The 110,710-nt window shown below is 41.4% G+C and overlaps 3 protein-coding genes and 1 pseudogene across 5 annotated transcripts; 1 reads left to right on the forward strand and 3 right to left on the reverse strand.

Annotated features, from left to right (window-relative positions):
• Nucleotides 1-15,218: 15,218 nt before the first annotated feature.
• Nucleotides 15,219-39,153, reverse strand: SHE (Src homology 2 domain containing E). The gene is given in 7 exon segments (XM_020991649.2): nucleotides 15,219-20,019; nucleotides 22,114-22,233; nucleotides 24,191-24,347; nucleotides 28,136-28,195; nucleotides 28,198-28,461; nucleotides 35,359-35,485; nucleotides 38,021-39,153. Coding segments are annotated over 7 exon segments (1,563 nt in total). The 5' UTR covers nucleotides 38,669-39,153; the 3' UTR covers nucleotides 15,219-19,832.
• A 602-nt stretch (nucleotides 39,154-39,755) lies between these two features.
• Nucleotides 39,756-89,821, forward strand: TDRD10 (tudor domain containing 10). 3 transcript variants are annotated; one of them, XM_020992007.2, is made up of 14 exons: nucleotides 39,756-39,957; nucleotides 40,320-40,399; nucleotides 44,011-44,047; nucleotides 55,148-55,227; nucleotides 64,550-64,608; nucleotides 75,745-75,815; nucleotides 78,694-78,850; nucleotides 82,965-83,040; nucleotides 83,404-83,494; nucleotides 84,343-84,490; nucleotides 85,846-85,994; nucleotides 86,846-87,000; nucleotides 88,894-88,964; nucleotides 89,236-89,821. In XM_020992007.2, coding segments are annotated over exons 3-14 (1,092 nt in total). In that variant the 5' UTR covers nucleotides 39,756-39,957; nucleotides 40,320-40,399; nucleotides 44,011-44,045; the 3' UTR covers nucleotides 89,269-89,821. The 3 variants fall into 3 exon arrangements, with proteins under 3 accessions (XP_020847666.1, XP_020847667.1, XP_078012268.1); XM_020992008.2 differs by lacking the exon at nucleotides 40,320-40,399; XM_078156142.1 differs by lacking the exons at nucleotides 39,756-39,957; nucleotides 40,320-40,399 and adding an exon at nucleotides 42,844-43,014.
• On the reverse strand, nucleotides 57,189-64,299 carry LOC110211840 (large ribosomal subunit protein uL6 pseudogene; annotated as a pseudogene).
• Nucleotides 89,822-94,486: 4,665 nt separating the features above from the next.
• Nucleotides 94,487-105,441, reverse strand: UBE2Q1 (ubiquitin conjugating enzyme E2 Q1). Its single transcript, XM_020991648.2, has 13 exons — nucleotides 105,000-105,441; nucleotides 102,663-102,767; nucleotides 102,197-102,301; nucleotides 101,720-101,770; nucleotides 100,281-100,421; nucleotides 99,950-100,034; nucleotides 99,589-99,649; nucleotides 99,241-99,331; nucleotides 98,985-99,043; nucleotides 98,848-98,896; nucleotides 98,444-98,539; nucleotides 95,403-95,469; nucleotides 94,487-94,986 (listed from the first exon to the last, which is right to left on the reverse strand). The coding sequence occupies exons 1-13, from the start codon at nucleotides 105,363-105,365 to the stop codon at nucleotides 94,955-94,957; spliced, it is 1,308 nt and encodes a 435-aa protein (XP_020847307.1). The 5' UTR covers nucleotides 105,366-105,441; the 3' UTR covers nucleotides 94,487-94,954.
• Between the last annotated feature and the right edge of the window lie 5,269 nt (nucleotides 105,442-110,710).

Genomic DNA, 110,710 nt, shown 5'->3' on the forward strand with positions numbered 1-110,710 from the left:
TGGTGACCTAAAAGGTGACTGAAATCAAGTCTCGTCGGGGAAACCAAGTGCCACGGCAGAAACGTGAGGGTAGATTCATCTCTGCTGGAATGAAGGTGTTCCAGGTGTTAAAAAAATAAAGTACCTTCCCCAGCAGGTGCTCAAAGAGTGGTGGGTGGGTTGTTTTTTTTCTGTTTGTTTTTTTCACGTGTTGCAATTAAGTTCCAGTTGTCAAAAGAGATATTTGCAAAAGACTTAGCACTGTGCCTGGAACATAGTAGGTGCCTAATGCATGTTTGCCACCCCTTCCCCAGAGATGAATGTATATGCTATGGGACCCTGGCCCAAGTATAACTAGGAATCTTTTCACCTGGGGCAAAAACTTTGGAGGGAGGGTCACACAAAGGATAGTCTGAGATGGTGGCTGCCCCACAGAGGACTGTGGGCACAGGGTGGACTCTCTGTCCCTGACCTTCATGGCCCCCAGCTTTGCTTTTTCTATCACCCTCTCCTCTGACCTGCCTTTTTCTACCTGACCTCCTTGGAAGTGTAGATTTCTGGAAAGTCACAGGAGAAGAAGGACAAAATTAATGGCACCTTGGAGGGTCCTCTCAAGAGGAAGGAGTTTGCTTCTCTCCTTCTCCCCTCCCTCCCATGTTGACTTCTGGGAAAAGCCTCAGATGCCCTGTCCTAGTCAATCCTCTGGATCTCAGGATAGGCCATGACCCTCTGAGTATCTCAGGCAATTCCCTCCTGGGATTTATCTACTAAGTTAGGAGTTCTTAACCTTTTTGGTTGTCATGGACCCCCCTGGCAGTCTGATGAAACCTATGGATTCCTCAAAATACTTTTTAAAATGCATAAAATGAAATCTATCTATCTGTCTATCTATCTATCTATCTATCTATCTATCTATCTATCTATCTATCTATCTCTCTCTCTCTCTCTCTCTCTCTCTCTCTCTCTATCTATCTATCTAAAATGACAAAGAAACACAATTTATTGACATTGTTATTAAGGTTTTAAAAAATACACAAAAACCTCAGCTCAAGTAGCCCTGTGCTAAGTCATGGAAGGGTTGCTTCTATTTTGCTGGAAGAAGCTACAAAGACTAAAATCATAGACCTTTTTATATTTATAATAAGGGGACCATTGGAAGACCTCTATGTAAAGCGATTTTTATGTGATTCGAATTTGCTTGCTCACATGGGCAAAGGAAAGAAGGAGGGAGATAGGGAGAGGGCTGCTCCTGTGGAGGGAGGGGGTCAGCAATTCAAGATGGGAGCCAGGGACAGAGAAGCAAGAGCATGAGAGGGAGCACATGGTGGTGAGGGCAGGCATATGGGGGCCAGGCAGGAGAAGATGGGTGACTTCTGCTTTCACTTGGAGGATTTTTTTTTAGTTTTTTTGGGGGTGAGTGAGAACACTGAGCCAAGGGAAAAGAGTGGAGGGGTTGGGGGAGGGGAGAGAGAGACAGGCAGACAGAGGTATGTTGTTCAGTCATTCAGTTGCATCCGACTCTATATGACCCCATGAACAAAGCACATGGGGTTTTCTTGGCAAAGATACCAGTGTGTCCCCTTTTCTTTCTCCAGTGTGTCCCCATTTTACAGATGAGGACCTGAGGCAAATAGGAGTTAAGTGACTTGCCCAGGGTCACATGTCTAGTCAATGTCTGAAGCCAGATTTGAACTCAGATGTTCCTGACTCTGGTCCCAGTGCTTTAACCAATTGCACCCAGTGAAGTTAACATAGGTGTTTTTTTGGAATGTGGATTTCTATCAGAAATTTTTTAGTAAAGTAAAATTTGAGTAAAATGATTTTACATAAAGCAAGAACTGTCTGTATTAGAACTGTTCCATTGATTGACAAGATATGACTTCATACTATTGACCCAACTTTTGTAACACTAATACAATTTTAATTGAGGCACTATATTCATGAGTTGTCATGCCAAAGAATTTATTACCAAGCAACCTGTCACGTGGTGAAGAGCATTTCTGTACTTAGTTCTTGGAAAGCAGTTTGTCCTAGAGACCATCTCACAGCCTTTACAGCTGGGAGGAGTGGTGGCCAGAGATGGTGTTCTGCCCACGGTAGCCTTTGCAAACCCAGAGGCATTTCCAAAGGGCAGTGAGGCACTGGAATAGGACCAGTACACAGTGCACAGATTTAGAACTGTAATGCAATGATTAGAGAAAAATATTTTTAAAAGTTAACCCATCCTCACTACCTTTCCCTCCAATTAATTAAATTTAAAAACCACCACCACAAATCCCTCAATACATATCTACATAGCCTGGCAAAACAAAACCTCCGCATTAACTTTGTCCCAAATTGTATGTTTCTTTCCATATCTACGGTTTGCCACCATTCTGCTAGGAAGTGAGTGGCATGTTTCATCTTCATTCCTTTGTATTCAGTCTCTTGTTGCACTGGTCAGAGTTCTAAAGGATTTCAAAGTTGTTTTTCTCTGTAAGTTTATTATTGTATAGTCCTGCTTACTTTGCTCTGCACCAAGGTCTCCCCAGTTTCCTCTGAAATTATCCATCTCTTAATGGCACAGTAAATTTTCCATTATATCCATATACCGCAATTCATTTAGCTTTTTCCCAATAGGAAAATAACTCCTTAGTTTCCAACTTTGGACTATGCACATATGTATTCTTTTCTTTTCTTTTTTTTTTTATTTCTTTGAGGGTAGAAGCCTAACTGGGACAATGAGGTGGTGCGGGAAATGGAGTGCCAGGCCTGGAGCCAGGAAGACTCATGTTCCTGAATTCAAATCCAGCCTTAGATACTTAGTAGCTATGCGACCCTGGGCAAGTCACTTAACACTGTTTGCCTCAGTTCCTCATCTGTAAAATGAGTTGGAGAAGGAAATGGCCAACCACTCCAGCATTTCTGCCAAGAAAATCCCAAAGGGAATCCCAAAGAGTCAGGTATGACTGAAACAATCAAACAACAACATAGGCCTAATAGTGGCATAGCTGAATCAAGGGGTGTGTACAGTTTTGTAACTTTCTGGGTATAGTTACAAACTATTTGCGAGAACTGGATCAATTCACAGCTTACCCAAAGGTGTAAGAACGTACCTGTTTTTCCATAGTCTCAACAAAAAATTGTCATTTTCTTCCCTTTGTTATCTTTGATAGACTTTTAGGTATGAGATAGAACATCAAAGTCGCTTTAATTTGTATTTCCCCAATTATTAGCAGGTTAGAGTAGTTTGCTTGGATTTCTTCCTTTGAAAACTGCCTGTTTGTGTCCTTTGATCATTTATCTACTGGGTAATAGGTCTTAGTCTTACAAATTAGAATCAATTACTTTTATATCTTGGAAATGAGAACTTTATCAGGGGATACTTGTTGCAAAGATCTTTTCCCCCATTTATCTATTTCCCTGCTGATTTTTACTACGGTAGATTTGTTTATGAAAAACCTTTTTAATTTTATATAATCAGATTGTCCATTTTATGTTATGTAATCCTCTCTTAGAGACCAGTTGCTTAGTCATTAACTATCCCCTATCAATACATCTGAACAGTAATTACTCTTTTTTCCTTCCTTCCTCTCTTTCTCCCTTCCTTTTCTTTCTCTTTCTTTCTTTTCTTGGAAGCAATTGGGGTTAAGTGACTTGCCCAGGGTCACACAGCTAGTAAATGTCTGAGGCCAGATTTGAACTCAGGTCTTCTTGACTCCAGGCCAGTGCTCCATCCACTGAGACACCTAGCTGACCCATTACTTTGTTTCTCTAATTTGTTTATGATGTGACTTTTTATATTTCGGTCCTGTTTCCATATGGAACTTATCTTGGTACATGGAGTTAGGAGTTTGTTCACTGTTAAAATTTGAATGAGGTTCTTTCTGTACCAGTTCAAGGAGTTTTACAATGAGAGATGTGATTAGTTTTTCTTTCTCCATTTCAAGTCCCACCTCTGGCAACAAAGACCTCTCTTTGGCTATGTGATTAGAGAGTAATTTTAAGGGAAAACGAAAAAACCTACACAAAAGATTTGCATCCGAAAGGGATAGAGACAGAGCAGGGACGTGCTGTGATAATCCAAATTTATGACCAGTTTGGATCGGTAATGTGGCAGCTCTCGAGATGGTTCCCCTGTTTTTTCTTTTTGCACAGAAGTCTTGCCTTTGTGCAAAAACTTTTCAGTTTAATGTAATCAAAATTATCCGTTTTGCATTTCATAATGTTCTCTGTCTCTTGTTTGGCCATAAATTAGAAGTCTTATCTCTGATGTGTGTTAAGTATGCTGGCTCCTTTGGGTGGGAGGCCAGTGACTGATGGGAAGCGAGGTGTTATTTATTACCTCTACTTCCATAACTCTGTGCAGCCCAGGTAAGCTCTAGGGGCCCAATTCCCACTCTTAAACTAAACGGGGTCCTCAGAGGGCTGGTTACATCTTTCCCAGAGTTCCAGGGGTTTCCCTCAGGGACAATGGGTTATGTCTTCTAATGCTATCAGCTCAAGGTCCTGTTCTAGTGTGCTTTTCCCATTATCACTCACTAGTTAATATCTCCTTAATACCACTGACCTAGCACCTCAGTATCATTTAACCAAATAACATCCATTACCTTTTATGAAGGAATATTTAGTGAGAAGATTAGAAGAGAAAATACAAAACATGCCCCCTCTCAACACCAGGGGGGTAAACTTCTCCCTTTTTCACTTTCACTTTGATTTCTGAGGAGGGTGGGCAAAAGATTGAAAAAGTAGAGTAGAAAAAGTAATTAATCTATTGTATAACTTGGAGTGTATTTTATTTTATTTTATTTCATCATTGTATTAAGCCCTCTCAGCACTTAGTATACTGCCTGGCACACAGCAGATAATTAACAAATGCTGTTGACAAGGAAAAAAATTATCAGACTAATGCTTCTTTCTAGTGGATAAGAGTTAGAGCTAGAAAATTCTTTGGTATTCTTTTATTTTACTTTTTAAAGTTTAATAGTATTTTATTTTTTTCCACGGTTGAATGTCAAGAAAATTTTTTAGCATTCATTTTTACCAGAAGGAAAGTGTGTTGGAGATCGGAAAGTCCAGTACTTTCATCTTGAGACTCAGAGGAGATGGAAGTTGACTTTCTCTTGTCAGTGCTGGGACTAGAACGCTAGATTCCTGACACTCTTGTCGACACACCAGGTGGTTTGCCTTCCTGGTCATAGTGGTAGCCTGAAAAAATGTTTAAATTTTTTTAATTGAATGAATGAATGAAAAGCATCTATTAAGTACTTTCATGTACTAAGCTCGGTGATTGAAATATAAAAGTGAGATAGTCCCAGTCCTCCAGGGGCTTACATTCTATTGGGAGAGAGGAAGATGGCCAGGGAGGGGAATTACAGTAAGGGAAGTCACAAAGAAGGTCAGTAAAACAATAAGGCAATCAATGCAGTCTCCCTTTTCAGCGACAGGGGTGGTGTTGATTTGATCACAGTTCTCAGAACAAGAGGTGGCAATGGGCAGAGAAACTGGTACCTGAGAGACTTAGGTCCTCCGGGCACAGGTCTCTGAAGCTTAGGTTTGGAGGATGGAGCACACAGTGAGTGTGGTATTGAATATACACAATAACACAATAACTTTCTTACCTTAGGATTCCCTTAAAGGTCAACTTCACTTTTCAAGTTGGAATTTGTTTGGAGTATTTTTGAAGCAATCGGTCATTCAACAAACACTAGCTATGTTCCATGCTGTTAAGTGCTGGGGATACAGAGATAGGTGAAAACTGTTCCCTGCCCTTGGGGAGCTTTAGTGGGAGAGATCACATGCAGAAAAGCTCTGTACATACAAGATACAGTGAGAAGGGAAGGTAATTTTGGAAGTAAGCAAGGTGGGGAGGGGGACAAAGAAAGACCTGCAAAAGCTGCTATTTGAGCTCAGCCTTGAAGGAAACCCGGAGATGGAGATGAGGAGGGAGAAGGCGTTCCAGGCAGGGGAAACCGTCTGCACAAAGACATCAACACAGGACATGTTCTGTGCACATGAGGGATAGTAAATACGCTCGCAGAGCTGGACTGTAGAGTTTGGAGAGGGGAGTGAAACGTAAGAAGGCTGGAAAGGTAAGAAGGGACATGATAGGGAACCACTGGAGGTTACTGAGGAGGGACATGTGCTTTACGAAAATCACTTTAGCACAGAGCAGAGGATAGATGTATTGGAGAAGGGAGAGACTTGGGCCAGGTAGGGCAGTTAGGAGGCTACTGCAATAGTTCTGGGAGAGATGATTTTTTTTTGTTTGTTTGTTTTAGGCAATTGGGGTTAAGTGACTGGCCCAGGGTCACACAGCTAGTAAGTGTCAAGTATCTGGTATGAGGTCAGATTTGAACTCAGGTCCTCCTGACTTCAGGGCCGGTGCTCTATACACTGCGCCACCTAGCTGCCCCATTCTGGGAGAGATGATAAAGGTCGGTACTAAGATGGTAGTTGTGAGTGGAGAAAAGGGACATATAAGAAAGATGCTGTGGAGTTAGAAACAAGATTTGTCTTCCCTCGTGACAATACTAATGAGTGTGCAGTGCAGATATTATCCCTAGTTTGCAAATAAGGAAACTGAGGCTCTCGGGGGTGATATAACTTCATAATCTCGTAAGCTTTAGAACTACAGGGAATTTAGAGATCATCTAATTATGTTGTTCTCAAATGTTTGGGTTTCAGGACCCATTTGTACTTTTAAAAATTACTGAGGACCCCCACGAACTTTTGCTGTATTATCAAGTATAAATTAATATAATAATAAATTATACAAATAATTAATATTTTAACAAGAATTGATATTAATAAATAACTAAAATAAATATATAAATAAAAATATAATAGATAAATTATAAAATGTATACATTAAAAATATTTATTCATTTAAAATAACAATAATGAACTCAGTAGATGGTAACATAAATAACACATTTTAATGAAAAACATATTTTCCAAAGCAGAAAAAATTTATGAGTGGCCTTGTTTTATATATTTATGCAAATCCCTTTAATGCCCAACTTAATAGAAGACAGCTGTATTTTCATATCTGCTTCTGCATTCAATCTGTTGCAATGTTGTTTTGGTTGAAGCATATGAAAGAAAAAATCCAGCCTCACAGAAATGTAGCTGGAAAAAGGAAGATTATTTTAACAGGCAAATAACATCTTGGTATTATTATGCAAATAGTTTTCAGTCTAGGGACACCCATGAAAGGTGTCAGTGACCCCCAGAAGTCCACAAACCTTACTTTAAGAGCTGCTACTCTGATTTAATTCCTAATTAGAGGAGGAAAGGGATTTGTGGAGAAGTTAAGGGACTTGCCTCAGGTCGCAAAGATAGCAAGTGGCTGATTCAAACCCAGGTTTCCTAGTTCCAGACCTGGGAGCTTTCTCCTATCACCCCCCTGCTTATCTCTGGGACCCAATTAGTAAGTAGCAGAGTTGGAATTCAAGTATACACACACACACACACACAATACACACACATACACACACAATACTTATATTATATCTATATCTACATTTACTTTTGTAAGTAATCCCTCTTTTGGGGGGCCCCTAGACCTGCCTTATTCTTGTTTATTCTATAGCAAAAGAGTGAAGCTCCACTCTAATACTTTAGAAAATGAATCCCATGACCTACAAAGAGGTCCATTGTGCCCTGTATCCACTGCCTCACCTAGTTGCTCTGGGTTCAAGTTCTGTTTTTAGATACTTTTTTAGCTATCTGACCATGGACAACCTCTCAGAACCTCAGTTTCCTTATCTGTAAAATGGCAATAATAATACTCACACTGACTACCCTTCAGAGGTATTGTGATGAAAGGGCTTTGCACAGACCTTAAAGTCCTATTCAAATATGAGTTGTTCCTATAATATTCCCACTTTGGAGAACATTTGTTTCGCTTTCTTCTGGGTCCCTTCTTTCGGCTGTTTGTTTTCTTCTTAAGTCTGCCTCCACCCACTTCTTTCTAACTTCCTTCCCTCGCTTCTTTATCCCAAGCCTTCCCCCTTACTGGAAGGTCTGTTCTACCCACCCCCAAGTCTGTCTGGTTTTGTGTGATGTGTTCACACAACAGCATATCTGCCCCCAGAGATGACATAGGTCTGTGATGCTGTGATATGTAACATAAGTGGACGTTGGGACCGAAAGGTGAGACAGCAGTATTCCAGAAGTCCAAATTCATAAAATAAGGAGTAAGAGCAAAAGCATATAACATACAGTTATATGTAACTGGTGGTCTCTGGAGTGCCACAGACTGCCATTCAAACTTTGGAGGCTTCTCAATAATCTTATTCCATGGCTTGTGGCCTCATCCAGGATAACCTTGGGATCATCTTAATTCATCTTGTTTCTAGCTCTTGTTTAGGTATCTCCAGTTCTCTTGCGATCATCAAACTAACAAGGCATGAAAAATACAACCAAGGTATCATACACAGCAAAAAGGAAGGGTTCATATGGGAGCCCCTAGAGAGTAAAGAAAACTTTCTTCTGGGAGGTCCATATTCCTTAGGGCTGTTCTCAATTTACAGCGCTACCCACAGATTGATAATTTCAATGTGGGAAAAGAGTTTAGAGTTTCTAGGGAGTAAAACAACTCACTCATCTGAGGAGCCCTGTCTTTCCTAGGGGCCTATCTTGTCACTACACACTAGAGTTGTGGTTTCCCCGAGTCAGGAATAAGTCAGTATCTCTAGAGTTGATCCAATATCTCCGGACCCCCAATATCCCCACCCAACTCCCAGTACCAGGGAAGTGCATGATTCAGCTGGCTACTCCATAGCGTGTTTCTGTTTCTTAAAGTTCCTTGATTCCAGTTCCTGGCTTGAACCAGAACCAGGAACTTCTTGGTGATTTTTTATTGCTGCTACCACCCCCAAGTCCTGCTTTTATTTCCTCTGGGCCACAGAGAGTTCAATGTTCAGTTTCTTGTTCCTGTCAAGGCTTTGCTGCTCCCATCCCCCGACATTTTTTAATGCTGCTGTCAGTCACTTTCCCTTCTACCAGAAAGTGTTATAGCTCTTGCTATGGAGATAGTAAGGGGCCGATAGACTTCCAGGCTAGCTAATCAACCCATATCTAGCTTGGTTGTTCTTCAAGCCACAGTGCTGCCTTGCCATAAAGGGTTCCATCCTGGGCTCTGCAGACTACTGCTCACCCAACTGTCTCTACCAGAGACACTCAACCTCTCTAGACCCCAGTCCCTCATCTGTAAAATAAGGGGGTTGGGCTGGATGTCATCTAAATTCCCTTCTGGCTCTAAACTCATAATCCAAAGTGAATTAAGTCTGAATTCTATTCATCTTTTCCCTACTTCAGCATATAGGCAATGTGCTAGATGGCCATAAAAAATTTAGAAGTTGGATTGGAGGTTAGAGGCCATGTGGTCCAACTCCCTTCTTTTACAGATAAAGAAAATAAGGCTTAGAGTGGTTATATGCCTTGCCCAGAGTCATACAGCTAGAAAATATAAGAAGTAGGATTTAAGCTCAGATCTTCCTGAGCCCAAGTCTAGCACTATCCACTATACCATGAGGAAAAACACAGAGTTTCCAACTCACTTCACCTCCCCCTAATCCCAATCCTAGGGCCAGACCATGCAAATTACCATGAGGCTCAGAGAAGGCTCAAGAAAGCATTAGAAGTAGTGTAAAGGGAAGAGGCAGTGTAACACAGTGGACAGACTGCTGGACCTGGAGTCAGTAAATCAGAAAAATCTGGCTTCAAACCTCACTTCTGGTATTCATTAGCGGCGTGAACATGAGTGAGTTACTTAAACCTTTTACCTGAGAGCTACCTCACATGGGGCTGTGGTAAGGCTCAAATTGGACACCTGAATGCCACAGGTCCGTGGTCCTATGACATCCATAACAGTGTCAAGGCTTGCATAGTGATGCACAGTCAAGGCTGCACAAGCCTGTGGAGGTAGACCACGTAAGTCTGATCATCTTTTTTATTGATGAGGAAACTGGCTCTCAAGGGTCTGGCTCATAGCTAAATAGCTAGTGTCTAAGGTGAGATTTTAACTCAGGGCCTGGACTCCAAGTTTTCGCTGTCTTTGTACCACCATCCCTGATACCCACAATCAGAGGATAGTATCATAGGATATAAAGGAACCTTAGAGATCATCTAGTCCATGGATTCTTCATCTGGGGTTGGTGAACTTTTTTTTAAACAAATACTTTGTGAATTATATTTCAATATAATCATCTTTCTTTCTAATCCTAATATTTCATTAATTTAAAAACATTATTCTGTGGAGGGGTCTTACAGGCTTCACTAGACTGCCAAAGGGGGTCCATGACACAAAAGAACTCCTGGGCTGATTCAACCCTCCCTCTTTCTCCTGTGTTATAGGTGAGGAAACTGAAACCCAGACAAGGGAAGTGACTTGGCTAAGACCATACAATTCTGTTCAATTCAACAAACATTTAGATGCCTTAATATGTGCATTGTTGTTGTTTAGTCATTTTACAGTTGTGTCCAACTCATTGTGACCCCCATTTGGGGTTTTCTTGGCAAAGATACTGGAGTGGTTTACCATTTCCCTCTCCAGCTTATTTTTATAGATGAGGAGATTGAGGCAAATGGGTTGTGACTTGCTTAGGGTCACACAGCTATTAAGTGTCTGAAGCTGCATTTGAACTCAGGTCTTCCTGACTCCAGACTTGACACTCTATCCACTGTGCCACCTAGCTATGGCCCACAGCTATCAGAACTGGGATTAGAACCTAGGTCTTTTGAAGTCCAAACTAGTCATCTTTCTACTATATCAATGCTACCTAATAGGAACAACTAACAGGTTTAAAAAGGAAAGAAGGGGGAACAGTGGGGAATCCCAATTATCTTAAAGTACATCTTCTTTTCCACAGAATGGATCAAATTCTCTCCAGGTACTCATTGTGCTGAAACGGCTTCTTTCATTCATTACTTGTTGATATAAGCTTTTATAGATTTCCACAATTTCCCCAACCTTGCTAACTCATATCCTTTCAAATTTAGAATTTGATATAATTGAAATTGAAGCGCAAGTTCTTTGCTCATTCTTTGAAGAAAGGATTAATTAGGAAAATTAATAGTGCAAAAATTTCATGGAAGACCATTTAATTTAAAACATATTACAGTATTTTCAGGCACTTCAGGAACATTCAATTAATACATAAGTTATCCATAGTCCAGGGACACTCCCATCAAAAGCTCTAGTTCTGGGCTCAACTCACAAGGAATCTGGATTCATCCTGAGAGGAGCCCAACCCCTAAATAAAGAAATCAAGCTCTCCCCCCTTGTTTCTTTGGTTCATTATGTCCCTTACTCTAGAGATCTGGAGAAAACTTCCTTAAACCTATCACATTTATGATACACTAGTTGGAGATAAAGATAAATTCATTCTCTTGAAATCTTCCTTTCATCCCTACCACTCTATGGAAGCTGCTCCTTTGATACCAGTGATCTTGTCTTTGATAAAGCCAGAAGTTCCTTCTCAGCCCTATCCTCCTCGACACCATGATGTAGTGGAAGGAACACAGGTGGCAGAGGTGAGAGGGTGGAGTCAGAACACCTGGGTTACGATCCCAGCTCTGCTACCTATGAGACGTTGGGGAAATGTGTTTCCTCATGTGCAAAACAAAGGGTTCGTAATAGATGATCATTAAAGTTAATTTTAAAAAAAATTTCTTAATTCCACAATTACCGGCAGTGCACCTCATTCACCGTCCCTTCTTGACATCTTCCCATCAATTCTCCTTTCTGACCTATTCTTTCTGATCTCTCTTGCTGTTTCAGTTTCCTTCTCCTGGGCATCCTGGTGGCATAGTGGATATAGTGCTGGGCCTGGAGTCAGGAGAGACCTGAATTCAAATCCCACCTCAGACACTAACTAGCTGTGTGACCCTGAGCAAGTCACTTAACCTTTGTTTGCCTCAGTTTCCTCAACTGTAAAGTGGGGATAATAGTAGCATTTACCTCCCAGGGTTGTTGTAAGGACCAAAAGGGATAATAAATGTAAAGCACTTAACACAGTGGCTGGCACATAGCAGGTACTATAAGTTGGCTATTATCGTTATTACCTTTATTACTATATCTAATAAAACCAAGCTTCATATACCATGCAAGTGTCTTACTAAGACTATATGTTACAAAGGAGTAGATAAAAATAAGATTATATTACATATTTCTCAATTAGTACAAATTGACAATTCCACTTCATATACAGAGTTTGGAAGGTTTTTGTTTGTTTTATTGGTGCCTTTGGTTTTATATCACGTTAATTTCTTAAATCTGTCTCCCCATTTCCCTACTCAGACTGAGCCTTACCTTGCAATAAAGCTTTAAAAAGAGAAAATAAAAAAAAAACAGCCCTGCAAAACCACCTGACCTATTGACAACACTCTACTGTCCCTATCACCCTGCCTCTGAAATGAAGGGAGATTTTCTCAAACCTCCCCTGGTGCTGAGTTTAGGCATTATAATTACCCAAGATTTAATTTCAAATTTATGTATTTTTTGGTTGTCTAAGTTTACCTTGTGACAGCCATAGTGTATTCTGTTCATGTCTTCCTGGGTTCCTCTGAATTTTTCGTATTCATTGTTTTTCATGGTACAGGAATATTCCATTACATTCATGTGAATGCTTAGGCATCCCCTGATCACAGAATCACACAGACTCAGAGATGGAAGGGACCCCAGAGGTCATCTAGTCCAACCCACATCCAAATGGGAATCCCCAGTACGGCATGCCTGACAAGGTTTCATCTAGCTTCCATTTGAAGAATTTCAGTGAGAGGGGATCTACCACCACTGAGGAAATTGAGTAGTGCTTTTATTTCCACAAAAAATACTGCAATGACTATTTTGGCATATGTGAGACATTCTTGTTGGACCTTCTTGGGGTATAGGCCTAGCAGTAGTATTTCTGATCAATGGGTATGGAAATTTCTTTTTCTTTAAGCACGATTACAAATTGCTTTTCAAGATCGCTGGATCAACATAATTTGCTTTAAAAATTAAAATCTATCCCACATGCCATGTTTTAAAAGTTTGATATGGGCAGAAAGAAATTATAAATAATAGGCAGAAAAGGTCTAGAATTAATCGTCATTTTTCATTTTTAGGCAATTGGGGTTAAGTGACTTGCCCAGGGTCACACAGCTAGTGTCAAGTGTTTGGTCTGAGGCCGAATTTGAACTCAGGTCCTCCTGACCTCAAGGCCAGTGCTCTATCCACTGCACCACCTAGCTGCCCCCCCAATGTCATTTTTGAATGCGGATAATGAATGATACAGAAATGTAGGTAGAGAGTAAAAACTTCATTCCAAGACTAGTACCAAGTGTGGACTTTGGAAAATTACGTCTCTCATGCTTATTCCAATTCTACAAACCTGAGATAAATGTAAAAAACTATGACTATATTTGTCAATACATCAAAACTGATCAAGAAAGGTTTTGATTATATTTGATTGAAAAAATCAGGTGCCTACTACATGCAAGGTGCCTAAGTGAAGCATAATTTGATTTTCTTCCTATCCAGTTGACTAAATTAGTTACCAGCAGCAATTGAAGACTCCTACATGCCAGGTGCCAAAGGTAACATGATGGGTCTGTGAAAACCTAATATCCAGTAGAAGCACCCTGGGATCCCTTTGTCTACCTGAAAATAATTTGAATCCTAAAAAATACTGCCCTCAAATGATATTTTCTCAAGTCAAATATCCTACCCTTTTGCCAAATAGTAAGAAAAATAAAACAGCGAGCTCTCACACCCCCTTGTGGCTAAAGTTATTCATGCTCAGTGGAACCTTACTTGGGATTGATGGAGCTACTGAAAAGAATGGCTAAAAAACAAACCATTTTCCATTAAAAAAAAATTTCACTCTTTTATAATATATGCTATTTAGAATGCATGTTAAGACACTTGAATGACCATCACAAGGAAATCTAGTTCCATTTTTTAAACTACTTTCTCTGAAGAGAGAAGGTAAAAGAAAGGAGGTTTAAGAGGTTAAGAGGTTTGAAAAAATAAAAATAAGGCCTTGATGCCCTGGTCATGTGTTTGATAACTTTGCATATATTTTTCATGGAAACACAGGATCATTTCTCTGGAGCTGGAAAGGACCTCAAAAACAAATTCATTCAGCCTCCTCATAGGAGACTGAGGCCAAGGAAGACTTGCCAAATGTCAGAAAAGTAGTGTAAGAGGTGAGTCTCGAACCCAAAGTTGTCTGATGCCAGAGCCAATCTGTTTCTCTCAAATACAACTTCTGGTTTTCCCTGCAGCAGCTGTCTGCCCCTTTGCCTTTTAGTTTTGGACTCTTTCATATCACATGGAGGTTTCCAAGGAAGGGAGAAGATACCTAGTACATTTAAATAAATGAAATAAGTCATAGCTATTCCCCAATAATTAAGGGGTCAAAGGATATGAACAGTTCTCAAAAGAAGAACTGCAAAGTATTAATAAACCATATGAAAGAATGCTCCAGGCTCAGATTCCTTAAGAACCTAGTTCACAAATATCCAGATTGCTTAAGAGACTAGCCAATGTGGAGGACGTTCTAATAAACCTTGTCTTTGGCTAAAAAAAAAAAATGCTCCAAATCACAAATAGTATGAGAAATACAAATCAGAACAACCCTGCAATTTTATATCACACACTGCAAATTGTTTAAGATGACCCTAAGAAATGGCAATAGTTAATATTGGAGAGGTTGTGGAAAGACAGGCACACTGATTCATTATTGGTTGAGCTATGAATCAGTACAACCACTTTGGAACGCTATTTGGAATTATGAAAATAAAGTACCCTTCAATTCAGAGATTCCAATACTGGGCATATGTCTCTAGGAAACCATTGACAAAAAGATAGTCCCCATATACACCAAAATATTTATGGCAGCACTTTTAGTGACAGCAAAGAATTAGGGGGAAAATAGATTCCCTTCATAGGGGAATGGCTAAACAAATTATGGGTCATGAATATAATGGAATATTATTGTGCTATAAGAAATGATGAATGTGTCAAATAGAGTAGTATGGAAAAATCTACAAGTGAACTTTTTCAATGAATTGAGCAGTTGTGCCAATATTTTCCACTTAATTTTTTCCTTTTTTTGTCTCAAAAAATACTACTTGTTATAGGGGATGGTCTTCTAGGAGAGGGAAGGGAAGGAATACTGGAGAAAATCATGATAATGTAAAAAACAAAAGATCAATAAAAACTAATTTAAAAAAATTAATTGAATGAAATAAGCCAAAGATTATGATTTGTTTGACATGACATTTATTTAAGTTACATTTTAGGGTAAACAGCATTCAGGGGGATGTGCAGCCTATGTTGGCTAGCACAATACATTCAGAAATTGTACAAAATATTTCTGTATTATAAATACATAAAAATTAACAAGATAGGCAGTTGGTTAAAATACATTCTTCAAACACTGTAAGCTAAACCTATATATATCAACTGATATTTTAAAATGTCAAAGCTCCCCTTGCAAAAACAGCTGAACAATTACGAATTCTGGCAAAATTAGACATCTGCCCCAATTATCTGATAACCACCAGCACTTTCATTTAAAATAGAACTACAAAAAACAAGCTATACAAGCCTAAACAATGATGAGCACTATAGTATCCCAGGAATCCTGGTTGAAATGGAAAGAGGTTTATTAGGATGCAAATCTCCTTTTAGAGGGAAGGGTATTTCAAGGTGGCTACAGTAATCAGCACCATGTCAAGTCTTTCTCCCATGGAGAGGGTTTCAGTAATTCATTAGGAAACAATGAAGGGGATTAATATTATCTCTTCTGAATGGCACTTTGTTCAGACAGTCAGTCATAAGAATTAGGTCAACACATCAATTTTCCCACTGCAGTTTGCTCTCATTTCCATGAGATGGTAGTATTAGCCCAATTCTTTCCTTTATAATGTTACAGGTTCCAAAGAAAACAGCAGGCCAGATTTTTTAAGTTAGCCAATACAGCCAGTGACATCATATATCGATGAGGAGCTGGCAAATGAACCCCACTAGCAGCTTGGGTAATGATTTGTAATAATCAAGGAATATGGTCCCTGAGATATCATGACATTAAAAAGACACTGGTGATCACACTTTCCCAACCAAAAACTGAGACACAGGGTCTGACAAAGGATATGTCTCTTGCAAAGTCTCATTAAAAGTATACTTTTTTTCCCCCCCTGAAATTGGAACAGTTTCAGGAAATCTGGAGCATATGGTCACTACAGCTACAGGAAATCATAAGGTAAATTAAACAACAAGATGTGGAACAGGGGAATAACAGTGTCTGAAATTTAGTCAAAGGCCAAAAGTACCCTGGGGATGGTGAGAAGAAGTAGAAACTAAAAAACATTCTTAATTAGAATGAAGGGGAAAAAATGGCCATCCTTTTTTGTTGGCAGAAGGCACTTAAAAGAACCTGTATTAAAAGAGTGGCTAATGAATGAATGCATAAGAACCACCCCCAAAAACAAACGGAAAAAGACCTAACTTTACAATCTCTTAATTAGTCTTCTGAAACTTAACAAAACCCCTCTCAAACCCTCAATCCTCAAATGAGACAGACTCTTTCTCAAGACAGACAGCTAACAGTACACTAATTAACAAATAAAACCAGAAATTTCTATCTCCCTGTTGAAAATTAAAAATTATTTGGTGATAGTTACAGACTGCATGCCTTTCTCAACTATCCCCCACCCAAGGAGACAGTTAAATGAACTGCTGCTTGCTAAAGCAGAAGAATTTGAACAGTTAGGAATGAGGTTGTTTTCCAGAAATCTTACTCTTAAGAAACATTTGTTTAGAACTGCTAGGAAAAAAAGAAGCGGGTGGGGAGACGGAACAGGGCAGGTGTCCTTAGAGAGTAGCCACATAACCATATTTTGTTTTTACTGTTCACCCATATTAAAATTTTCCATGATTCCCTATCCTTAACTTTTAAAATAGCGCTTGTAAATAGTGATCGGCTAACTATTCTGGGTTTCTTAGATATTAGCCCTTTTAAAACAATCAACCCAAGTATTTGAGTATAAGCTTTCAACTGGGGGTGAGAGAGGTGATAGGAAAGATGGGGAAAAAACTGATTTGGTGAACTTCAAAACTCAGTAGCCTGGGAAATACACAAAAAGAAATAAGCAAGGAAGAAGAGACATAAAACACAATTAGTGGATATTGTATTCAAATCCTAGAGACAGTAGGGTACAAGGAAATGCAGAGACAAGCCAGGAAAGCCGGATTTTTGTTCCAGTTCTAGGATTTTAGTTGCGATTCCCGCTACTAACTAGAGGTGTGATCTTAGATAACTCACTGTCTCCCAGCCTCCGGTTCTTCAGTAAGAAAATGAGAACGTGAGTCTGGTTGATCTCTAAAACACTATGAAAACTGGATATTCTACATGACAATGCTATCTCTTCATAACACCCAAAGTTGTTTCCCCTACTGGAAATAATTTAATTCATGTGAATAAAACTTTAAGATGCTTGCAGTTGAGACAAACTGATCAAACCCCCAAATGTCCCCAGTTCACAATAAATATCTGGCTTTCGTACAGTTTTAGATCAGCGGCCCAGGCAGCTTAACAAGGAAGCCATTAGGTGACACCCTGCTGGGCCTAATTGTTTTTAGAACATATGGTACTTTGTGTCTCCACCCCAGCTGTGAATTCTCAGGCTTCTGTCACAATCTAAAGAGCAGCTTAACTGCTATCCCCCAATTTATTCGACTTTCTGGTTTGTCACCACCTTCCATAGGCTCTTGTCAGTCACCAGAGATTTTTAAAAAATCACTTTTTAGAAGAACATAACTCATTTTTCCTTCTGGCTTTTTATAAATGCATGTAGTGAAATTACATAGGCGTCACAATGAAATGGCAGACCACTCTAGCATCTTTGCCAAGAAAACCCCAAATGGAGTCACAGAGAGTCAGACACAACTGAACAACAACACAATGAATAAAAGTCCAGGAAAAAGCGCAGTGCTGGGAATATAAGTGCTTAACTATATACCTGGTTTATTTATAATTTATACCTTAAAATGCTACTTCAGTATTCATCACAGTAGCTGGTAGTGCCAAGTTTTTAAGTCATTTAGTGCACAAAGTAAACTTCTGTCAATGTTTTGGCATTTGTTAAAATTAGGACATTTCATTAGATCCCATTCACAGAATAAGGTCTTAGATAAAATGGAACATAATGTAATTGTGACCTGTAGAGGTCTTAAAAATGAGCCCCGTTTTAAAGGTTTTAACCTATGCTTTAAAAAAAAAAGGTTATAAAATTACCAACATAAACAAGTATTATCAAAAAGATGCCTTCAGAATTTTAAAACCAAGGGTATACTTATATAGCCCCTTTAGCCTAAATTTGTATATGAAGGTGCAATGTTAACAACAGAAAAATGATAACTGGTGATTGCAGAGATATTCCTACCTCAGAATGTCCACAAATTAATATTTCTTCTGGCCTTTCAAACACACACACACAAAAATCCCCACACTATAAAAATTAACTTTTCATTGGATCTTTTTGCAGGCACCTAGACCATTTTTAGGAATAAACTGTAAACCCCAGAATACAGAAACAGCTGCTCAGCTTTAACTATAGAGCCTCTTACCATAATATTATTCTTCTCACAGTAAGTCTGTTATCTCCTTGTTTTTCTCACAGTAAATAAATTGGCAATATACGTTTATGGCTTATTATAAAGATAACACAAAAGCCTTATTTAAGAGCATGAGAAATAAAATTTATAGAAAACCTGTTATGAGGTTAAAAACACATACACACAACCAAAATTATTTTAAAATACCATAGCAGACAGACTACGATTCAGTCTGGTAGGCACAGAGTGGTAAATTCTTAAAAAAACAACACAAAAAATCTCAAAGCAATTTAGCTTATACCATTAAATCACAAAGTACTACTTTTATAAAGCAAATCTAGGTGAGTTGCTCCAAATCACAAAGATCCCACAGCAATAGGTTTTTTTTCCCCCAATGAGGCAAAGATTCACAAATTATCCATTTTAAAAATAGTATTTGGCTACTTAATTTTTTAAAATTTTTTTCAGCAATAACAAACCCTTTGCTGTTTATTTTACGTTACAATTTCAGAACAATGCCAATAATGTTTAATTACAAGAGCAACTGAGACCTGGGGTGATTACCACCTCTTTCCTCAGTTATACACACATGGGACAGATGCCAGGTTTGAAAACACATTCTTGAGCAAATGCTCCATTAGTAGAAGGTAGAGGGGGATAGGATACTGATTCCCAAAGAAACCTATTGTCAAACCTTCAAGTTTGGAGCTCTCCTTGAATTACAACCTAACAGAAAACTTCTTTTGAGACCCCTTTTCCAGGGTTACCAGCCAATTCCCATTTTGCATTGTTTCTCCCTTTGCAAAGGTCCATCCCATGGTGATGTGTGCACTCGAGCACCCTGTCCTTTTCTGGCTGGCTCCTCCCCAAGTGCAGGAGGACTACACGACAACGTGACATTGGCAATGGGTGCCTTTCTTCAGCTGTGATTGAAATGGGGCAGATGTCGCTTTTTGCTTTTGTGCTGGGGTCTTTGCTTATCCTTTCTGAGGAAGTGTTATTTAGTACAGACATCTGGGCAATGGCAAAGAACTTACTCTCATTTCTTACTGCTCTCCTCTTCAGTGAAGAAGAAAGTGGATGCTAAGGACTAGATTTGGGGCAAATAATTTATTCTTTTTAAAAATGAAGATTTTTACTCCCTTGAAAATTCCCGTAGAAAGTAGACACCAATAACTGAGAAAAAGTCTAGGCCACCTGAGAGCCAAGTTTGTGCTGCTATGGTGGGGGAGGCAGGCGCCCCAGGCTTCCACTGGTGGAGTCAGTGTAGTCTACTGTATACAGGGTACAGGAGGGTCATGTGCTCTGCCCCCTTGAAAGGTAACTTCTCATTGGAATAGTAATGCACCACCTCTGGGATGCTGTCAAACACAGCACTTGTTTGATCTAGGGTGTACTTGCTGTCTTTAGTCTGGGCCACGATAATGTGAACGCATCCTTGACTGGTCCTGTAACAAGACACAAGCCAGAAGAGGAGACACAAGTGAGCAAGGCTTAGAGGGACCCTCTCCAGTAGAGACCACTCTGGCCAGGTACTCAGCAGTTCCGACAGGCTCTCCTGGCCCTCCCTTCATTGTTCTATCACAAACAGAAACACTCTGAACATCCAACACTCAAGTAAAGCACTGGAGGCTTCCCAACCCCCTACTAAACTTGTTTCATCATTGAAAGCTGTGCCTTCAGGATACAAAAATTATAGGTGCTAACTAGACTAAAGCCTTTCTAAAAAAATTATCAATGCCATCCCATCATTGATCTTACCAGACTGCTTAAAGCACCCGAACTCAGGTTAAAAAAAAAAAAGTCCACCCTATTTCCTTCAACAACAAAAAAATAAAGCATGAATCCAAATAAAATTTTTTTCCATGTCTGGAAAGGCCATTTCTTGTTTTAAGTAAGTTTGTTTTACTCAGATACAGCCTGTTGGCTCAGACAATGCGAGTTGGCAAAGAAAGCTCAAGCTAACCCAGAAAGCACCCGTTTCAGGAGCAGAGCAGGGCTATTCCTGGCATTGTATATTTGTTGGCCATTTCAGTTTTATGAGCAATATTGCTTGGACACCCAGCCCCTTTTTCCCCTCTCTAGTCTGATTGTTTCAGCTACAGGGGCTCTGCTTCCTCAGGAAGGAAATGCAGTTAGTACTCCCGACAATGATCCTCCAATATAGCGCCATTGAACTAGCCTTGGAGACAAGGACTGCCGGGGAACACCCAGACTCCATGGGGCTGAGGCATAAACACGTCTTTGTGTACAGTCAGGGGCAGCAGAGAGTGAGAGGCTAGCCATCTTCTCCTCTCCTCTCCATTGTAACACACTCACTCGCAGGAAAGCTCCTGTCAGCCCTGAGGCAACCAGGGCAGCATTCTCAAAGCCCAAAGTAGGAAATGCAAACGGGCAAAGAACTCCAGAGTGCGAGAGGACACAAAGGGTCTTTATTACAAATGAGAGCTTATTTTTATTCAGTCATCATCCCCAAGGAAGAGATGCAAGGCCAGTCTGAAAAATCCTAACTAATAAATGGATTATTATTGAGCCATCAATTATGAAGATGGAATTTTGAGAAAGATGGGAAAATGTGTATGCATAAAGTAAGCAAACCACACAAGAACTACAAAAATGCATATGGAAACATTCAAAGAAGGCGGGCCTCCTAAAAAACTATAATAATGGTCCCAGAACACAGATTGTGAAACTCAGGACTCAGCAGACAGGGAGACAGGCTACAGAGACAGAGGGCCACATACACCATCTGCTGTGCTCACTGCACTTTGTCTTGTTTGCTTTGGGTTACAAGGAATGGATCAATTTAGGAGGTTGGAGGAGAAAGATATATCCAGAAAAGAGTGACATAAAAATAAGAAGCATCAATAAAATGCCTTAAATTATTTTTAAAATAATTAATGTTGTGCAGATGGAGAAGGGGACACAGAATTATCAAAAACATGTTCAACAACCATTTTTGACAGGTCAAGAGAAAGTAAACAAGCTGATTCTCTTTTCTAAAAACTATTCCCACTGAGAAACCATTAGACTATCTTATGTTTTCTCATGGACAGTCACTTGACACTGCAAGGCAGTCTAACTACCGAGGTATTCTTTGAATCAAACCACTCTATTGAGTTTAAAAGGTCTATTGTGACCATTTTAATAGACCTTTACTCTTAATTTTTCTGTTTAAGTTTCCCTTCCTCCTGTCTCCAATATGCGGTCCTAAGAGTCTGTTAAATTGGTCATGAATGGTTTAGTCCTAATGTGACAAAAGGGAAAAAAAAACAGGATTTGGAGAGTTAGAAGACTCAGATTCAAAATCCCCTGACATCGACTTCCTTTGTGTCTTTGGGCAGGAGCCTTCTCTGGGCCAGTTTCCTCTTTAAAGTGAGGGGGTTGTGACTGACCGTTCCTTCAAGCTCCAAGTCTGTGATTCCATGATCTCTCTTTCAAAAAGAAATGCTTCTTTTTCAACATCATTCTATCTAAGACCTTCTTCGGCCCGCTTCTCATTTTCTCTCTCAGCAGTCTGACAGGGGCATTGAGACACTTACTTTAGTGCAATAGAGTATCTACTGTTCCCAGACTCACTATTGCGCACCAGGTAACTGGCTTCTTTACAGGGCTGAAGCCGACTCTCTGCCTCTGCCCGAGCGATGGCTCCATGATACCAGCTAAAGAAAGGAGGGAGGTAGAACTGTGTTAAAGCTCAAAGTCTGGAGACAGTGAAATTCACTCCTGGTTTATGCAATGTATTTGATGCCTTTAGTCATTTACACTAGATCCTACTTCTCATTTTAGGCAACTAGGATAATTCTATCAGAACAGCAAGCTCAGGTACTGTTGAAAGATACAATTTTCATTCTGTATAATACGTTTAATGTCAAACGAACAATGTCTGTGTACAACCTCCACCTTAATACAGAAAATTCACCACAGCCTTGTCAATACAAGGTTCATTATCTACATATAACCTGTTGTTATTTGTCCTTCATTCTCAAAGAGGGTCAATAACATCAGGAAGGTGATGTCTTGACTTGCAAGTGAGTTGGATTTAAGTGAGGCAGAGCTGTGCAAAGTCATCAGCCTCACTTTCATCTCCAGAGTTATCTGAGTCCAGTGGCAAGACACAGGTCAGGACGACTGGTGATGGCCATGGATGCGTTGGGAGACCTTGACCTAATTTTAAGCTAAGATCTTTCCCAAGTCTCAGTTTGTCTGAGGCAACACCCATTCGTGAGTTAAGGCTAGGTAAGAAATGGGGCAAAAGATGCCCTAGTTTGCCTACTCAAAAAAAAAAAAAAAGCAACCTGGGAGGGGAAGACCCTTATTTGGCTAGAACAGAAACAATTGCTATTTACACTGTTAGGAATAACCCAAGAAGCATAGTGCAGAGAGAAGCAGTTCTCTAACTTTCTGGTCTCAGGACTGGACCCCTTTACACTTCTATATTATTGAGGACCAAAAAGAGCTTTTTTAATGTGAGTTACATCTATCAATATTTACCACATTAGAAATTAAAATGGATACATTTAAAAATATTTAGTTATTAATTCACTTTCACTTAAAAATGAACAGTAATAAAGCTGTCACATGGTAATAATATAAATAACATTTTTATGAAAAGCATTTTCCAAAACAAAAAAATGGTGAGAAGAGGCATTGTTCTACACATATATTTGAAAATCTCCTTGATGCCTGGTTTAATAAAAAGGCAGTTAGATTCTACCTGCCTCTGTAGTTGATATTGATACATACTGATAATTGTTAAAATGTATACAATGCTTACCATGTGCCAGGCACTGTGCTAAACACTGTACAATTATTATCTCATCTGTCTCACAACAACCCTGTGAGGTAGGGGCCATTATAAGCTCTATTATACTGATGAGGAAACTGAGGCAAACTGAGATTAAGCAACTTGCCCAGTGTCACACATCTAATAATTGTCTGGAGCTGAATCTGAACCCAGATCTTTCTGACTTCATGTCCAGTGCTCTATCCAATGAGTCACCTGGCAGCCCCCAAATATATTCTTTTAGTTTATGTATATGAAGAAAATCCAGCCTCACACAGATGTGTAAATGGAAAAGAGTATTTTAGTAGGCAAATAATGTCTTAGTATAGTATTATTATGAAAATAGTTTGGACCTCTCAGACCCCCTGAGCTAGGAAGCTAGGGTTTGAGTTTTACCTTGGAAATATACCCACCCCAGGATGGGTCATTTAACTTCCCAGTCCTTCAAGTAATGTCTAAGACTATAAATTGCACAGAATGTGTTACCTGCCTTGGTAGAAGGAAGTTCCCCATACCAATGAAATCATAGGTCCAGATCCTATCTTGATAATGCAACAATCATTTATCTTCAAGTTTTTTATTTCTGCAGGAGACAGTCTACTGTAGTGGAAAGAAGGCTGGACGTGGCATCAGTGGACCTGGGTTCAGACTCCAGCTACTTGATGCCTGCATGCCCATGGGCAAGTCTTAAGCTCTTTGGGCCTCAGTTTCCTCATATGTAAAATGAAAGAGGTGAACTGGATGCCTCCTGAGTAACTTCTAGCTCTAAACCCATGACCCTATGAATATTCTGCACTAGTCCCAGAGGCGATCAAAGAAGGGGTCAGACTTACGGCTGCTTTTCCAGGCAAATAGCTGGGTCCACTCTCTCCCCTTCACTATGATCAGAAAGTGCTGGTTTCAGGATCTTCTGGGTCCAGCTCTTCTGCCTGTGGTGATGTCGCACTGTTTCTTCCTTAATCGAAGGTCTCTCCGATCCCTCAAACTGGACTGGAAGGAAGGCTCCATTTAATATCAGACTTGTCACTGCAGTGGTCTATGTAAGGCTTCAAAGAAAAAAATGCTTATCCTGACTCAGCTCAGGAAAGAAGTATTTTTTTCCTTCAACAAAAACTGCAGAGAGCAGAAAAATATGTTGGTGGATCCCAGAGCCCTGAAATCTTTGATATTCCATTATACTGCTAGTATGTGTGTGTGTGTGTGTGTGTATATATATATATATATATATATATATGTAGAATGCTAGTATCATCCCACATGATGCCACTCCCCAGCAAGCCATCCACTACTAGAAGGAAGTTTTAGAATATTAGTTGTGACCAAATTCTTTTATCACATTTACTCAGAGGTTCCTATTTTTGCACTTTTCAGACTAAAAGAGATTGTAGTGAGATTGTTCCAGAAAAACATATATCCACTGAAAATAATGCTTTTCTGGAAAGTTTTGGCATTATCTTTTTTTGTTAAAAATTCCTAGCAAATGGAAGATGACAGGGATAAATGAAGACAGCACAGATATTTTTTAAAGAATATTGAATGCAGGGGGTCAGTGAGGTGGTGCAGTGGATAGAGTACCGGCCCTGAGGTTGAAGGAGGACCTGAGTTCAAATTCGGCCTCAGACACATAATACTTCCTAGCTGTGTGACTCTGGGTGAGTCACTTAACCCACAATGCCCAACCAAAAAAACAAAAAACAAACAAACAAAAAAAAGAACATTGAATGCAACAAATTTATTTTAATATCATATATGTTTTGGTATTATGGCTGGATAAATTTGAAGTATGCATAAAGACAAACCAGGAATTTTGTTGTTCTTCAGTCATTTCAGTTGTGTCTGACTCTTTCATGACCCCATTTGGAGTTTTCTTGACAGAGATACTGGAGTAGTTTGCCATTTCTTTTTCCAGCTCATTTTATAGACAAGAAAACTGAGGCAAATGGGGTTAAGGGACTTATCCAGAGTCACACAGCTAGTAAATGTCTGTGGTGGGATTTGAACTCAGATCTTCTGGGCTCCAGATCCAGCCCTTGAGTCATTCAATCATCCCAGACGGATCAACTTTAAGCTTTTGAGCATAATACAATGGACAAAAGCCTGGCTCCAGAGCCAAAGGGCATGGGCTCAAGTCTCATCTCTGACATTTACTACCTGCATGGTGTTGGGCAGGTCATTTAGGTTCTTTAGCCTCAGTCTCCTCAACTGCATAAATGAGGAAATGGGATTGGATAATCTCTAAGGTGCCAGTTCTAGATCTATAATCCTAAAATCCTAAGTAACCAGAAAGAGGAAATGGATTAAAGGATCAGCTGCTAAATACATCACCTACACCTTAATGAATCTAGATTATACCTTAGATCATAACTAGAGCCATGTTAATTAACTGTTAGAGGAAAAATAGCCTGAAGGCATTCAAATGGAGGTAGCAGAAACTAATGGGAAACCAGAATTAGGCACTGGAAGTTTGATTTCTGACACTAATACAGACTCTCCCACTATCAATTTATACAAATATATGTTCATGCAGTCATCCCTCGACATTTGTGGATTTCACACTTGTAGTTTTGATTTTTGGGGGGCTTGGCCACTGATAATTAAATGGGAATTTTTGGAGATTTGTGCTATACTGGGGAAAATTACAGACGATGCCCATATGTAAAGAAAACTAAAAAAAAATTTTAATATGTCACAAATACATAAATACAACATGTTATTAACCTATTTTATTATTTACTATCTTAAGTTATAAACATTGGTTAAATTTTGTTAAAAGTTTCAGTGCGCTAAAGAACTACAGGCTAACATTCTCTCTTTGGGAACCCTTCCTCTTTGTCTCCCTACCATCCAGACTCAGTTATGTGATTTTTTTCCCTCAGTGATCACTGTATCTTATTCACTACACCAGTGACAGTGAAGACTGCATAGTATGTGAGATACTAATCTCTCTTGCTTAGAAACTGCAACTTTTTTATGGGTGCAGTGTGTTTTATTTGTTTTTTATGTTAAATAAATATGACCAGAATCATTAAAAATAAAGGTCTGGGGTGGGTCCTAGAGTTATTTTGGCTTTTTCACATTTGTGAGAGTCCTGTGCCCCTAACCCCAGGAATGTTGAGGGACAACTATATATACATATATGTAAAGTCAGTTTAATATCTGATACCTTAAAAATATTAAACTGAGAGAAATACAGTACTTACTTAGTCCTTAAATGACTATTTTGTGTATATTCCATTTTATTCAATATTGCAAAGAATATCATTTTACAAAACAGATCTTAACAGATTTGTGAATTATCTCCAAGTTTGCTCTGGAATGCACATACAAATGGGCCCTAGTTTCCTCATCTATCAAACGAAAAAGTTGGATTAAACAGCTTCTAAGGTCCATTCCAACTCCAGAGCTATGATCTTAAGTCAACTAAGCAATCTTGTATGTAATGTATAGGTTTAACAGCAAAGAAAAACAGAAACTTAAGACAAACCCAAGACAATATTTTAAAAGTTCTTTCAAATGATTCTAAACATCTAATAAGATATCACTTGCAGAAGAAATAAGTATATAATACAAATATATAGGAGAACAACCTTAGACCATTTCCCTAAACAGCTAGGTAAAAAACTCCAAAATCTCATTTCTTTATAATATAATTCAGGAGAGTCTTTACAATGGAGGCATCCAGCTGACTGAAGAGCAAGTACACAACTTTTCCCCTTGACCAAACAAATTGTGTTGGGCCCTTTTCTCTTCCTTCTACTCTCTCTGAGGGATCTCATTAGTTGACATGGGTTCAATTACCATCTCTAAAAAGACAACTCCTAGATCTGGATCTCCATCCTCAGTATTTCTCTTAAGCTCCAGTTCTACATTACCAATCCAATGTCCATTAGTATCTCAAACAATATGTCCAAAACAGAATTCACCTTTTTCCCCAAATCCTCTTAACTTTCATATTTCTGCTGTGGGCAATACTATCCTTCCAGGAAACCAGGTTCACTATCCCAGAGCCTTTCTTGTGGAGAATTACTGATTCTCCCTCCACAACAGATCTGACATCCATCACTTCTCTCCTCTCATCTAGCTGCCCCCCCCCCAGTTCAGACCATCCTAACTGCCTCTAGTCTCTTCCCTCGCCCATTTATCCTCTACACTGCCACCAAACTGATATTCCTAAAATGCAGAGTGGATCACATCCCTCCTCTGCTTAAGAAGCTTCAGTGGCTTCCTCTCACCTCTGGGATAAAGTAAAAAACTGTTTTGTCTTTCAAAGCCCTTCACAGTCTGCCCCAGTCTACTGCTACAGGCTTATGTGCCCCATACTCTCCTTCACATGCTCAATATTCCAGCCCAACTGGTTGCTCCCTACACCCAACAGTGCATCTCCTGTCTCCACGTACTCCCTCCTCACCCTTATTATACAGAATGCCCAGCTTCCTTCAAAGCTTAGCTCATGATTCACCTGCTACAGAAAACCTATTCTGCTTCCCCTTGCTTCTGTTGCTCCTCCCCCTAAATTCCCTTTTATCTCTTTGGATATATGTTGCATTCCATACTCTGGGCACATGCTATCTGCTCAGCAGGAAGCTCCTTGAAGGCAGGACTGCTTAGACTTTGCCTCCTTGGTGCTGAACACTGGCTGGCAAGTAGCAGGCATTTCATAAAGGCTTGTTGAATGAATGCTGACTAAAGCATTAGTAAGTAAAAAGCAAGCCCAAACATTTTAAGCAATATGTGATTTGGGTGAAATGGTATCACCTGTTTCAGTGATTTCCTCTTACCTGACAATGCTTTCACTATCTGTTCTTTTTTCCATTCCCATGGCTGTTCATACTCTGCGCTGGTCGCTCATCATTTTCAGGAAGCCTGCTGTCTGAGGAACGCATCTTCCTTTCTTGTATAGTGCCCATCTGTACTTCTGGTTTGGGTCCTTCTCCAGGTTCATAAGGAGTATCATATAGCTGTGGGGGTTTGCCCAGAAGGTCTTTGGAACTCCGTCTTTTAGCCAAAGTCTCTGATTTAATGCCATTCTCCCCTGACTCACAGGGGCTGTCAAGTAGTTGAATAGCCTTCACCAAGGGGTCTTTAGAACCTCTTCGCCTTATCTCTGAAAGGTGTACATATATATATTTATTAATGAAAACATGTGTGTAGAACCACAGTTCTCTAAAAGGGGGCATGCTATTATAATACCCATGAAACTTCAGCACCTGCCCATCTTTCGGTCTCATTTACCCAGTCAAGGCTGGCATGTAAGCTAGGAGTTAGCACCTATAGCGACAACAACCATGGGAGCAAGACAAGGAAAGTATCTACTCCTTCCTTCTTCTATTTACTATATAACTCCTATGACGTATAAGCATTAGGCATTAAATCTGGAAAAGATCACAGAAATCTACAGATCCCAAAGTAAGGCACAGTGTAAAGCAACGTAGCCAAATGAAGCAGCAGCTCCAGGGCACACTGCCACGTATCTACTTTAAGCATGAGCTCTGATCTGACTCCAGCTTAGCCTTAAACTGTCTGCTCCATGTTAGAGAACAAAATGAGACAAGCCAGATGTAAAACAGCCAGTGTGGAGGAAACTGCAAACAGCAGGAAGAATCTGTTTCTGTGGGCTAGAAATGATGTCTTCTAATCATGGAGAATAACCAGAGGGAGGAAAGTCTTTTGTGAAATCTTTTGTAAAGAATGCACATGATAGAATGACCTGGGAAGAAGACTGATTACTTAAATTTTAGAACCACTAACAATGCTGCAGCCTAGGAAAGAACAGAAGAGAAATAAAATCAGATTAAAGGGGGACAAAGTTACCCAAACTTGGGGAACAGAAAATTCAACCTAGAGTCTGTTTACAATGAATAGGGGACCCATGTCCATACGCAGCTACTCCTGGGCTCCAGAGCTGGCACCTTCTTTGTTCTGTTCAAGGTTTAGGAAAAAACCAAAGGCACCTTTCCTTTTAGCTTAGTCAAAACAAGGTGGTAGTTTTCCCCAAAGTAACTACAAATAAGAAATGAAAATAAAAATGAACACAAACACAAGAAAACAGGAAAGGATAGGTTAATAGAGTACACGTTTAATTCATTCGCAAAATCCAGTCACGTTATATTGGTTAACCTTCTCTGCTCTTCCTTGTCTCACCTCAACCCTGTCTCTGCTGACCTAAGAGGAAAAGGAGTTTGTTATACTTATGATCAGGAGAAATATACTTGGGTAGATAAGAATAAAGCAGAAATTGCCTTATATGGAGCAGTTTTATAGCAATGCTCAACATTTCATCCTTTTAAAACACTGAAGAGCGGATGCTACTTTAAGTGCCTACGGTCTATTTAACTTCAGTGTCCATGTTCGATGTCTCTCTACTTTTTTAGAAACAATGTCTATAGAGTTCTGGGAGAGGGGATGGAAATAACTGAGCTGGGCACTTGGTCTGATGGTTCAATCATAGAATCTGAGAGCTGGAAGGGACCTCAGCGGCCATCTAGTCCAACCCATACACCAAAGGAAGGGAAAGAAAAGCACTCCTTCCTCTGAGAGTCCTTGGATTGGGTAAAAGATATGCAAAGTATTATTAGGTCTTTAAACAATGTTTAATTAGGAAAAAAGCAAGACTTACACAGAGGGTCCCTCCACCCCCTCAAGCTCAGTGACTTCAGAGCTCACTCCAGCACCTGGCTGTCCTGAACCTGAGGCGCCATAGTAACAGAAACAATCCCATGGTTGCAAACGGATCCTTCCTGTAGGGAGAATAGCCCCTGACGTGCAGAGTTGGCTCTGAGAGGAAACAAGACTGAGAAGGAGGAAATGGAGAAAGGAAGCTACACCCAGGCTGTCCGATACAAGCCATTTACCATGGCAGACAACAGAAAGCAGTTAACTAACTGCAGATAAACAGTCATTCGCAGCAGAGGGCTGAAACCAAGAGCTGACCTTGTAACAATTAAAATGTGCTGCTGGATGGAGCGAGATATGAAAAGTGCTAAAAAAAAAAATCTCCTTCTCAATAACCAATTCTAGCCTTGTAGACTATACTCCACACATATTTACATTTTTGATAACTGGAAGAACACAGAGGGCCTCCCCTCCCTAACTTAAGCAATTTAGTTTTAGTCTGTAACTCCTCTAATATAAGGATCTTTTTCTTTTTTTGGCCTTTTGGTGACAATCGGGGTTAAGTGACTTGCCCAGGGTCACACAGCTAGTAAGTATCAAGTGTCTGAGGCCAAATTTGAACTCAGGTCCTCCTGACTCCAGGGCCAGTGCTCTATCTACTTCGCCACCTAGCTGCCCCAAGGATCTTTAATGATTAAAGATTCTTTGATAGACAAATTGGACCCTATTTTACAAAAATCAAAGTTGAACAATTTCAAACCATTGATATTTCAAGCCACCTTCTACCATTTAAAAAAAAATCAAGCTTTTATGTGTAATATGGTATGGGGTAGGGGAGGGGAAGATTTAATCAAAGGTCCCCTGACTACTATATTAACATCATCTCCAAAACTAAGTGTTTCTTATACTGCCTCTGTTCAAAGACACTGGGACAAATTTTCATATTTGGAACAAATTTTTAGAAGTATTCAAACCATACAAGAATTTTCTATCTAGATAAAAAGGTTTAAGTTTATACTTATACATAGAACAAAAATTAGAATGCTGAGAGTTGTAAACCCCAAAGTTTGAGGTTTGCAAGGGAAATGGTGAAAAATCTAAAGAACCATGACTGTCTCCCCTGCCCCAGTTATTTTCTCCCCATATGTGATCTTGACTAAATACCCAAACAATGAGAACCTTTTAAAAACCTGAATGTGTTTAAACTAAAAGACAAAACCAGAAAATAACCCTGGCTGTTATGAGAAATTCTCATATTGGGAGGGAAATTGGGGCCAGATGACCACTAAAGTCTCTTTTAAGGATCTCTGATACTGATCTGGCAGCTCTGGACTAATGACAAACAATGCTAAATGCTCACAATCTTTACTGCATACATTCTTCCGAGGAAATGGTTTATGTTACTACTCCCCTATTCATAACCTCTCTTCTAAAGGAAGCACATATTCCTGCTTGTTTTAAAAATTGCCAGAGGATCTGGGTTCTAGTTTCAGCTTTGCTATTAAATAACTACTTGACCCAGGGTCAAGAAATGCCTCCTCCTGCCTCCCCACCTCTGTGCCTCAGTTTCCTTCTTACCACATAGGGTTGTTACAAGGATGAACAAAGACTAAAGGATCACAGTTCAAGTTCAACCTCCTCATGTAGATAATATAAAGGGAAGTGCTTTCATACCAGGTATTATAGCTAAAAAGCAGGTTTATACCCTCAACTTTATAGATCAAGAAAAGAGACTGAAGGGTAACTCAGAAGAAGCCAATAGGGTAGTGTCCCCCACCACGAACTGTGCTACTTTATAAAGAAATGGTGTTATTTTTAAACATTTAAATAACTCTATAGTACCTTTAAACCATAACTAAGCAGAACAAAAAAAAAGAAAAGAAAAAGAAAGAAAGGAAAAAACCCAGCAGCAAATCATTTATTTCCAGCTTCTGTTCAGCTCACTCACTTCCTGTTATTCTGCCCAGCTGTGTAGCCCCATGGGTAGGCTAAGTCAAGGCATTTCCACGGTACTGATAGAGAAAGGGACGTACATGTATGAGGCATCAAGGGAGGCAACTAAAACCTAATTACTAGGAACCAGTGTCTTTTAAAAGGTAAAAAGTAAAGTATGTAGATTATTATTTTATTACGATTGCTGAAAATGAGGTAGTTGAAGCTTTAGATTTTAGACAGAATTCAGATATTTATTAACTGTTGGCTACTTAGAAGAAATTAGCAATAAAGATTCTCTCTGCCTCGGACTGCTCCTAATCATCCCTAGCTTCAAGCTTATGTATTAACACGGGTAATATGACGTGCACATAAATATTATGTAAGGAAGAATATGATAAATATAAAGGAAAGGCTCATTCAAAGTGCATGGGAGAAAGGCTAGGAGAAATAGATTGCTATCAGCTGAGGAGGGGGAAGTGCAGAAGGAGAAACACAGGAAGGCTTCATGGTGAAGACATTAGAGCCAGGCCTTGAAGAAGAGGGAGTTTGAAAAGAAAGAAAGTTGTGGAAGGAGTCCATTCTAAGCATGGAGGCAGGAAATTAATACATAATCCAGTTTCCTTAGAATATGAGGTAGGTGAAGAATAGTACTATAAAACATGAGTTAGAAGAGAAAGGTGGAAGTAGATTGTGGAAGGCCCTGAGCCAGGAGAACCAGCTTGCATTTTATCCTACAGGAAAGGAGGAACTACTGATTGTTTTATTTAAGTAGCAAATTTCACAGGTACACTTTTCATTTGGCAGGATCAGTTGATCTGTAACTTCCTTTGTAAGCCCAGGACATTAAGAATACAACATTCATCAGAAAAATACAAATCAACTTCATGGGTATGTTTTTCACAACCGCTTAAAAAGAACCCTAGAGACAAAATGATTTATTTCATCTAAAGAGGAAGAGAACAAAAAATACAAAAACAAAAGGAGAACGGAAACTCAAAACAGGAATTCAGCATAGATTCTTGGGGAAACTCCTTTTTTTGAAATTTTACATCCCTTTTAATTGTTTCAATTTATCCTTTTTATTCCTCTCCTCCAACCACCTAATTTTATTTATTTATTTATTTTTACTGTGACTCAGTTCATTTTTCACTTCCTTTCATTCAAGGGTTTCACCAGAGGTCACAGTCCAGTGACCCTTAGGGTCAAAGCCTGGCCAGGCTACACCCTCCCTGAATCCAGCTCCTTATCTCCATCCAGCAGAGCAGCAGGAAACAGAAGCACTGCTTTCCTGTTCTAGTTCATTTTCATTTGTGAAACTTGCCTTGACTGTATCAGAATTCTGAAGTTATCCTTGTGTTCCACTATTCTGAGACTGCTTATGTTCCTGTAGCTTGACAGCTTTTCAATTTGTTTTAAAAACAGCAGAAACAAAGTCTTTAATGTATCACCAATTATTCCTTTTCCAGGCATAAAACTCATGACGCTGGAGGGGGGGGGGGAGGGACGGGACAACCAAAAAATCCCTTGAGTCAGCACTCACATACTAGATGAATGTATATCTTAAGTCACAAAGTTTAAATAAAAGTTAGTAGACAAAATTAACTTAAGGAAGTGGTTTTTTTTGCTCTATAAAAGCACTAAAGACATATGAATAACTTAAGCTCATAAAGATATAAAACAAATGCAATTAAAACAGGAAAGTTTGGTACCAAAATGATAGTATAATTCTGCTGGCTTTATAATTCTAGAAATAAATCATTTTTAAATTAAGGTGCTATATTATGAAAAAAATGAATTTGTCACACCATTACATTTATTTAAGACACAAATATTTCAAGCTTTGTCAAATTAGACAGTTTGAGGAAGTTTTTCCCCCCAGCAAAATAACAGGATATCATGTCTATATAATTTCAAGCTCTTCTTTAAAATAATGCATTATTTCCTTAATGCACACTTGTGACTCATTGATATCCAACCGCTTAGCTGGGGAAACAAGGGATTCAGGAAATACATATACTAACTTTAACAGTGAGGATTCCCCTCTTCACTCATTTTAATTCATAGAAGTAGTAATCTTGCCTAGAGGCCAGATTGAATTGAAATACACTGAAAGACCTTTGAAATACATGGAACTCTGGGAATTACATGATCCTACATAAATATGAAGGAAGTTAAGAAGGGACTTTGGTTCTAATCTCAAAAAGAATCAATGTCCAGGACTAAGGAGGTCACGAGTCCCCTATACTCGACCTTTCCTCTGTGATTATCTTCAATTAATCCTGTATGTATCTGGTTTGCACACAATTGTTGGCATGTTGTCTCTCCCGTTAGACTGTGAGCTCCTTGAGGGCAGGGTCTCTCTCTTGCCTTTCTTTGCATCCCTGGTGTTCAGCATAGTACCTGGCACACAGCAGGTTAATAAATACTTGCTGTTGACTTGACTCCGCCTGGGTTGACCAGGGCTGATGTAAACTATTTAAAATACAGCATCTAAATTTAAAGGTGACTATTTCTGGAACTCTGAAGTCAGCTGGATCATGCTATCTTTTAGTCTCAAAATTTCCTATTCTTTTAAATTAGCTATTTTAAATGTTTTCGGAGCATAAAAATTATTCACATGTCCTTGCTTTCGAAGGTCAAATCAAAAACAATATTTGGAGTTTTGGGGTCAGTTCTGTATGCCATGCTGTTAAGGAGGACTCTAATAAGCTGGAGAGCATCCAGGGAAGGATAAGCCAGGATGGTGAAATCATTTCACATGAGGATCTATTTAAAGAACTGGGGATGTTTTAGCCTTGAGAAGACTTGATGGGGGTGGGGGGGTGGAGGTGGGGAGTGAAACATGATAGCAATCTTCAAGTATGTTAAAGGCTGTCACGTGGAAGAGGGATTAGTCTTTCTCTGCTAAGTCCCAGAGGGCAAAACTATGGATAATGGACAGAAGCTGCAAAAAGGGCAAATTCAGGCTTGGTGTTAGGAAAAACTAACAATTTAGAACTACACAAAAGTGGAATAGATTGCCTCAGGAGGCAGTGAGCTCTGGTCTTCCAACAAAGCCCAAGCCTTCCTTCTATCTACTATGATTTGGTTACATCACTTCATTTCCTCCCTGATACTACTCTAAAAGAACTTGAGAAAGTAGGTTATCAGAGAAAGGTATATTAGTTAAAAATACTAATGAGCTATTTTGTGGCTCATGATGACACTGGCACCTCCTACTGAAGAAAAAGCCGTGAATCAGTGCAGACTGGCAACTATCCTAATATCTCAGTCTTAGAGTTGTCTGGGCTCCTGGGAGGTTAACTTACTCAGTATCACACAGCCTGTTTATGTCAGATTCTTGACTCTGAGGTGGGCTCCCTACCCATTACACCAAACTGCTTTTTGCTTGAAAGGGTGAAATGGATAAAGTAGTAAGCTTATGTCCATATTTAACCAGCAATTTTTCACAAACCTGTTATCATCTGCTGTGCGTCATATGGTTCCATGTAGCCATCATTCTCTCCTACTCTTTCCGCATCCCTTTGACCCTTTGTACGCTTGGCATCATATGGATCAGCATAGTCTTCTAAAATGATCACCTGTAAAAAGAAGAGTTAAGGATTCTAACGTGCCTAAGTAGTAATTGTACCCAAATGATTGTCTGCAGTATCTCAGAATCACCATCAATGTACAAATGATTATAGGTGTAGTAGATGTGCTTTGATATACATGAGACTACCACACAGTCTCATCATCAGCAAGAAGTATAATCTTTTTCTAATAACTGGTTTACCACAGTGCGCTCAGTAGGCACTTAATAAATGCTAGTTGACTGATGGTGGAGTTGCACTACTCTGTCCACTCTTCCATGTCCTCTTCAACCCCAAGAAAGCATTTGCTACGTATGTAGGTCTGGGAACTTGGAATAGAAAACAAACCAACCAATCAACCAAAAACCTTAACAGCAAAACCACATGATGATTAACTCCATTACTTTGGTCTCCTTTAATTAACTGAGCTTACCAACCACAGTCTATCAAAAACCAAATACTTGCTAACAATGCCTCTTAGGCATCCTGCACTGCTAAAGAGCTGTAACATGTAAGACATGGTCTCTGCTGTCAAGGAACTTAAAATATAGTTAAAGAAGCAGTACTAAAACAAGAAATAGAAGAATTAGATGGTATCATTGGTATTCTACTGGTAGGATGAGTTGAGGGAAGGGAGACATCAGACTGGAAGGTTTCACGAAGGAAGAAGGACTTCAGTTGTGTTGGTCACTAAGCACAGTGTATGATTTTGAGAAGAAGAGGGGGAGGAGGGAGAGCTTTAAGGGTGAGCTCTTACCCCATGGGAATGAAAAGATGGAAAGCAAAGAGGGAGAAATGTGCAAGGCCTTTGAAAGGATTCAGAGTAGGCTGTTTAACAGTAGCTGTCTAAGCAGCAGATGTGTGTCAGGCACGTTACTTCCTTCATTCAACAAATCTTTATCAACAGCCAATTAAATTACACTAGACTTGTGCTAGACACAGCAAGAGATGATACAATACTATGCTATGCAGTCTCTGCCCTCAAGGACCTTATAGTTAGAAGGACAAACCACATTCATGTGAAACATTAAATAATGTAAGAGCTAAAAAAGACAAGAACAAACAAGAAACGTTCCAAAGCTGTACGGACCTCAATGTTATAGGCTCTTATCATCATTCAATTAGGCAGAATGTCCAAAGGGACTGTTAATTGGGGCCGTTAAAAATTTACTCCTTTAACCCAGGAATCTCTTCCCCTATGAAGCCAGTGTACCCAACAAAAGGAAAATACAAGATTGTTTGTTAATACAATATTCTAAATATATTATCTCTCACTTTCACTGCTGTTTAATCCTGGACAGAATCCAGACTAGGATGCAATAATGAGGACCAGAAAATATCTTTGCTCTTTCTAATCTTAACCTCCTTAAGACCATTTTGAAAACTGAGAGGACCTAAAAGCAATCTGGTATAGTGGACACAGTGCTGGAAGACCTTGGTTTGAATTCTCTCAGGCTCTTCTTAGGGAGGTGAACTACTCTGAGCCTCAGTTTCTTCATCAAAATGAAGGTGGGTTTGCACTCAACTTCCTTTCAGTTCTAAATGTATGATATATGCCCCTTTTCATACATTAGCTGTAGAGAAGGGGATTCCAATACTAGCAAAGAAAGTTGGGCTGATTCTTAATTTTATCAAGGCTTTGCCTATAAATTCCTCACACAAAAACCACAAGATTAACAGAGCTCCCTTCAGCAGGCAGATACGTCTGGCAAAATAGCAGAGTTCTATTTAAACAGCTTTGAACCACTACCAGGAGAATGATAATACTACAGGGCAAGGTGAAGCTCCTGAGCACTAATAAGAATAACACAATGACACCAATGATCCAAACATCTCTTAATGGTGTCCAGCTTTTACCTTTCCTTGGTTATAATGAATGTTAGATTTTTTTTTTAAGTAAGGGTTCAGTCCTCTAAAAGTGACGTATGTATGAGGTTGTGGGGGAACAAGAAGACAAGAAATGTTCCCAGGATACATGGATTAAGTGTTACAGGCTCCTACCATCATCCAAATTAGGCAGCATGTTCCAAGGGTTTAATGGGGGGTAGGGGGGGTACAGTTGATTTAGTAGTGGGGGGAAGGTTGACTTGATGGGGGAAAAAGTTGGCTTGATGGAAGTAAGCATTGGCTTGATGAGGGAAAGGACTGGTTTGATGCAGGGTTGGCTTGTTGGGGAGAGGATGGTTTGACTGAGTAAGGGTTGGCTGAATGGGGGAAAAGGTTGGCTTAATGGAGGAAAGCTTGGTTTGATGGAGAGAAAGGTTGGCTTGATGGGGTAAGGGTTGGTTTTATGGGAGGAAAAGTTGGCTTGATTGGGGGGGTAAGGGTTGGCTTGATGTGAGAAAGGTTTGGCTTGATGAGAGGAAAAGGCTGTTTTGATGGAAGGAAAGCTTGATTTGATGTAGAGGAAGGGTTGGCTTAATGGGAGGAAGTGTTGGCTTAATGGGGGGAGAGTTGGCTTGATGGGGTAGGGGTGGGTAGGGATCACTTACTGGGGGGAGGGGAGGGATAATTTTAATGGAGGGAAAGAGGGATCCTTTTTACCGTATCTTGCTGCTTCACCCCCTTGCCCTTGTCCAGTTCGGGTCCCAGGGAGGAGGGGGAGGAGGAAGTGCTGGAGCTGGTGCTGGAGCTGGAGCTGGAGTAGCTTTTCCCGTTCTTCTCCTGGGTGTCCACCTTGATGAGCCGGTTGATGTAGGTGCTGCAGCCGGTGCTCTTGACCGAGCCGCGGGGCTGCTCCTCCTCGGGGGTGGCCGCGGCTGCGGCTGCGGCGCGGGAGTTCTTGCGGCTCTTGCCGGCCGCCGCCTGGAGCATCCCTTGGATGCTGTCGCGGGACAGCCGACTGTCCTTGGCGGGGCCGGAGCCGGCCGCCTTGCAGCTGCCCAGCTCGGCGGCCGAGTTCTTGCGGCTCTTGCCGGACGGCGGGGGCATCCCGGGCCCGCCAGCTTCGGAGTTCTTGCGCAGTTTGCTAGCCAGGCTGCCCCCTCCTCCCGTGCCCCCTCCTCCTCCGCCGCCGCCGGGCTTCGCCCGCTCCGACACCGTCTTCAGCGTCAGCGGTAACTCCTTGAACCACTTGGCTGCCATGGAAGGCGCCCGGCCGGGGAGCGTCGTGGCCCCTCCGGAGCCCGAGCCGGCGAGCAAGGAGGCGAAGCCCAGACACCGAGAGACGCCCGCCGCCGGCGACACACACATTCCCCGGGGCGGCGAAGCGGCGGGGGGCGAGCCTGGCTAGGCCGGTCCCGGGGGAGACGAGGGAAAGAGGACGCGGGCGGCTTTCCCACGACGGGAGGTCCAGAGGCCGGGGAGACCTGCAGACCGTCCGTCTGTGCAGAAAACGCGGAGGGCCCCCGCGCGCGCTGCGCGGCTGGCCCGGGGCTCCAGGCGGGGCCGGGTGTCGCCGTCCCCCGGGCTGCTCTTCCTGCAGTCCGCGGCCCCCAAGGTTTCCTTCGCTCCCGTACCCGCCCCCGCGCGCCTGCTGTTCTTGGGAGCCCCCGGACGGTTTGGGACAGGGCCCAGCTCACTGTCTCCTCGAGAACCGTCCCCGACGCGGGCACTCGTTCGTTCCGAGGTCCGGGAGGGCGACAGCAGACGGACTAACCTATAGACAGCTGGGAAAACCGCCCCACACCTCCGAGAGCCTCCCGCCCTGCCCCTCCACTCTGCAAGGTCTGGGCACCGCCCCTCTTCAGCAGATTCCCGCCCAGCTCGCGTGCTGCGATGGAAGGGGCGGGGCCTAAGGGGGCGTGTTTTCGCGCGCTCCCTTCTCTCGTGCGCCCTCAGCCTCGGTGCAATGCTCGAGGCTCGAGGCTCGGCTTCGGCCAGCGCCAATAGGCGGGGGCGGGGCAGCAGGCCCTTAAGCCTAGCGGGAAGGAGGCGAAGAAGGAGGCTGGCTTTCCAACAGTGTGCTAGCCTCCTGTTCAGGCCCGACCCACCTCAGGGTCCGTAACTATCTCTACTAAGTAAGAGTTAGTGGCAAGGGTGCTGGGCTTTGGAGTCACTAAGACCTGGCTTCATATACCAATAAACTTATTAACTGTGTGATTGAAAAAGCAACGTCAGCTTCTTCATCTGTCCAGTGGGTCTAATAATTCCTTAATTAAGTTTTCCATCTCAAAGTGTTGGTTCGAGGCTCAAATGAGAAGTGTGGTGCATTCTGCAGACATTAAAATGCTAATAATATCTAAACGTCAGTCGGGTAATACCCGCAATTCTTCCTCTCCCTCAAAAAACCGAATTGCGCCTGCCCCACCGAGGCTCCCCGGCGTCAAACACCGGACATGCGCAGTACCCATCATCCCTCGGCCGGCCTCGCCTCTCCCTGCCTTCTGCCCCGCGCAGCCGCACGAGGCAGAGGTAGCGGGAGGGTGGAAGAGGAGTAGCTTTTTTCTCTCTCTCATCCTCTCTCGTTGCTGTATTCTCGCTCTGCACGCCCTGGGGAGGCCTGTGAAAAGAAAGTGGGTGCTAGGGGCCCGAGAAGTCGGGTGAGTGAGGCTCTTTTGGCCCCATAACCTTCTTTGCCCCTTCCCCTCCCCCAACTCCCCTCAGCGCCCTGGCTGAGCCTCGTCCAGTCAGTCAACTAGTATTTCTATAGAAGCGCCTACTATATGTGCCGAGCACCGTGCTGAGCTGTGGGGATGCAAAGAAAGACGAATAACACGGTCCCTGCCCCTCCCCCCAGTCTGATGGGGGGGGCGGGGAGACATCTGTGTCTGATAGAGACAGGACTAGGAAAGGCTTCTTGCAGAAGGTGGGGTTTTAGTTGAATTGGGAAGCAAGGGGCCAAACACGTTGGGGGTAGGGGGCTGTGAGCATGTGGAACAGATTTTGGTTTCTTCTCCCCCAGAAGCGTGATTGAAGTCGGGGAGTCCGGCTGATCGCCCCCCACTCCCGCCCCCTCCCCGACTTTGGCCTCACAATAATCCAGTAAGTAATTGCTTCTCTCTAGTGTTCTAGAATTGTGACCAAGCCCAGCACTTGCATGCAAGCAAAGCTTAACTGTGTCTAAGTTGAATTGAATTTGGGGGCATCCCCAACACTCCGAGTCCCTGGAGGAAACTGGAAAACGGCTTTGTTGTTTGTCCGACACCAACGGGGAGCTGAATGTGCTGGAGAAGTTGGGGTGATGGTGGGGGAGTTGTTTTGTGGCCTTTTATTTCGTCGGTGTTGAGGAACTTCTGGTGAGACAACTAATGGAGATCTGTAACTATTCCGTTATAGTCTTAGAGAGTTTCCTGGAGAGGTTGTTTAATTTGTCCAGGTTCAGGCACAGTCAGTATAGCTTAAGTTAGAAGGGGGCCTTGAAACCTGGTTTTCTTAACTTTGACGTCTGCTCTCCATGTGCTATTCTCTTGTTGGAGAATATAACAAGGTATCACAAAGCTGAAATGGTGGTAGAAGACAATGAAGACCTTTGTATTCTGTGCTTGGCTCTGACACTTAATGGGCTTTGTGAACTTGGACTCATTGAACCTCTCTGAGACTGTTTTGTTATCTGTAAGAGGAGGGGACCTCATGTGCTACCTCTGAGGGTGAAGTGAGATAATTCCTGTGAAAGTGCTCTGCCCCATAAAGTTATAAAGTGATAGCTGTGATCTGTTCCAGATCATACTTGTAATTTTGCAGAGGTAGTCAAGAAATTACAACATATGAAGTATAAAGATACAATGATATACCCCACAAGCCACACTCCCTCTCTTTTTATAATTATACCTTGTATACTCTTTAGAGTCAGGACCAGGGGTGGGGAAGAATCTTTTTCTATACTAGCTGTGTACCTATGACAGAGACACTTAACTTCTGTAAGGCTCAACTTTCTGATCTGTAAAATAAGGATAATAGTACCCACCTCACACAGTTGTCCTCAAGTTTAAATGAGTTAAGATATGTTTAAAAATGATTTGCAAATTCTAAAGCATTATATTAATGCCATTGTTTTTGATATGTGTCATATACATATATAATGACCCTTGAATTCAAACAGGAGTTTTATTCTGCAAATTTATTTCTTGCAGGGATAATCTCCTGATTTGTCTTTCTAACAGCTTTAGAAAGCATGGGAAAACTATTTCCATGCTTTGGATGGAGACATTTAGCCACAATAATTCGTTTAGGGTCACAGAGTCAAAGGCAAAACTAGGATGATTGTACCCATATCCTGTGGTTTTGATTATTAGACTTATCTTGATTTTATTTATATTTGCATGTATAGTTTTTTTCTCCAGTTTAAATCACCTCTCCCATAGAGACTGTGATATTGTTACTGTATCTTTTAAAGGGAATAAAATCAGGGCAGCTAAGTGGTACAGTAGATAGAGCACTGGCCCTGAAGTCAGGAGACCAGAGTTCAAATGCAGCCTCAGACCAAACACTTGACACTTACTAGCTGTGTGACCCTGGGCAAGTCACTTAACCCCAGTTGCCTTTAAAAAAAAAAAGAAATTAAAGGGAATAAAATCTTGAAAGAATGAATTTATTGTATGTTTCAAAATGAATAGCTAGTGATACTGATAGTTAAACCTATGAGATTAGGGAGCTTGAAAGAAGAGAAAAGGCTCATGGGAAAAGATGATGCTTTGGTTTAGTGAGGTAAGGGTTTAGAGATAACTAATTAATTAATGAGAGAAATTATACATTTCAATTAATTTATGAGGCATGGTCAGAACATCTTGATTGCCTTACAACCCAAGATGAGAAATGATCTGGTAATGAATCAAGTAGCAGGATAAGAGGGAAGTGGAGGTTCCTGGTGACTGTCAACTAGTACATGCATGTGAAACCCACACATGAGGATAGTTGTCCAAAACCCTGCTACATAGGTAATAACTCCCTTTCAATTTTGTCAGAAAAATAATACCACTTAGTAAATTAAAAACTTTTTTTCCATACATAACCTCATTAGAGCCTCACAATAATCCAGTAAGTCAGAACAGGTGGCATTGATCCCATCTTACAGATAAAGAAATAGAGAGGCTTAGAAGTGATTCATCCAAGTTCATAAGGCTAATTAATAAATGGTAGAGCCAGTACTAGAACCAGGTCTTCTGATTACATAGTATAGTACCATGCTGGTTTTCATAACATGGATTAACAGTCCTGCCATTATTTCTGAACTCTTTTTTTAACATGTAATTTTAATTTTTTCTCAATTACATGTAAACATTTTTTAACATTCATTTTTAAAAATTTTGAGTTAAATTCTCTCCTTCCTCCCTTTCCCCTCTCATTGAGAAGGCAAGCTATTTGATATAGATTATATGTGTGTAGTCATACAAAACATTTCCATATTAGCTATGTTGCAAAAGAAAACAAAGAAAACAAAAATAAAGTTAAAAAAAGTATGCTTCAATCTGCATTCACATTCCGTCAGTTCTTTCACTGTAGGTGGAATAGCATTTTTCATCATAAGTCCTTCAGAATTGTCTTGGATCATTGTATTGCTGAGAATAGCTGAGTCATTCACAGTTGACCATCGTGCAGTATTTCTGTTACTATGTACAATGTTCTCCTGGTTCTACTCACTTCACTCTGCATCAGTTCATGTAAGTCTTCTCAGGTTTTTCTGAAAACATCATGCTTGTCATTTCTTATAGCACAGTAGCATTCCATCACAATCATTCCCCAATTGATGGGCATACCCTCAATTTCCAATTGCCGCTACAAAAGGAGCTGCTATAAATATTTTTGTACCTATAGATCCTTTACCTTTTGCTTTAATCTCTTTGGGATACAAACCTGGTAGTGATATTGCTGGGTCAAAGAGTATACATAGTTTTATAGCCCTTTAGACATAGTTCCAATTGCTCTTCATAATGGTTGGATCAGTTCACAACTCCACCAACAGTGAATTAGTGTCTCAGTTTTTTCCATATCTCCTCCAACATTTGTAATTTTCTTTTTCTGTCATATTAGCCAATCTGATAGGGATGAGGTGGTATCTCAGAATTGTTTTAATTTGCATATCTTAATTAACGGTGATTTAGAGCATTTTTCATGTGACTATAGATAGCTTTGATTTCTTCTGAAAACTGTTCATATCCTTTGATATTTATCAGTTGAGGAATGACTCATATTCTTATAAATTTGACTCTGTTCTCTATATATTTGAGAAATGAGGCTTTTGTCAGAGAAACTTGCTGTTAAACCCCTAACCTCCCCCCCACACCAGGTTCCTGCTTTACTTCTAATCTTGGCTGCATTGGTTTTGTTTGTGCAAGAACTTTTTAATTGAATGTAGTAAAAATTATCCATTTTACATCCTGTAATGCTTTCTATCTCTTGCTTGGTCATAAATTCTTCCCTTAGCCATAGATCTGACAGGTAAAAATTTCCATGATCTCCTAATTTTCTTTTATTTTTGAACTCTTAGAAAATTTATTTCTGAGCTCTTCATATTTGCATTTTTTGTTAAAGCCTTTTAAATTGTCTTTATTTATTTTCTCACAAATTCTTACCTTAGTAACCTTCCACTGAGTGTGTGATGATGATAAATTATGCATGTATTCATATCTAACACTGGCTGATTTTTTGCTTTGCAGGTGATTCCTTCAAAAAGAATTAAAGAACTGCAAACATGTAAGTTTCTTTTCTCACAGCCACCATCTGTCAAGCTAAGTGCTAAAAGTAAAAATGAATACAGTGTTTAAAATGTGGGTATGATATTTTAGAAAGAATGTTGATAAACTGGAGTGTAACCGAAAAGGCGAAGGGTCTAGCAACCATGGTATAGTATATGAGGCAAAGGTGAAGGAATTAAAGTTGTTTAGTAATTGAAAAGAAGACTTGAGAAGTATATGATGATACTTTCACATGCTTGAAATGTATTATACATATGGAAAAGGAAGTATATTTATTCTATGTTGCTCTGAAGAACAGAACTGGGAAACAATGACTATTGAATTATTGAACAATTAGAGTTGCTCCAAGATGGAATGAACTGCTTTGTGAGGTACTGAGTTTCTCATCACTTGAAGGGATGAGCTATAAGTATGGAGAGAGGAGGGAGAATTGATCAGAATACCACTTACAGTTGATTTTTCCTAGACCAGGTGATGTCAACACAGAAAATAAGTCGGTTAGTAAACAGTGAGGTGGTAGGTTTGTTACCTGTAAATGAAGTGTAAAGAAGTAAAGAAATAGAGATTTGAAGAAGGACTGATGCTTCCTTACCCCTTACAAGGTATGAACACATTCTTTAGTCCAGCTTGATAGGATTATGAAATTGTATGGTGGCTAGCTAATGACTGGCCAGTGGGTCAGCCACAATCCTGGTGACTCTTTAAAAAGCAATACTCTCTAGAGCAGGGCTTCTTAAACTTTTTCTACTGTCCTTTTCCTGCATTTTAGCATCAGTGTTGGCTTTGTGTGGCCTGAAGGCATGTGCAATGCAAAATGTGCATGCTTTGTGTTCAGAACCAAGGCTGTAGTGAAGTTGCCCTATGCAACATGGGCAAGCACTGCCAGAAACACCTCCAATTCATTATATATTTGATTTTTAATTAATTTTTGGTCATTGCTTTTACTGTTGCCAAATACAGGGTGGGGACCCACAGTTTAAGAAGCACTTCGGAGTCTAGAGCAGGAATCCAGAGGGCCGAATCTGGTCTATTGACAGTTTTTTGTAGGTCCCCAGCTAAAAATGATCTTTATATTTTAAAATACAATAAAATGTTATTTAAAAATGTAAAAACAATTCTTAGCTCATAGGCTTTTAAAAAAACATAAAATAGACTTCCATATTTTGACTATCACTGGTCTAGAGAGTCACAATCAAAGTAGAAGGCAGCGCTGAGGAGTGTTACTACTGGCACTAGAAATGAGAGCCAGGTATGGAAGAAGAACACAGCCTTTGCTAGGGAATAGTTCTTAGTTTTTGGGTGGGTAAGGAATTTCTCTTTCCTTCCCTTCCCAAACAGGTTTGGCATCATGCAATAGAGCTGCTTGTCTAATAGACATCATATCTAGTAGGCAGCAGGTTCAGTAAGAGCGAAGGTTCAGGCTGCGCTGAGAAGTGTGACCTCTGGTAGCATAGAAGAATGCCAGTCTTGGCCGTCAGGAGTTGAGCTGCAGACAGGAACTGGCCCAGGGGGAAGCCTAGCTTGAGATGTCAAGCCCAGAGGATGAAGTATTAGAACACTGCAAGAAGGGGAATGATAGCAGGGCTCTAGAGTGTCATACCCGGATCACATTTCCTTATGTGTGTGCCTCTCAACTAGTAAACTCTGTATATGTTCACTCTTCTATGGACGTTGTGTAGTTGTGGGAGAATGTAGTTCAGCTTTGTGGGCGGGGGAAGGGGTAGGAAGTGTTGGGGATGTTTTGTTATTATTATTTGTATGATGCCATTTCAGTAAATGCCTTTGCTTCAAACTAATTGTATCTACTGGTTGACTAATAAAGGTTTTAATACTGATAGGGCTCTTATAAGCTATATTTCATAGCTTAGGAGTTCTGACCCACATAGTACCTTGAAAATAGGGGTAGTCACCTTCCTTAGGGTGTGAATTGGAAGAGGTACCCAAAAGAGGTGTTGTATAAGTGGTGTTGACATGCTAGGTCTATATCCCAAAAACATTAAAAAAAAAAAAGGCAGGGGGAGGACCTTTTTGTACAAAAATATTTATAGCAGCTATTTTTGTGGTGGTTAAGCATTGGAAATTGAAAGGATGCCCATCAATTGGGGATTGGCTAACAAAATGTGGTATATGATTGTAATGGAATATTGTGCTGTAAGAAATGACAAGCAGGATGATTTCAGAAAAACCTGGAAAGACTTACGTGAACTGATATGAAGTGAAGTGAACGAAACCAGGAGAACATTTTACACAGTAATAGCAGTATTGTTTGACTAAGAAGTGTGAATGACTTAGCTATTCTCAGCAGTACAGTGATCTGAGAAAATCCCAAAGGATTAATGATAAAGCATATTATCCACCTCCAGAGAAAGAACTGATATTGTTTGAATGCAGATTGAAGCATGCCATTTTTTACTTTTTCATTCTTTTTCTTTTATTCAAGTCTTCTTGTACAAAATGACTAATGTGGACATGTTTTACGTGATTGCACGTATATAGCCTATATCTGATTGCTTACTGTCTCAGGGAGAGGGCCAGGGAGGGAGGGATAGAATTTGAAACTCAAAGCTTTAAAAAAAAATGTTAAAAAATTGTTTTAACATTTAATTGGGGGAAAAATAAAATATACTTTTAAAAATTATATAAAAAAATAAAATAAGCCCATACAAACAAACAAAAAAGTGTTGTTGACCGGGGAGTGAATTTTTTTTCCAGGGAGTTTCTTAATCAGCTTTGTAAGGTTACCTCTTTGCCTAGAGAGTGTGGACATGGCCATTGATGCCTTTTGAAAAGCTAGGGGATGTGTTCCAACTGGTTTCCAAAGGCTGAGGCTACCTTCAGTATAATTGGCTGGCTAGAACTCTGGGAAAGGTAGATGCTTGTTGGAGAGGCCATCTCATTCCTATGGTTTATAAAAGTGAAGCTACAACCCTGCTTAGCCCTTTTTGTGGGAAAGGGAGGCTCCTTTTTGCCTTTCCCTGGTCAAAGGACAGACTTAAGTACATAACGGAGTAGACCTGTATTCTGGGTAAAGACAAGCCACACTGGCCTATCCACCAGGAATGAGTTATGGTGGTTTTGAGGCCAAAAACCCCTAAGAATTCTATGTTTACTGACAGTTTCCTAAGCCCAGGGAGACTAGAGACCCAAGAGTGACTAGAGATGGCAGTAGCTGGGGCATGCTAGAGTTCTTGTAGAAGTACATAAGCAGAAACACTTATGTGCTTGCCTGTGTGGCTTTAGAGGGAGTTCATGGACTTCCAATTTAGTGTTTGTTGGGGGGAAGGAGGAATGGGCTAGATTTTAATTTTCTAGGCAGCATTATCCAAGAATTTAGACTTCTAGCTAGAGAAGAGAGACTTCCTTGGCAGTATCAGCCTTGGGGATTGCCCCAGGAGTTAACTCCAAGTTGACAAGTAAAAGGAGATCTCTAATTACTGTCTCAGGGAGAGGGCCAGGGAGGGAGGGATAGAATTTGAAACTCTCTTTTAAGAGAGAGAAGAGTATTTCCTGAGTAGTGCCCTTCATGGAGAAAGATCCCTTCTCCTATGTGGCCCCTGAACCTAGAGGAACAATAAGTCTTAAAACAGTTGCTTTGGAATCAACACTCTGGGACCTTGCCATCCACACCTGTTACAATAGGCTATGTGGGCTGTCACTTCCTATGAGGGTACTGCTCTTGCATACCTAGCAGACCTGAAGTATGTTTGCCTCCCAGGGAGTATCTAAATCGCAGGGGGCATTATGAGTCAAGATTGTGGAAGACCTTGTGTGTGTGGTGAGAGTTTCACTGGAATGGCATTTCTTTCTGAAGAGAACAATGTGAGTACTTTATTTGTTCTCTGTATCTGTTTATGGGCTTATTATCATCTGCTTTTTCTGTGGGGTAAAAATAAAGATTATCCAAGGGAACTAATGAAAAAAAAATGCTAGGGAAGGTGGCCTAGCCATACCAGATCTTAAATTGTATTATAAAGTAACAGTCATCAAAACTACTTGGTATGGCTAAGAAATAGAGTGGTGGATCAGTGGAATAGGTTAGGTACACAAGACATAGTAGTTAATGACTATAGTAATCTACTGTTTGATAAACCCAAAGACCTCAGCTGCCGGGATAAGAACTCACTATTTGTTAAAAATTGCTGGGAAAACTGGAAAAGAGTATGGCACAAACTAAGCATAGACCAACATCTTACACCAAGATAAAGTCAAAATGGGTACATGATTTAAATATAAAGGCTGATACTATAAGCAGACTGGGAGAGCAAGGAATAGTTTACCTGTCAAATTTTGGAGAACAGAATAATTTATGACCAAGCAAGAGATAGAGAACGTTATGAAATGCAAAACAGATAATTTTGATTACATTAAATTGAAAGATTTTTGTACAAACAAAGCCAATGCAACCAAGATTAGGAGGGAAGCAGAAAACTGGGAAAGAGTTTTTACAACCAGTATCTCTGATAAGGGCCTCATTTCTAAAATAGTTAGAGAACTGAGTCAAACTTATAAGAATACAAGTCATTGCCCAATTAATAAATGGTCAAAGGATATGAACAGGCAGTTTTCAGAGGAAGAAATTAAAGCTATCTATAGTCATATGAAAAAATGCTCTAAAGCATTATTGATTAGAGAAATGCAAATCAAAATGACTCTGAGGTACCACATCACACCTATCAGATTGGCTAACATGGCAAAACGGGAAAATGATAAATGCTGGAGAAGATGTGGGGAAAATTGGAACACTGTTGCATTGTTGGTGGAGTTGTGAACTCATCCAACCATTTTGGAGAGCAATTTGGAACTATGCCCAAAGGGCTATAAATTGTGCATACCCTTTGACCCAGCAATACCACTTCTAGGGCTGTATCCCAAAAAGATCATAAAAATGGGAAAAGGACCCACATGTACAGAAATATAGCAGCTCTTCCTGTGGTGGCATTGAGGGGATACCCATCAATTGGGGAATGGCTGGACAAGTTGTGGTATGTCAGTGTAATGGAATACTATTGTGCTGTAAGAAATGATGAGCAAGTGGACTTCAGAAAAACCTGGAAAGACTTGTATGCACTGCTGCTGATTAAAGTGAGCAGAACCAGGAGAATGTTGTACATAGTAACAGCCACATTGTGCAGTGACTAACTTTGATGGACTTAACTCTTCTCAGCAATGCAAGGATCTAAGACATCTCCAAAAGTCTCATGATGGAAAATGCTGTCCATATCCAGAGAAGGAACTATGGAGTATGAATGCAGGTTGAAGCATGCTGTTTGCTCTTTTTTTCCCCCTTCTGTTTTGTTTTGTTTTTTCTTTCTTATGGTTCCTTCTATTGGTTCTAATTTTTCTTTACAACATGACTAATGTGAAAATATATTTAATAGGAATGTATATGTATAGCCTATATCAGATTGTGTGCTGTCTTGGGGAGGAAGAGGGAAGGGAGAGAGAGAAAAATTTAAAACTCAAATGCTTATGGAGGTGAATGTTGAAAACTAAAAATAAAAAAAATTAAAAGATAAATAATAGAAAATAAATAATTAAAAAAAACAAAAGAGAAAATAAATAAAGATTATCCTTTATGTATGTGCATTTGTTACTTTGAGTGCTTGTATGAGAACTGTGGACCTTGTAACCCAGTTGGGGGAATTTAGAGCTGAAGTACATTTGGAAATTGTTTGAAAGCTTGCAGGCGCTGATCTGAGTTGTCTCTGAGATTCTAGAACAACAACATTCAGTATGCCAAGAAAGCAGCAACAGAACCAAATGAGGCCTTCCCTCCAGAAGTACACAGACCTCTAGCCCCAACATCTAGTCTGAAATCAGGAAGTAGGCAGGAAGAATGAGCAAACAAAAACGGAATCCCACCTTAAAAGCTATTATGGTTACAGAGATGCTTGACACAAACCTAGAAGTAGAGAATGACTCCAAGACATCTGTAAGCCAAGGCTCAATTTAAAACAACTTGGTCACAAATTCAACTAGAATTCCTGAAGGGATGAAGCAAGACTTTTTAAAAAAAAGTTAAAAATGTTTTTGTCAATGAAATGAGAATGCTAGAGGAAAAAATTGGAAAAGAAATGAGAGTTATGGAAAAAAGATATGAAAAGAGAGTTAACAGTTTGACTTGAGAGGTACAAAACCTTGTTCAAGCAACAAATGCCATGAAAATTAGAATTGAACAAATAGAAGGCAATGACTCCATGAAACAAAAAGAAATATTAAAATGAAGTAAAAAGACTGGAAAAAAAGAAGAAAATATAAGGTCTTATAGCAAAGATCACTACCTGGAAAATAGATCAAGGAGGAAAAAAAATTAAGACTCATCAGACTACCTGGACTCCATGATTGAAACATGAACCTAGACATCATATGTCAAGAAATCACGTGTCAAGCCAATATCCAGAGCTTCTAGGTCAAAGAAAAAAATATTATAGGCAGCCAGAAAGAAAGAATTGAAGTACAATCAGGATCACACATGATTTAGCTGCTACTATTATAAAGGCAGAGAAATTGGAATTCCATATTCCAAAAGGCAGAGGATATAAATAAGCTCACAGACAAGAATAGCTTACCCAGTAAAACTGAATATAATACTACAAGAGAAAAAAATGGATCTTTAATAAGAGTTCTCCCAAGCATTTAGAAAAGACCTGAGCTGAGTAGAAACTTTGAGGTTCAAATACAAGTTAAGAAAAACATGAAAAGGTAAACACCATTGAACAGAGATAAAGGATTAAACAAGGATAAACTTCATTCAAACATGGAGAGATGGTGTACATGTCCCATCTGAACTCTATCATCACCAGAGTCACAGAGGGAGTCTAATTAAACAAAGTCTGGGAACACTCTGTTATATCTTGATGACCGTAAGAGAAAAAGGGAAAGAGAAGGGAAGAAGAATAGTCTGAGTGGGGGAAGGAAAAGGAAGGTTAGTAAAAATTATCTCACATAATCAGGGTATGCAAGTAGAAGTCTGTACAAAGGAGGAGAAGGTAGAGGGAATGGCTTACACTTAAACTTCACTCTCTGAGGTTTTATCTGGTCCGATCAAAGGAGGGAAGAATACATGCATGCACATGCATATACACTGTTGTTCAGTTGTGTCTGACTCTTTGTGACCCTCTTTGGGGTTTTCTTGGCAAGTATACTAGAGTAGTTTGCCATTTCTTTCTCCAGTGGAATAAGGCAAACAGAGGTTAAATGACTTGCCCAGGGTTACACAGCTAGAAAGTGTCTGAGAGCAGATTTGAACTCAAGTCTTCCTGACTTCATGTCCAGTGCTCTGGTCCACTGAGCCACCTAGAGGGCTTCTGTGCATATTCATGGTTGCATACAAAGATACAAATGTATGGGGAGATGAGGGAATTAAGAGGGTAGATTAAGAGAGAGATTAGGCCTAAGCAAAACAAACTCAAAAGATGTACAAACATTTATAGCATTTTTTGAGGCAGCAAAAAATGAGAATCTGAGGGGATGTCTGCAAATTGGAAAGTGGCTTTATAAGTTACATATGAACGTGATGGAATATTATTGTGCTCTAAGAAACGATGAAAGAGATAGTTTCAGAAAACCTCGGGAAGATTTACATGAACTGATACAGAGTGAAGTTAACAGAATCTGAATACTTTGTACAAAGACAATAATGTGGTAATGTCAGTTTTCAGAGAATTAGGAACTCTGATCAGTGTAATAATAACTAACCATGATTCCAAAGAACTAATGATAAAATATGCTACCTACTTCCTAAATGAGAGATGAAGAACTAAGAGTGAAGAATGAGACATATTTTTACTGGGGTTTATAGCTGATGTGGAAATTAGTTTTGCTTTGCCATATACATTTATAATAGGGGATTTGTTTTTATTTTTTTCACAATTGGACAGGGATAGGGTAGGAGGGAGAGAAAGTGGATTTTTGCTGATTGAAAAAATAGAATATAAAAAGAAAGCTATTACAGTATGGCAGGTAAGAGGTGATTAGAGTATTTGTGGTTTAAGTGGAGAGAGTGGACCAGAATAGCTTACATATTAACTTTTGCGTACAGTTTAAAGCTGGAAAGGATAGCTAATATGTTGCATAACAATACTAGATTCCAAAGAGATCTCCACATACTGTAACTGTAGACAGAATCCAAAATGAGGACATTTATTAGAGAAAAATAGAAATCCTGTGCATGAGTTTAAAAAAAAATCAACTGTACAAAGGTTAGAATGGGAGATATGAGATTAAAAATCATGTCCATGTGAAAAAGATCCAAGGTCTACAAGTGCTGTCTGAGTCAACTTTGTGAGGTGCCAGTCAAGAAAGTGAATGGGTTTTAATGTTGATTGCCCAAAGCAGAAGTATCATAGTCTAGTGAAAAGAGCGCTTGAGTCTGATCTTAAACCCAGATCAGATTCTGACATATTTACTAACTGGGCAAATTGCTTAGCTTATTTGAGCTACGGTTTTTTTCTTGCCTATAAAATGAGGGTGATACTTATACTGACTACCCTTCAAAATGGTAATTCACTATGTGGAATTTCACACTATACTTTTATAAAGTCAGTGTCATCATTATGGAAGTTGAAAATCCCACAATACCAAGCCCTGGTCCGACTATGTTTAGAGTTTTGTGTACGGTTCTGGGTGCCACATTTAGGAAAGATTTTGATGATCTGGAGTACATCAGTAGGAGAGGGAGACCACTTTGGCCAAGGGTTTCTTATATGGGTCAGTTCAAAGGACTGGGATATTTACAATGAAGAAATGATTTTAGGGGGAATGTGATAGTTGTCTTCAAACATTTGAGGAGCTTTGGCTAGGTTTGGGAATTATCACCAAGATCATAGTCTTCAGCGTTGAAAGGGACCTAATGGGGCAGCTAGGTGGCACGGTGGTTAGAGCACTGGCTCTGGAGTCAGGAGGACCTGAGTTCAAATCCGGCCTCAGATACTTGACACTAACGTCTGACCCTGAGCAAGTCACTGAATCTCATTGCCTTGCAAAACAAATGAAAACTGAAAGGGACCTCAGAGCCATCTATTATAGCCTCCCCCTGAATTCCCCTCAATATCAACAAGTTATTAAGTAGCCCAGTCCTCTGTGGGCACACTCAGACTGACTCCACTTCTATAGTGATGGTTACAGGTCATTCATTAGTTATTTGTCCAGTGCTGCCTTACTGCCTGAGAAACTGAATCATACACTTACTTGATTTGGTTTGGAGGGTCATAGAAGTATATATCTAGAGCACTTCCTCAGAGGTCAGAGGATCTGGGTTAATAATCTTACCTCTGAGGCTTATTACCTGGGGCAAGTAACTTTCCCTGTGCCTCAGCTTCCTCATTTTTAAAATGGGGGGGGCCTGGACCAGATGGTCTCTGAGGTATCTTTCAGCTATAATCCTATATAAAATACAGATTGTGTGTGTGTGTGTATGTATATGTATATATACACATACACAGAGATATGTTTATATGTAAGGGAGGTGCCCGATTAAGTAAATCAACTCATGCTTCTCCATTTAAAGTTAAGATGCTAAGCCTATGTGTCTTAGTTGAGTCATCCATCCATCACATTTGAACTATGAAAAGGTCTTGATCAATTTAGGAATCTTTGATGAGCCATTGGATGAATAAGAAATGAAGTTGTACATGAAATATTTGGATTTGTAAGAATACTTGGTAACATACCAGGTCTGTAGAAAACCAAGGAAGATATTCCAACTAAACCCAATAAGGAATTGAATGGTGGGGGTGGAGTAGATAGCAGAGTTTCAGCCTTATTCTTGGGTTTTCTCCTCCCCCACCTCTTTGACTGGAGGAGAACTTTGAAAATTTCAGAGGGACAGAGGATTGTATTTTTTTGTTGGCCATCCAAGCAACAACCTCTTGCATTTTGGAGGTCCGGGCTTTTTTTCACATTACCTCCTTAATCAAATGACAACAGTATTTGCATTGGGAGCCAAAGGCATATTGGATGCAGATTCAAAGCCCAACAGAAGAGCTGCACCATAACAAAGAGGAGCTTCTTGGGTACCCCATGAAGGAAATAAATGGATTTCCAAGAGCATGGAGCTACAAATTGCACCTTTGCTACATGTATCTCTAAATTTCAGCCCACTTTACCCCGGGCTCTCTGTGTACTGATGGGAGAATATGTATATCATAGATTTTTTTGGTAGGATATTTTATACTATTCTTACTATAACATTTCAGTAAATACTCCTTTCGTGAAGCTAATTAGCTAATTGATATGAACTGACAGTCACGTTAGGAAACATTGGTAGGGAAACATGAGGTATATAGCATTATAAAATCATCCTCCACTCCTCAGACCTAACCCTAGAACCCTGAGAGGACATAGTAGTTGACCTCTGGGCAGGCTGACTGACCTGGCCTGTCAGTGAGAGTAGGAGTGAGAAAGTCTCCCCAGAGCATATGTATGTGCTCTCGCTCTTGTTTGCCCTTGCTCTTGCCCTCCCTCCCGCCTCCTCTTTCCCTTTCTCTCTCCCTTTCTTTCCCCCTTATTTCCTCCTCTCCCACTGTTTCTTTCTGTCCTTCTCCCCCTTTCTTTTCTCACTCCTTTTCTCTTTTTGTCTTTCTCTGTCTCTCTCTTCCTCCCTCTTTCTTTGTCTCTCTGTCCCTCTCCCCCGCCCCCATCTCTCTCTGACATAGATGGCTTTAGAAGTATATATCAACTTTGGGGCACCATCACAGGATGGTCATAAAGTTGTTTTGTGTATGTGTGTAGGGAGGGTGGTACATGGTAGTGTCTTATTTAAATTTTATGCCAGAACACGGCACGATGGAAAGGGTCCTGAATTAAGAGTCATAGGACCTGAGTTTGAGTCTGTTCTCTGTCACTTATTACTTATGTAATCTCTCAGGGTCTTCAGTACCCTTGTCTATGAAAGGAGGAGATTAGATTGGATGTCTTTTGAGACCCTTTCCAACTCTAGCTCTCTGATCCAGCAAACAAAATAGTGATGGCATTTCAAGTAGAGAGCTTAACTTCTCTTGAGGTTTTTAGCTTACTGTATGATCAAGTTTTATACAAAGAAAATCATAGGGGGAAGAATATTGTTTCAGAATTGATGACTTTGTTATGGTTATGGCAGGTCTGTGAGCAGTGGTGAACACCGACCCTTTACTAAGTACCCCAGGAAGAATGGAAAGTCAGAACAGCATAAAGCCTTGGGTGAGTAGGATCTAATGGGGCTCATAAAAATGAAAAAAATCACTTAGGTGTTGCTATAGGTGGTTGCTGGATAAGCAACCCTTCTTGCTCCCTGTGTGTTATCTGTTGATGGAAACACAGGGAAGAAAGTTGTAGGTGTATTTTGATATATCTGTTTTATATAATTATATGTGTTGTATATTTAGGTACTGTAAGGGGAAATAAGAGGTATCTCCTTAGCATAGTATCTTACAGAGGAAGGTTACTCTCATGCATCGTGTTTAATGGGGGTGGCTCCCATAACTAACTCAAATCCTCCTTGCCCACATCTTGGCTTGCTTTTGTCTCAAGGGGTTATCACTAGTAGTAGGTCCATGGGTTAGTTTATATTTATTTTATCAATATCTGCTTATAAACAGTCCTATTTCTAGAAATCTGTACTTCTTTAGGGATATTGTATCATCTTTTTAAAAAATAAAATTTTATTGAATTCTTTTGTTTTTATATCATCTAAATTTCTCCCAGTACTCCTTCCGTCCCCCTCCATTTCCTGAGAGCCATCCCATATGATAAAGAAAAAATGTTTAAAGAAAAAGAAGAGAAAAAACCCCAGTAAAACCAATCAGTACACAAAAAAGAAAATCTATGCAATCTTCCACACCAGTAGTTAGAGGCACTAGCTCAGTGTGCATCCTTTGCATTTGTGAATTATCAATAGCATGACTGCCTGCTCCTTCTTTCCTGAGCCTCATCCTCGCTGAAGTGATCACATTATAAAAATCAAAACCTTTTCTCAAATATCTAATAAGCGTGCCAGTGGCCACTAGATTTTTCTTTATGTATGTATGTATGTATGTATGTATGTATGTATGTATGTACACACACACCCCCCTATATAGCTGAATATAGATATATAGATATACATATGTGTACATATAGTTATACACACAGAGACACTCAGTATCCCAAAAGCAATTAAAGTTTAAAACTGATATACGTATATATATGCATACACACACACATATACACATCAGAGAGTGAAACAATAGAAAGGACAGTAAGCAGTGGCAAGGAGGGGGAATCGTTAATTTGTATAGGAGGCAAATAATACCTCATGCTACTGCTTGCAGAGGCAGAATCAGCTTCTCCCTCATCTCAGCTTTCTTTCAAAAGGGGAAGGAAATCATCCACCAGCTTAATTAATGGATATTCCAGCATTGAACCAATTTAAGTGGGGGGAGATGCAGCTACCTCTGGCTACTCTACAGTCTCACCAATGTATGCTCATCAGTTCTAGAAGGGGAAAAATAAACTTTGTTCCTTAGACTTGAGCAAAGATTCTCAGAAGAAGGGAAGGGGACCAGGCACCCAGAGGTTGGAGCGTCCTGCTTGATTGTTTGGCTTTTTTTCCCCATCTGGCAGAGAACAGGAACAGAAGAATGCCTGCTCATCCCAGTTTGTAGCCTTTTCCTCCCAAAATGGAGGAGCTTCTCAAAAAATGGAGTTCAAAGTTATCATCAAGTGATGAACTTTAATATACTGGCTGTTTGGATTTCTCATCTTTAATTTTAAAAGGGTTACTTTCGTGTGTGTATATGTATATATATGAATCGATTATTATATATCTGATATATACTTTTCGTAGACACACACATACATGCACTCTCCTTTTGTCATTATATCAAATGATTTTAAGGGACTCCACCCCCAACTGCGTCTAGTGATGAAAATATTTGTCCCGGCCTTTCTGTTATGTGGAAGATTATTTTTCATCACATGTTCTCTAAGGCTGGCATTTTTCTAATTGCTCAGAGTTTAATCAGTGATATTTATTGCAAATATTTTTCCTTCTCTATAGGTTCTCTCCTAATTGAGTCTTGATTTTGTTCATGCAAAAGCTTTTTTACATAATACAATTTTACATAATGCAATATACTTTTTTTTTGACAAAAAGTATTTTTATTTTGACATCTGAATAAGTGTTAACTCCTTAGGACATGACCTTTGGCATCTTTTCCAACATATTCATCAGCTTGTTGCACTGTGCCTTTCTCAGAAACATAGATGTCATCCAAAAATTTTCTTATATCCTTGTTTTAACTGTGGTGGCCTGTTGGATCAGGGCATCTGAATTTTATACAAGTTCAATATCATTTCCTTCAAGAATTAACTCATCTTTTTGGGCTTGAGAAACAGCACAAGCAACATCTGGTCTCATGCACACTCTTCGGATATACTTTTCACCCAAGAAATTTCTGATTTTAACAAGTGAACTATTCTCTTGAATAACAGCATTGATGGAGAAGTGAGCATACACAGACCTCACCTTGTAACAAAAACCCAGGGTAACACCTTTCATCATGTTTTGTACGTGACTACAGATTGTGCGCATAGTTACAATTCTTTTTGATTTCCCTATCACTTGTCCACCTAGAGCCTTTTTTTCTTTTTTTCCACGGGGACTGAGCCCAACGTTGATATGGTTGAAATCTCTAATGAGGCTTCTTCTGGGCCCCTTCACAATAACTCTCTGACCTTTAAGAGAGATGTCAACATTTTCTGGGATAATGGTCTTTGTTCTGGTCGTGAATGGGCCAAAGAGAGTTGTAATATACTTTTACATACTAGAAATTGCTGTTTTTCATTTTATGCTCTCCTTTCTTCCTTTATTTTTTTCTTCCTTTAATTAATTTTTTTCCCACATGCCGTAATTGTCAACAAGGTAAGGTAGATGATTTTCTTCCAGTTTTTTAATGGTAGCCTTTCATGTTCAGATTGCATATCCATTTTGAACTTATTATAGCATATGGTATAAGTTTTTAGACTGAATCTAATTTCTGCTAAATTGCTTTCTAGTTTTCCTAGCAGTTCTCATGCAAAGGAAATCCTTCCCTGATTGGCTCAGCTTGAATTTATGAGATACTGGGTTACTATATTTGATTGCTTCTGTTTTCTTGCTTATTTCTTCTTTTCACCAGACCTTTTCTGTTTTTTAACCAGTACATAGTTTTGATGATTATTGCTTTATAATATAGTTTGATGCCTGGTAATCTCATTTCCTTTTTATTCATATTTTCCTATTGTTTTCCCTTAAGATTCTAGACCTTTTGTTCTTGCAAATTAATTTTATTGTTTTGCCTAGTTCTATAAAATATTCCTGTGGTAATTTGTTTATTATAGAACTAAATCTGTAAACTAACTTAGATAGTGTGGGCACAAACTCTGAGAAGTGAATGTCTCTCCATTTTTTTATCTTCTTTCTACAAAAAATGTTTTATAGTTGTATTTGTATAGCTTGAGTGTGTCTTGGTATGTTAACTTGCATATCTTACACATTTTGTAGGTATTTTGAATGGACTTTCTCTTATGTCTCCCTGGTTTTTCTTAGTATTACATAGAAATGCAGATGACTTTTATGAATTTGTTTCATGTTTTTTTTTTTATTTCAGTAAAGCTATGAATTACCTCAATTAGTGTCTTCTTTGATTTTCTGGTGTTTTCTAAGTATACCATAATATTATCTGCAAATGAAATAATTCTGTCTCCTCTTTGTTAATGTTTCTACTTTTAATTTTGTTCTTATGGCTCTAGCTAGCATTTCTAGAATTAATAAATAATAGTAGAAAGAAGACTCTTGGGGCAGCTAGGTGGCGCAGTGGACTGCGCCCTGGCCCTGGATTCAGGAGGACCTGAGTTCAAATGCGGCCTCAGACACATAACACTTACTAGCTCTGTGATCCTGGGCAAGTCACTTAACCCCATTGCCTAACCCCCCCCCCAAAAAAAGATGACTCTTTGATTTGCCCCTGTCTATATGCTCACGCCTGGCCTTAAAATATATGCTTTTGATTACATAAAAGAAGGGTGTTTCCATATTTATACATTTTAAGGTTTTTAATATAAATGAGTGTTGCATTTTGTCGTGCTTTTCTGCAGCTGTTAAAATAATTGTGTGGTTTTTGTTTGTTGATGTGATTAGTTATGCCAGTTGTTTTTTAAAATTTTAAACCATTCTTGCATCTTTGTGTATGATACCAACTTGGTCATTTTGAGTTCATAGTTTTTTGGATATGGTTCTAGTCTTCTTGTAGATATTCTGTTTAACAACATTTCTGTATAAGTATTTGTTGGTGAAATTTATCTCTTTCTGTTTTGTCTCTTACTGGTTTAGGTATCAAGAATATATTTATTTTATAAGAGTTTGGTAGAGTGCTTTCTCTATTATGGAGGACAATTTTTATTAGCATAGCTATTAATTGCTCTTTAAATATTTGATTGAATTCATTTGTAAATCCAGCTGGCCCGGAAACTCTTCTTTATTCCTTCCTCCAAGCCACCATTGGCAGTTCATTTGTGCCCTGCTTGATTTTCTTTTTTGGAGATTGATTGGTTTATTGGCTTTTCAAAAAGCGGCTCTTGATTTTGTTTATGAGTTCTATTAGGGACAGTGATTGAATCTGTGATTTCATTAATATAGGGAATTCTGTGATGAGGGAACTATCTCTACAAATACAGGTCAGAATCTTTTCTACAACTTATAGGCTTAGAGAATTAAGTGACCTTTCCTAGGGTCACATAGCCAGTATGTGTCTGAACCATTCTTCCTGACTCAAAGGTCAGCTTCTTATCTCCTGTGCTATACTGCTGCCTAGCACATTCTTTTTTATTTTAAAGTTTTTCTGTTTTGCCTCTATTTGAGATGTCTTCTTTTGTACTTTGTTTTAGGGTTGCTAATTTGTTTTCTAATCTTTTTATGATCAATTTGTTGATCTTATTTTTCTATTTCAGTTAATATAATTCTTTTTTTGAGAGAGAAAAATTTTCCTCTGAGGTCTGCTTGATCTAGATCATAAGTTTTGGCATAGTCTCATTGTTATTATGTTTAATAGAATTATTTTTTAAGATCTGTTCTTTGACCCACTTAGCTACCCGTTTAGTTATGTAGCTTTTGCTCATATGGTCTTTATCAAATTAATGTTTTTATTGTATTATGGTCTGCAAAAGATATTTGTTTTGTTTTTAATATTTGTTTATGATTCCATTCTATCCTAGGGCAGATCCATTTTTTGTAAAGGTACTGTGGAATAGTAAGAAATGTATATTCTTCCATTCAAAATTTTCTACATATCAGTCACATCTAATCTGTTGAGCTGTTTTTAAAAGAATATTCATCAATTTATACCAAATTTTCCTTCTTGTTTAATATCTTTCTCAGAATTGGATAAATCCAATAGAAACATAAAGCTGCTTGCTGTCTTTGTGTTACTATCAATGTCTTTTTTTCAGTTCTGCTCCTTTTTCTTTTAAGAACATAGTATGCTATTTGATGTGTGTATATATTTTAAAATGCTATTTTTGTTTGTAGTACCTTTAAACATTATGTAGTTTCCTTATTTGTTTCTCGAAGTGATCAGTTTTTGTTTTCCTTATCTGAAATAATCACAGTTATTGCTTTTCTAGAGTTGCCTGAAGCGTAATAGATTTTGTTCCATCCCCTCTTTCATTCTGTATTTGTCTACTGGTTTAAGTCTGTTTTTGTATTTGCAAAGTTGTATTTTTATATTAATAAACACAAATTTTTTAATTGAAAAATTGTTGGGTAATTTTAAATAATTTGTTCCTCTACTTTCTTTTTAATGGGTAATTTAATCCGTTTGCTTTTGGAGTTATAATTAAATTTGTGACTTTGTTAAATCCTTTTATTTACATATATTTTCTTCTTATGTTGTTTACATGTAGTCTTCGCAGTTTGTGGTCCATGTACAAATCTGATCCCATTCTCCTGGCTTCTGTTCCCTCCTATTACCCAGCCTTTCTCAAGTTCACTGAGTTTACTTGATTTGTCCCTCTCTCCTATTTACCCTTACTCTCCCCAGTTTAGATGAATGGTATACCCAATGCTAGCTTTCTTTATTCCCACTACCCCCCAAAATCTATCCTCTTAATTTCAGTGACATTAATTTGTAATGTTTCTTTTCTTTTCTTTTCTTTTTTTCCTTTCCTTTTTTTTTTTGGCTAGGCAGTGGAGTTAAATGACTTGCCCAGGGTCACACAGCTAGTAAGTGTTATGTGTCTGAGGCCAGATTTGAACTCAGGTTGTTCTGACTCCAGGGCCAGTGCTGTATCCACTGCACCACCTAGCTGCCCCTGTAATGTTTCTGACCAAGAAATGCTGTCATTCCCTCCCCTTTGTTTCTCCTTTCAAGATACTCTAAAATCTGTTCTCAGAAATGTTAATCCTCAGTGAAGCAGCAGGATAAAGTTGGAAGCTCTCTATAACTCTATGTCTTGGGGGAGCAATCCTGTCCTTTTTTTTTCTCCCCTCTGTCAGTTTTCATGTGATGGCATCTTTCCCTTTAATATGTTTTCTTCAATCCACTTTGGGTTATTCCTCCCCAACAAGTGGGTGCTAGTACTTAGAATATGACCGTTGCTTTAGAGAACCTGTTTTCCTAAAGTGTACCCCCTCCCAACAAAGTTCATTACAAAACTCCTATTTTTACCCCTCTTGCCTCTGTGTGTTTGCTGCATGGTGATAGCAGATCATTCACTTTTTGTTTGATGGCAGGAACCATCATCTAGTCTTCTCTTTGTGATCTGCCATTCCAGGTTCTCTCTTTACTTTCCCAGTGCCCCAAAGGCAGGAATAGAAATGGAAAGCCTCTTGTCCACCTCTCCTCTTAAATCTTGATCGGTCTTTTCAAGCCCACCCCTCCTTGTTCCATGCTCTCTTCTTTATCATCCCACCATCAATTTTATGGATTTGAGGAAGGGTCATATAATGGGTAGAGTGCTGGATTTGGAGGCAAGAAAATCTAGATTGGAATTCTTACTCAGCTACCTAACTAGCAGAGTGACCCTGGCCAAGTCATTTAACCATTTAGCCTCAGTTTCTTCACTTGTAAAAGAAAATAGTTGGAATCAGTGACCTCTGAGGTTTCCTTCAGCTCTGAATCTGTGATCCTGTGATGTATTAATGAGATTTTTTTGTTCCTGAAATATAAATTCATTATTCCCTCTTATTTTCTTCCTGATTTTATCTTTTGTTCCTTAGATTCTTTATCCCATTGATTATTTCTTTGCATTTCAATGTCTGCCTGTGTGTGGTTTTTAAAAATAAAAGAGTGAACAAGACATCTCTACCTCACATTATGGCTGTGTCTGGCCCTAGCCACATGAAAAACGATTTCACTTTTTAGTTTTTCATTGCTTTCTGAAAGTGTTCAACCTGTAAACTAATAGAAGAAAGTTAAAACCCTCTTTCCCTATGCATTGTTTTGAAGGAATGGCTTGAATGATTTCCTTTTGATGAATGTCCAATTGTTTGCTTTGATGATTAGGTTTAACTTTGCAAAATACATTATTTTTCTCATGCTAACCAATCTTCTTTGCTTTTTGGAATATTATGTTCAGATTTTCCCTTTGATGTCTTATATACACTGAGTAATGAAGTTTATATCACTGATTGTCATTGCAATATGAAAGGTTTCTTTTCCCTTGCTCTCTGCAAAATTTGTTGTTATTATTTTGAAGTTTGGCTATGATTTTTCTTGGAATTTATTTGTTTTGGTGTTGTGTAGATTCCTTTGATCTGTCTTTTGCTGTCTATTTCCACTCTTTCTGGGCAGTGATTTTATAAAATATTGTATTCAGATTTTTTAATCATACTTTTTTTCTGGGACACCTGTAGTTCTCAGATTATCTTTTCATACCCTCTCTTCAATTTCCATACTTTAAAAAAAATTTGTGTTCTTTCAGTTCTTTGTTGTCTTTTGATTATGCTCGCTCACTTTTCCTTCTGCCTCTTCATTTTTGTGGGCCACAAAATTGTCTTTTTCCGAGAATCTGTTATTTGAGAGAGTCTCATTTTGTTCCAGATTCTCTACTCTCATTATACTTGTTGATTTCTTCCTTAAGAACTCTAATTTCTGATCTTGTTTCTTTGATATCACATAATTCTTTGATTGTTCCTCCTATCTATATAGGAGGTTTTTAGAGTTCTTTTGTTAGAGGACCTTCCAGAATTTTTTGTGATATATTTATTCATTTTAATATTTGGGACTCAGTTTCTTTGGTTGCAAAGTACTTGTTCATCGAAATGGTTCTTTTCAACTGCTCATTTCTCTTCCACCATCAACTTTTATCCATTATTCTGCTGATATTTCTATGTTATTTTTTTAAATAAATTTTTTTTTTAGGCAGTTGGGGTTAGGTGACTTGCCCAGGGTCACACAGCTAGTACGTGACAAGTGTTTGGTCTGAGGCCGGATTTGAACTCAGGTCCTCTTGATTTCTGGGCCGGTGCTCTATTCTCTGCGCCACCTAGCTGCCCCTTTAAATAAATTTTTAAGCACATTCATAAATATGCTTTTTAAAAAAACTCATCAGTACTTTCTGCCTGAGGGCCTAGGACTTTTGTTCACTTCTTCCAGTCCTGGTCTGTTCTCTCTTTTCTTATAGATTTGTGGCCCTGAAGGGATTAGAGTGATAGATTAGGCATACCATGGGAAGACTTTTGGAAATTACTGTGGTTGGACCAGTTCATCTTTCTTTGCCATTCCATTGTTCTCAGTTCCACATTTTCTTTCTTTTTTTTGGTGTGACCTTGTTGTATATGGGCCAATTTTCAATTGGGATGGAACTTCTGGGAATTATTCAACTCCTTTACTGGGGTTTCTTCAGTTCATACATTGAGGAACTTATGGAAGAGGGTACGCTGAATAATTGTGAGGGATAACTTTAGAAAGGCCTTTAAAATTATATCCCTTTTCCACCTTTCACTCTTTATATTGGGTTCCTGTTTTCTCCTTTACAGAATTAGTGTTAAATAATAGTACCAGCTCCTCATTTCTGTCCCATTCTCCACAATATGCTCCATCATTGCCAATTTTTTTCTTCTCTCACCTTAGGGCTAGTCTGATTCATAGGCCTCTCTGTGTCTCCCTCCCCCACTTTAGCTCAAGTGCTGGGGCTAGAGTAGTTATCTAGAATGCCAGAAACAATAGAAATGGTCTTCAGTGTTTTGATATGTTTTTAATTTTTCTGTAACAATTACCTTGTGGTAGGTTCTTCTAACTTTTTTCTTCTGGTCATTGTTGTATGTTTTTCACTTGTGAGCATTTTGTAGTTTATTTGGGGTAGTAGATAGAGAGCTGCTACTTAGGATTACCCCTCTCTCTGCCACCTTCTCAGAATTTTCCCTGTCCATCTGTTTTCATCAGAGAAGTTCATTCATCAGAGACTCTAAGTCATCCATAATCCTTTTGGGTACACAGCAATGCTACATTAAAATGGTGTTACAGACAGTCTTACTCTTAATGTGTATTTTTTTCCCCCTCTATAGGACACAGGAAGAAAGAATCAGAGGTGTATGTTGGAAATCTTCCATTGGACACCAAGGAGGTATCACTCCCCCTGTTTGCAAATGGTTCTCTTTTCCTTTCTTGTGTAAAATTATTTTTAATCTTCTTTTTAGAGGTTTGCATGTGCAAGCCAAAATTTTTTTATCCCACAGATTTGGAAGAATAAGTTTAAAAGGATTTGAATGGTAGAATTATCCCTACCTTATTCAGTTGTCCATTCGCTAGACATATGGAAGGGATCTGTGTCACAGATAATCCCAAATCTATTTAAAATTTTTTTTGGAATATATTCAGCACTGTGAAGGAAACTCAAGTTAAACTTTTAAAAGTGTCTACTGTGCAGAGCACTAAAAAATGACAGTTCCTGCCTACCCAGGTAAGGTGAGCTGGGGATTAGTCATACACATAAGGCCATTACTGTTATGGCACTTTAATTATACCCCACTAAAGTGTTCATTTCCTTGAGAGCAGAGACTGTTTCTTCTTATTTTTCTTTATATTTCCAGGGCCTAGTCCAATGCCTGGCACAAAGTAGGTGCTTAATAAATGCTTATTGATTTGAGTAGTTGAGGAGAATTACAGAGAGACATTCAACAATACAAGAAGATATAATTACATGCTAAATTGTGTAGTGCTTTAAATTCAGAGAAAAGGAATCCTTTTTGTCCTTATGGTAGATGATAGAATAGTCATGAAGAGTGTAGGACATGAAGTATGGATAGTATTTGAATCATTGTAGCAGGGGGCCTTAGATGATCAAAGGCACAAAAATAGGAATGAACAGGAAATAATTATGGGACAGCAAGTGAACTAACCTAACCCTAGAAGGAGGTATATATTAGGGTAAATTGGAGGAAGTAGGGTTACACACATATGCCAAATTAAGGTGGATTTTTGGCCAAGCACAGGTATGGTAGGGATAGGATACCCAGAGCTTTTTGGGCAAAGTAACACAAAAGTAGAATTTAAGGAACATTAATATGATGATTATTATAGGACATACTCTCATGTGAGAAATCAGAATCAGAAAGGCTTGGTGTTGGGGCTGAACAAAAGTGATGGCAAGAATAGTTGATAGGAAAGAATGGATAAAAGCAAAGTCAAAAGAAAAATCGACAGAAATTGGTGCTTATAGGATATGAAAGATGGAGAGGAATAAAGAATCATGGATAACTCTTAGGGTTTCAAGACTAAATGATTAAGAATGGTGGCACGATTGATGGGGGAAATAAGGGGAAGTTTCTTGAGGAGGAAAATGTTGAATTTGAGGCAATGCTAAATAGAAATAAAGGACTAGGACTTGGGTAAGAAGAATAAAATAAGAGATACAGATTTGGAAGAAGTGATTTTTTTGGGAGGGAGTGAGGCAGTCGGGGTTAAGTGACTTGCCTAGGGTCACACAGCTAGTAGGTGTCAAGTGTCTGAGATCGAAATTTGAACTCAGGTCCTCTTGACTCCAAGGCCGGAGCTCTGTCTACTACTCTTTATTACTCTCTGTCTACTACCACTCTGTCTACCTAGCTGCCCCCAGAAGTGATTGTTAAAGCTATGAAAACAGATGAACTCTTCAGGGGACAAAATAGAGCAAAAGGGGGAGCTGAGGGTCTGACTGATCTGTGGAATACTTGCCATTTTTTTTCACTCATTCATTTATTGATCATCTCCAACAAGCAAGCCGCTGTACTAGACTGAGAGAAAAAAAGTCAAGAGATGCAAACTCCCCCCAGACTAGTTTTATGGAAAAAAAAAATAGGCTGTCAGTAGTTAAAAAGGGCACTGTGAAAAATTCTGAGCAATATTGGCAACAAATGCTACAGGAATTGTAGAGGGAGCTAGCGTTCTTTTTCCTGTTGGGGTATTTGAGTCCTTTGCTTTTGAGGTTCCTGACAAACTTTAAAACTGTGGTCCTGATTTTTGAGCTCAGCTTTGAAGAAGCTAAGGTTCTGTGCTAAGACGGTTCAGTGATCTTAACAAGGTAAGAATGCTCCCTCCAATGATTATAGCCCATCCTTGTCTTTTCATCCTTGCAACTATTGTCCATGATTTCCAATAAATCCTCCACGAGGAGTTCCTCCAACGGGTCGAGATATTCCTCCAGCTCTCTTGACGTTACATGGTTCCCAGTGGAGTATGCAGGCTCTCTTCCTGTTACTCATGCTTGCAATATAATTGGCCTGCCTCTTCCAGTTCTGTGTCTTGCTGATGACATTTGGATTCTTTTCCTGTGTGATTCTTCATTGCAAATGCATTGCTACCTACTCAGGCCTACTGTTCTTCTTAGTTTACCCGTTTCTGTACAGAGAGCCACCATGCGTGGAGGTCTGCAGCCGGATTCATCCTTGACTCCACACTCTCACTCATCCCATGTATCTGATCAGTTTCAAAATCTTATCAGCTCCCCAACTTCTCTTGTGCCTATTTTCTCATCACTCAGATGGCCACCACTCTAGCTCAGGACTTCTTTACTTCTCATATGGACTATTATGTGGTCAACCTGCCCCAAGTCTCTCCCTCTCCAGTTCTTTTTCCATATAGTTGTCTGAGTGACATTCCTAAAATACAGGTCTGACCCAGAAGAGTCAGAGGAGATGGGTTTAAATTGAAGTTTTGCTGATTATTACTAGTGTGACCAAGTTGGTTAGCCTCTCTTGTCTTTAGTTTCTTCATCTGTGAAATGATGGGAGCTAGATGATTTCTGAAATTCCTCTCAGCTGTAATCAGTGATCCTGTCATTCCATGCTTAAGACAATCCAATGACTATGACTTCTGTGATCAAATACAAACTCTTCTGTTTGGTAGTGAAAGCCCTTCACAACCTCCAGCCTACCTTTCTAAGCTTATTATTCCCCTTACGTATTCTATGGTCCAGCCAAATAAACCTTTATAGGTTCCTTCCCCCATGACATTCCATCTCCTGTTGCTATTCCGTTGCATTGCTGTCTGCCATACCCAGAATATACTCTCCTCTCACCTTCACCTCTTAGAATCCTACTCAACTAAGATACAGTCTCTTGCATAATGCCTTTCCATATTCTTATCCCTCCCTAAGCCCAAATTACCTGATATTTATTTTCTGAATATTTTACTTTAGATGTGTCCCTGTCATCTCCCCCTATAGAATATAAACTCCTAAGGTCAAGCACCATATCATTTTTGTCTTTGTCCACTGCCTCCTGGCAGATGCTTGGTGCTTTTCTTTAATAATAATTTGCCCAACTACAGGGAAAACAATTTTGAACATTTTTCAAAAATTTTCAGTGTCAAATTCTTCCTCCCCCTTTCCCCTCCCCCCTCCCTAAGATGCGAAACATTCTGATATAGATCATATATGTGCAATAATGTAAAACATAATTACATATTAGTCATTTTGTAGAAGAAAACTTGAACCAAAAAAAGAGAAGAAATGTATATAATGTAAAGAAAGAAATTTTTTAAAAAAGAAAAAATAGTATGCTTTGGTCTGCATTGAGACTCCATCAGTTCTTTCTCTGGAGGTGGATAGCATTTTTAATCATGAGTCCTTTGGGATTATTTTGGATCGTTGTGTTGCTAAGAATCGCTAAGTCATTCACAGTTGATCATCATATAGTATCACTGTTACTGTATACAGTGTTCTCGTTCTGCTCACTTCACTCTGCATTAGTTCATATAAGTTGTCTTAGGTTTTTCTGAAAGCATCCTGCTGTCATTTCTGGTTTTTTGGGGGGTTTTTTTGTTTGTTTTTTGGTGAGGCATTTGGGGTTAAATGACTTGCCCAAGGTCACACAGCTAGTGTTATATGTCTGAGGCTGGATTTGAACTCAGGTCCTCCTGATTCCAGGGCCAGTGCTCTATCTATCCACTGTGCCAGGTTAGCTGCCCCCTGCTGTCATTTCTTATAGCACAGTAGTTTTTCATCACAATCATATATCACGACTTGTTCAGCCATTCCGCAGTTGGTGGGCATCCATTCAATGTCCAGTTCTTTGCCATCACAAAAAGAGCTGCTATAAATATTCTTTTACCTGAATGCTTAATAAACACTTCTTGATTGATTACTCACATTACCCTTTGAAGAAAGAGTAGAATTTAAGCAGCAGAGTAGGGGGAAAAGGCTTGCTTTGTAGGCAAGGGAATCTGAAAAGTAACAGAAATGTTCCTTGTGTAGAATCATCGTTTCATGGAATGTTAGAGCTCGAGTGGATGACCTTACAGACCACCGAAGTGCAGCTCTCCATTTTGCAGATAATGAAAGTGAGGCCAAGAGAAGGAAAGTCATTTGCCTATGATTACATATTTGCTTAGACAGGAGACCCAAGACTTGTGATTATAAGTTTAGTGTTTTTACCACTATACTGCATCACATGCCATAGAGACAGTGAATAAAACATGGTCGAATTGAGAGAAGGGTTTGTATAGGCGGTGATGGGTCAGAAGACTGGAAAAGTAGATTGAGAGCATACTGTGGAGAGGCCTTTGATGCCAGCTTAGGAAATTATAGCTCAATAGCTTGGACATCATTGAAAGTTTGTAAGCAAGGGGTGACATACAATGTCATATAGTATAAGAGGCAACAACTTCTTAAGTAGATGATCTCAGATAGCAGGATTTGGATTTATAGACCATGAACCAAGCCTTTAGATATGAAAATGACATGTTTATAATCAGGGCTAGAATATACCTCATGAAAGTAAGAAGGAATATATTTGCTTAGAGACCTGCAAATATGGTAGAGTACTTTAAATAGTAAAAAGAAGGAGGTAGGATGAAAAGAACCTAAATATTTGCTAAGCCAGATCAGAGACTTTACTGAATCTCAGAGTTGGAATGAACACAGGACATCATCTGGTCCATCCAACCTGTATGAAAACAGATATGAATTAGACATCAACTCTACAGTTTTCCTCACAGTGGTTCAGTCAGCTTCTGCTTAAAGATCTCCAGTGACTGAGAATTCATCAGCTGAACTTGGAGTGAGGAAAATACCTGTCTGAATTTTGCCTCCATCACTTACTAACTATATAACTGAGACAGTCACTTAAAACTCTGACCCTGTTTCCTCTTATGTAGAATGAAAGTAATACCTATAGTATTTATTTCACAAGATTATTATCTATGTAATGTATATAAAGTACCTTGCAAGGCTTAAAGTTTCATATGAATGTCAGCTATTCTTATGAAATGGGAGGATTGGACTAGATCTCAAAGGTCTCTTCTAAATTGTTTTTTTTTTTAAAAGACCTATGCCCTCTGTTCTCCTTTGGGATAATAGAAAGAAAAGCAGTGTGGTACAGTGTATAGGGTGCTGGACTTGGAGTCAGGAAGACCTGGGACTGGGATAAGGTGTTTAGTAGCTGTGTGACTCTGGGAGAATCACTGAACCTCTCTATGCCTCAGGTTCCTCATCTGTAAATGAGAGGGTTGTACTTGCTGACTTCTCAGATCCCTTCCAGCTCTAACTCCGTAATCTATGAAAGTATAGTAGATTTGGAATAAGGGGACCTGAGTTCAGATCCTGACTTTGCTGTTCACTGGTGTGAACTTGGACAAGACATATCTGTTCCTGGGCCAGATGACCTCTAAGGTCCTTTCCATCTCTAAATCTATGATCTTGTAACAACTCAAATTGCCAAGTTCTGCCTCCTGTTGAGCCCAAGATCTGCCTTTTTTTTTTTGCTTTCTGGGGATAGACAGAACAAATTGACTTTCTCTTCTACATATGTTTAGTTCTGAATGCTGCATTTTAGGAGGGATACAGAAAAACTGGAGCTTTTCCATGCAGAGGAGAGTGACCAGATGGTGGGCAGAAAGGGTAGTGTCTCAAAACTCTGCTGGATGAGAAGTGGCTGAGCTGATTGAGGGTGGCTGGTCAAGAGAAGACTGGAGGAACATGAGTGCTCTCTTGAAGATGAAAGGTTGTCATGTGAAAGTCTTAAGTTAGAGCATAAAAGGTCCTAGAGAGAGAGCCAGGAAGGGGAGCTCCTAGACAATGCCATAATCCTACTCCTAATTAGCAGAAAAGAAGATTTCTTAGGTAGCATGATTCTAGAATCTAGCCTTATATTGATAGAAGGCAGGTTTCTTGGGTAGCACCAGACTCAAAGATTGCCTTGCAAATAAATAATGCCAGTCATTTGAATCAATAAGCATTGATTGTACCTACTGTGAGGAGGAGCTGAATGAGGCATTGAGGATACAAAGACTGTGACACCTGGAGCTGAATATCTGCCAATATGATATGGATGCCACCTCTGTCTTTATCTTAGTCAGTGATAAAAATGTAAACGGTGTAGGGCCAAAAATAGATCTCTAGGACACGCCCCTGGAGACCTCCTGTCAAGTTTAAATTAAACCATTATACGCCACTAACATTTATGCTTTGAGTCCGTCCACCTTTGAATTCGTCTATTACTACTTAGCCCACATCTCTACATATTTTCTATAAGAGTACTGTGAAATATTTTATTAAATGCTTCACTGAAATCTAGGTCCGTTGTATCTATAGCATTCCCCTGAACCTACCAGTTTAATAACACTGTCAAAAAAGGAAATGAGGCTAACCGTCATGACTTGTTACTGATGAAGCAATGCTGGCACTTTGCAGTCACTTCTTCCTGTGCTCATTGCTCACTAACCATCTCTTTAATCATCTATTCTAGAATTTTCTTAGAAATAGAAGACAAGCTCATTGGTTTGTAGTTTGCAGGTTCTTTTTACTTCGTTGTTTTTTTTTAGGAAATCTGAATATTTGTCCTTCTCTAGTCCTGCAGAACCTCTTACATTTCCAGAATATTTTAAATGCCACTGACAGTGGCTTAATCACACCTACTAGTTATTTCAGTATCCATGTCTGTGTACCGCGACTTCAATTCATCAAGTGAAAGAAGGTGTTCTTTTGGATCTCCTTACAGGTAACAACTCCCTGTTAACCATTTGTTCTGTTATTTTCAGTACAAAAGTCATTCTTCTTGGCAAGAAACAAAACAGAAGCAAGATGAGAATTGATTACTTTCTCCCCTCCACCTCCCAAGCAGCATTCCTCTCCCTTCTTTGATCTTTTTCTTTCTCTCAGTGTAACCTTTAAAAAACCCTTTTTGTTGTCCTTGGCTTTGCTTGCCAGCTTCAGCTTAATCTGAGCCTTTAGCAGTCCTGACAGTGTTTACCATGACCATGCCATGCTCTTATATTCTTCCTTTATTACCTACCCTTGCTGCCATCTTTTGTACACATCTTTTTTTTTTTAAGTTGGTTGGTGAGTTCACTGTACACCTGCATTGATCTCTTCAGTGAACTTTTTTTTTCTTTCTCATTAGAATTGTTTTCCTTTGTATCTCAAGAATTTCATTCCTGTGCTTCCTGGTATGACACTGCTCGTAGAATTTTAGTTCCTGAGATCTTATTTTTTTCTCTAAACCCTTTGCACTTCTCTAAAAATTTAGAGTGCATCTTTGACTTTGTCAAGCTTTTGTCTTCTCCATTACAAACTCAAGAAGGGAATAGTCACTTCTCCAAAAGGTTCCTGTCATTTCCATCCTAGCAGCCAATTCTTTTTGTTTTTTATGAATCACATCCTATATAAATTTTTCCCCTAGTTAGTTCATCCACCTTTTGAAGGATGAAATCTCTTCTAGACTTCAGGTCCAAAAATCCAACGCTTTGACGCCTAGCTTTCTATTTCTCTTTCTGTCTAGGTGGTCCAAGATACATTGTAAAGACAAAATTGTTTCTTTTTTTCCTCTCCACTGATCTTCTCTCAGATCTTCTCCATTATGCATCCTGTGTCTGGTTTCTGGGTTTTAGTTCTTAATGCTATTCCTCTCCCCCTTTATGTATCCTGTTTCTTTTGAATAAGCTTCATTAGGAGCTAAATTCTAGTCCTGGATTTCATTCCACCAAATCTCAGTAATAGGTCACATTTACCTAATTCCTCTTACTTGTTGCCTAAATGTTTGCCATTTCTATATAGACATTTTGAGGTTATGAGTTTTACTTCCGGCTCCTTTCTTGGATTTTGTCTCTTCTGAACTAATAGGTGACTTAACTGCCATTCTTCTTCATTCTTTGTAAGTTATTCTCAGTGGTATATTGTTTTCTGGTTAACAGTAGACATGTTTATCCCTCCCTCTGACCTATCTATTTTAAAGCTCTTTTTATTCGATTAGATATTAGATTTGTTGGGTTATGAGATACCCTATAAATACATTCTTACCAGTCTTTGTTAGATGTACTCCATCCCTATCTAGGTGTCTATTATCCGTATAAGAGTTATGGTCCAGAAATTCTGATCTCATTCTCAGCCACTATTTTCTTACCCACATGAGTATGTATCAGTTTTTTTCCTCTTCTGCATTCTTCACCTTTAGTAGGTTACAGTGAAGGGAACAGAGCCAACCTGTAGTCTGTAGTTTCTTTCTCCAAACTTCATAACCTTTGACCATCTATCTTAGGTTCCTTCTGGCAGTATCATTTGTGCCTATGTGAATTGCCAGAAGTAAGGAGTAGTCATCTGTCTTGGGAAGTTCTGTTAGGTTGTGTCTATCTATATACTCTCAGAAGACAATAGAGCTCTTTGTTATCAGGTCAACAAATGGCTGCCATAATACTCCTGAGCTGAGAGTTTCCAGCTCTTTTTTCTTCTAACACTTAATAAGTTGATCTGCTTATCTGATGACTTCAGTGGTTCAACTCTGTAATTCCTTGGAGGACAAGCAGCTGTTTCCTCCTTAGTGCATCTAGCTCTCTCCTTTTCATAATGTGCCTCAAATCTGTGAAGAACTCATCTGGATTTGGGGATATTTCCTATTACAGCATCCCCATTTGTGTTCTAGTGGAGTCTAAATTGCAGGGTAGCATTGTGAGTAAGGAGGGTAGTGTGTGGAACTAAATGTGACCTTGTGGAAAGAAATTCACTAGAATGTTCCACTGGTGTGTAAGGGAGATTGTTTTGCTGTCAGACCCCAAGGGGAATCCATCCCTCATGGTGGCACTGAGTATGGAAGATTCTAAGACTTTGTGGAAAAGTGGCCTGTTCCATAGCAGAAGGATAAATAGCAACTCATAAATTTTCTGTGGGGTGAAATACTGTCCTGTAATTAGTATTTGCATTGTTTATATCGAATACCTATATGGAATCTGGGGGTTATTGTTCCCCACATCTGTGGAGCCTTAGACAAGAACTGGAGTCTTGAGGTTTCCCAGAATAAACTCCAAGTGGGGGTACAACAGTGATATTTTGGAGTCACAACCCCAACCCCAGGATTAAACCAAGTCTCCATAAACTCATGGCTGGGGGCCTGGTTTACATGGGGCTGTGGTTTACATTGGTATATAAAGATCAAAATCTTATGAATGGTTCAATAGTGATTTTTGTCATTTGGTATCAGTAGAAAGAGGAATGTCTCCTTAATTACTAAAGTGTGTTTAAAAGGCATTTTTTAACCTGAGAATGAACTTAATTTTTTTCTAGTATCCAGAACATTTGGTTCTAAAATTTGGGGAGCTTTTCCTGTCACTTGAATAGCAATGATAATTATTTAATTAATTTTAATATTGATCAATATCAATAATGATTTAATAAATGAAGGTTTAATAATAGTTCCTTTTTCATGACCGTATTGATATAGCGTAAGTTAATTTTTTAAAAAGAAATTGACAATGGACTAGAAGGAATGCTGGTGAGGTGGGAAGAGAGAAAGGATGACATACTATAAAGAAATATAAAAATTTTGAAATTTTTTGAAGACTTACTGAGAAATATTTATGGATTACAAAACATTTTTAATCTACTCAGGCCTTATTCCCCCAAAATAATTTCAAACATATATTATGAGAGGAAGATTTAAATAAAAACTAAAGCAATCTAATTTTAAAAATATTTACCAAGTGCAAGGCACTAGCTTGGCTTTGAAGATCTAAGACGATCTAAGAAGATCTGTGGCCTCATGGAGTTTGCAAATCATATGGGGATTATAAAAGTAATAATATATGGCATTTATACAAGGTGTCCCAAGAGTTTAAGACTTTACACCCTGCATTGTGTTTTAAGGCCTGTAAAGTGTTTCCTATACTTTCTCTTCTCTGACACTGCCACCACCCTGGCAGGCCCTATCACTTAACACCTATACTGCTGACATAACTTTCCAGTTGGACTCCCTGCCTCTAGTCTCTATTGCAGTCCACCCCCAACTTAACTAAGAGAAGTGATTTCCTAAAGCTTAGCTCTGACCATATCACCCCCCCCCCATAAATTTGACTTCAGCTGCACCCTATTACCTCTAGGATAAGAAATAAAATTCTCTGTTTGATTTTTCAAGCCCTTTACAACCTAGCTGCTTCTAACATTTTAATCACTTCATGTACTTTATAATCCAAGGACATTGGCCTCCCAGGTGTTCCTAGCCTAAGATATTCTATTTCCTGACTACATACATAAAGCACTGGCTGTTCTTTATGCCAGGAACTCTCCTTCCCAACCTCCACCTCCTGACTTCTTTGAAGTCTCAGCTAAGATTCTGCCTTCTATGGTAAACCTTCCCTTTGACATTACCTCCAGTTTACCTAGAGTATTTTTTGCATGTGCATAGTTGTTTGCATGGAGTGGGAGCTCCTTTAGACCAGGGACTATTTTTCTCTTTCTTTGTATCCCCAGCACTTAGCACAATGCTGGGCACATATTAGGTACCTGTTGACTTTTTGACCCAAGAATCTTATGTTCTATCAGCAAAAACATGTGCACCTCTAATTAAATACAGAATATGTACAAAGTAAACACAGTCATTTCTGTGGGGAGGAGCCTTTAGCAGCAGAGGAGATCAGAAGAGGCTTTAGGTGGGAGGTGACTATCCCTCTTTCCTACTATACCTGTCATGGTCCCCCCTAAGTCCAGCTTCTTCAACCAATATTTACATGCCATAGATTCAAGGCCCTTCACAGTCATAAATTGCTTCTTAAAAGAAATCAATACAATTCATTTTGGTAATAGTTTACCATATGATATTGGGTTGGATTTGAAATAAATTTATTCTCTCTATGTACCTATTGCCTGATGACAAGACATACATAGCCGAGGTACCTGGTATATTACAGTTTGATTTAAAATTTAAGAACTGTTATAATGTTATTTTGTTTCCTTTACCCTTCCCTTGTCCTCCTTACCACTATTCCTTTCTTACTTTTCCTTTTTCATAATTATCCTTAGGAGGACATACTATCCCTTCTGAAGGACTTTGGCCCACTCCGTGTCCAGAAGGTCCAGAATGGCTGCAAATGGTAGAGTGGCTTTTCCTTTTTTACTTTTGGGGAAAATCTTCCTTCTCACCTTTGTCTAATTTGCTGATATGCTGTGCTGGCAAAGAAACAAGATTGAAAAACTTCAAAGTACAGAGATTTACTTTGTCGTCTTCTTTGGCAATCCATTCAGTTTTGGAAACACCTTCCATAAACCCTTTGTTTATTCAACAAACATTTAAATACCTATTATGTGCAGCACACTGATGGGTAGTGGGATTGCAGAGGTAAGATAGTTCCTTTTCCTAAAGTTTTTACAGTTTGGAAATGATGATAAGATAGTCATATGGATACAACTAGAATTAAGAAAATGAAAAAGAAGATCAAAAAACACCATGAGATCCAAAGAGAAGGTCATCACTTCCTGCTGCAGGAATCAGAAGGATTTCGTGGGGGAAGAAACATTTGAGTTAGACCTTGAAAGATGAGCCTGGGTTATTCTGCTGAGATGAGGAGGGGGGGGGAAGGCAGTCCTCTAATCTTGAGGGACATGAAGAAAGGCCCAGAAGAGTCGGGGGAATAGGGTGTGCTCAGGGATGGCCAGTAGTCCATTCAGACTGCAGGGTCCTCTTGAGTAACAGGCTCAGGAGTTGGGACTTTTTTCTCAGTAAGCAATAGAGAACCATTGAAGGTTTTTGAGTAGTGCAAAGAGGTTTTTTTTTTTTCAATTATAATCAGACCAGAGATTAATCTGGCAGCATCATAGGAAATATAGAGAGAGCAGAGGACTAGAATTAGGGAGATGTGTCTTCACAAAAGATCTTTAAGCTAGAAGTCACCTAAGAGAGGTTAGAACAGATGAGGAGATGAGTAGAGAACATGGGTAGAGGATGGGTAGAGGATGTTTGGCCCAGAGAAGACAGAGGAGAACATGATAGCTGTCTTCAGTTATTTGAAAAGTATTCTTACACACAAATAATAAAACTTTTTTTACTTGTCTCTAAAGGCAGAACTAGCAATGATGGGTGGAAATTGCAGAGGCAGATGTAGGCTCAATGTAAGGAAAAACCTACTGACGACTAGAGTTGTCCGAAAGTGGAGTTGGGAAGTTACTGCCTTGGGAAGTAGTGGGTGGCCTGCACTAGGGGGAGGATTCCTCAAGCAGGGAGGAATCTTACACTTGTTATTACCGAGGAGATTTTTTTTCATTCTCGGGCTGTGTTAGTTGGTGCTGAGATCCCTTCTATGATTCTAATAGAAATGGGCCCTCGAGAAATTGGGAGAGAATTGTTGATTTAGAACTAGAAGAGATCTTCAAAATGAACTAATCTAATCCACTCATTTTATTTCACAGATGAAAAAAGTGAAGTGGAGATTAAGGTCACAGAAAAAAGGAGTTAGCCTTCACCAGAAAGATAACCAGATTTCCTCAGAGGTGGGGAGTGGGAAGTGAGGGGAAGGAAGAAGGGCAATAGAAGACACGGAAGTTCTTAAGTAAAAAGGAGGAAAGCTGAGGGAGCTCATGTTTCAGGGCTTTTGTATGCTTAGAAAATAGGGGAAAAGGTAATCTGTAAAGCAGGTAGATGGGTTTGAGAGTTGAAAGATGAAAAGGTTTGGAATGGACACTGTGGGTATGATTCTACATCGAGTACTGATTCACACTCTGGACCAAGAGATCACAATGCTTGGTTCTATTTCTGGCCGTGTCCTTGACCTACAGTGCTAGATGACCTTGAAAAAAACACTTGGTGTTATCTTGGTTATCTGTAGAATGAGGAAAATGCATACTCCCGACTTTGCTGGTGTGCTCCAATGACAAAACATAGTGATGAAAGCGCTTTGCCGTTTTTAGCATATTGGTGCTGTAGACATTCAAAAAAATAGTAATGTTACCCCCTCTTGGTTATCCAAAATGTCCCTGGGATTTCTCCCCACGAGGCTAGGACCTGACATGATTAAACTGAACTAGGAAGGCATTAGAATGGAGCACAGCACTGAAGGTTGTTGGGTTTTTAATGCATCCACTCATTTCTGAAATGGACTTCCCTAACTCATCTCTGTCTGTTGAAGCCCTTCTCTTCTAGAGCCAACCCTTCCTTGACCAGACTGCCTGGAAAGGTGAAAGTTCTCTCTCAGAGTGCTTTGCCAGGATCTTTCCATTACTATGTATAGGAAATTTCAGTAGTCCCTGTTATTTACCTCCATTAGCTCCTTCCTTGCATGTTTGGTTGTTGAAAATGAGAATAATACAGTGTCCCAAAAGTCTTAGTGAAGTTTTAGGCTTTGATAGCCTTTAATCTCTTTTAAGCTATTTAAGTTTAAAACTACAGTGAGACTTTTGGGACACCCTGTATTAGCCTCTAGCCAAGCATCCATGTGGGGCTGTGAGGATCCAGTCAGTCTATAAAATGGCGAGGTTGGACTAGATAACCTTGGAAGTCCTTTCTGGTTCTAGATCTGTGTTCCCATACAGTGGTAGAGGAGTGTGAGCCTTATGATGAGGCTGTGTAGTACAATGGAAAGGGCACTGGATTTGAAGGCACAGGACCTGGGTTCAAATCCTGGACTTACTATTTACTACTTATAAGACCTTGAGCAGGCCTTTTACCTCTCTGGTCCTCAGTTTCCTCATCTATAAAATGAGGAAGCTAGACTTGACCACTAGGATCTCTTCCAACTCTATGGATCATAGAGTTCCTTTTTTTGTGGGAACATTTCTGCAGATATTCCCTAAAGCCAACTAGATACCTTTGTGTTATGTCTTAACTGAGCTCTTATCCCTTCACCAGAACAGTGTGGCTTCCTGGCTTCAGTGTTCTTGGCCCTCTTGGTACAGCAGCAGCTCATGAACTGGACATTGAGTTGATCTAAAGTGCTGACCTGTGTGTGACGAGGTGGGGCTTCTCTCTTTCCTTCTTAGCTTTGCATTTGTTGACCTGGCCTCTGCAGAGAATGTGCACCTGGCAGTCAAGCAGCTGAATGGACAGATGTTTCATAACAGAAAGTTGTACCTGAACTCAAACAACTGGATCCCCAAGCAGAGCTCGGACTCCATAAAGGGCAACATGGAGTTACCGGTAAGTTCTCCTCGTCTTTCCCTAGCACCTCTTTAGGGAGTACTTTCCCATCAGCGGATAATCGGACAGAAGTCACTTTGTGATTCCTAGCATTTTCTTCAGTTCTTGGCCTTGTTCTTTCTAGAGGAAACATGAGGTTAGGCCAGTTGGGTGACCTTTGGTAGTAAGTTAGTATTTCGTCGAATCTGGAGCAAGGGAAGAAAAGGGTGGTAAGAGACATTGTGGAGGTAGCCTAGATAAGACTTGATGACTGGGTAAGAGGGACAAGGAAGAGTGGAGGATGAACTCAAAGGTAGTTTAGACTTAGCTTCTAGGGTTGAGTCTGGACCAGCCTCCATATAGGTATAGATGAGAAATTGGCTGTAGCTGTTGTGTTGGAGGCAGCAAGAGCCTTGGAGTTGAAGGCACAGCCTGGGCTCAGATCCTGGCTCTGACATTCACTAGTGTGTAGCCCTGGGTAAGTCCCTTCACATCTCCCAGGCTTTTCTCATCCATAAAATGAGGATATTCATACCTGTGGCATCACAGTATCGTTGTGATGATCAAAAGAGGATGTGTGTGTCAGCCAGATCCATGCGGCCTGTAGCAACCCCATGAGGTGTGCGATATGGTGAAGCCAAGGTTACCTTTGTAAACATTTTACTTATCTTAAAAGATCTATATAAATATTAACATAGCTAATTGCCCTGGACCCTGCTACATGAAGGACAGGTGATTGAACATTTCAGCCCTCCGTCAGTGTTTTCTAGTACTCTTAAGGAGGATGGGGGAGGCATTCATTCTCTCTACCGTTGGTTCCAGCCCCCACTGATTGTATTTCCTCAATTTTAAGGGTTCCATGCATCCCAGTTCCATTTAACCACTTAATAGATTAGCTTTTACAAGAGAATATTTACTTTAAAGATACAGTAAAATCAGCTGTGTAAGGGAGATGAGGTTCATAGCTTAACTCAGTTACTGTATATCTTAGTCACACCAAAGCTGCCTTTGAACTCATTCCTGGGTACCCAGATTTTTCATGGCTTCTCTTCCATGCTGGCCATGGCTTGAGTCCAGGACTAGAGAGTCACTGAGACCTGAAAGGACAAATGAAACAGACCAAAAACCAAAGCCCACTTCTCAGGGCCACAGGGCCCAAAAGAAAGGATGGAAAGGTCATCTTTGTCCTCACTCAGCTTAATTCCTGGTGCCCACGCTAGGAATGAACAGGACCTTCATCCCATTGAAGGCTGCCAGAGAGAGACTGGTCCAGTCTAGTAGTTTTAAAGACTCAGCCTGTTTGGCCAACACAGATATTGGGGAAGTTGGCCGAATGGCTTCTTCCAGTAGCGTGTCCTTGTTGTCTTGGGGTCTCCTACCTTAAGTGATGTGAGCGTGTGGCACAACCATTATATCAGTTGATATTTTTGTCTGGGCCTATGATTTCCTCTGTGTAGGGAGTACCTGGTAAGAAACTCCCTTTGCCACTGTAGATTAATAGCTATCTGCACTCAGTTGCCTGAGAGCAGTGAGAGGTTAAATGACCAGTTTAGGGTCCTATAGCCATTATATGTCAGAGAGGGAACTTGAACCAAGGGAATCCTAACTTGGAAGGCCAGCCTTCTTTCCACAGTGCCAAGCTGCCCCTTGAGGTTTGTGTGTGGCAGTCCGTTGTTAAAAACCTATATGTTCTTGGGTGAAGTGGGAAATTTGGATATGCACTAGCTTTAGCAATACGTGAACCTCCTTCTAATAATGAGCAGCATGGAGCAGTCGTGTCCAAAGTGAGGGCCCTGGACCCAGGGGGTGTGTGATTAGCCAGAGGGTAAGAAGATGGTTCACATCTTTTCCCTTTCTGCACTGTGGGACTGATATCTGATCCAACTACATCTAACCTTGTTCCCCAGTGTGGTGTAAGCTCCCAACCCTCCTGGCTTCTGATCCAGGCATCATTCCCTTAGGTCATGGTCAGCAGCACCTGCAGGGCCATTGATACAGTTTCCAGGTCTAGGGTAAGAGTCCACCTCTCACCTTTCATTTGGATGGAACCAAGTGAGTCGTGTAGGATGAACAGGTATAGATTGATTGAAAATCTCATTATGTTTTCATTCTCCTAAAACTAACCTGTCAGGGCAGCTAAATGGCCCAGTGGATGGAGCACTGGCCCTGGATTCAGGAAGACCTGAGTTCAAATCTGGCCTCAGACTTGACACTTACTAACTGTGTGACTCTGGGCAAGTCACTTCACCCCATTGCCTCACAAAAAACAAACAAACAACAGCAAAAAAAAAAGCCTAACCTGTCTTTCCAATCTCCCTTTTACTGTTGAGAGCACCACCATCCTTCCAGTCAGCCTCGGTTCACTGCCTTGGGGTCATACCCATTCTCCCTTGCCCCACAAATCTAATCATTTGCAAAAGTTTGTAGTTTCTACCGCTGCAGCATCTCTTGTATCTGTCCCCTTCTCTCCACTCACATAGCTACTATCTTTGTTAGGACTGTCTTCACCTCTTCCCATTGATCTCTTTGCCTTGTCTTTTACTTCTCTGGTTCATCCTCCACATGCTGCCAAACTGATTTTCCTGGAGTGCAGACCTGGCCATGTCATGTCTTTACTCAGTGAACTTCAGTGGCTCCTTCTTTATTCTAGAATCAAATGTTATTTGATCTTCATCTCTTTCTTTTTTATTTTCTATTTTGTGTAAGTTTTATAGTGTACATAATTTTTAATACAGTATTACATATATAATTTGTAAATAGGTGAATATATACTTTGAAGGTAAGTATTCAAAAATCATTTAATGATAGGGTCGTTAAAGTTTACAGCTCACTGGCATTAGTGGATGGTGAACCGGCCTTGGCATAGGGAACACCTGGGTTCAGTCCCTGCCTCTGACATACTGACATTGTGACCCTGGGCAAATCACTTACCCTCTCAGTGATCCAGGCAACTCTCTAAGGCTGTGAGATGCAGAGTAGTTGTAGTTATATGTGAGGAGGAGGTGGGTGGGTGTTCATTGGGAGTTCTCCACACCAATGAAATCACATGTGGAAAAAAGTTCCTTCTTTATATACAGTTTTTTTTATTGTGTATATGTATACAAAATAATTTAGTAGTAATTGCTTTTTATTGCTTAGTCTTCTCTTTGAGTTCTTAGCCTTGGAAGTCCAAGGATAATTTGTAGAGGGAAAGGGCCCAGGGAGAAGTTGCTGTGAAATTAATCTGTTTAAAGTGTTGGAGTTAATTTTTCCTCACTATCTTGCTTCTGTTTAGACTGGTTTCTTAACTAGAACATGCCACAGAGGAAAATGCCACCGTTGGTCAGAATATCTTGACAGAGTCAGCTGTGTGGGGATATAAGTAGTAATAAAGATGACAATAACAATATTAAGCAGTCATTTTAAGGAACCTTTGAGGATCGTAAGGGAGTTTTTTTTTTATTGAGTTAATGATTAGATTACTGACTTTCCATTGTCACTCTGCTGGACTTCACTGCTTTTGCTGTTAGTTTGCAAATAGACCAGCCACAAAACCAATTTGTTTAACATGGATGATGCTATACTTCCACACTTTTCTAAGTTGCATGCCTGGTACCTTACTGTAGTATTGAAAAACCGATGTTCTTTCACCCAGAAATGAAGGAAGCTATCAGGAAACAGACTGCTCTTTGCTTGTCTGTTTTCTCTATCCAGACACCCAGCCAAGCCAGCCTCACAAACACATATTGAGCAAGTCCTTTTTCCTTGGTAGGCCCCATTTTCATCCTCTTTAAAATGAGGGGGCTGAACTAGATAATCTCTGAACTTCCATCCAGCTTGCCTACTGGTAATTCAAAGGGACAGAATTTGCAGAAATAAATTTCTCATTTATTCCGCATTATGAATCAAGAAAGTACCAGGCACTGTGCTAGGTGCTAAGTGAGGTAGGTCCTGCCTTCAAGGAGCTGACATCCTTTTGGAGGAATCCACCTCTGTAGGTTTCCTGTATGTTGGCTTGTTTCCCATGGAGAGGATAGAGACAGCATGGCAGACATGGTGAACTGAAAACCCTTCTGTCAGCAGTAGCAGCCCTTTTGGGTACAGTTAGATAGTATGTTCTCATATGGCTCATGTGACACTCTCGGCTCTGCCTTAGGCTTTGGAGAGTGTCCTCTTTGAAGATAAAGCTACCATGATTCCTGGTGAGGCAGAGGAAGCCACAGCAGTTCCTGGTAAGTGCCTGGACTGATATTCCTCCCCAAAGTGCCACCAGGGGGCTCTTCTCAGACTAGCTTGTCCTTTTCCTCCATCTTACCCAGTGGAACATTCTAGCTTTCCCCCCAGCTCATTATCTCCCTTGATCTGAGGAATCTGATCATCCAGAACTCCCCATTCACCCATTCTTTGCTTCCAGCCCACCCTTTGCTGGGCAGGGGAAGAATTGGTGTTTTGGGGTGGGCATTTTTTTCCTTTCTTTTCCCACTTCTCCATTCTTCAGCTCTCTAAGAGCAGGGCCTGGGTCTCTCCTAGATGTTGGATTTCACAGATTGTAACCTAGAACTTTCCTGGGGCTGAATCTTCTGTTTCTGTTCTAGTGCCTGCCAGGCAGACCCCTCGAGCACCTGTTTCCCCTGCTGTAACCGAAAGACCAAGGACAGCCTCCTACGCTGTTCCCATGGAGATGAGGTCAGTAGAAGGGCAGGAAAGACTGATTAGGTATCCGGCAGGGAGCTTAGCCCTCTTCACAGAGGTCCAGGGACAGTGTCAGAATGTTTGGTAGTGGCAGCAGTAAATTTTTCAGGAGTCCTGGGGTTTAGTCTAGGCTCTGTTGTTCTATGACCTTATTGGAGCTCATTCAACCTTTGGGGGGGCCTCTGTTTTCCTATATGTACAATGAGGATATTATCTCTAGCTCAGGTGGTAGAAGAGAATTTATTTCAAAGCTCCTTCATGTCTTTAAGACCACTTGACTCTCTGTGCTAAGGGAGGAAATCAGTGGTCCAAACATTAAAAGTAATTTGCATTTGATCTTGGAATAACCAACTTTTTAAATTCGTATTTTAAAAAGCAGCAGATTTTTATTTTTCATTTTGTTCTGTATAGAACAATAATGAAAATAGCTTAAAGTCACAGGAGAAAAATCACAGATGTGTTGAAAGGCAGTTTGCTATGTAGTAGGTAGGGTGTAGTCAGGAAATCTAGTTTTGAATTCTATCTCAGAAAAGCTTGCTAGCTGTGTGACTGTGGGAAAATCATTTAACCTCTCAGCCTTGGTTTCCTCTCTGAAAAATGGGGGATAATGATGCTTGGATCATCTCCCTCACTGGGTTGTTAAAGGAATGTGCTTTGCAAACCTTAAAGTGCCATATGAATGTGAATGATTGGGTGTCAGAAGCTGAGCAATTCACATTGAGACTTTGCTGGGTTACCATTTGAATCACTTCAGCATGCTGGGAAGCTTCGAAAGGAGAGTAGTTGAGTGACTTTAACCAAGGCAGTCTGTTTTCATTTCCTGACTTTCCCCTTTCCTGTAGAGGATCCTTCTTGGTGTTTCTTCTAAGGGATTGCTTCCAAGACCTGAGCTGGCTGGCCATTATTCGCAGCATCCGTGGGGAAGTGGGGCTGCTGGTGACAGACACAATCCCCCAGACACCATTCTTCTGGGCCATACACCTCACTGAGGTAGGCCTGTTGGGTACATTGCCAGGATAGTTGGTCCTGTGCTGTCCCTGTTGATTTCACCTTGGGGTGGGGGTAGCAGATAGAGCATTGCATTTGGAATTAGAACAACTTGGTTTCCAGTTCTGGATCTTCTACTTCCTACCTATTTATGTGACCTTGAGCAAGTCACTTTTCTTCTGTGGACCTCAGTTTCTTTTTCTGTAAAATGAAAGGGTTGAACTTGGTAGCCTTTAAGATTCCTTCTAGCTTATAATTACATGAAACTACCATTATATGAAACTACCCACAAAGCAGCCTCTGGAGCCTAAGAATAACATCAGTGCTTCCTTCCTCAAAGTAGACTGAGCAGTTTCTAGAAGGTCAGAACATCAAAGTTCCTGGGAGCTTCATCCATCTCCCAGCCAGCATTGTCCTATCTGGGTGAGACAGGGAGGGGTACTAAGATTTAGAGCTGGAAGGGATGTGATCTCATCTAATCCAGCTTCCCACTACTAACACTTGATAGATGAGGAATCACCAAAGAATGACCAAGCAAGATATGTGTCATTATCTTTCTTTGTCATGATCCTGTTTGATCTTTGGCCCTTTTGTGGGAAGATGGGTTTCTATGGTGGCTGGAAATAAGCCTGACTTAACTTGTTTTCTTGGAATTGGGTCAAGTTATTCCCTGTCTCCTGCCCAGGGAGTGGCTATTTAATGCCTAGAAGTATCCTATGGTGGCTGTATTAGTGCCTATTTTGTGCCCATGGTAACATACTATAACACAACAGAAAAGACACTAGCTTTGAAGTCAGAAGACATGGGTACAAATCTTAGCTCTGATACCTTGGAGGGCCTCAACATGCTCATCTGTGAAATAAGGGAGTCAAGGGGCAGCTAGGTGGCGCAGTGGATAGAGCACCGGCCCTGGATTCAGGAGGACCTGAGTTCAGATATGGCCTCAGACACATAACATTACTAGCTGTGTGACCCTGGGCAAGTCACTTAACCCCATTGCCTAGCCAAAAGTAAAATAAAAAAATAAAGAAATAAGGGGCTCAAGCTACATGGCCTCTGAGAATCCTGCCAGCTGTAGATCTATGAGCCTATGACCATAGTTGAGTCAGAGATATGGAGGATCTAAATAGGATTTCCAGGATACAGTGCCAGCATAGGGTCTTGGTTATTCATGCCTTTCTGGTCCAAGTGTCCCCTGAATAACTTCCACATTCCCCAGAGAATGCAGTAGCTTCAATAACCCATAGTATACTCACATTGTCGTGACCTCTTTCTTCCCCAAAGATGAATATGTGAATGAACATACAGGCAATATGGCTTGCAGAAAATGTGATCAGATGTGTGACTACCATTGACAGGAGGCTCATATGAACATGGAGAAGCTGTTTTACGCCCTGGCGGCAGTGGAGGAGCAGCAGCCTTACCTGGCGGAGGCGGAGGTTCAGCGTGGAATCCGCTGCTTGGGGGAATGCCACCTAGGGGACGATGATGATGGGGCTTGGAACAGGTATATAGCAGGGATGGGGATGGCATAAAGACTCTTAGGGCAAATGAGAAAACTGATTTCCTTTATTAATCAGCCAGATGAGTAGTCCAGGATACCAAGTGCCCACTGAAGGCAGAGCCCTGTACTGAAGATGTAGGGGAAAAAAAAGACGACACTTAATAAGCCCCAAAAGAAAGAAATAGTGGCAGGGAGCAAGACCCATGGACACAAGTACACAGTGAATGTATCAAATGAATGGCCGTTGGTTGGTTGGTTGGTTGGTTGCCTGAAGACAGGTCCTCAGGTCTCAGACTAGACCCTGGAGGAGGTGAATTTTGAGTGGGTTTCAGCAGTAGAAAAGTCATGGAAGCAGGCAGTGGGGGTTGGGGGAAGGAAGATACCTTTTTCTCCCTGCCTGTCTGCCCCATCCTCTCAGTAACTTTCTCCTTCCTCTGTCACCCCCTTCTTCTGGCCTGTTCAGTCCCCGCAGGGCCCCTGGGATTGGCTCTGTTGTTCCTTGCCTCATGGTTTCTTTGATGTTCACTGTCTCTAAGCAGAATAAAAATGAAGAAAACCTGACTTTCTCTTCTAGCCCTGTTCCCTCCCTTATCCTTTCTATCTTAAGATGACAGGGTGCAGGGCTTGGAGTCTTGGATGGCCAGGTGCTGCTGTTGCATCTTTCACAGCTTCTTACTGTGGGATCCTGTGCAAGTCATTTAACTTGTCTGGGCTTCAGTCTTCTCATCTGTAAGATGATGAGGTTGGAATGTTGACCTCCGAGTCCTTCATACTGTCTCTGGTCCTCTGCTACGTGCCTTCCTTTTGTGTGAGTCTTTGTGGAAACAGTTCTCTGTCCCTTCCTTTCCTGGCAGGTGCTGGGTGTTGGACCGAACAGGTGACTGGGCTGTGGTGCTCTTCATTGATTTTGGCTGTTCAGCCACACTCCCAGTGCAGTCTCTGCGCAGCCTGGACAGTGATGATTTCTGGGCCATCCCGCCTTTGACTCAGCCCTTCATGCTAGAAAAAGGTAATCTGTACCATGACCTTTCTCTGCCTTCCACCCTGCCCCACCCCAGACATACCTTCTGGAGAGGAGTAGAGGGAAGGTGCTGATGGGGTGAAGGAGAAAATGTCAGAGAAAGGCTGGCAGCTGGAGATGAAGGGTTCAGGCATTGCTCTGGGCTGAGAGCGTGGTTTCCCAGACTCTGTTGTGCAGAAGCTTGGGGCTCTGTGAGCCAAGTTGGATGCCAGGGAGCAGCATTCCTCCCAGCTCAGCCATAGCCGGGGTTGGCTGATCTGAACAAGGCTGTGCTAGGTGGCCCCACTCCCTCCCCCACAACCTTTGCCTCTTTAGACTGGGCTGGTGTGAGTATTAGGGCTGTGTCTGCAGGGGAAGGCACAGCCTGGGATAGGAGTCACTGCTCTCCTGGCTCATGTATTCCTCTTAGGAGCAACATGATAGCTACCCCCTCCGCAGGCGCACGCATACACACAACACACACAGATACACATATGCGCAAAGGAGACAGAAATAGCCCTGGCTCCTGCTTTGTGGTTCCTTTCCTAAAATACCCTCCCTGGGTTGGTCCTGGTTGATCTCTCCATTCCCTACCAAGTAGTAAGTGCCCTGAGGGCCTTGACCAGGGACTGCTTCATTTGTGGGTTCCACTAACATTTGCAAGTCCCAAAGTGTCCCCTGGGCAAGTTAATTTGGGAAGCACTTCATTAGATCTTATCTTAGTTGCTTTAAGAGTTTGGATTCTGGTTGATTGGGGAGCTAGGCCCCCCACTGAGGACACCCAATAGTCAAGGGGCACCCCCTCGAGGCTTTTCTTCAGAACTGCACTTATTCAGGTGTGGAGTAGTTTGTCAGACAGACAGTGTGCATTGCCCTCCCTGTGTAGACTACTACTAGTAGTGTTGAGGGGTGAAGGATCTAGAGGAAGGAAGTACTCCCTGTCCATAGGGGATGACTCTGTCTAATGGAGAAGACAGGACAAGTATATCCACCTAGTAGAATGTAAGCTTCTTGAGGCCACAGAGCTTCAGCTTGTGTCTGTATTCCCAGCACTAGCATGGTGCCTTGAAGGGAGTCAGCATGTAATAAATACTTGTTTGCATTAAGTTAAAGCGAGGCTCTATGTATGAGTGCTCATGTATATATGTGTAGAGGGAATGAAGCCAAAACATGGAGCAGTAAGTACTTGGGAACAAGTATAAATAAATAAGATACAGCCTGAGTCCCGAAGAACTGTGGGAACGTGGTGATGCTAAGAGCTAACGTTTAGATCGTGCCTCAAGGTGTATGGAGTACTCCCCCTATGGTATCTCATGGGAGCCTTGCAGCCGCCTGGTAACAGAATACCCCCTCTGAAAAGAGCAGCTATTCTTGTCCCTTCTTTATACTCTGACAGTGTCCATCTCTGGGTGGCATGAGTCAGAGTGGGCCCACGGAAGGCAGAGAATCAAGGAATAATCCCATCCCTCTTCCTGCCCCCATCCCTGCCATGATGAGCACACAGGTGGAAGCCTTCCTGTTTTCTGATCTCATGTTGGTCCAGATGTCACATCAGTCCACTATAGCTTTTGGCCTCACCAGGAGTAGAGATGGGTGTGAGCCCTGTGCAGATTCTCCCTTCAGAGAGAGTCCTGGAATTACAGTGAGCAACATCATAGTATGCCCTTGAGAGACAGAGAGAGTGTGCACATGCGTACCCCTGTCCTCCCTCAACAGGGTTCACACTCATGACGGGCCGTGGTGTCTGTGTGAGTAGAGACTTGTCCTTTGGTAGAACGGAGGCTCGGCTCTCCGCCTCCTTTTTGCTTACTGACACTCCTGTTTCCCAGGCCTCTCTCTCCTTCCTTCACCCCAGCCCAGACTAAATGTGTGTTTGAAGGTCTCATTTCGATTTTTAAATAGATGTTCTCAGTTCCAAGCAAGCTGTTCGTCAAGTCATGAAAGGAAAAATCACTGGCTGCTTGAGCATGGAGGTAAAACCAGCCTTCTGGGCAACCATTTTGTCTCTCTCCACTACCGTTGTTGCTTCCTTCCGCCATCATTCATGAGGTTGTTTGCTGTAGTTCGTGTCACAGTCACCCATCTATCTACCTGCTGCTTGTTCCCTGCACGCGGGTGCCAGGTGTGCAGAGATGCTGCATTACTACCTACATGACCAAGGGTTCCCTTTCCAGATTGGGGGTTGGGTCTGAAGTGGGCAGCTAGCTATTCTACTAATGGATTCTTCTTTCTCCTTCCTTCTAGTCTCATATCCTGAAGTTTGAAGAAATGAAATGATAAACCTGCTCACTCATTTTTGGTTTCCCATTCCACCCCCACCCCAGTTCCCTAGGTGACATCAAACTCCCCCCATTTTGTTTGTAGCCGTTGTGTTTCACTTCATCCTGTTATATCACTTTTACTCCTGTATCCCCAGGATAAGCTTGTGATTGTATTTGATTAGATTTCAGTTCACAGGGCTCTGGGCCCTAGCACAAAACCTGGAAATTCCAGGAAAGGAGTAGTTAGGAAGCCCTGGTGCTCTTCTAAGAAATAAGCTGTATATGAAAGGCAGTTCAAATTTAACATAGGACTACTCTGGATTTATGTTAAGAACCTAGTTGGCCCATATCTTTTTTTTTTCTTTTTGTACCACCTTCTGCCATGCTCCAGGAACAAAGAATAAACTGCCTTTGCAGATTTGTTGAATGGAGGGTACTGTTGCATTAATATCATGTCTGATATTATATGTGAAATAATTTTAGGTGGAAGCTGTTAACCCAAGGGCTGTCTCCTTAGCAGGTGGAAGTTACTGGGAGCCAAATGGTTGCGAATAAACTGGTTGAATCTACCAGAGTCTGATGTGTGTTTCCTTAACTGTCCTAGCTGCTGCCCCCTACCCCCCACATTCAGTCTTTTTCTTGAAGCTGTGAGATTCAGATGCTGCTCAGCACTCACAGAATCACAGAATTTTACGATTGGAAGGGCCCTTATCAGCCATCTGGGCCTATTCATACGTGAAAAAAATTGCCACTGTACCAGCAAGTGGCCACAAGCCTCAGCTTGAAGACCTCTGACAAAGGGGAGTACGTCACCTCAGGAGCCAAAGGTTTTCTGATATCATCAATCCCAAACTTGCCCTTTTGTAACTTCTAGCCATTATTCCAAATTCTGCCACCTGTTGTCAAACAAGTCTAATCCCTCTTCCACATGACAGTCCTTGAAATACTCGAAGATAGCGATCATGCTCCAAATGAATCCTTTCTCCAGGCTACTCGTCTCCAATTCCTTCAACTAATCCTCAAATGGCTGAAAGCCCTTCCCCATCCTCTCTCCAGCTTAGGGTCCTTTACAAACTCTGGTGCCCAGAACTGAACATAGTCGTTTAGATCTGGTCTGACCATGTCAGAATATGTTGGAATATCCTCGCTTTGTCTCTCTAAGCTGTGACTTTCAAAGCAGTCCAAGATTGCATTCGGGTTTTTTTTTTTGGCTGCCATGTCACACTGTCCAATTACATTAATCCTGTAGTCCACTTATACAACCTACAGATGTTTTCCCATTATTTTTATTGCTGTCTTTTGATGTCACCTTCCAAATTTATTCCTTCTCCCTCACCCAGTAAACCGTCCTGTGTGAATTTAAAAAAAAAAGGTGCAGGGACAGTTTAGCATAACCAAACAGGCCTGACTTTATGGGCAATATTCCACACCCTTAATCCCCTACTTCAGCAAAAAAGGAACTCTCTTCAGGAACTCGGCTCTTCTCTAAGGCTAACCTTGGTTATTATTATAATCACAATGACCATTTGGGGTTTTGTTCTGTTTTATGTTCGGTCTCATATTGTTTGCTTGGTTAACTCTGTAGTGTTTCGTATATTTTCCCATGCTTCTCTGGAGTAACATTTCTTCTGAACTAGTACTCCATCGTACATGTACCACAATTTTTTGAAACTGTCCAGCTATACCTTCCTTATTGAAATTGAGCTCCCTACTTTGCCATCACCTGTTCCAGTGTGGGTAAGGGTGGCATAGACAAGATTTCTTTATTTCTTGCCCTTATATAACATGATGACGCTTCATGAGTTCCTGGCTCTTCCCACTGCCTCACTAACAAATTGAAAGACAGTTTTTATGACTGTTTCACCCCTTTCTTATTCTTACAAGAAAGTCTTACAGCTATGAAGACTTCATGAGCAAGTCTAAAGGCAAAGTTAGAAGTGGTCCAAGGGAAAAGTTCTAAAGAATTCAACAATCTCTTTGACAAAGCAACATACAGTAGATTCTGAAAGGAGTCTTATCACCCCTGCAATGGTTTCCTAGAGACAGAAGATCTAGGGTTCTCCAACCCAGGTAGCATCCCAGGAATTGCTGAGTAAAGGTCTGATGGAGCTAGTTTCCAAACAGAGCACTAAATGATTGATAAAATGTTCCACCTGGAAGTAAACATGCATCAAAGTGATTCAGCATGTTTTCATGTGCATTTTGAAAAATAGTTACTGAACTGAAAACAGTAACTGACCCATCAACCAAGTTTGACGTTATTACGTGGTTATATGTAGTGTTTGTTCTCCCGTAGTCAGGAAGGAAATAAGGAAGGTACAATCTCATTCTTTTTTGGTCATTACAATTAGACAACATTTAGTTTTAATTTTGTTCTTTCCATTTATGTTATTGATCATTTGTATGTTTTTCTGGTTCTGCTGGCTTCATTTTGCATTGGTTCATACAAATCTTACCACACTTCTCTGTGCTCACATTGTTTTTTTAACTGTTCATTCGTTTCAATTTTGTCCAACTCTTCATGACCCCTTTTGGGGTTTTCTTGGCAAAGGTGGTAGAGTGGTTTGCCATTTCCTTCTCTTGATCATTTTATAGATAAGGAAACGGGCAAACAGGCAAACTTGCCCATGGTCACACAGCTAGTGTCTGAGGCCAGATTTGAAGTCAGGTCTTCCTGACTCCAGGCGCACCACTCTATCCATTGCACCACCTAGAGGCTCATTTGTTTCTTATAGGACAGTAATATTCCATTATAGCCACGTACCACAAATGATTTTAGCTATTCCTCAATCTTTACTACTCTAAAAAGAGTTAGTAAAAGATGGGGAAGTCATTTTAGCAAAAATAAATACCTTTCTGCCCAACATCTTAAGTTAGGTGCCTATATAAGACCTTTCCATACAGCCCCTCAAACATTTGACTAGTCTCATCTTTCAATCAATCAAACATTTAAGCACTTTTTGTGTGTCTGGCATTGTGTTGAGCTAAGTATATGGGAAAAGGTAAAGCACACTGTGCTCTCAAAGAGCTTATGTTCTGGTTGGGGGAAGATGTGTACATATATAACTAAATGCAGAATTAATTACAAAGTAAATACAAAGTAGGTAGTCAGGGAATTAGAAAAGTCATGTAGTTTTGATTTATAAGATTTTCACTTAGTAGTAGTGATTTGGAACATTCAGTAGTTACTAATAGTTGCAGTTTTTGTGAGAATGGTTTGACCTCCTTTGACAACTTATCTACTGGGGAATGGCTTTTTTGGCATTACATACTTGTGTTAGTTCCCTCTATAACTTGGCCATCAGACCCTTATCAGATGTGGATTCTAACAGAGGTAGTAGTAGACAGGAGTAGTTGTTTTGGTCACAAGGATGGCGAATGGAACCACAGTGGAAGAGAGCTGACCTTTCTAGCAGTAATAGTACTGATTGAGTATGGTTGTCTGAGAAAGGTAGTAAGCCAGAAAAGACTGGATCTGTAGATGAGGGCAGCAATAGCAAGATGGCTAGAGTGATGTTGACAGTTAAGATAAAAGGAGGTCTGTTCAGGCTGGGCTGGACAACTAAGATGTCCCTTTCATTGCTGTACCACTTGAAGGTGATAGTTACCTGCCCCCAATCGGTTCTGTTTCCCTACAGTAAAGTAAAGCTTATATATGAACTTACCTCTTTAATATTTAAATAACTTTATTAGAGCCAAACTATTTAAATAACTTTTATTTCCATTTCATCCTTTGGTAGATGAGAAAAATACATTACAAAAAACATTATGCAGAGAACAGCGCATGGAGTACACTCTACTAAAACACAATCTATACTCCAGCCAGGGCTGGTAACAGACATTAGGAGAGGAAGCAACAGAGGCCTTGAAAGCCAGATTTCTCCTCCTCAGAATGAGATTTCCCCTATGTCCCCTGTTCCACAAAACTCATTTTATTCTGGAATACCCAACAAGGTGAAGGTGGGGTTAGAGCAGCATTGAGTGTGGCTGGTGAACCCTTTCTATTCACCTGGAGCAAAAACTTTCTTTCCCTCAATGGAATAGAAAGAAAACAAACAAACGAACATCCCAAATGTAGTTAACAGTCTGGACACTACATCCCTCCCCCAACCACTTTTCTCCAAAGCCTACATGGGAGGAGTCAAGGACCCCTTCCTTCTGCCACCAGATGACTTGAGTCCTAAGTTGCCTGAGGCCAGGAGCCTCACTCAGGCATCCCTAGCCTGGTTCTGTTGCTTCCTTCAATAACCTGCCTATAGGCACAGGCTTATAGCAGGAGTGGCTACCTTGGCCCCTAAGCTGCCTTGCTGACAAGGAGATACCAGAAGGAGGCTGGTAGCACCTAAACTGGGAAGCCCAGAAATCTGAGGCTACCATTAGCATGTGGAGTGTTTATTCAGCACATCCAGATTCTACTAGGAATCATCCCTCCTGACACCAGAGCCCTGGTTCTCAAATCCTGAGGACGCTGGACCCCCATTGTCCAGGCTACCTCCTTTTTAATCAGCTCCAATTCTGGACAGTCCTATGAGATATTCTGCTGAGAAACCAACCAAACTACTCCTTCTATAGCATTCCTTCACAAACCAAAGCCAGGTCTTTTTCCAACTGACCTAATGGTAGCCAAGAGTAACAGGAAGGTGGGGACCAGAGGGGTTGTTGAATGTTGCTATCCGGATGCTCTGATCTAGGAGATATTTTCAGGACACTAGCAGAGGGAGGGACATCAATAACTACGTAATAGCTGTAGCAGAGCCCACGAGACCAGAAGAGACAAATATACACTTGGATGACAACGGCCTCTACCTTGTTCTACTCTTCTATTTGCCCCTTTACACAACTCTATGAAGCAGCCTCCATGCTTCCTTTTCCAGGAATTTGAAAATATTCCAACTAAAGGGAAAAAAAGAAAATCCTAATAGCACTGAAGGTGCCACTGAGTGTATTTCAGCAGGTCAAAAGTGGCTAGGTGGCTCTTTCTTCCAAGGGAAAAAAAAGATAAAAGATTAAAAATCTGTTTGCTTTAAAAGCCTTTTGGAGACATCATGGCCAAAGGATGGACCCAGGGTAAGCTTCAAATCTCCCTCCCCCCCTTGCCAGGGGCATGTGGCCTCCACCTTCTATACCAAAACTCAAGGTGAACACCACGTGTCCCACATTCCACCCCCCACCACATAGTTCAGGGGATGGCATGTGGGAATAAAAATAACAATGAAAGAGTCAAGACCAGCATCTTCAAATTAACAAACTGTAATTGTTTTCCCAAAGATACATTTTTTTTCCATACACATCCATCATACACTGTAACCAAAAAAAGCAGTGTACATGAAATAAGAGAAAATAAATTAAAAATCCATAGCATAGGTAAGGAGGCTGCTCTAGTCTGGAGCACAGCTGAGTTTCCAGCAATATAAGAAGGCTCAAAAGTTTCTTTTATAAGAATGCCTGCTAGCAAGGGTTCCAGCAAGGTGGTGGTTGGTTTGTAAGTCAGTCTTGAATATCTGAAACAGTTCTGTGTTTTGTTTTGTTTTTTCCTTAGCGTTTAGAATAGCCATCATTGTCCTGCAATAGGCAGAGCTATCACGTCCAGGAAAAGAGTGAGTGAGGGAGGGAACCACAGAGGCAGCGTAAGATCCAAATACAGCATTCAAAGGTAATTGGTCCAGTGGTGCCTGGGGAGGGAGGAGGAAGAAACTCCGGGGTTAGCCGTCTTCTTTGGGGGGTGTGTACCAGCCTGTAAGCAAAGCATACTGTCAGCAGTAGTGTCCCCAAAGGCTAGCCCCACCTCTTCAATCTTGGCACCCCTCCTAAGGGAAGGTTTGATCCCTGGAAGGATGTCCCTATAGTGAAGAGATGGGAGATCACAGAATGCAAATCTGGATGATTTCTTCCCTGGACATCATAAAAAAGGAGAATGACATGGCTTCTTATCTGAGATGGCTGAAGGAGAGACCAGATGTGTTCCTTCAGATTGTGACAAGGAAAAGGGACGTGAGGGGGATGGGGAGAAGTTATAAAGACAGACTATTTCCTGCCCCTCCCCTTCTGAAAGCAGTCATGTGGATTGGGGAAGGCCCTATATGGCATACCCTTCCCAAGGTTGAGCATGTGGGTTGTTAGCCTTTCTCTACCTGACCCTCTTAATCTTACCATTTTTTTCATGGATCTGCACCAGGGACTTGTAGGACTGCTGTGCTCTTGTCAGACTGTATTGAGACTGGAGAATATTCAAAAGATGAGCAGTCAGTTAATAAGATGAGGACGAAATTTGTTGCCTTGTTCTCCCCTCTCAATTCTATGTTCAATTCACTTATTAAGCTTATACACTGTGCAAAGACAAGTCCTTGCCCTCAAACAGCCTTCTATTCTACTAGGGAGCTACAATTATTGACACAAGTAAGCACATTCAAGAATGTCTGAGGAGGGGAGAGCGATAATAACAAAGGAAAGAGGGCAATTTGGGAGGGCTCTAATCGAGGGCTGACCCCTGAGTTAAAGCAAAAGAAACATAAGGCATCTAAGCTTCAGACTTCATAGGTCCATAGAGTTCTGAGTTGGAAGAGAAGTAATGTAAAAGAAGACAAATGGGTTAAAGCTGGAGTAGGATTGTGGGGAAGCTTAAGGGTCAAGAGGAGCTTGTACTGCATCTCAGAGGCAACTGAGTACACCAACCCTAAAGCTCCTGAACAAGGAGAATGACATACTCACTCACATCTGTGCCTTGGAAAGACTATTTTCATAGCTCACAGAATGGAGAAGCTAGAATTGGGCGGACCAATTAGGAGGCTACTATAGAAGCTAAGGCAAGAGATGGTGGTGGTCTGAACTAGAGTACTGGCTGGCAAAGGATGCAAGAGACACCGTGGAGGCAGAATGGGCCAAATGTGGCAGGTGAAGATGAGCTTAGGAGGACTCTTAGGTTACAAAGTGAAGAGACTGGAAGGATGATGGATAATTGTATGGAAGTTTGGAGAAGGAACAGATTTGGATGGAGAGAGGGTGAAGGAGACAGCAGTTTAGTTTTAGACATGTTGAGTTTGAGATGCCAACAGGCTACCCAGGTGGAAACATTTGGCAGGCAAATGGCAGTGAAGGACTAACATTCTGGGGAGAAATCAAGGCTGATGACAAAGATGCTTGGAGTTACCTGCAGAGAGGTGAGAAGAGAGCTCCAAACAAGCCTGGGGGCATAGTCACCCTTAGGGGATGAGGCATGGTGACTGGCAGAAGCCTAGGCAGTACAGGGCAGTGAAAAGAGAACCAGAGGGGTACCTAGGTGGTATAGTGGATAGAGCATCAGCCACAGAGTCAGGAGGACTTGAGTTCAAATCTGGCCTCAGACACGTAACAACACGCACTAGCTGTGTGACTCTCGGCAAGTCACTTAACCCCAATTGCCTCACACACACAAAAAAAAGAGCACCAGTCTTGGAGTCAGAGGACCTGTGTTTCAGTCCTGGTTCAGCTTCTCCCCGTGTGACCAAAATCCAAGGTCAAGTGACTTGCCCAGGGTCACAAAGCTAGTAAGTGTCAAGTGTTTGGTCTGAGACCACATTTGAACTCAGGTCCTCCTGACTCCAGAGCCAATGCTCTATTCACTGTGCCAGCCAGCTGCCCCTTTTCCTATGTGACCTTGGGCAAACCACTCTCTGGGCCTCGGTCTGTCATTTGGAAAGTGAGGCCATTAGACGAGATGACCTCTAATACTCCTGGTTGTAAATCCATAAACACATATAGGATAATGAGAGTGAGAACAGTCAAAACTGCAGAGGTCAGAGAGGATGAAGACTAAGGAAATAGTATCTTACATTATATGCTGTTTTAGGCTTTGCAAAGTGTTAAAAATACATTATCTCATCTGATCTTGAGAAAGGCCAGTGGGTTCAAGACTACAGAGATCATTATTAATCTTTGAAAGAATAGTCTGTAGTCTAGTGAGGTTGGAAGACAGATTACAAGAGGTGGAAAAGTAAGTGTGTGGAAAGGATTTAGAAGCCAAGAGGCAGGAACCTTTTTTGAGGGGTTTGGCAGTGAAAAGGAAGAGATAAGGGTTTGTGGGAATGGAAGGGTTGAGAATCTGTTTTAAGACCTGAGGTCTGAGATTGAAGTATGCTTATAGGCAGTGGGGAAGAAACTAGTTACTAGGGAGAAAATGAAAATGAAGAGAAGTGATGATCAATGGGGCAAGCTCCTGGAAGAGAGAGGAGGCAGCAGGATCAAGAATGTAAGTAGAAGGATTATTCTTAGCAAAAAGAAGGGTGTTTTTTTTTTGGTGAGACAATTTGGGTTAAGTGACTTGCCCAGGGTCACACAGCTAGTAAGGGTCAAGTGTCTCAGACCAGATATGAACTCAGGTCCTCCTGACTGCAAGGCTGGACCTCTATCCGCTGTCACCTAACTGCCCCAAGAAGGGCCTTTTTTAACAGACTGGGAACAAAAGAGGTAAGGATGAATGAAGACACTGAGTAATTCTGAGGGAATGAAAAGCTAAAGGAGATCATGAAAGAGGGCCTTGACTTTCTTAGTAAAGGAAGAACAGAAGTCACCTGCTGAGAAACTGGGATTTGGGGTGGTAGCAGTGGCTTGAGAGGAAGTAAGATTTGAAACTACCACTGTAGGAATGTAAAAGTTACTTTGAGAAGAATTAAAAGATTTCTGTGCAGCAGTGAGAGCCCTATTGAGATTGGATTTAGTAGCAGACCCAGGATGCATGACAGTATGACTTGTTCCAGCAGCTCTAAGGACAAGAGTTTCAGGAATACAAATGCAGAAGGCTATTGTCTGCTTATCTGGCTCCTAGCTCCTTATCCTACCCAATAACCCAAAGTATAAAGCAAACAAGCCATCAACATGCAATTACACTTGCTATGTGCCAGGTGCTACACTAAACAGAAGCAGCAGGGATAGATGGCTATGCGGTTGGCCATAAGACACTATACTCTCCTTTCTACATTCTTTAACAGTATTCAACCTCTTTTTCCTTTTCAATTCCTAAGGCCACCACTTTGGCTCCCCAGTGTGGATATCTCAGGGCTCCCCTTTCCCTCCCAACTAATACGAGGGACAATGATGGCTTCTACCCTCCTTGGGTCTAAAGAGAGGACCAGTGGAGGTATTCTGTTGGCTGGCACCACCCTTTCTCTGCCTGCCTCCCCAACACCCCTCTACCCCTACCCCTACCCTGTCCTTACTTTGTTGGCTCCAAACTGTACTCGTGCTTTCCCTTTCACCAGGGTGGCACTGATCTGCATGATCACGGACTCTATGGAGTAGGCACTGCTCCAGCCCTGTGAAAAGGACAGGGAAGGGGAGGGGGAAATGATACATCAGGTCAAGACATGGATTCCTCCCAGTCTTGGGGATAATAAGACATCACAAGGGAGTTCCCCAGGTAAGTGAGGGCTGTGCCAATGGTTCTAGGATGGCATCCTATACTTCACCCACAATACAGGCATCCTCAAGCCATCTAGGAAGGGTGGGCACAGGGTGCTATCTTTGCCATCTATGACAGTGATAAACTTGTAAAAACCCCACCTGGGGACGTATTTGGGGAAATCCCCGGCCCAATACAGCTGAGACAAGGCAACAAGCTCACCTGTTTGGTGAGAAGTTCCATGCAGATGGCACCTCCACCCAGAACATACCTGGAGAGGAAAGACTGGTCAGCTGTGCATGGCACAGGCTCTATCCCCACCTTTCCACAGGGCATCCCTTGTTTTTCCATCTACTCACCCTCCTGAGAGGACTGGAGAGACAACCCTGACAAATGGCGGGTCAAAGGGAAAGTTGTCCTAAGAGGAAGAGAAACCCAAGTCAGGATAGCATGAGTAGTTAATCTATCAATTAACAAGCATCCACTAAGTGGCTACTGTGTGCCAGACACTGTCACCCCAGACCACCCCACCTCCCCTCCCCACAGAGAATACAGGGCAGATAAGCAGAGATATAGGCCAGGAAAATGGGGGATGTGAAATGAGAACAGCCTTACTTTAAAAGAAAAGTTGAGGAGAATGAAGTCAGCCCCTTCTTTCTCTTTGAGGATCTGGAGATCGTTGTGCAAAGCGCTGTCCTGGTCAACCCTACAAAGGAGTAACAGGCTTTTGCTTGATCCCCAAGAGCTTCAGAAGGCCTCCACCCCACCCCCATGCCCAATCTAGGGCTCAAGCTAGCAATCAAGTCAATTCCAGGCCACAGATAACTTTGCTCCCTGTCCTGGCCTCCCCTCTCCCTAAGCCCCTGGGCTCTGCTGATGACATTTAAGTAAGGCTGCTCTGGAGGCTTCTACTAATAGCCACTCCCCTGCTCCCCAGCCCCCAACCCCAAGCTTTTCACTTACTTAAGGAGTTTGACGTTCCAATCGTACAGGCTATCATTTACTAGTTCAACTGCATAGTTTCCTGGGGGTTGGGGGTAGGGGAGAAGAAGAAGAAATGAGTATTACTAGGACAACAGAAAGGAGGACCCTTCCCCTCCTCGGGCTAGAAGACCAAAGCAAAGTGCTAAGGGCTCAGCACTGGTCTAACATCCTCACTCACTTCTAGGGGCCCTACCTTCAGGCCCTAAGCTTCACAGAAGCCTAGGTTCCCATTGAGTAGCTTCAGGACCCCCGCACCCCAGCACTAAAGCCCCTGCTTTCCCGCCCCGTCTTCCTCAATAACCAATGTTCCAAAGTAGCCCCTCTTCAAAGCTGGACTTACCGCCTTTGAAACTTTGTGATCTGTAAATATCCCTGAGCTCCTTCATCAGCCGGTCAGTGGCCTGCACCGAGCCAGACACTGCGCCCTGCAGGGGAGGTGACAATAGGAACCTCCCACCATTACAGGACTTGGGGGATACATCTTGGACTTTAGAGGGTACCTGGCAATTGCCTAAGGATGTAAGTGCTAATTCTTTCCTCCTACATTTCGAGAGTCAATATCCCATTCTAGGCCTTGTAAGCCTGGCACGGCCATGATGACAATATCAGTGGGAGAAACCCACCCTGATCCAGGACCCCTGCTCACCCCCCCACCCCCAGGGGACACGTACATTTAAGTAATCTTGCCTCTGGTTCTTTTTAATTTTCTCTAATATGGCCAAGTTCTCCTTCCCAATGCCATCATCCTCAGACTTTTTCCCCTCAGCTGGCTCTTCTTCTTTCATTTCATAGTGATCTAGGTCCTCTGTATCCTTGAGAAACAAAACAAACAAAAAAATTTTTCTGGTGGGGAGAAGGGAGTAGTCAACCATCTCCCCAGCCCTGTATATGGTGAAGATGTGAGTTAGGCAACCAATAGCCCACAGACTAAACTCCATGTTCAAGTCATCTAATCACCCTGACTCTTTACCATCCTAAAGGGGATATATCTATCTTATCATCAAGTTCATATAAAGCATAGCTGACCTGAAAAAATTGTTACAAAAGCCAGAGACTAATTTCCCTAATTGATCTTTCTCTTTCCTCTATGAGCACCAAACAAGCAGGGATTTGGATTCCCTGCCATTACCCATCTGTATGGTTTTGTCTTCCCCAAGACTGACATACAAGCTAAACATTTTACTTGGTAAACTCTTACCAGGCTGGTGGGTGGGCTGGGGGAAAAGGGAACAGGCTTCAGATCCTCCCATTCTCCCCATTCCACCCAGCAGACTCCATAACAACGTAATCATTTGGTTTGGTTCCAACCTGTGCTTTCATCAGCCAGTGCGATGTAGCACACAGAGGTTCAAATCCCACTTCTGACACATACTGGCCACATGACCATGGGCAAGTCATTTAATCTTGGTGCACCAGAAAACTTAGTATAAAGACCAGAAGTTAACACAATTGCCCATTTGAATCACAGGTCTGGAGCAAAACACAATGACAATGACTGACATTTATATGGTGCTTTAAGATTCTCAAAGAGCTACACAAGCACTATCTCATATAATCCTCACAGCCATCAATCAAAGTGACTGACCCTATCACCCAAGAGGAGTAGGCAGAGGCCATCTCATGCCTTGTTTATTCTTGCATTTTTAGCACTTAACATAGTACCTTGTATAGAATAGGCATTTAATAAAAAAGTTTGAGATGAATCTTGAGTTACTAACCTACCTAATACTTAGAGACTCAAGGTATTGTAATTGGGGAAGGGCAGAGAGACTAGGACATGAATCTACCCCTGAGAAGCAGTTAGTGACTCCCTCTTCCCTTAAGTCCAGTCTGACTTTCCCCTATATTGACCTGATATTCCAGCCAAGGACCATTTGCCCTCATTAACCTCGTCCAACTCCAATCACACCAATACTCAGGTACTCAGCTGGAACTAGATTTACATTGGATGATGTGTGTTTCTTGAGAGTCTTCAATGAATGACCCTACCTTTTTTCCTTTGGTGTCCTCTCTACAGGATTCTATAAACAGGAATGTCCCATACAGATGACCTTTAACTTACCAAAATTACTGTTACCCCCCACCCTCCTAACCCAGTTCTGTCACCTACCTCAGGCATCTCTTCATCTTCATCTTCAGAAGAAACATCTTCTTGTGTGCACTACAGTGCATAGGGAAAAGATGGAGGTCAGAGCCGGTATTTCAAGAGTAGAAGGACTGGGTTCCCTAAACACATCCTCTCCTCTGACTACTCTGGGTATTCAGGGCTGGCAGTCTAAAACTGCCAGCCTAGACATTCACTCAGTCTACAGTGTGTTGGAACAACTAATTTACCAGCCTGTTCATTACTCCTGACCATCTCTTTACCATTCATGGAGCAAGGAACTACACCATTTACTTTGGTGATGCTACACCTGTGATCCTGCAGAAGTTTCGGTCTCTAGCCTCCCCTAACCCTAGGAAACCCCCACGTGGAGGGCATCCCTAGATAAGTGAGCCACACCCTTATCTGTCTTAGACAGGGTTATGACTGAGATGGGAATAGGACAGATTTGCCAGAGGGAAAAAAGCCCCCTTAGTTACTCACCTGTTCTGCTGGCAGGGGCTGGTCCAGCATCTCAACATCTGGATGCTGAGGGAGGTTGTACAGTTTGCACAAGTCAGAGATGATCCTCTTCAGATGCTGCAACAGCTGGGGATAGTAGACCACAGTGACATAAGATACTCTTGCCTCTCCCCAATCTGGCCAGGTGCAGTGGGAGAAACCAAGGGCTCAGACCCAAGATGAAGGTTGAGTAGTATCCATTTCTCCAAGGGACATGGACCCTGGGTCATATTGGAAACCTGGCCATGGGAGTGATTCTGTTAGAAAGCCCCATCCTGGGGCTGATGACATATTCTCCCTCTAGCTAGGGGAAGGTGGCTTCCCTACTGAGTCTTCTTCAGGCCGATTATTTTACAGTGTCATCTAAATTTAGGACAATTCCCACCCTTCATCTGTCTCGACTTCAGGTTCTCTTCTTGGCTCAGGCCCAAGTCCCTGCCCTCCTCACCAGAGTATTCCCTTTCTTTATGTCCACAAGTCTCTCCAGAACGGCAGCCAAGTTAGGGTCATCAGACTCCACAGACCAAATTGGGGGCACCGCAGGATAAGATTCCTAAGGGGAGAGGACAGGGAGGTCAAAAATGGAAACTTCAGATTCTGCCTGCCCACCCATTCCCAGGTGCTAGTTTGCCCTTCCCCCCCTCCCTCTGTGTCTCTCACAAATGCCTGGCTCAGCAGATCATTGTCCAACCAGGCGGATTTGGGAGGGTCCTTCTCTGAATGGAAGCTTGAAGACCAGAGCCCCTTTTCCTCTATCCCAGGTCACTGAAAAATTATGGAAGGGGACCACAACTACTTCCAGTGAGACGTCAGAAACTGTTCTATTCCCCACCCAGAGGTCTAGGCTAAGGGAATTCCCCTATGTTTATAGAACAAGATTCCAGTCCCCTTTCCTCCCAAAACAATGGAACCCAGAGTTATGGAAGGACCACAAATACAATCAGAACAGCTTACTTTAGTTTTAGGAGGGGGAAGTCTCGCAACAAATAAGGTTTTTTATCTGGGGCCAAATTACTCTTCCCAGCATTCAGCCAAAGGCTTGATAAAATAAAGCAGTAGTGTAAGGGAACCCCTCTTTCCAACACTGACTGAAGATGTTGTCCCCCAGTGACCAGTTTTGCCCATCTTTTCTCTGGTAACCCTGTTAACCTGCCACCCTCACAGTCTAAGCGTGGGATGGAGGCAAGAGGTCACAACTGATTTAGGAGAAGCGAACCTACGCTGCCGACATTCCCAGCATTCCTAAACCACAACAGTGGATGCAGACAGTCCAAGTTCCCCCTATTTCCCAGAGAGGGGCTGGTTGAGAATCCAGACTCTTTTCTCCCTTATCCCATGGAAAGGGGGGGACTATCTGGGGCTCTCTGGAGCTAACCTACTGCCTCAGATACAAGCAGGACAGACAGCATATAACTGAACAGAAAAAAGAAGCATGGGGAGGGCAACTCTATATCTGAGAAATCTGGAGTTTAATCTAGAAATAGCCAATTAGGCAACACAATACCTAGTAAATCATGCACTTTTGATGGGATTCCTATCCTTTACCTAGCTCAAATGCCTCAATTTTGGAGAAAGACTGTCAGAGAGATACTAACATCACATCTCACTAAACCACTTTTTTCTCCTTACCCCAATTTTCTGTGAAGAAGGGGTGTGTGTGAAGGGAAAGTCAGAAGACAGGAAAACGGGAATCCCTTTTGTCCAAACAGAGCCTTTCCTCCCAGAACTTTGGCCTAGCAGGTAAAATGTGCTTTGGGAGCTGGCTGGGGACAATGTACAAGCTGATCTGAAGTTGGATCTCATCCCCTTGATGCTCCCAAACAAAACTACCTGCTCACTCAAGGCTGTACCCACCAGCATCCAGCCTGAATTAGGAAAGCTTTCACCTCCCTGGCCTGTGAAGGGGGCAAAACACCAAGGGTGGGGCAAGAAGTAGGCCACTGGGAGAGAAGAACAAGTTCGTTTGGGGTGGCAGAGTTAACTATGAGATTTCTATAACCAGGCTGAATTACTAAGATGGATGTAACAATACAGTAGTAGATAAGACAGGATGACTGGGGTGGAATAGGGAAGTTCATCATCAAAAGAGGTAGAAAATGCAACTGCACCCTGATATCCTTGGGAAATAAAGGAAGCTTCAAATCTCCCTCTAACAGGGCAGGAAGAGATTAACTAGAGGTTGTACCAGAAAAGGGTGTTGGGGGGTGGGTGGGGTGTTGGAAAGCTCAGTGAACTGAGGGTCTCTGAAAGCCCTGGCTTGGAAGAAGTCAAGAGTCCAAAGAGATGCTGCTATCCGAGGGTTCTGTGCTCAACTTTAAAGTGCTACAAAAAAGTCTGTTATTGTTATTATCATCATCATTATCATCATTACTGACTCCTCACAGCACCAAAGCCTAGATTCCCGAAGGAGCTGCTGAGAAGGTGAGAGGGGAGTGTCTCAGAAGCGTGCAAGAAGTGCCTCGGGTATTTGGGGGGAAACTGAGGAAGGGATAGTTCCAGAAACTGGGAGGGGGGAGTCTTCTTGCAGTGTTTCTCAAGGGGTCTAGCTTCTTAGGAGGCGGCCCCAGGTGGTGGAGGAGACAGTGGGGTCGGACTTTGGGGAGGACTAAGGAGAGCACCACGCAGGATTCCCGGGTGGCAAACTGAGTGGGCTGTGACAAGGAGCAGGGAGACCCCACGTGGGGGCGCCCCACCGGTGGGGGCGGCTCTGTGGCCTGGCGGGGGCCCAGAGAACGAGGACTCCGGGAAGGGGGAGGGGCCGGGCCTGCCCCACGGGGGTCCTCACCGTGATGTTGCAGTGTATGCGGACGGGCTCCCCGGGCGCGGGGCCCCGCGGGGGGAGGTGCGGCCCGGGCGCCGCCCCCGCCGCCCCGGCCCCGGCCCCGGCCCCGGCCAGCAGGAACTCGCAGCTCAGCTCGTCCAGGCAGGCGCTGGCAATGCGGAAGCGCTCGTGGCCGCGATGGAAGATGGACTCGAGCAGCTTCAGCTCCCGCCTCAGGCAGGGCCCCGGGCCCGGGCCCCCTCCCGGGCCGCCCCCGGCCCCCGGCGCCGCCCCCTGTCCCTGCCCCAGAGCCAGCCCCTGCCCCAGCGCCCCCAGCTGCTGCCCCGGCCCCGGCTGCTGCTGCTGCCCCTGCGGCTGCGGCTGCTGCATCCTCCGCTCCGCTCCGGGGCCGGCGGGCCGGGCGCCTCCGGCCTCCGCTCCGGGCTCCGGGCTCCGCCGCCGCCGCCGCCGCCGCCGCCGCCGCGGTCCGCACTTCCTGATCCCCCCTTCGCCAAGATGGCGCCGCCGCCACCTCCGGGACAGACCCCCCCACCCCCCCTCTCCCGCCGCCGGAAGCCGCGCGCCCCGCCTCCTCTGCTACTTCTCTCCGCCCCCCGTTCGGCTCACCCCCGTCACGTGACCATGCACGTCCACCCGACCCCCCTCACGTGACTCCGTCGCAGCAGCTACCTCCGCCTCCTTTTCCTCCTGGATCCCCTTTCCTGCCACCCCACCCCCGCATGAGACCAGACGGGGCTTTTTCGGGGCCACGCATTCTGTCCAGATCCGCGAGCTCCCCTGTCACGTGACCTATCCGCCGCGTGCTGCCCGGGGGCGGTGTGCGCGAGCCTCTCTTGCCCCCGCTCCCCTTCCCCCACCTTCAACCTGCCTTGTCCTTCCCTTGCCCCGCAGCGACTCGATTGCCGGGCTGGGCGCTGTCTGGGGCTGTAGTCGTGGCCTGCGACTCTTTACTTTGCATGGCCCCAACCCCCTCCCCGTTCTTCTCCCCATCCCCTCCCCCTGCCCTTCTGGTGGCAACCATTTGGATCTCGACCTCTGCATCGGACTTACCCTCCTCCCTCTCCCCACCAGGCCTTAGAACACCCCCCACCCAACCTTCTGCTTCCACTTCCCATTCCTCAATTCTATTCCCTATGGAGTTTATTTTTGAAGGGACTGGGGAGGGGAGACGGGGTAGGAACTTTGCTTTTTTATGGCTCCCGAAGGCCAGGGGTTGCTGACCTTCTCCAACCCAGCGTGTGCAAGAAGGTGGAAGGCATCAGAGCCGAGAATCACCCACCCACATCACATCCCCTGACCTGAGGTCAGGTGGGAAACGCCATCTGGTCCTCAAGAAGCATACTAGTCCTCTAGAAGGGCTGCGATTAGGTGGCAGCATCGCTGGCCATTCACTAGGTGTCGCCATTGCGAAAGACAAAGCTCGTGGCTGGGCCGCGGTGAAACGACAGCTGGTGGCCCGGGAGCAGCAGGGGAAAGACCGTTCGGATCGGTGGAATAAGCTTAGCGATTGTCCTAGGGCTTCTGCTCTGGGGGCCCTAGACTGGGCCCTGCCACATTGCACAGTACCTAGCACATAGTAATCAGTGCTTGCCGAATGAAGGTATACACCGGAACTAAATCCCAGCCCCCCACCCATCCTTTCCTACAGGACTGCCTATTAAATTAAATTCGACAAACACTAATTAAGATCCTACTGTGTGCCAGGCACAGTTCTTGGTGCTGGTGATACAAAGACACAAATGGGAAAAAATGCCTGCCCTCAAGGAGCTTAAATTTCACTGTAGGTAAACAATACATACACATATATAACAGCAAAATTATTCGAAGTAAATACAAAGAAATGAGGGGAGGAATAGCATTAACAATTTAGTACTTCTTCATGCTAGCATGGCGCAGGGGACAGTGATTTGGAATGGGAGTGAGATGGGGAGGGGAGGTGGGAGAAAGATTAAATTCTTGTCAATTGAAGAAAAAAACCATTAAAGAAAAAAATACCATCGGACTGGGTGTGAGGAAACGGGACTTAGTCCTGGGTCTACGACTATTTTCCTGTGTGACTGACTTAAGTCACTTCAGGTCTCAATTTCCTCATCTATAAAATGAGGTGATTTACTAGAAACTGTGAAATTAAACATTAAGCACCTACTGTGCATAGGGTGCTCCCTGCAAAGATGAAAAAGTGCCAGCCCTCTAGAAACTTACAATCTGCTAAGGAGGTGAGACTTGATAGTGTCATATAAGGAGAAAAAAAAACTGGAAAGACATAGGAGAAGAGGAGTGAAAGAATACAGGTACAAGAAACAAAAAGGTAAACAGTTCACATTTTGACTCATAAATTAAACTGTTGCAAGTAAGATAACATTTAAAAGTTTGCAAAACCTTTCTTGTGCAGTGTCTAATCTTCACAACAATCCTGTAATTAGGTATTGTTATAACTCCAAATTTACAGGGGAGAAAAAATGAAGCTTAGAGATTTACCTAGAGTTATGTAACTTTTCAGTTGGCAGAGACAGGGACTCTTAGGGGCTTCTAGGTGGCACAGTGAGGGGCAGCGAGGTGGCGCAGTGAATAGAGCTCTGGCCTTGGAGTCAGAAGGACCTGAGTTGAAATCCAGCCTCAGACACTTAACACTTACTAGCTGTGTGACTTTGGGCAAGTCACTTAACCCCAATTGCCTCACCAAAAAGCAAAAAAAAAAAAAAATTGGGACTCTTGGAATTCAGGTGCAGCATTCTTTATATCACATCAAGCCACACTACAGCTGCCTCTATTTGGTCATTTTGATTTCAGGGACTACTTTCACTTTCAGCTAACTCTCTTTTCCATCTCTGTGCTCAGAATGCTCATGCCTCTGAATCATTATCCTTGTGCACTTGAAGAGAACAGGAAAGAGCAGAGATCTGGGAGATGGGGAGGAGGGATTTGTTGAAGGAAAGGTCTCACTTCCTCTCATGACAAAACTGAGAAATGAGATCTAGAAAGAAAAGGCAAACAATCTGGGATAACTTTGTCCTGGAGAAGAGAAAGTTGAGAGATACCTGGAATAACTACCATCAAAGGGCTTGAGTCAGCACCCATCTGCAAGTTACTCAGGACCAGGTATTCCCATGGTATTGTTAAGGCCCACTTCCCAATTTGGGGATTCAATTTAAGTTAGACACATTTTTGACTCACTTATGCCAGGACTTTCCTGTCTTCTTTCTTCTCTTGACCGGCCACCTTGCCTTCCTCCCTCTTCCAATCAGGTTTCCTCTCTTTCCCCCAGCCTCCTGCTCTATTTATGTTGCCTTCCTCCACGAGAACGTAAGTTTGTTGAGGGTAGGGACCCTTTTGTTTGCCTTTGTTCATATCCCTAGTAAGTACCATACAGTAGGCACTCAATAAATGTTCTTTCATCTATCTTCTGTCATCTATCTATGAACCCATAAATGACAAACAAAACTTTGAACAATGACCTTAAATAAACAAATGCCTCCTTATTTACCCAAAACAAATGAAAGTAGCATCTCATGATTTTTAGTAAAAAGAGTTCATTACATAAGGAATATAATTGTTTTAGGATCTCATGACTCCAGGTCATAAGAAGATAAGTTTAAGGGAATGAGTACGTTTAGCTTGGGGAAATGATGAGAGGTTAGGGTAGGGGAAGCATTATGATTTTCTTAATATTTGAAAAGCTGTCATGTGGAAGAGAGGTTAGGCTTGTTCTAGCCAGATGACAGGCCTAGGAGTAATAAGTACAAGTCACAGGGACTCATATTTCTGCAGTATGTGAGGAAAATCTTAGCAATTAAAGCTGGTGCCAAAGTAAAATGTGCTGCTCCAGGATGTCATCAGTTCCATATCACCAGAGGTTTTCAAGTAGAGGTTGGATTACCATTTGTTAGGATGGTGTAGAGGGGATTCCTGTTTATATTTACAGATTGAACAAAATGACCTCTGGAATCCCTTTCAACTCTCAGATTATATAGTTCTGTGATTCCAATCAGGAACTTCATTCTTTCTGCTGTAACAAACTTGAGGTAAGTTATATGGAAGTGTTCTGAAGAGTGTATAATACTATATAAATATCTATTCCCTCTTTGTCTCAAAAGACAGTAGATTACCATCCTTTGTTTCTTCATCCATTTGAAGACTTTTACTCAGTCTTGTTTCCATGGATTACCCCAGCATTCCTTTCTCCAGGCTGGACACTACAGATTTCCACTTTGTCTTAAAGCTGTTAATTCTTCAGCCTTTTTCATGGCTAAGTTCTCTAAGATATACACATCTGCACAGGAATATTAGCCTGTGCAGACATGTCTAGACATACATACACTTTTGTATATACTGGGACCCTGCCTTTGTATTCTGGAACCCATGCTATCACTGTATTCCTCTCCCCCACAATTGCTACAACACTTAGGTTCTTCCTATCACATCCAACTCCAGGGATTTGAGGACATTTCCAAATGTTGTTAATCAAACCAAAGAATTAAAATGAGATTGGCCAAAGATCATTGGAGGGGCACATAATAGGTATGAGCAGTCTTCAACACATTACAAATAAAGGAGTGTGTTCAGTGGAAAGGACACTAGATTTGGAGTTAGTGGAATCACTGTATATCCCAGTTCTACTAAGTACTACATGTATGACATTTGGCTAAGACACTTAATCTTATCTGTAAAATTAGGGCGTTGAAGTAAATTACCTCTAAAGTTCCTTCTAGCTCTATGATTCTAAACTAATTGTCAAGGAGAAGTGGCATTAAGGATGTTATCAAAAAAATTCATGAGTAGAAAAAGGTGTAGTCATATGGCAAGAGTAAGGGATAACATTGACAGCTCTATCAGTATCTCTGTAATGTAAAAAAAAAAAATCGAAATGGGCTCTTCAGCACAGTTGTGGACCCCTTGTGAGAGACACAGAAAAGAGTAGCACAGAATGGGCAAGTGTGGTGTATGATTTGCATCGTTGTAGAAGATGACTATATTCTTGAGATCAAGATCCATTTGAGTATTTTAAAATTTAATTCAATCATGGAGGAGAAAAAAACTGCCCATACTTAAGTGTTCAGCTTTTAGGTTTAGCCTTCTCATACCCTACTCCAACCCCTCCTTGCAATCATAGCCTCACTCTGTGGCCCTTAAGAATATACACAGAGAAAAATTTTTAAAAAAGAATATATACAGAATTCTGGGACATTTTCAAGACCTCTTCCCACCTTGCCTCAAAGTTTGATTCTTCCCTTCTTCACCAGCTCTGTTTTTATGCCTGGCAGTCTTGTAGATCCTATCAGGGTCTGGGTGAGTGGATCAGGCTACAGCTTCCCTGATGACCTTTCTTTGGCTAATGAATGTCAAGTAGTGTAGTTCTGAGGTGGGGAACCTTCATCCTCGAGGGTACGTGTGGCCTTCTAGGTCCTGGGGTGCTGCTTTTGACTGAGTCCAAGTTTGCAGAACAAAAATTTATTAAGGGGATTTGTTCTCTGAAGTTTGGATTCCATCAAAAGGCTGCTCTTGAGGACCTACAGGGCCACATATGGCCTTGAGGATGCAGGTTCCCCACCCCTGGTATAGTTCATTCCCCTCTGGTCAGAGGAAGAAGAAAGATATCTCCTAGTCATTTCTTTCTCCAGTCTAGTCTTCACCTGGAAGAAGTCAGATGTGGAGAGGAGAAAATGGCTGCTCATCCTGGCATAGGAAAAGTAAGATTCAAATCTTAGCTCTTCCCT

This window comes from Phascolarctos cinereus, unplaced genomic scaffold (genome assembly GCF_003287225.1).
Source record: "Phascolarctos cinereus isolate Bilbo 61053 unplaced genomic scaffold, phaCin_HiC Scaffold_5;HRSCAF=322, whole genome shotgun sequence".
In the NCBI taxonomy this organism is placed as follows: domain Eukaryota; kingdom Metazoa; phylum Chordata; class Mammalia; order Diprotodontia; family Phascolarctidae; genus Phascolarctos; species Phascolarctos cinereus.

Coding starts and splice junctions, on each gene's coding strand:
- TDRD10 (XM_020992007.2), top strand. Junction 78,851..82,964: donor AGGGCAACATGGAGTTACCG/GTAAGTTCTCCT, acceptor GCTCTGCCTTAG/GCTTTGGAGAGTGTCCTCTT. Junction 88,965..89,235: donor CTGGCTGCTTGAGCATGGAG/GTAAAACCAGCC, acceptor CCTTCCTTCTAG/TCTCATATCCTGAAGTTTGA.
- UBE2Q1 (XM_020991648.2), bottom strand. CDS start 105,365: ATGCAGCAGCCGCAGCCGCAGGGGCAGCAGCAGCAGCCGGGGCCGGGG. Junction 102,768..104,999: donor GCATACACTGCAACATCACG/GTGAGGACCCCC, acceptor CTCTCCCCTTAG/GAATCTTATCCTGCGGTGCC. Junction 102,302..102,662: donor TAAAGAAAGGGAATACTCTG/GTGAGGAGGGCA, acceptor TACTATCCCCAG/CTGTTGCAGCATCTGAAGAG.